General features: G+C 49.6%; 1 protein-coding gene across 1 annotated transcript; it reads left to right on the top strand.

The window, feature by feature from the left end:
* Positions 1-82,914: 82,914 nt before the first annotated feature.
* On the top strand, positions 82,915-140,257 carry LOC133354741 (noelin-like). Its single transcript, XM_061571809.1, has 4 exons — positions 82,915-84,057; positions 128,480-128,635; positions 132,094-132,249; positions 137,213-140,257. Exons 1-4 carry the CDS (start codon positions 83,989-83,991, stop codon positions 137,225-137,227), a joined length of 396 nt encoding a protein of 131 aa, XP_061427793.1. The 5' UTR covers positions 82,915-83,988; the 3' UTR covers positions 137,228-140,257.
* The last annotated feature ends 3,922 nt before the right edge of the window (positions 140,258-144,179 follow it).

Here is a 144,179-nt window from a genome sequence, read left to right as displayed (position 1 = left end):
TCTTTATCCAATGGAGACAATTGCCGACCCCACGTGGTCATGGAACCTTTGGCTTAAAAGAAGAAGAAAAGAGCCGAGACTGTCCGCTGCCACAGGAAGCCTGGCGACACGGGACCGCGTGGGTTCGATCCCGACCCTGACGATGCCTGCTGCTGCATGTTTAGAGTATTGCGGTGTTTCTATCTCTCTCTCTTCCCGTGGTCGCGTGATTTCTTTCTCTGGGTCCTCCAGGTTCTACCCACCTCTACATTTAGAATTGGCATGCGGTTTGGATTCTAGATTTGAAGCTTTCGTGACTGCAAGGATTCGTACTCTTAGTTTTTTCGGTAAAGTCACGTAGGTAAAAAATGAAATTAAAAATAATAATATTTTATTTGTATTAATTTTAATTTCATTTTTACCTACGTGACTTACCGAAAAAACTAAGAGTATGCGGTTTGGAGTATTTAGTAGCTATACATTTCCACGTGATAAGCCACTTCGTTGAGCTATTATTTGTGGCAGCCAGGTTGCTCCTGAATGAGAGCTCCACAGCTCATTGGGCCTTACCGGGTGAATAAGGAATGTCCACCACTGGCTCATAGTCGCCAAGATAAATGAGCTCCGTCCACGCCCATTCGAGCAGAGAGGCTCTCTGACTTTCACCTGATAGGGGGGCATCCTTCCTTCCTTCCTTCACCTCCCTCTCTGCTTCATCTCCCTGCCCCCCATCTCTCTCTCCCCGCTTTCCCTCTGAACCACTGCGGCGACGGACGCCGTGAATTTATGAAAGCCACGTCAGCGCCGCTAAAAAAGAAAATTATTATCCAGCAAGCCGAAAATGACGAATGTGTCGAGCTTGGAAATGAAATGCACTCCCTCCTTATCATCACCACCTCATTACGGGACGCCTTTTTCCGAAGCCCCGAGTCGCGGTGACTGCTCTTTGCTGCTGCTGCTGCAATCCGTGTGGGTGCTCCTCTGCGTGCGACACGCGACGCGTGACCTCTGACCCGCAGGGACCCGTTCCCGGCTCCCCTGTGTCCGTGTGTGCGTGTCATGTCTCAGCCTCTCCCGCGCACGCGATGATCTACAGAATGTGCCCTCCCACGCGCCTTCGCTCAGCGCACGCTGCTGTTGCGGTAGCGGTGGGGGGTGTAAACAGGGGGAGCGGTGGCGCAGTGGTTAGTGCACTGCGTTTGTTTGTGTTGCGTTTGTTGTCCTTCCCACCCCCCCGCACCTCCGACTAGCACGGTAGGCAGATTGGCTACGTACGGTGCGAAAGAAGTCCAACGTACACACATACCAACCTGGAGACGAGAGTTCGATTCCCGCTCATGGCCAACACCAGCGACGATTGTTTGAACCGCTCCTGGGCCTCCCCTGGGTTGACTCAGCCTCAAATGAGCACCTGGTGCGATGCGTAAACATCGCCCTTCCCGTGTGCCGTGCCGGCCTTCATAGCTGCTCGCTTATAGCACTTGCCCCCAAACATTATGTGAAGGCTATACGGGGGATCTTTGTCTTTGCGGTTCGCACGCCGGGCTCGCGGACACAGAGTGCCGACTGGTAGGATTCCATCTCCCGGCGTGGAGATTGAAAGTGCGACGGGGCACCGCCTCTGCCCACCACCACCGCAGTCTAAGTGGGGACACCGCAGTTAGTTAACTGGAATGTCGCGTGGTGGGGTAAGGTTTGGCTGCTCCCACCTCTTCAAATATATCTGGCTAGTGTGGAAGAGTAGGCCAAATACTCTCTAAAGGAGCGGTGTTGAGATCACTCGGGAACTGCCGAGAGCTCAGTCTTGAGCAGTGGTTCTCAACCGGCAATCTCCTCGGGGGTACGTGAGGTTATTTATAGATGTGTCAAATAATATGATACATGAGTCATTGGTTAATTATCACGTATGAATCTGCAAACATAAAATAACGATACAACTTGAGTCCATATCGTAACCTAGAAGGATATAAAAACGTATTAATCTTTTGATTTATAGCTTTCGTGACTGCAGGGATTCATATTATTGGGTTCTTTCGGTAAAGTCACGTAGAAGGGAGATAATAAAATAATATAAATATAAAACAATAAATTCTCACGACGTTTCGACTGCAACACAAGCAATCATCATCAGGTGTGAAATCCACAGCAAGAAAATGTGAGGCTATTCACATATACAAACACGGAGACAATTTCAACCGAGAAGATGGATTCTGGCTTAGCAATCATTGGAAGGATTTGATAAACCATTTCGGGTCTTAATTGATTGTGTTCACGCTTGCGGTGACTTTCAGACCGCATTCCATTTTCTGCTCCCCCCTCCTCTTTTCCGAACATAGATGGACTCGTCCATCTGGCCAACTTCCAAATCGCTGTCCGTGGTGCTGACGCCAGGACAAACCGCCACTTTTTTCAAATTTTCTTGCTGTGGATTTCACACCTGATGATGATTGCTTCTGTTGCAGTCGAAACGTCGTGATAATTTTTATTGTTTTATATTATTCTATTATCTCCCTTCTACGTGACTTTACCGAAAGAACCAAGAATATGAACGTATTAGTCGTAAACAATGTGGTGCGCAAGGGTAACCAGCGATCAAGAACAAATTGCGTAACTGGTGCAGAACGTCCGCTGATGTTTGTTTGTATTCGTTTGCAGTTACCAGCAGCAAGTTAGGGTACCTCACAACATTGACAAATGGTTAACATATTGATGTTCATTATTCAGACTTTAATTTCTCAGAAGCGTGTTGGAATAGGCAAAGGGAGTTACTCGGCTGAAATTAAATTGAACGCGGGGTTAAGACAGTAGCCAAAACGAGATCCACTCGTCTCCTGAATGTTCTTCTGCCAGCGGTGCTGTGAGTGAGAAATTGCAGGACGGCGCCTCTTCCCACGCTGGGCAGGGCTTTAGCAGTGCCGTCAAAAGATCGTGGAGAGATCATTTGTGTGCTGGGTCATAAGGCAGCCAGTGCACGGCAGTAGAGCAAGTAGGTTGTCATCCCATTTGTGTTTTTATTACGTAACCTGATCTCCCCTCGAATGCACGTATTTGATCTGGTTTCCACCCACACAGAAAATATATTCAGTCAAGCGATGGTAACAAAAATAATCCTAATTCTGAAAAGGATTGCATAACCCCCAGCAGGGCATTCCTATATAAATGCCGGTTATGAATACCACAAATACATATTGATTTTTTTTTAATTCCAGTTTTCATGATTTCCCTGCTCGCCTTGGCACAAATCAAACCCTTGCAACCCTCTTGCACAATCCCCGAGTCACTCTCCTCATGGGGGGGGGGGGGGGGGGGGAGTAATCCAGAATGACATTACAAGGGATTATCTCTCACACCACCTGATGTCCGAATGAGCGTTGAGGCGATGCTCATCTCCCGTTCACAGTCCTGAGCCAGCAGTGGCCATTCCACATTCCTATGGCGGGGGGGGGGGTGGTCTAGTCGATCCATCGAAAAACCACCGGTTGACGTCTCCACGAAGCTGATACTCATTTACCAACTCCCGGAGAGATGATGATGGGCTGAGCTAAACCACTAAGAGGCGCCCGCTTGACTGCTGAGCCACCTACGATGCATGTCGGAGATTGGCACACACAGAGAGCATGGAGGAGCGCCCTCCAGAGTTGGCTAAAAGAGAGCCCGATTGAAGCGACAAAGAAGTATGATAATTGGTTTGTTACCCTTTTATTTTGCAACAAAACTGAGACCTTTTTAACGAGGAGTCATGTTTGCATAGACCACAATACCTGCAGTCATAATGCAAACAAAAAAGACAACTCTGATAATTTATGCACTGTCCTTGAAGTTGATTGGTCCACACCCGAGACAGCTTTCCTTAGAGCCTAGTCTCACATGGTGTTGGACCAGATGACGCCAAAAGGCGCACAACTAAAAGACAATGCACCATCAGAGTATGAGAGCTCGGGGTAAGCATTTACACCATTGGTACCTCATTTGCCAGTAAAAATATGATAATTGATACGTTTTGTTGCCAGATAAAAGGGTAACAAACGTAGTTCTGTGGCATCGTCTTCCGGGGGGCCGTATACAGGGTAGGTGGTGGTGGTGGTGGTAGTGGCGGAGGCTGAGAGGCGACGGATAACGAGGAAGGGCGGACGATGCTGCCAGCGACGTGAGCGTGAGGTTGAGGAGACGCGAATCAGACAGCGGTGTTCATAATAAAGTGACGGCGTTTTTGCGAAACGACTATTTACATTTTTTTATTTTACCAGGTAAGGCCCCACTGAGCTACACAGCTCATTTTCAGAAGCACCTCGGCCACAAATGACAGCTCAACGAAGTCGACTATCACGTGGACATCGAGAGCAGCCAAATAGAGGAAAAAACCGGAGGACCCGGATAAAAATCCACGCGACCACGGGGAGAGAGAGATGTAAACTAAAAATAAACAGGCATCGTCAGGGTTGGGATCGAACCCGCGACCTCCTGCATAGCAGGCGAGGTAGTTAACATCTTACCGCCTCGATGTACACTCAGGCTGCACGCTTCTAGCCTCGGCACAATCGCCCCGGTGCTCTTGACTTTCAAGTTCAGTTTTTCCAAAAAGCTCTCCAAGCGTGGCGAGTTTTGCTAAACGCATGCGACGCAGACGGCAAACGCATCAGAGCAGGTACATCGAGGAGCGCTGGTAATAAATATGTATTGGGAGATCAAAGGCAAATTTATTGCAGTGGAAATACAAAATGCACACATCCCTTTGGCGAATTCATTTGCTCCGAAAGCAATGCGCGTATTTGAAATAGGAAGAAAGTGTTTTCAACGTACAATTTTAAAGGGCGAGACAAAGATTCGTCCGAAAATACACACGCAGAAACTATGCATCCTGAAATGAATAACAATCTATCTTTAGGCACACACAAAAAACCTTTTTAAACCTGCCCAGTGACAAACGTGAAATCACACTCCATGACGTTCACGGCATGGGCACACGAGCCAGAGAGCTCCAGCCCGCCCACGGTGCAATCACTGCCATGCTACACAAAGACAAAGACCTTCCCACACCCGTGTAGCCTGTAACAAACTGTTGGGGCAAGTGCTGTTAGCAGCGAGTAGCAGCCGTGAAGGCCGCAGGCACGGCACACGAGGGGGTCGGTGTGGCCAGCAGAACCCCCGGCCGCCTTTGTCTCCCCAATGGCCGTGTTTACACACTGCACCAGGTACTCACTTGAGGCGGAGTCGACCTAGGGGAGGCCCATGATCATTTCAGATACTTGTCAGCGCTGTTGATTGCCGTGGGCGGGAATCGAACTCGGGTTGCCGGGTTCGTGGCGCTAACCTCCCCCCCCCCCCCCCACAATAAACCGCAGAACAACACAAAGATCTCCCACACAGCCTGCAACAGACTGTTGGGGCAACTACAACACAACAACAAGAATACAACAACAACCGCCATTCGCCACTAAGTGGCGGTGACGTCACCACGACGCTTGTGCCAGGCTATGTGCACCTGGAGGCCACGTGAAGTGTCGAACGCCCGCTGGCAGGAGGTCACGGGGCAGACCCAGGTGCCACGGGTCGACTGACTGAGATGACTAGCTGATGCACCACCTGTGCCCGCTACTGTGACAACTTGCTGTGCTTTAGCCACCCGGCGCTCCGCTCGTTGTTGTGAGCGTCGCTCCTCCGCCCTTCGTTGTTGGAGGGCGACTGCCTTTAACTGCCCAGTAGCGTCCTTCACGAGCCTCCTCCACTGAGGCCGATCTTGACACCGCTGGTACCAGTCATCGGCAAGTCCACTCAGCTCCACGTCCTCCTGTACCACATCACTCCATCTCTTCTCTAGCCCGTGCCACGCCCGTTTAGCCCGCTTGATCCGGCCGAACAAAAGCTGTTTACGCATGCGGTGACTTGGCATGCGGGCTACATGGCCCAACCAACGCACTACCACGCCCACACTGCAACACACACACTGCAACACAATCACTACCACGCACACACTGCAACACACACACTGCAATACCATGGCCACTGCAGTGCTGTACGACGCAGTGCCACAGGCCACGTGGTTCTGCGGTCGAACCGAGTGGCTCGCGATCGGAATTGTGGCCAAGTTCAAGTCCTGGTTGGGGGCTGACTTCTCGACCGATCATCGTCTCTGCAGGGTCGGTAAAAAATGGGTACTACTTTGTGGGGAAGTTAACACTGCTTGTCCTATGGTTAGACTTGCGCCCCCCCTCCCCACCAGAAGAATGTGGAATTTCCGCCACTGGCTCTCACAGCTGTAAACTGGAGATGAGCACCAATCACGTCAATGGTTGTGAGAGCCGCAGGAAGTCGCTTGGACTCGAGTATCCGACACACAACGCGGCACGACTGTACACGCGGCGAGGCCTTGGGGGCCGCCCATAAATGACGTCACGCGATTTTGGACGATTTTTGACCCCCCCCCCCTCCTCGTCACACGGCGTCACAAAAAGTCAGACCCCCCCTCAAATATGACGTCACAAAGCTCTGCCCCCCCCCCCTCGCCCAAAACCATTTTTCCATTTTGAAAAAACATGCTTCAAATCACTTTAAACTATTGTCATTGTAGTGCGTATTTTATGTGGCGCTGCACTCTGATGTTGTAGGAGAAAACATTTACTTTATTAAAAAGTCAATTTAATTAAGTATAACGTGTTGTCTATATTTATTTAAAGTTGCGCATTTTGATGTGACGTCATATTTCTCAAACCTCCCCCCTCGTCACACATCGTCACAAATGTCTGCCCCCCTAGGTGCGTGACGTCATTTATGGACGGCCCCTAACGGTGCAAATGAAAGACAAGCTACCAGAGTAGCTATAGAGCCCTGAAGTAAACCACGAGAATCTGCACTCCTCCAACCGAAGAAGAAGAGCAGCAACAACGACACGAACTCTCTCTCTCTCTCTGCTGAAGCCCTCCCGTCGTCGCCAGCAGCACACCTCGGCATTGGCATCGAGCCGCCCTCCGCGCGCAGGGATAGAATCACCCAGGCGACACGCGGCACATGGCGCGGCAGTGTACCGCTGTACGCCGCCGCTGTGAAGACGACGTGTCGGTGGACCCCAATAGGTCGGAGAAAATTAAATACCGCTCGTGGAGAGCGGTAGTGTAGTGGTTAGCGCGCTGCGCTATGAACTCGGCGACCCTGAGTTCGATTCCCGCTCACGGCCAACACCAGTGACGATTATCTGAACCGGTCCCGGGCCTCCCCTAGGTCTACTCAGCCTCAAATGAATACCTGGTGCGGTGTGTAAACATTGCCACTAGGGAGACAAAGGCGGTCGGGCGTGGTGCTGGCCACCCACCCCCTCGTTCGTGTGCCGTTCCGGCCTTCATAGGTGCTCGCTAACAGCACTTGCCCCTACAGTCTGTTAAGGCTATATGGGAGATCTTTGTCTTTGTTTCCTTTCGGTGGCAAAATTATCCTTTTTAAAATGAATTTCCCACAACAACCCAATGTATGTTTGAATTGATAACTTTCTTGCACCCGACGTAACCGACCGTGCTAATCGGAGATGCGGGGGGAGGACAACAAACCCAACGCAAAGAAGCACTTAGAAAGAAATTAGTTTTCAATCGACATTATTTACAAGTGCTTAGCTCCAGTGGCCTCATAATATCGGAAGGGAAGAGCGTTCCAGACGGCCGCAGAAGCGCATCTGAAAGCGCCGTGGATGCGGTGACCGCCGCCTTTGTGTGATGGCAGCAGCCAAGAGCTGCCGCCGCCGCTGCCGCTCCTGCCGCCGCTGCCGCTCCTGCCGCCGCTGCTGCTGTGAGGATGACCACCGGAGGAGTTTGCGTGACGATGGTATATGCTGCTTGACGAGATCAGAGCGGTGTTTTGGTTCATATTCTTGGTTCCTTAAGTAAAGTGACGGTAAAGTCACGTAGATGTGTGCTGTACCGAAAGAACCAAGAATATGAATTCCTGCAGTCATGAAAGTTTTTTTAAGTCAAAATTTATTGTTGTTCATTTGTGGCGAGCACTTTGCGGGTAATGAGTGCATTCGTTCAGCAACCGGAATGATGAGTGAGCACGCACTGTTATTTATTTATTACCCTTCATCGAGGAAACTTTTATTTAACGGTTGCTGGCGAGATGAGACCCCACCCCCCTCCGTGCATCCGGTGCGGAACAAGTTCCACTTACGAACGTACAAGATGTCAAACCTTCCATATTCCATCGCCAATCTTCTGCCCACGTCTTGCTGGCACGGCCCCCTCTCTTCAAGCCTGGCTCTTTGTGACTCATAGCCGAGGGCTCTCAACTGTCTCCTAACAATCTCATCTCTCCTCTCTTGCCGCCACCACCCACACACACCACCACCCGCACCTCACCCAGCACAGCACCGCCCGGGGGCCCAGGTTGACAGCTCCGTGTCCCCAAAAGCGTTATTACTTCAGACAGACATGGAAGGGAAGGGAGTGGGCAGGGAGGGAGGGAAATCAACATAGAGCAGTGTATTAGCGGACAAAAAGTTGACACTTTCTAATGTGTTTAGACTGCAGTATTGAAAATGCCAGGGAGGTGAAGGCTTTCGTCTGAATGCACTCGGCGCAGGAGCATGGTATTTATAGCGCACAATTGATCGATATCCCGAGGAATTAAATTAGTGTTCAGAGTCGGGTGAATAATTTGTAAATCAAAGGCGAAGTCGGCCGCTGTCTCCGCTCTCTAACGAGCCTGCGGGCAGGAGCGGAACTCAACCTCCCAAGCCAGTGGTGGAAATTCCACGTTCCCATGGTGGGTGGGTGGGTGGGGTCCCAGTGTACCCACAGCACGACCATTGTCGACTTCCCACATGAATAGTGCCCGGACAGATACAATTGGAGCGAGTGTTGTTAGCCAAGTTCAAGTTAAAGTTCATTTATTAGGTATAGCCCTGTGAGCCATTCGGCTCTTGAATCGGGTGCAACCGCAACAAACAAAAAACTAAAACATGAACAAAAAAAATCTTAAAGTGAATATGTGAGTGAGTGCAAACAGAAAATCCAATTAAAGACGGCAAAATATTGCAGAAAAAACACCGTACACCGACGCTGTGTGCAAAAATCCCAGTGGGATGCAAGTCAGCACCTTTAAAGGAAAGCACAGCACACAGACACACACCACGTGGTGGTGGAGCACTGATGTCTGCACACCACAGAAGGTCACTCATTGAGGGCTCAGTTGACCTGGGCTAGGAGAGCGTGTGCAGTGTGCGTAGTTATCTGATCTGGGAATTGCTGCCCACCCTGAGAAGGAATTGGAGAATCTACCGCTCAACCAGGAGTGTGCAACTAAGAGATGGGGCATTGCCATCAGCTCCACAAAAGCAAAGCACCTGCCTGGGTATTTTACGTCATCGAATGCTGCCCTCGCTCCACTCCGCATTAGTGATGGGGCAATTGTGGACAGAGAAGTGTCCGTACGTGGGCACTGTGCTTATGACCAGTTCCTGCCCGGCAGCTGAGGTATTACCATCAGCTGCGTAACGCTGTGTGAAAGCTACCTGGTCTATCACCCCATGCGAAGCGCCGGATCTTCTCGGCCACAGTTATGCCCTCCCTTCTCTAAAGGAACATCTGCACCAGTTTGAAACATCCACGCTAGCCTGCCTACGATCTATCCTGGCGTTAACCAGACTGGATTGTGTGAGGAGCTCACAAATCCTTGAAAGATATGGACACAGTCCCATCAGCGAGCTCCTTCGGCAAGCGAGGCTGTGATTGCTCGGTCATGTAGCCCGCATGCCCAGCCACCGCATGACCAACCAGCTTCTGTTTGGTTGGATAGATGGGGCTAAAGGAGCGTGGTACGCGCTGCAGAAGAGATGGGTTGATGTGGTCCAAAAGAATGTGGAGCTGATTGGACTTGCCGATGGCTGCTTCCAGCGGTGTCCAGATCGGCCTCTGTAGACGCTCCTGGGGAGTTGGAGGCAGTCGCCCTACAGCAACAGGATTGGGCAGAGGAACGACGCTCACAATGATCAGAGCGCCGGGCGAATAAATCAGCAAATTTGCACAGTAGGGATCACAGCTGGTGCATCTGCCAGTCATCTCAGTCAGTCAATCCATGGCACCTGGGGCTGTCTCGTGACCTCCTGCCAGCTGCGAGCCTTCGACGCTTCACGCGGCCTCAGAGTGTACTTAGCCTGGCACAAGTGCCGTGGTGACATCACGGCCATTCAGTGGCAAAAGGCACGCTCGCACATAAGCGCGCACACACGCCTGCATAAGCGCAGTGCAATTAAAACGTTACCAGATCACAGCAGTACCTGGAGTTAGCGTAGCACCGACTTAGTCCAGCTTGGCTGAACCCACCAGAATGCACCGAGACACTTTAGTCTCCCCCCGGTGTGAATGCTCACGAAGCAAGCGGCCAACCCACACTGCGCACTGACATTCGGCTGAGTCGACTTAGCAGAAGCACGGCGTTTAAGACGATTGTGCAAATGTGGACGCGACAACTCTCACCGCCAGGGTCATGCGAGGTGAGCGAGGGTGATGCGTATTTGACAGCTGTGGCTATGAATTAATAGGAGAAATGATCAAAAAAATCTGGCCCCTGAGCTTCCCTTGAGATTCGAAATGACTCGCCCCTTTCACAAACGGCCTCGGGTCTATATTTAAATTGACAAGCATTGATTACGGAAAGGCAGGTCAATTATACTGATGCGGTGAGCCCACGGGCAAAACGTCTCTGCCAATTATAGATTATGGATCTCTGGTGCGAGAGGGTCCTGTCTTGAGCTCTGTTAGAGGGGAGTCTCTAAACGCATTAAACACGGACCCCCTCCACCCCGCCCTTCACCTCCCCCCCCCGAGGGGCGAGATTTACGAAGCTCACAGCCACTACACACACACGGTGCATGCTGCTCATTGACCGGTGCCATCGCTGTCGACGACAAAATCCCCAGGGGCCAGCGGTGTAAATTCCACGTTCCCGCGGTGGGTGAGGGCCCAGCTCACGCACAGGGCGGCGACCGTTGTAGACTCCCCACGAAATGAGTTGCCTGCATCGACCATCGGAGCGAGGGTTGGTAGCCAGCGTCAGTGAAGGACAGGAGAGCACACACGCAATGCGAGTGCTGGGCCTCTGTTTGTACGAGAGGCTCTAAACGCATTAGATACGACCCCCCCCCCCCCTCTCTGCACTCCACCCCCATGGGGCGATATTTACGATGCTCTTAGCACACACGCGGCTGATGCTGCCCAATGACCCCTGGCAACATTGCTGCCCATTGCCAGAGAGCCATCGCGGTCGACGACCACAGCCCCAGGTGGTTCCATGCTTCCATTGGAGCGTTCCGGCATTCGTGCTCATCTCCTGCTCTTCTTTGTCGTCTTCTTTTCCCCAGCCTTGAGCCAGGAGTGGAAATTCCACATTGCGATGGCAGGGTTGGTTTGTGTTGTTTGATTGTTTTACCATTGAACAAACGAATGTTGACTTTCTCCGCGAAGTGGTACTAATTTTATCGACCCTAGGTGGTGGGGGGGCGAGATGAAGTTGAGTCAACTCCCACATCCAGGATTTAAACTTGCAACCTTCAAATGTGCAAGCCGCATGGTCAACCGCTGAGCCACCTATCAATGACATCATCACTCTAATTCTAGATTTTAACCGTCTTGGTTCTTTCAGTAAAGTCACGTAGAAGGGAAATAATAAAATAATAAAAATAAAGCAATAAAATTAGAAAAAACCGCCACTTTTTTCAAATTTTCTTGATGTGGTTTTCACACCTAATAATGCTTGCTTGTGTTGCAATCGAAACGTCGTGAGAATTTTATTGCTTTATTTTTATTATTTTATTATTTCCCTTCTACGTGACTTTACCGAAAGAACCAAGAATAACCATGATTTGTTTGAGAATAGGTTTTTCCCTTTTATGTGGCAACAAAACAGGTGTTAAGTTGTTATAACACCAAACTGAAACCTTTTACAAGGAATCATGTCTGCATTAACCACAATGCTTGTGGTCAGAATACAAACAAAAAACATACTCTGATATATATGCATTGAAACTGATTGGTCCACACCAGAGACAGCTTTCTTTCGAGCCTAGTCTCAAACGGTGTTTAATATTTCTCAAGTGACACGGTTGTTTTTGCACCAATTTCCATTTGCTAAATTGCTGTAGATTTAACTTTTAAAATATTGCTTTTGTTAATTTTGTTGACTCGCATCACTCTTGCAAATGTAAACATGCAAACGTTGTCTCGACGCTGCGCCAACGCTGACTCAACATTCCGTTGACTGGGCTGGTCTCTTGTAGCTTTTACCTGGTTCTACAAAATGAACTTGAAACTTTCCTTTTACTTCGAGAATGCGTAACATAATGTGATGCATTGGATACACTTGGAAATTGGCTCTCGTTGAAATATAGTGGAAGATGGATGAGGTTGGCACGGTACCTGAATACATTGTGTGACTCAAACCCATGAGTTCAACCCCAGGAGCTACCCTCACAACATTCCCTCTCTGGCTTGGTTCTCCCAATTATTTTACAGTTGTGCTATTCCCCTCCTCCGGCCTCAATTTTTTCTTTATGAATAAATTAAACTAAAAACTACAGTGAGCAGTGCAATACTTTGTGCAAGAGAACAGCCAACAGCAGCTCGTGGCCACAGATTTCCTTCTTGTTCACACGAGGCATCTGGTTTAGTTCATCGCGTGGCCCGTTCGTGGAGGTTGTCCATCACGTGTAGTTTAAACCGCAGCTGTAATATACCAAACCGAGGTGACAATTCTATTTAGTATTAACAACAACAACAACGCGTTGCAGTCACGATGGAAGAAGCAGTGATAAAGCCCTCGAACATAATTAAAACAAATTAGAGTGACCAGACATGGTGTCGTTTACGTCAACAATCTCGGGGATGAGCTCCCAATTGATTTGAGCGACGGCGGTGGCCGACCGGCGTTTCCCGAGCCGCGTGCGGCGGCTCTTTAATCCTCCACACGCGGCCCTGTCGAAGGGGCGTCACGTAGAACGCGCCACTATTACAGGCGTAGCAAACAATAGCGAATGTCTTTCCGACAGACCTGTTCTTCACCTGAGGACGGCTGCTTGCGTTGTGGCCGAAACGTCGTGAGAATTGTATTTTATTATGTTTTATTTTTATTATTGTATTATTTCCCTTCTACGTGACTTTACCGAAAAAACCAAGAAGATGAATCCCTGCAGTCACGAAAGCTTTAAATCGAAATTTAATAGCGAATGTCTCCCGTGCTCTGCTAAAAACTGTCAACGCACACGTATATATACAGTTGGCTCTTTGCAGAACTCACGGCTACTTTTTGGCTCTTGACCTGTTGTTTCAGGTTGGCCCACCCCTGACATAAAATAATCTGAAAGGAAAAAAGCTAAAATGAGACCCAGGTATGACAACACTTGCGACGACCCGAAAACAAGAATTTGTTTCTGATCCGAAACTCCGGATGTGACGTCACGAACACGAGGTCACTTTGGCGATTGTCCCATCAGAAGTGGCGACGCGTGGCATATGGCGACGTCACGATCGTGAACACAGAGCACGTTTTACTTTCGTGAGAGAATAGAAATTACCCCAAAATCCCCCCCTACCCCCCCCCCCCCAAGGGATTCGAAATTATCTTTAACAATCCGAAAATATTTCATTCATCTCTGCGAGCAGAGGTTGCGTAAATTCACGCGAACAACAACTCATGCAGCGGTCACGAGCCCGTGTACAGAAAGTAAAGTCGTGAAGTCAACACGGATGACCGGTGAATGAAACGACAAGGCAGCGACGCTACATAACTACTTCTGAGTTGCTCCAATCGGCCTCTCTCACCCAACACGCGTTGGGATTCCAGTGCCGTGCGCGAGACCAAGCGGGGTGACTCACTCTCGACGAAGGGTGATTCATCACGTGTCAAGTCGTCTGAGATTTAAAACAAGTTTAGTCCTCACAGCAGCAGGAGGATGAATTAAGTGAACAAAGTAATGGAACGCCATCGTTTTTTGACGTGCATCAACGTTGGCCGGGCCGCGGCCATCAGCTCGCTGCACTTGAGAAGCCCTCTTCAATCATCGGCGGCCACCTGGAGCTGGCACTGTACTTATGGATTATTTCCTCTCCTTAATGACTCAGAGCCCCGTGGCTTGAAACCGCAGCCAAAAGTAGATTCGCCCTCCTCCACTCCCAGTCATCGCGCGTGCCTGAGCACGTGTGAGAATTACTCCTTGGCGTGTCTCTTTAATGAATTAATCACTGTACATGTACAGCCAGATAACCAGGATTTTAAAACGCTAAAAAAGCACACTGAGGTCACTGAGGTCACTGAACACTAAAAGGGTGATCGTTTCCATACATTGACGAAGCTCATGAAGAGTTATCTGTAGCCATGTACCAGGTGTAGCAGAGTTGGAAGCAGCAGCAACAATAGCATCAACAGCAGAATCATTATGATGATCATCATCATCATTAGCTGCGGTGACGAAAGGGCGCCGTGGTGGCGATATGTTAACGACCTCGCCTGATATATAGGAGGTCATGGGTTCGATCCCGACCCTGACGTCTTCTGTATATTTGGAGTTTGCATGTTCTCCCCGTGGTCACGTGGATTTTTCTCCGGGTCCTCGGGTTTTCGCCTCCACATTGAGTATCTGGCTGCGATAAATTTCCACGCGATAAGCCACTTCGTTGCGTGATCGATTGTGGCCAGGTCGCCTCTATAAAAGAGCCACATAGCTCAGTGGGCCTTACCTAATAACATAAAAAATAGCAAAAAAAACACAAAGCTGGACATGGTGGTACGCGCCAGTCGCGTCTCCGATTAACGCGGTTGGCTACATACGGTGCGAAAGAAGTTCAGCATACTTACCTTCAGTCTCTGACCAATCGTGCAAAGAGGCTGGTAGTAAATGGGTATCAACACGTGGCGGTCTATGGAGGTTCCACGTGAATGTTTTGAACCCTGCCTGATGGCTAATTGGGGAGGGATGGGGAGGGGTCTATGGACTTTGCAATGCATTCGAACCTCAGGCTTCAATGGCTGGTGAGCTCCTAGAATGGATACGTATGTGGCCAGTGTGACGTCGTGCCTTCCACCCAGCAGCATGTTGCGCTTTAAGGACGTGCTTCACTCTAACATTTGAGAAGATGTGGAATTCCTGTCGAGTCATGAGAAAGTCTCGCCAAAAACAGAGCGCAATGGCGCACGGCCTTGGCTGAAGCCACTCTCAGTTGCTTGAGAGACAGCGTCTTGAAGACATGGAGAAACAACAAGCCGGGAGACGCCGGTTAGCAGGAGTTACCCTCAGCCCAACTGTGGATGTGATCTATGCGGCAAGGAGTGTCGCTCAAATGAAGCACGACAACCATGTCATCTGACGACGGATTAATGACTTCCCCGATGTAAGAGAGAGGTCGAGGTCCTTGGGGACGGACTGCATCGTGATGTAATTGGGTAAGCCACGGTTAGTTGATCAGCAGGTCACGTCGTTCCAAGGCCTCTGACCAGCGTGGAAGAGTAGGCCAAATCACCCTCTCTGAGGCCCTTCCGTCAGCAGTGGCATGAGCTGCACCTTTACCTTTAATTAACGAGGTTGAGTTAAATTGCTTTGTTTCACTAATGAATGAGTGTTGAAAGATAATAGGGAATTATATTTACCACTTAATGTATTACCGCAAAGGCGGCTCTCTGTGTACATGTGTAATGGCAGGGTACCACCTGTCGGCCTGGAAGGGTAATCGCGGGACAAGGTTATGTAACAGCTAATCAGTCGGGGGGCGTATCTGGGTTAAAGATGGGGTTAGTCGGGAAGCTCCAGGAACCTGCTCGAAGGTTCTGGAAGAGGGCGTGGCCAGAGGCGAGACGTAAATGAGGGGGATGGAACAGCAGGTTCGGGGTTGTTGCAGGGTCCCGGGTCCTGGCTGCGTCGCTGCTCGCTGTCATCTCTTTCCGTCGTCTGGCCGCATAGAAGATCGTCTGCACGGCTGCCATCGCCCGTCACCGTCACACCAGTCAGTCAGCCGTGTGGTTGGATGTATATTCTTAGGTTTTTTCGGTAAAGTCACGTAGGTAAAAAATTACAATTATTTTACTTTTATTAATTAATTTGTTTTACTTACGTGATTTTACCGAAAAAAACCTAAGAATATGAATACTTGCAGTCACGAAAGCTTCAAATCTAGAATGGTTGGATGTAGGCGATGGGACTATGTAGAGAGGTCGGCTGTGCGTAGCTAAATTCGAGACGTATTATATATTAGCCAGTGCTGTGGCCAGTGAGAGGAGACGTGTATATAGATGTGTCGGCCTGTGTTGTGCCCAGTGTGAATATAAATAAATAAGAAGTCGCTCATTACACATGTGTGTGTGTGTGTTTGAGTCTCTCCCCCCACCAAAGTATTCTAGCTGTGCACTCAGTATCTTGTCAAAGTATTAAGAATCAATTCGGAATCTCGCAGAGCATAGCGCCCTGCGTCAGAGAGGAAAGTTCGAGGGAGATATCTTGTTTTCCCACAGGAATCCTCAACGATCCGTCAAAGTGGCCTTTCCCGTCTTCACACATTCGGGGTGCACTTTTCGTCACGTGCTCCGCTGCGACATCGATCGTCACCGTCACACGGTCAAAACCAATACTTCTATAATCCTCAGTGCTGGAATATTGTCAAATTAACTGCAAACCAAAATTTGACGTCGCCTTCTTCTTTTTGGTTGCCGCCTCAAGTCAACGCGCCGCTGGGCTGAAGCCTTCCGCTCGCGAGGCTCGGCGGAGGCGCGGTTTGATCCGACACCCTCGTGTCGTCTCTGTGCCGTGACCTCTAAGACACCCGGGCCACCTTGTCTCCCTTATTCTAAGTCAGAGCTTTGACATTTCTTATTCAATAATGACCCGCTTACCATTGCGACTGACTTCTCCACCCACCCACCCACCCATGGGACAGGATCTTTTTGTGCCGCTGTCATCCGAGCCGAAAACACGCTCCGACGTGCGGCTGGCACGAGGGAGGCGACGTGGTGTACGTCCGTGGAAGCGTCACGTGACTGTGCCCCCGGGGGGTAGGGAGGAGGGGGAGCTATTTGATTTAGGCGCAGCAAGGAATTGACTGTGGTTCATTTTTCTGCTGTGACAGCTCTCCCGATCTCAAGTCCTGTATCCCTAAGTAGCAAAACAGTTTTTTTTTTCTCTGCCTTGCTATTGATGGATTCGTACACCGAAAATCAACTATTCTTCAACTGTTCTGTTTTGGGCTGTTTTTTCTCTCTCTCTCTGTCCTCTACCAATTATATCGCAGGTGCGCTGCGGGAATTGTGTTGTCACAAAGGGAAGAGACATTTTCGTCGGGAACGCTCAATTCCCCTGGCCTCGTTTCGAGCCACGCTGAGAGGTGACGTCACAGCGCCCCCGCACCCCCCGAGTAGCCTCGCATGCCAAGCAGGCTGGTGCTCCTCTAGTCCACGGCCTGCACAGTGTGTTCATTCACGTGGCACTCAGAGCGATGTTTCATTGCCGACAGACGGATTTGCTCAATTATAAGCGACACACCAACATGATCGGTTCGTGACAGTCATCACCGGTGACCGGGCTGAGACCACCGCCTCACTCCGCCCGAGAATCCAGTTGAATCTACTGATCTACATTAGTCTTGTGCCCAGTGGCAGGTCCTTGGCTCAAGCTGCATCCATCCCATCCAATCGTGAGCTTTCTTCATATCACATGCCCCCTTGCTTTAAGACATTAAGCAGAAACGTCCTTTGATCTGCCTCTTGGCCTCTTTCCCAGCATCCATAGCAGCCCCTTCAAGCTTTGACCTCTGAGAATGAGCCACTTTAACGTGTGTTGCATTACAGCGGCATTCTTCATTGCAAGGCCTGTGGTCCACTGGCGGCCCCTGGTGGTCGTTAGTGCGGCCCCTGACGATACACAGCGAGTGAGAACACCACCCATCATCATCATCATCGTGCTGCTGTCAAACCCAACAATGGTTTCAAATGTGTGGCGGACCGCACACTGACGATGTCTTATCGGCGAAAGTGGCACCCCCTCTGAAAATTATTGAAGATCACTCCGCTACATGGATTGTTCGAATGCAGTGTGATCCGCCCCGACTGGACAGCTGTGAAAAAGAGCTTCATAGCTCATCAGATTTCTCCAGAGTGAAAAACGATTCTGACAAGTGCCTTCAAGCCCGGACTCGAACCGAGAATCTCAAAGATTCCGTTTCAATGCCCTGGGCTGTTATTTACTTTCATGAGCCCAGGTCAGATAAATCTCACTTTGCAAGGACAGATGTTGCCACTACTTGAGCATATTGGCACAGGACAGAGTAAAGTTGAAACAAATTACGGAATGTTCAGCGGACACCTACTTGGCTATCTTGCCCCATGATGTCGATGGTGATGTCGATGGTGAAAATTTTTGTTGTGTGTGTGGTCAATAAGAATGAGTTATGTAATAATCATTTTAAATGAGTGGCATTATCAAAGTAATTCACTTGTGAGCCACCGTTAATGCACCGCTACGAGTAAAGTTGAGCTACTTTAGTTGTATTCTTGGTTCTTTCGGTAAAGTAACGTAGAAGGGAAATAATAAAATAATGAAAATAAAACAATAAAATTCTCACGACGTTTCGATTCCCTTCTACGTGACTTTACCGAAAGAACCAATAATATGAATCCCTGCAGTCAGGAAATCTTTAAATCGAAATCTACTTTAGTTGGTAAAAATTTCTGCTCCGACCCGTGGACTAATTGGACCCAGACTCCCTTCGTAAAAGAAAACGCTCTGGACCCCCCCAACTGCCTTTTGCTCCTGCACTTCCTAAATACTCTACATGTTATCGTCAGTCTGGGTGGTACGACGGTCTGAGTGATTGACTCACAGTGGGGAAGGTCAAGGGTTAAACTCGTGGTGGAGGGGTCAACTCAACCCCTTCTTCATCAACAGCAGAATCATCGTCCTCTCTCCGGTCATAATCAAATGAGCACGAATTTCTTGAAAGTCAACGTCGGGCGTTCTACGCAAGAGCTGGCCCCCGTCATAGGAATGTGGAATTTCTGCCACTTGCTCCGGGCCGTCGATTCGAGATAAGCGCCGGCCCTCGCTCGTTTGGCATCTTGCCAAGATGCACTTCTCCCGGGGAAAACGTTGCATCGCTAAATCAACATTTAGAACGGACGTTATGCTTTTCAACATGTTCTGCAGCTTGGTTAAGATACCCAGTCGTTAAATGTCTATCGTAAAAAATATACGTTTAAGCCCTTTGTCAATCGACTGCTGGATGACATGAAATGTGCGATTTTAAATGCTGTATGTCGCCGTCGTAAGTTGAAAGTGATACATTTCTGTAAATCGAATGAAGCACATTCACATTATCTGTATGGATTGACGGGGCCAAGTGTTGTTAGCGAGCACCTGTTCAGGCAGGCATGGCTAAACGAGGATCGTTGGAGTTGCCAAAAGCACCCACGTTGCGCCACCTTTGTCTCCCCATCGCTGATGTTAATGTCCACTTCACCAAAGCACGGGGTGCACATTTGTCGACCGAGTTGACCTACGCATGGCCGAGGCCAAGTCTGTTGCTTTCACACTGGAATATGTTGGCCGCCAAAGAGAGACTAATGCATTGAATATGTTTACAAACGCCTCCTCCCCATGACGTCCAATATCTGCACGTCATGGCCGAGCCAAGAGTGGGGAAAGTTTCATTTTTTCTCGCAGAAAAAAAAATCAATATTTGGCTTTTTTGTGTGGCGTGTGAACATTCATTTCGTGTTGATTTAGAGCTTCGACTAGATGTATATTTTTTCACATTTTCAGAGTTTGCTCATATGCTGCTGGAGCAAAATTTCAACGAAAGTAATATTGGGAAAGGTCCCGAACACACACGCAATATTCTCCCGAATCGGAATGTCCATTCACTCGCGACATCTTTCACTATTAGTGTCGTAGCACCTGCTACAACAACTGCAGATATCGTTATAATGAATCACTCACGATGAAACAACAGAAATGGCCAAAATAATGGACATAATAGAGGTCACCTTTTGGCCATGTTGTCATACAACAACAACAAAAATTCGCATTCATCAATCACACTGTGGCCTTAAAAAAGAAAAATAACGTATATACTAAGCGACGTTTCAGGCAATGGCCCTTCTTGCGATGCCATCCCCCGCCTCACATTCGCAGGGTTTCGAATCGATACGGACTTTTAAAGAAAGAGATGGAGCCTAAACAAGAATGGATTGGAAAGGTGCAGAGATGAAGCCGGGAAGAGAGTGGGGCGTGGACCTCAACAGGAAGGGGATGGGGCTGATCAGGACGGGTGCGGTGATCTCAGGAATATTGGGACAAGTCATAAAACAGGAAAACTCCAGGGCTTAAAGAGGTTGAACTTCCCTGTTGATTCAAACGTGTGTCGCAGGAGAAGCAGTGCTTTGGTGTCACAGGTGCAGGCACAAGCCGATTAAGTTATCTTAAAACTAGCTTTGTCACTCAATTTTAGTTATTCCAACTGTGCTTGAGGATTACAGATTTCAGTGCCATTGCCATCGGGCAATGGCTGCAGGAAACATGTCAAAGGTTTTGCTATTGGGGATAATATACCAATAGGCGAGATTTTGGAAGTAGCTGTGTTGTCCTCATTGTTCATTCGTTGCCACTTCTAATATCTGTTTTAATATTTAAACATAAAAATACGGTAAAATTTGCACAAAAAAATCACTTTTCCATGCGGTGCCCTCAATCCATCAATCTGTATTGGATTCCTGCTCACGGCTAACATCAGTGGCAAGTAATATCTGTGTCAGGTACCACCCCTGCCCTCCACACACCACTCGCCACCTCCCCGTGCCACCAACCCACACTGTGACCAACATAGCGAGACTCTAAACAAAGTTTTTTATTTCACCAGGCAAGGCCCACTGAGCTATACAGCTCTTATTCAGAAGCGACGTGGCCACAACTGATAGCTAAACCAAGTGGCTTATCACATGGAAATGTATAGCCACGAAATACTCTAACTAAACCCATGTTGATTTTAAATGTGGAGGGAAGAACCGGAGGACCCGGAGAAAAATCCACGCGACCACGAGAAGAGAGACACGCAGACTCCACATATACAGCAGCAGGCGTCACGGTCGGGATCCAACCCACGACCTCCTGTATATCAGACGAGAGAGTTGACATTTCGCCACCGTGGCGCCCTAACACGGTGAAGTATGATCAAACAACCCCACATGACTGACACGGGCATGGGGAGGAGGACTTCCATCCATCCATTCAACAGTGGATTGACAAAGGGCCTTGAGAGAGAGAGAGAGAAAGAAGGGAAATATCACTTGCTTCCACCGAGTGCTAAGAACCGTGCCTTTGTACTTTAATTGACCTCCCCATCTGTCCTCGGTCTCAATCAGTGATATTGACCGAGGCTTCTCTCGCTTCGACAAACATTTAATGATGATGTTTCAGCAGCTTAAGGCCGCATTGTTGCGAAACAAAAGGGAAGGTGGCGGTGTTACACGAGGCAGCCCTGACATGCCCATCGCGCATGACAGCGCCGCAGTGTGAGCCACTGCGCGTGTCGCGCGTGTTTGTTTGCGTTGCTCGATGGGCCGTGTATAATGAACCTGATCTCGGTCAGCTGTAATTTGCTACCTATCAATTACCGTGGCCTTGTTTGCAGCAAACGACGACAAATGCCACGCACCTCGTCGGCAGCTCAGCCTCAAATCGCTCGAAGCAAAACATTTGCACCGCGCGTTTTGCATTGCGGTGAATTTCGTTCTTGGAAAGTAACGTGAACAAAAATATATGAATACACATCAGGGTAAATTTGTCACTAACACCGTGGGTGGTGTTGAAAGGGAAATATTGAATATGCGATTTAATATGGAGCTTCTTAAGAGCGCATACATAATTAGAGAGACCAGAGTCTACTACCAGCAGCAGACTGTAGGACTCACTCACTCACGAACGGTTCGTTACGTGTCGTCTAATCATAATATATAGATATATTATTTAGCATTGAGGCAATTGTCTGGCCCAGCCACCTTTACTGGGGAATTATAGTTCTTGCTCCACATCAACATCAGCCATACCAGTGTTGTGCAGTACAACCACGCGGAGACAAGGAATACTGCAAGGACTGTTGCAGTTTATTAAAACACTCTCTCACTCGGAATCCTACACTTACACCTGTCTAGGTGCACTCCGTCTCCGTCCTGCACACGGACACCGACTCACTAATTTGGACCCTACCCCGAATATCCCCTTGGCTCTCTCGCTCGTCTGCCCGGGGCGGGGGATCAGCCAACACCGCCCAGCGACGAGCAGAGAGACCCCACTCCTGCCGCTCCTTACCCTGGCACCCGACGACGACCATGCCCCCGTCACGGGGTCGCCCTTTAAGAACCTTTTGGGCGGCTCCTCCCCCCAGCTCGGCCCCGCCCACTTTCTCGAAGGTGCTTTCCGAAAGCCCCTTACGTGACACGTGACGTTACGTCATCCTTGGCCCACATAACTCTCACCCGGCTCGCACCTCCTTCCGCCCACCCCCTCATTGGTTACTCACAATACTCCTCCTCTACACAAGTAGTAGTAATAAGGTACACATTCACGTGTTATTCCTAATAAAGTTTGTTTGGGTTTGATCGCCTTATTATAAATGTGTTGCAACCCTCCACCACCCGACACGGCCAATCAGTAAAAAATGTGTCATGTTAACAAAACACTCCCCTTCCTAGATAATTTGCTTGGTAAAATAACGACAGCGTCTACCGAAAGAGAACGCACACTAATGCCTATCTGAATGCAGATTCGCATCATCACCCAGCACAGAAATTTTCTCTTATTAAGATGCTCACACATCGGGCAAAAACAATTTCAGATGGTGAAAGTCTAAGGAGAGAAATTAAACTTGTTAAAGAAGCACTACGACTGAATGGCTACAACAATGCTCAAATTAACAGAGCATTGAATGCCAAACCAAGACCGAACAACAATACTGCTGAAAGTGATAATATTATCAAAACAATTAAAATACCATACATCTCAGGAGTAACTGACAAATTAGCCCGTGTTTTGCAAAAGCAAAACATAAACGTAATATTTGGTACGGTACATAAAATTAAAAAACTAGTGTCTTCTATTAAAGATTAATTACCGATGTTATCAACAGAAGGTGTATATCAGATAAATTGCTTATGCGGTAAGTATTATATTGGACAGACGGGACGTCACATCAGCGTAAGACTTAAAGAACACCAAAGGAACATTAACTTATCTCAAACACAGCTGTCAGCAGTGGCAGAACATGCTTACCAACAAGGACACTCAATTTATTTTGATAACGTTGAAGTGTTATGCAAAACTAATTATGACTGGCCAAGACTAATTAGAGAATGCATCACAATTGAGAAAAATACTAATTATTTTAACCGCTCTGATTGCTCCAGATTTAGCGCAGCCTGGAAGCGTATTATTAAGTAATACACAATGCATATTACAATTCCTTATAGAGGAATTCCTTATAGAGGAATTGTAATGAACTGATTACTAACTGATTACTAATCTATTATATAATTTCAATACCCGCCACACCTCCGCCCCTGATCTCGAAACCTGATGGGGTTCAACAATGATGACGTCATCCTGCACTATTTAAGACCGGAAGCAGGTGGATGACGTCACTATTCTGGCAAATCACCCGAAGATGCTGGATGTAATTACTAGCGAAACGTCCGACTCGGATTCTAAATGTTGTGGACTCACTGACAATCACGTGTGTCGATCGGCAACATGTCTGGCCACCATGGAAGAGTAGGCCAAACACATCCTCTATACTCGAGATGGGGGCTCTCCAAAGCTGCTGTTTCCCAAACCCATCAACATGGGCTCACTCTAGAAGCCGCACCACCGATAAAGCACGGTTGGCTGTGTACGGTGCGAAAGAAGTTCAACATCAATACATCATACAAAAGAGACAAAGAACCTCCGTGTAGCCTTAACAGACTGTTAGGGCAAGTGCTGTTAGCGAGCACCTATGAAGGCCGGCACGGCACGCGAGGGGGAGGGTGGCTAACACAACGCCTGGCCGCCTTTGTCTCCCCAGTGGCGATGTTTACACATTGCACCAGGTATTTATTTGAGGCTGAGTCGACCTAGGGGAGGCCCAGGACCGGTTCAAATAATCGTCACCACTGATGTTGGCCGTGTACGGAAATTGAACCCGGATCGCCAGGTTCGTAGCGCAGTGTAACGCTAACCACTACATAGCCGCTCCCCACACATACAACACATACAGACATACAACCCCCTAAAGTGGAGGCCCTTTCCACTAGCAGTGGAGTGAGCGAGTAATTGCAGGGCTGAACTTCTACCTTCACCTTCTAACCTTTGTAACATGGTCGGCTTGATTTTCCATTTGATAGTGAGAAATGTAATGTTGTTATTGTTGTGCTGTTGTTGGTGGCCGCGCTAAGACCATGATCCACTCCTCGCCCCACTTGAGAACCCAGCCTCAACGTGGGTGGCTGAAATCTGAATTTAATGCCACAATCCCAGCGGTGTCAGCTCAGTTTTCTTTGACATGTTCATTTTAAACCTCCCTCAGCCACCCGTTATTATGCTTGCACCGTCTTGTTGAGAGCACGGAATTGCATATTCTAGCCTGGGCTTCACGGGACCTACGGTTTGATTATAATCTCAAGTGCGGTGAGTTGACGGTGTTAGTCCGAGGTCACCGATGACTGCACGTACAAAGAGACGTAGCAGCATTGTCATGTTGGGCCTACATCTGTGGAGCGCAGCTCTGAGCGATTACTCGGCCGATAGACTGAGAGTGAATCTCGCAAACACGGCTCAACAGATCCGGCCTCGAGAGATGATCCGATAAGCAAACCTGCAGGGATATTCGGCAAAGGTTAGCGATGGAAGTTCCGAGATTGTTGTCTTGTTGCGAGCGGCGGTCGTGTCTGTACTGAAGGGGCTATGTGACTGTTCACCGACGCCACCCCCTTCCCTCTCTATTGAATTGTCACCAGTGGCGTCACGGGGGTGGGTGTCACCCAGTGCGGTCAATCGTGGTGTCACCCCTCGTGGACCTTCGCCCTTACTAGACCGTACAGAATCTTTAGTAATGGGTTGTGTACTAATGTTACTCGTAAATCCTAATTCCCGTATATCACTGAATGTAATGGCAATAGTAGTGATGTAAACAACAAGCAAAATTAAAATTACATCTTTAAATTGCGATATTTCCTTTAATTATGACTTAATTCTCAAAAAGTTATTGATATAGTGCACAAATACCAATTACCACAATATTGTAGCTAAAACACCAGAAATTTTGATAAAATCAGTGGAAGGAAAAATCGAAGGGAAAAAACGACTAGGACGGCCAAAAACGACATGGCTCAGTAGCATCAAAACATGGCTACAATTAAGAACAGCACAAACTCTACACGCCGTGCCAGACCGGGACCAATATCATCGTGAAGTCGCACACGCCGTTAGGCAGCACTAAAGAAAGAAAGATAAAAACACGAGCAGCAACGAAAACAGCAGCGCGTGCTTGTAGCGCGTGCAGACGAAACCACGTGACTCGAAGCGTCGCTGTAGTTAGGTATCAATGACAGCTCTGACCGGAGCGCATTGGAAGGTTCAAAAAGTCAATTAGCAACGAGTTTTAGCCTTGTAGGTGAAGTACCGGTGAAGACGCTTGACACCGAGGTTGAGGCACACGTATATTTATTCCACAATAGGGGTCATATAACACTCGAGGGGGTATCGGCCCCCTCACCCGTATAACTCGGGATACACCCCTAGCTAACTCTGTCCTAGCCCCGAGTCCTCCACTAATGGGCTAGGGGAGGCTATCTGGCCCGACACTGGTAAGTCGGGCCCGGTACCCGGAGTCCCAGACCAGCTCTTACAAGAGCACCGGCTCTGGCTTTCGGGACCACGCCACTGGCTCAGTCCTGTCCGGCCCTGATAAGGACATCGAACTAGGGGAGTCCAGGGCTCTATCTAAGACGTCTTCAGTCTTTTTCGTTTAGCTTAAAACATAACTCCCGAGCCCTTTGATACATCCCCTTTTATACCCAACCCCTCCCTGAGGGGTGGGGCCCCGGGGGATCATAACGTTCGAACCAGCCCCCCCCAGGGTGTCTGGCTCGGACGTCGTAGAGGGCACCTCCCCGTGCATTCACGCAGCCCCGCCCACTGTGTTTGTTTTCCATAGGCTGCCATGCATAACGGGCCCTCTCTTTAACACCCCTACATCACCCCCCCCCGCATAGCTTGCAGCCGTCCCGGCTGCCAACATACAAAAAAAAATGACAATAAAAGTGCATTTACCCCCTGACCGCGCGTGTGCCTAACTATTTTTCAACAATAACAAGAACAGCAACAAGAACACAACAAAATGCAACAACAAGAAGAGAAACCAACCCGACGCACCCCCCCTTGAATAAATACGAATTCCGTAAAAAAACAGCCTATATACAATTTGCAGGGAACCCACCATACACACAACACCAGGTGAACCCAACGTATGTACATTTCAATGGGCAGGGAACGCACCACCCACACAACACCTGGCGAACCCAACGTATGTACATTCGATGGGCAGGGAACACACCACCCACACAACACACAATGAACACAACCCATGTACACATCTTCCGGCTTCACAACAGTCTGCGCATTTTTGCGCGCGTCCTTGCAGCGGGCCCCTCACACGGGGTAACCCCGGGTGGCGGACCGTCAGGTGGCAATTGTCCGTCCCGGAGTGAGTCCTCATCCGATGCCGCGCGACCGTCGGTATCCCCAGGAGGGGTGGTCGGGCGTGAGCCCGTCAGTCCTGATGCACCTGGAGGTGGCACGGCCGGCAATGCATTAGGTGAGGACGACGGAGACGGACCCAGTGAGTCGGTCGACCCCCCACATGTCTGGCCACGCATATGTGAAGTGGGTTTGTGTACCGCAACGAAGGGTTTTAATCTAGAGGGGTGCACGAACCACCGCCGCTTCCCCCATTTTATGCGCACGCACTGTGGTCGCAAAACTTCGACCACCTCCACAGGGCCCCGCCACGACCGCACCTGCTTAGAGGAGGTTGCCAGTGGCACTTGGGGACAGTGCAGCCATGCCTTGTCCCCCGGCTTCCACTGTATCATGTGTGCCCGACCCAGCCTGAGGCGCTCATTCGCCTTTTGACGGAGGTCCGAGTTTAGCATTGCAGCATCCCGCGCCTCTGTTAATTTGGCCAGATTAAATTTGACGTGGTCAGCCAATTTAGTTTTTCCTTGCAGCTCGGGGATCTGCAGCTGGGCGCGAACAGGCGGGTCGGGTTCGCGACCGTACATGAGGTAAAAGGGGGAAAATCCCGTAGCTGCATGGGGTGCCATCCGGTATGCCGCCAAGACCCCTTGAATATGCAGGTCCCAATCGGTCTGTGAGTCCGAGACCTGCTGTGACAACATTGACGTGATGGTGCGATACAGGCGCTCGACCATCCCGTCAGTTTGCGGGTGATACGGGGAGGTACGAATTTTCTTCGTGCCTAGGAGCTCACAGACCTGTTTGAGTAGTTTACCGGAAAAATTTCTGCCCTGGTCGGTTAGCAGCCGTTCCGGAGCACCTTTGTCCTGGACGTATCCCTGAACAAAGGCCTCCACGATGGCTGCTGCCGACTGGTTGGCAAGGGGCCAGGCCATAGGCCAGCGTGTAAAATACTCCACACCAGTCAACAAATATCTATTGCCCCTGGGGGTGGCAGGAAATGGGCCCAAAATGTCCAGCGCGACAAGCTCATTTATTCTGGACACTTTGATCGATTGCAAGGGTGGGTTAGACTCCCGTGCCGGCGGTTTCCGTTGCGCACACCGAGGGCATGATCCCAATAAATCCCCAACATCCCTCGTCATGCCAGGCCAAAAAAAATCCAGTTGTAGCAAGGCGAGAGTCTTTTGGGTCCCCAGGTGTAATAGGCGCTCATGCGCGGCCCACACCACCTTGCCTCGCAACCCAGAAGGGACCACGAGCCGATGTCGCTGGGATTTCCCGTCCCAATGCATCAGCAGACCTTGCACCATTTCCCATGCATCAGAATCACCCTTCACCCGTCCAGCGCCCCCGACGCGATGACGCCACCCGAGGAGGGAGGTATCCTCCATCTGGAGGCGCCCCCATTCAGTGACGGGCAACCCCAACAGGGAATCTCTTCCCTGTTGTTCGATCGAATTAGTAATTAATGTTTCGTCGTCGTCGGTGGCTGCCAAGACCGGAACCGATACGTCTCCTGAAGGCCTGCAACGTCCCGACCCCAGGAGGCATGCACATTTGGAGGTGGTTGGTATGCGCGACAGAGCGTCCGCATTTGTGTGGCGAACGCCCTTACGGTAAGTGGTTTCAAAATCAAAGTCCTGGAGAATCTCCAACCATCGAGACAACTGTCCCGATGGTTGTTGAACTCGCAGGGCATACTGTAGTGCCGCATGATCTGTGCAGACGGTGAAATGCCGACCGTACAGATATGGGCGATACTGTTGGATGAAATAGACAATTGCCAACAGTTCCCGACGGGTGACACAATATCTTTGCTCCGCAGGAGACAACACCCGACTACCGTACGCGACTACCCGTTCCACGCCGTCAACCACCTGCGAAAGCACGCCCCCAATACCCGTGTTGCTCGCATCGGTGTCGAGCAAAAAGGGCTTTGAAAAATCGGGGTAAACCAAGGGAGGAGCTTTTACCAGGGCGTCCCGAAGGGAGCAGAAAGCAGCCTCCTCCTCTTGACCCCAGTGGAACCGAACCCCTTTAGATGTTAAAGCGTGCAGGGGTTTGGCAATTGTCGCAAAATCAGCGACGAACCGTCGGTAATACGACGCGAAACCAATGAAACTCCTGACCTCTCCCACCGAGGTGGGAGTCGGCCAGGAGCTGACACTGCGTTTTGGCGGGATCGGTAGCAATACCTGAGCGTCCCACGATGTGCCCCAAATAACGCACCGAATCGCGTAACAAATGGCATTTTTGGGGCTTGAATTTCAAATTAGCAGCCCGCATCTTTAGGAAAACCGCCCGCAACCTCTGGAGATGTTCGTCAAAAGTTTTGCTAAAGACGATAACGTCATCCAAATAAATGAGGCACGACTCCCATTGCAATCCAGCCAAAACCAATTCCATCAAACGCTGGAAGGTTGCCGGCGCTGAGTGTAAGCCCATCGGCAACCGGTTGAATTGGAACAGGCCGTGCGGTGTACGGAAAGCGGTTTTAGGCTTTGAATCATCGTCCAGAGGAAGCTGCCAGAATCCCGAAAGTAAATCCAGTGTGGAAAAGAATCGCGCTCCCGCCAAGGCGTCCAGCGATTCATCCATCCGAGGGAGCGGGTATGCGTCGGCAACCGAAATTTTGTTAAGGCGCCGGAAATCAACGCAAAACCGCAACGAACCATCCTGCTTTTTAACCAGGACGATCGGCGCTCCCCAAGGGCTGGTGGAAGGAGAAATGATGTCGGCGGCCAACATGTCATCAACAGCCGATTTGACATGGTCCTTTTCGGCGGGACTCAACCGAAACGGATTTTGGCGAATTGGTGCGCTGTCACACGTGTCAATATGGTGACGCAGCAGGTGAGTACAACCCAAATCGTATTTATTCCGACTAAAAACGTCAGAAAATTCCCGCAGTAGTGTTTTAAGTTGTTGACGCTCTGAATCTGACAGGTCCGTCGATCCCGCACAAAGCGCCTCGAGCCACCCTTCATCGCTGTCCGAATGCGGTCGCGGCGCAGGGACAACGCTGACGTGATTTGCGACGGGTTCCTCACATGGCACCGGCGTTGCGTGAGCAAGCACGGTCCCCTGTGGGACCACCACCGTCTGCGAGCCCACATTGAGGACCGCGATGAAGGGTTCACCGTCCCCTCTTACTATGGTCTGGGCCGGAAGTAAATAAGGTCCACTAACCCCGGCCCTAGACGGCCCCAGCAGAACCCCTTGGGCCCCAATACCCTTAACGAAGGGCCGCCGAAGTTTCAAAGGAATCAACATTTGTGCCCCCGGAGGGACGCGCACCGTTCTCTCTACGAATGCCGGCACCGTCGCGAACGCCGTCCGAGTCGTAACTGGCGATGGCAGAAACGCCATGCGTCTGCCCGACGGGAGCTCAATGCATCCCTGGTCGATTAATATCCTAATCGGCATTTTGGCCAGGAAGTCCGTCCCCAGCAGGCACGGAACCGCCAGCGAGGAGGAAACAAAAATCGGCCCAGACAATTTAATTTCCCCAATACAAATTTGGGCACGAATTTGTCCGATGATGCCAAGTGAGCCCCCGTTAGCTGCATAGAATGGTACGTTAACAGGCATCAAAGGACGGCTCTGGACAGGGAGAATATTGTAAATTAACTCCGAAATAATGGTCGCCGATGCTCCCGTATCGACCAGGATGCGCACCTCAACCCCGTCGATGTGCCCCACAACGGCCGACGACCCAGACGATGCGGCTACCACACGATCGGCCAGCACGGACCACTGGCCGGGTTCGATATGAGTACCCAGAGTGGTGCGTGATGGTGCGATGGTGCGCGATATCGGCCCCCCTCTCGTTGCGGTGTTTGAGTGCGTGACGGGCGTGTGCGTGGGCCAAACATGTGGGGTGCCGCGACTCGCCGGGTTATGATGGTGGAGCTTGTGATGAGGCCCGTCGTCCCGTTGAGGTGTCGTCCCGCGCTGACAAGGAGAGCGGCACCCTGAGGCGACGTGGCCCCGGACGCCGCAGTTGAAACACCGCGGGAGCGCCGTCGGAGGTGTCGGACGGTCGAAACGGCCCGACCCGTCCCGGCCCGACCGTGCTCCCGTCGCCTGTTGCCGTCGGTGGTCGACGGCGTAGAGCTCCTCCGTCGGAAGGGTGGCTGCAGCCACCGCACGCCCCGCCGATGCCCTGCTGGCTTTCCGCCGCAGAGACAGGAGGTTGGCGTGGAGGAGCCGCGCCGCCTGGAGCGATGTCATCTCCGCGTCCTCCTGTGCGACGACAGCGATGTCAAGGTCGTCTGCCAGGAGGAGGATTTTCTCCGTGACCATTGCGTCCACGCCGTCGTCGTCCATACGAGGGAAGGCCGACTTAGCCATCGCCAGGAGGCTCGTCCGGTATGCTAGGGGCGACTCCTTTTCACCCCGCTTGCGATCGTAAAATTGCTGTCGGCATTCAGCTGATGGTCCATAGACCCCGCCCAGCAGCTGTAGCGCCATCGGTAGCGTAGACCGCTTCTCCCTCGGCGCCGATGTGAGGGCGGCGAGCGCGTCGCCGTCGAGGAGCGCCGGCAGTGCGCAGAGAGCCTCCTCATCCGACCATTTTGCCATCTCCTGATGGGCGAGGAAGCGTCGCCGAAAGCCGGCCCAGTCTCCCTCCGCGCCGATGAACTCCTTCAGCGGGGGCAGTCTCTGATGTAGCGCAGCGGTTGTTGTAGAGCCCCGCAGGTTGTTGTCACCACAACTCGGCTGTGCATCGGTGCGATCGCCCGATGGGATCGCCTGTCGTGGTTGTGATGACGCACCCTCCGCCGGTGATGATGCTTCAGCTCCAGCGAGGCCGATGTCGGAGCGGATGTTCAGGCTGGCCACGCCCTGAACAGCTGTAGCGTGGATGGCGGGAAATTCAAACTCCGACCGTTCTGAAAGGGCGGGAAGGCGCCCTGGTCGCTGGCTCGCCTCGCCCCGTGGTGTATCACCGGCCCCCAGTCGCGTGATGGTCTCCAGCGTGGCGGCAGCGGCATACAGCAGCTCCGCCAGCCTTCCGTGAGCCAGTCGTAACGCGTCTGGCTGCGGCCCCTCTTCATTCTGATGCCCCGGTAAGAAGGCGTCAGGCCCCGGCTGCACCATGTCTTGTGGAGCCGTCTCGGGCTCGACGATCTCGGCAGTGTCTTCCTCCTGCGGTACTTTGGCCCGAGCTGTTTTTCGCGTTTCCATGTTCGTATTACTTCTGACTCCAGTTGAAGTACCGGTGAAGACGCTTGACACCGAGGTTGAGGCACACGTATATTTATTCCACAATAGGGGTCATATAACACTCGAGGGGGTATCGGCCCCCTCACCCGTATAACTCGGGATACACCCCTAGCTAACTCTGTCCTAGCCCCGAGTCCTCCACTAATGGGCTAGGGGAGGCTATCTGGCCCGACACTGGTAAGTCGGGCCCGGTACCCAGAGTCCCAGACCAGCTCTTACAAGAGCACCGGCTCTGGCTTTCGGGACCACGCCACTGGCTCAGTCCTGTCCGGCCCTGATAAGGACATCGAACTAGGGGAGTCCAGGGCTCTATCTAAGACGTCTTCAGTCTTCTTCGTTTAGCTTAAAACATAACTCCCGAGCCCTTTGATACATCCCCTTTTATACCCAACCCCTCCCTGAGGGGTGGGGCCCCGGGGGATCATAACGTTCGAACCAGCCCCCCCCAGGGTGTCTGGCTCGGACGTCGTAGAGGGCACCTCCCCGTGCACTCACGCAGCCCCGCCCACTGTGTTTGTTTTCCATAGGCTGCCATGCATAACGGGCCCTCTCTTTAACACCCCTACATAGGTATATTGCACATGTAAGCTGGGCTTACGAAAAAAAATGTTGTTGTTATGACAAACTACAGGGATATTTTTAAAAAATTATACATTTCTGCTGAAACACCGCACAAAAATGTTATAGACAGTAATTCAATTTTAAAGAGTTGCATTATATTATTTGGGTCTTTCGGTAAAGTCACGTAGATCGGTTCAAAGAAAATAACAAATAAAATAAAGTAAAACTACGACGTTTCGATCACAACACAAGCGATCATCATCAGAAGGAAAGCGGAGGAAAGCTGCTGATTGCAGACTGTTGTAGAGGGTGCAGTAGTCCTAGCGTCATAAACGAAGTGGGCGGGGCTAGTGATCTTCTTGGTTCTTTCGGTAAAGTCACGTAGAAGGGAAGTAATAAAATAATAAAAATAAAACATAATAAAATTATTCTCACGACGTTTCGGCCACAACGCAAGCAGCCGTCCTCAGGTGAAAACCAGGTCCGTCGAGGCGACAGAGTCTGAATGTTAGTGATGTTAATGTGATACATTAGCATGTTAATGTAAGATCGGAGAGCGGCGTTTGCGACGAGTTGTACGGCTGGCTATGTGAATGTGAGAGAATAGCATGTTAATGGGAGATCGCAGAGCAGCAACGTCGAGCTCGGCGATCGAGGTGGCTGTGTTAGTGTGGGAAATTTAACGTGTTAATGTAGAATCACAGAGCCGACAATAACAACTAACAACAGAAGGTGGGAGGATGGGAACATTAATACATTTTTACAATGATTGCTCAGTTTATACCCATCTTCTCGATTGAAATGGTGTCTGTGTCTGTATATGTATATGTGGATGGCTTCATGAACGAATCTTTCTTCTTGGTTCTTTCGGTAAAGTCACGTAGAAGGGAACGAATCTTTGTTGATAGCCAGTGGGTTTGCAAAGTGCCTTTGTCTTGGAGAAATCAATTTCTTGGCAGCCCACCACATGAAAACAATGATCAGCCACGGCTGAGGTATTGGTCCTACCGTGTTTTAGATCTGCCTTGTGTTCGCGAACACGATCCGAGACATGTCGCTTAGTTTCCCCAATGTAACTACTGCCGCAGACACAGCTTAGTTTGTAGACGCCGGGGTATTGCATGTCAGGGATCAAATGCTTCACAGATGGGATCAGATCATGAATGTTATGTTCTGTGTTAAATCTAACCTGGATCTTGTGTTTGCTCATGAAATTGGAGATCTTTTTGGTGACCCCTGCTATGTATGGCAAGGTGATGGTTTTGATTGGGTCCTCATATGTTTTTTTCCCAACGGTTGGTGTAATAGCTTTACGGATTGTGTAGTCTGAATATTCATTCATCTTGAGAGCTTGGTGTATGTGTTTCAGTTCACTGGCTAGGTGATGATGGTCGGAAATACATCGAGCTCGATGGTGTAGAGTTTTGATGAGGGAATTCTTCTGGGAAGGATGGTGGTGGGAGTCAGGTTTTAGATATGCATCCGAATGGATGGCTTTCCTGAATACAGTGTCCCATTGAGCCATCTGGTCTCCTTTCGATTAAAACATCCACGAATGGTAGCTTTCCATCCTTTTCCACCTCCATGGTGAATTTGATGGCTGGGTGTATGGATTTGATGTGGTTGAGGAATTGGTTTAGAGCCGGTCGGCCATGTGGCCAGATGATGAACGTGTCATCTACGTACCTCTTCCACAAGGACGGACGTAGAGTGAATGCCTGGATGGCATCTGTCTCAAATTTTCCATAAAAAACATTGGCTACAACTGGAGATAAGGGAGAACCCATTGGGGTACCTTCAACTTGTTTGTAGAAAGTTCCATTCCAGGGGAAGTAATTGTTGGCTAGGCAGTGTCTCACCAGGGCCAGTACATCAGCATTCAGTCCTAGTTGGACCAAGTCTTCAGTGATTGCAATGGTGTCAGGCACATGAATTTTGGTCAAAAAAAGAGGCTACATCGAAACTAACGAGCAAATCACCTGGAGAGAGTGAGATGTCCTTAATTAGCGATACCAAGTGAGCTGAGTTAAGTACAGCTGAGGTGGTCTTACCAGTGAATGGATGTCAGGTCTCAGACAGAAATCGGGCCAGTTTGTAGGTGGGTGAGTCAATGATGGAGACGATAGGACGAAGGGGTGTACCTTCTTTATGAATTTTTGGTAAGCCATACAATCTGGGTGGTCTAGCAGCAGAGGGTTTTAAGGAAAACCGCTTGGTTGGTTGGATTAAAATGTCGAATCGGTGATGATATTGTTGTTTTTCGTAACGAGGCTGTTGGTGGGATCTCTTTTTAAAAAATTTGTATAGCTACCATCATTATGTAGGTCCTGAATTTTGTTATTGGATGTGGTTGTGTCCATGATGGATGTGGCATTGCCCTTGTCGGCTGAGAGGATGACGATGTCATCTCTCTTTTTTAATTGGTAAAGCTCAAAGCGCTCATTCTTCCTGATGTTGCTAATAGGTGTCTTAGCGTTTTTGAGGATTGCAGCGATTTCCGATTTTGCCACGTCTGCAGTGATGTGTCCCAAACCCTTAAAGGCTACGTCACCTTTAATTTATTTGAACCTATCTACGTGACTTCACCGAAAGACCCAAAGAATATGAATTCCTGCAGTCACGAAAGCTTTCAGTCAAGATTTAGAGTTGCATTAGTTAATTTACGACGAACCCTGGCAGTTCCTGAAGAAAGGAGAACACGCAAACGGAAGGATGACACAGACCTGCCCAATGCACAGACAGAATGCAAAACGAGTCTCCATTGCAACCTTCTAGGCTATAGAAGCGCTGCTAGCGAGCACCTATTAATGCCAGCGCGGTGCACGCGGTTGCGGCGTATGTTCACCCACTGCACCGGGTGAACGTTTGAGGCCGAGTCAAACTCCGGGCAGCTGCCGAGCAGATTCCATTTTCCATTTCCCTACAAGCGATATATTCGTGGCCGGGAATCAAACCCGGGTGGCTGGGCTTGCAGGGCAGTATCAGGCCCATTGCGTCACTGTTCCTCGTGCAATGACAAAGATGCCCCGCGTAGCCTTTAACAGACGGATGGGACAAGAGCACCTATGAAAGCCAAAGTGACATACGAGGGAGTGGGTAGCCAGCAGCGCCATGCCCGGCCGCCTTTGTCTCCCCAAGTGGTAATGTTTGCACTTAGCACCAGGTACTCAGTTTTAACCCTGAGTTGACCTAGAGGAGGCCCAAGACCGGCTCTAATAATCGTCACCCATGTTGACTGTAGGCGGGGCCCGACCACACGTCGGTAATAATCTTTGCGTGACAGTGCGCTAACCGCTGCGCCACCGCTCATTGCACACCACACAAACGGCGCACACACGGAGACAGAAATTCACACGCACATCGAGAGAGAGCGAGAGAGAGAGAGACACTGAAACACAAGCAGAGAGAGAGCAGAGCAGAGAGGCAGGAGGATCTGGGTGATTGTTGCCAAGGCTATGATTGGAGCCATAAAACATTTGTTGTGTTCGGCAGAATCACGCGCGCGTCTTTCGCTTGCGATGGATTTCAAACGTCAGGGACGCGCGATCAGTCACCCTCAATTGATACGTGAAAGGAAAATCATTGGGGGGGCGGGGGGAGGGGCACCCGGGTGGGGGGGAGGGCTATGCATTTCTCCATACCGGTCACGTGTGCGTGTCGGCGAACATCAGTGGCGCTACATCTGAACCACGACTGGGCCCATCCCCTAGGTCGACTTGGCCTAAAAGGAGCTGATTGTGTGTACAATTCATGCACAAAGGCGGCCAGGCGTGGTGCTGGCACCCCCCCCCCCCCTCCTCTTCAAGGAGCTGAATGGAGTTCAGAAGAACTCAGCCCCAACAGCAGCTTGGTTGTGTAAGAGCCAACGCAGAAGGTCCCTGGGGGTTTGATCTTCCGCGAAGCTGCTCACTGTCACCCGCTGCACAGAGAGCGTGGCAGAAGCAGCAGACGCGGATACCTGATTGTGCACAAGTGGAAAATTAAAAACAAAACTCTCCAGTAGTAATTCTAGATTTGAAGCTTTCGTGACCGCAAGGATTCCTACTCTTAGTTCTTTCGGTAAAGTCACGTAGGTAAAAAATGAAATTAAAATTAATAAAAATAAATAAAAAAAATCACGACGTTTCGGAGACAACACAAGTGTCCGTCATCAGGTGGGACCGTCACAGCACGATTTGCTGCATCAAGTGAGACAGGGATTCAAGATGCAAGCTCTTAAATACAAGTTAAGGGGGAGGAGAGGGGAAGGGACTTATCAGAATATGCGCAAGTCAATGAGTGGACTTGCCGATGACTGGTACCAGCGGTGTCAAGATCGGCCTCAGTGGAGGAGGCTCGTGAAGGACGCTACTGGGCAGTTGGAGGCAGTCGCCCTCCAACAACAACGGAGGGCGGAGGAGCGACGCTCACAACAACGAGCGGAGCGCCGGGTGGCTAAAGCACAGCAAGTTGGCACAGTAGGGGGCACAGGTGGTGCATCAGCCAGTCATCTCGGTCATCTCAGTCAGTCGACCCGTGGCACCTGCTGGGTCTGCCCCGTGACCTCCTGCCAGCGGGCGTTCGACACTTCACGTGGCCTCGAAGTGCACTTGGCCTGGCACAAGCGTCGTGGTGACGTCACCGCCACTTAGTGGCGAACGGCGGTTGTTGTTGTTGTTGCACGTGATGACGTGTTGGAAGGGGACGTGGTAGCAGTGGTGTGGCGACTGCGGTCATCCCGAACAGACCGTCCGCCACGTGATCACGACGAAATGCCCCGGTCGCATCGACACCGCACCGCTGCCTCCTGACGCGGTTATTGGGGCTTGACCACCTGACCGTGACATTGTAGTCGTTTCTCTGCATCTACAGCAGCAGCTAGCAGCATCCGTGCGACAGAATGAGAAAATTCGCCTTCGTAGGGACAGACTTCCTAGATACTCACGAACAGCGCCTGCCACGACAAGATGTTGAAGGCGATATGCGGGGGAATCGCCATCCCTGTCTTCGGCAGATGTGTGCACTTGTGCGTGTGAGATTGTGTGTACGTGTGTGTGAGATTGTGTGTACGTGTGTGTGAGATTGTGTGTATGTGTGTGTGAGATTGTTTGTATGTGTGTGTGTGAGATTGTGTGTATGTGTGTGACATTGTGTGTATGTGTGTGTGTATGTGTGTGTGGACATTGGGAGCGGTAGTGTAGCGGTTAGCGCGCTGCGCTATGAACCTGGCGACCCGGGTTCGATGCCCGCTCACGGCCAACACCAGTGACGATTATCTGAACCGGTCCTGGGCCTCCCCTAGGTCGACTCAGCCTTAAATGAGTACCTGGTGCGGTGTGTAAACATCGCCACTGGGGAGACAAAGGCGGTCGGGCGTGGTGCTGGCCACCCACCCCCTCGTGTACCGTTCCGGCCTTCATAGGTGCTCGCTAACAGCACTTGCCCCTACAGTCTGTTCAGGCTATACGGGGGATCTTTGTCTTTGTGACATTGTGTGTATGTGTGTGTGTGACATTGTGTGTATGTGTGTGTGTGACATTGTGTGTATGTGTGTGTGACATTGTGTGTATGTGACATTGTGTGTGTGTGTATGTGACATTGTGTGTATGTGCATGTGACATTGTGTGTGTGCGTGTGAGATTGTGTGTATGTGTGTGTGACATTGCGTGTATGTGTGTGAGATTGTGTGTATGTGTGTGTGACATTGTGTGTATGTGTGTGTGAGATTGTGTGTATGTGCGTGTGACATTGTGTGTATGTGCGTGTGACATTGTGTGTATGTGTGTGTGTGAGATTGTGTGTGTGTATGTGACAGTGTTTGTATGTGCGTGTGACATTGTGTGTATGTGCGTGTGACATTGTGTGTGTGTGCGCGTGTGACATTGTGTGTATGTGCGTGTGACATTGTGTGTATGTGTGTGTGTGAGATTGTGTGTGTGTATGTGACAGTGTTTGTATGTGCGTGTGACATTGTGTGTATGTGCATGTGACATTGTGTGTGTGCGTGTGAGATTGTGTGTATGTGTGTGTGACATTGCGTGTATGTGTGTGAGATTGTGTGTATGTGTGTGTGACATTGTGTGTATGTGTGTGTGTGAGATTGTGTGTATGTGCGTGTGACATTGTGTGTATGTGCGTGTGACATTGTGTGTATGTGTGTGTGTGAGATTGTGTGTGTGTATGTGACAGTGTTTGTATGTGCGTGTGACATTGTGTGTATGTGCGTGTGACATTGTGTGTGTGTGTGAGATTGTGTGTATGTGTGTGTGTGACATTGTGTGTATGTGCGTGTGACATTGTGTATGTGTGTGTGTGACATTGTGTGTATGTGCGTGTGACATTGTGTATGTGTGCGTGTGACATTGTGTGTATGTGCATGTGACATTGTGTGTATGTGCGTGTGACATTGTGTGTATGTGTGTGTGACATTGTGTATGTGTGTGTGAGATTGTGTGTATGTGTGTGTGTGACATTGTGTGTATGTGCGTGTGACATTGTGTGTGTGTGCGTGTGACATTGTGTGTATGTGTGTGTGTGACATTGTGTGTATGTGCGTGTGACATTGTGTATGTGTGTGTGAGATTGTGTGTATGTGCGTGTAACATTGTGTGTATGTGCATGTGACATTGTGTGTATGTGCATGTGACATTGTGTGTGTGTGTGTGTGACATTGTGTGTGTGCGTGTGACATTGTGTGTATGTGCGTGTGACATTGTGTGTATGTGCGTGCCTTTATGTTTGTTGGGACACCGACTTTAAATTGCAATTTTTATCTTGAACATTGTTTATGCTCCTTTGTCTTTCAGCTGACGTCTATAATCACGTTTAAAATCTACTCGGGGTTTCATAAATGAGCTAACATCTCCTTACAAGCAAAACAACACCATCAGGAAAATTCTTCATGGATGCATTATTCAGCTCCGCATAAATTACCCTCCCCAGATGAAACGGGCAACTTATCATATTTCCTGCCAACTGCGTATGTTCACGCAAATTTGCAATCAAATTGAAAAAAACGAATGTTCTGTAACGACGTTAATATGGGTTAAGGCTGTCGGTATGAACGCGGCTCAGATTCTGTGCGAAAGAAGTTTGACGTACGTACCGTGCGAGCACGCACAAAAGATAAAGATCCCCCGTATAGCCTTACCAGACTGTAGGGGCAAGTGCTGTTAGCGAGCACCTGTGAAGGCCGCAACGGTACAAGCCTTTGTCTCCCCAGTGGCGATGTTTACACACCGCACCAGGTACTCATTTAAGGCTGAGTCGACCTAGAGGAAGCCCAGGACCGGTTTCAGATAATCGTCACTGGTGTTGGCCGTGAGCGGGAATCGAACCCGGTTCGCCAGGTTCATAGCGCAGCGCGCTAACCGCTACACTACCGCTCCGCACGCACATGCACGCACATGCACGCACATGCACGCACATGCACGCACATGCACACACATGCACACACATGCACACACATGCACGCACATGCACGCACATGCACGCACATGCACGCACATGCACACACATGCACGCACATGCACACACATGCACACACATGCACACACATGCACACACATGCACACACATGCACGCACATGCACACACATGCACACACATGCACACACATGCACACACATGCACGCACATGCACGCACATGCACGCACATGCACGCACATGCACACACATGCACGCACATGCACACACATGCACACACATGCACACACATGCACACACATGCACACACATGCACACACATGCACACACATGCACGCACATGCACGCACATGCACACACATGCACACACATGCACACACATGCACGCACATGCACACACATGCACACACATGCACGCACATGCACACACATGCACACACATGCACACACATGCACACACATGCACGCACATGCACGCACATGCACACACATGCACACACATGCACACACATGCACGCACATGCACGCACATGCACGCACATGCACACACATGCACACACATGCACACACATGCACACACATGCACACACATGCACGCACATGCACACACATGCACGCACATGCACACACATGCACACACATGCACACACATGCACACACATGCACACACATGCACACACATGCACACACATGCACGCAAATGCACACACATGCACACACATGCACGCACATGCACACACATGCACACACATGCACGCACATGCACGCACATGCACACACATGCACGCACATGCACGCACATGCACACACATGCACACACATGCACACACATGCACGCACATGCACACACATGCACGCACATGCACACACATGCACACACATGCACGCACATGCACGCACATGCACACACATGCACACACATGCACGCACATGCACACACATGCACACACATGCACACACATGCACACACATGCACACAACATGCACACACATGCACACACATGCACACAACATGCACACACATGCACGCACATGCACACACATGCACACACATGCACACACCATGCACACACATGCACACACATGCACACACATGCACACACATGCACACACATGCACACACATGCACACACATGCACACACATGCACACACATGAACGCACATGCACACACATGCACACACATGCACACACATGCACACACATGCACACACACGTGCGTTCAGTTCCCACTGGCTGGGGCGTTCCGCCAGGAGACGGTGAGCGACACGGGAGGGGTTCTGCGGACAGAAAGCCGCGTCCACGTGGCCTGCCGCGGCTCGCTGGCAGGGCGAGCAGCTTCTCAGGCGGAAAGGTCGTGGGGTCAAATCGTGGTTGGAGGTCGACCGAGTCCACGCATCCCTCCGGGGGTCAATCAAATGAGCGTCACTTTGTGGGGAGGTTTATGTCGTATATATTGTCTTGAAAAAGAATAATAAAAAATACATATATCAAAAAAACGTGTACATGTATGAATTTATGTTAATTTTTTTGTAATTATGGAAATATGTGTAGTTATGCTAATTAGCGTCGGCTTCGTTGCCTGGGGGTGTATTACCAAACGTGATAATACAATGAAAACTGTCATTTTGTGAAGTTATGTAATGTATGCGATTATGCTAATTACGCTCGGCTTTGTTGTCGACGGTTGTATTACCAATCGTGATAATACAATGATTCTCGCTTTAACTTTCACTAGTTATGTTTTAGTGTATTCATGTCAGGTCTCAAAATTCAGATCTCACCGCAGGATACAGTTATTTTAATTAAGATTATTATTATTATTGAACTTCGGAAGGAGCCACTCATACTCTTCTGTATTAAGCAACTTTAATATCTAAAAACACTCTATATGCCAACACTTATGCTCGGAATAGTCAACGCAGTACTCCTAGAGATGTCCTACTAATTAATCCGTACAATTAACCCTCAATGGTTACGTTTGTTAAAACTGAGCAATAGAACAATCGGCTAATTCCTTAGAGTAGCGCGACCTTGCACGGCGATAGGAAAAGTCCTTTAAAAAATAAATGAGAATATTAATACGAACAGTGACAAAGTTTCATGTGCCCAAGGCAAAAGTAGACATCAATGAATTAATTGGTAAGATTATGTAATTAAGAAATGTCCCGCAACAATAGTATATGTGCGAGTGTATGTTTAGCTAACAGATGCGTATCAATTGGCTAAGGGGGCATCAATGAATTCGCGGGCAAGATTCTGTGATCAAAATAAATATCTCAACACAATAGTGTTCCTGTGAATGTGTCGATTTGTAACGTAGATGCTTGTAAATGTTTAGTGTGTCATCAATGAATTAATTGGTAAGGTTATGCAATTAACGAAAACGAATGACTAAAATACTTCTAAACGACCGTATGCATGCAACTCAATGGACAGAACAATGCTTTTCACGATCAGCTAATAGTTAACGCACCACCTTGGGATGGCCACTCTTTTCGAAACGCAAAGGAAACTTTTGGAGCAATCTTATTAGTCCCGATATGCGCGTCATGTGTGTGTGGGTGCGTTGTCTTCTTGCCAACTCTTGAGTTAGTGGAATCCGAGGTGAGGTATTCCTTGTATCGAACATACCTCGGTTCCCTCAGCTGGGGCGATGCGCGTTGTGTGTGTCTGTGTGTGTGTCGAACACACACGCTTTCGTTGTGTGTGTGTGTATGTCGAAAACACATACTCTTGTTGTGTGTGTGTGTTTGTCGAACACACACAATCTCGTTGTGTGTGTGGGTATGTCGAACACACACTCTCTTGATGTGTGTGTGTCGAACACACACAATCTCGTTGTGTGTGTGTGTTTGTCGAACACACACAATCTCGTTGTGTGTGTGTGTGTTTGTCGAACACACACGCTCTCGTTATGTGTGTGTGTGTCGAACACACACAATCTCGTTGTGTGTGTGTGTGTGTCGAAGACACAATCTCGTTGTGTGTGTGTGTGTCGAAGACACACAATCTCGTTGTCTGTGTGTGTGTGTGTCGAAGACACACAATCTCGTTGTGTGTGTGTGTGTCGAACACACGCGCTCTCTCTTGGCTGCGCCAGGCTCTCTCCACTGCTGGCGTGCTTGTTGAGTCGGCACGATGCTTGTGTGCGATGATCCCGTCGTCGTCAGACACAGCGCTCGCAGCTCGTCCGCTGCGCTGCTGCGCGTTGTCCCCGTTGACACGAGGCACGGTTGATCCTTGCAGACTCCACCTTTGCTGCGGCTGGCCCTGTGAGTAGCAGCTGGCTTGCGACATGCTCGCTTGGTGGCCCACGCCCTTGCTCCAGGAGCGCTCCTGCTGTGAGCTGCGTGTCAGCTGACTGGCTCAATCCCAACACTCTCAGAACTGAGAGGTTGAAGATAGAGCTACTTCGAACTTTACTGTTGTATTTGACAACCCCAGCCAGTCCGCATTGACCAACCGCCCCTGGCTGCTTCTCGCCGTCCGGTGAGACCCGTGACCCCTGCTGTTTGCCCGGTGCTCGTGTTATTCTTTAATGCCATTTTCCTCCTGATGTCAGTTTTGGGATTTACCGCAAGAAAACTCGTTAGCCCCCACCCCCCGCCCTTGGCACTGGGTTTTTTGTTTATTATATTTATGACTTCCCCAGCTACGTTTTGTGTGGCGTGGCAGGAGGCCTGATTCAACTTGTTAAAAAAAATAGGCAGAATCATTCTTAATTAAAAAAAATTGGAAAAGGCATATTGACAAAAGTTTACAGTGATGGTTAAACTCACCTTTTCACCATGGAAGGCCCCACTGAGCTGATATTGCTCTTTTACAGAAGCGACCTGGCCACAAGTGATAGCCCAACGAAGTGGCTTATCGCGTGGGAATGTACAGCGGCCAAATGCTCTAACGCGTGATGCTGATTCTAAATGTGGAGAGAAAACACGGAGGACCCGGAGATAAATCCACGCGACCACGGGGAGAGAGACACGCAGACTCCACATATACAGCGTGGGGCCTGGGGGCCGTCCATAAATGACGTCACGCGATTTTGGACAATTTTTTACCCCCCCCACTCGTCACACCCCGTCACAAAAAGTCAGACCCCCCACCCCTCAAATATGACGTCACAAAGCTCTGCCCCCTCCCCCGAAAACCATATTTCCATTTTGAAAATAAAACATGCTTAAAATCGCTTTCAACTATTGTCATTGTAGTGCGTATTTAATGTCGCGCTGCACTCTGATGTTGTAGGAGTGTTGTTATACCAATTAGTGTTGTTATCACAATTCTATATTTATTTAAAGTTGCGCATTTGGATGTGACGTCACATTTCTCAAACACCCCCCCCCCCTTCGTGACACATCGTCACAAATGTCTGACCCACCCCCCCCCCCACTAGGTGCGTGACGCCATTTATGGACGGCCCCCTCGGTTGGGATCGAACCCACAACCTCATACCAGACGAGGTAGTTAACATCACGCCACCGTGGCGCCCCACTTATGGATATACTTGTCCCCGTCAAACGAATGTGGAATTCCCAACACTGGCTCAGGGCTGCGAACAGGAGCAGAGCACCAAGGCTTCAATGCTAATTTGAGCGGGAAATGACTTAAACTTTTTGGAATGTAAAATATTTATATTTTTTAAATGTTACGCGTGGAAACACCAACTCAATATTATCCTTTATTTTGCTATTCACAAAAGGGCGTTTAACCTTTTACAGGAAATATTTGATTAAATTCGCTGGATCGGCGACATTATCTTGAATATAAGAATTACCGTCAACCTTGTATGCTGCTAATATAAAGTAAAACTTAACATTTAATAATAAAACAATATCCCATGTTGTGTCCATGTTCAAATTTCTCACGCTCTTTTGCAACGTGTAATTACCATGGTAACAAAACTATCATGAACACTGGAATGTAGATGATTGATAGGAGAGAGAGAGAGAGAGTGGGCGAGCATTGGCGAGTGATTGATGTGCTGCGCTATGAACCCGGCCACCTGAGTTCGATCCCTAGCCACGGCTAACATCAGTGGAGAATGAAATTTGAACGGTTCGTGGATCTTGCCCCCTGGGTCGACTCAGCCTTAAACGAGTACCTGGTGTGGTGTGTGAATATCTTACCACAGCACCCCCTCGTGCGCCGTGCCGGCCTTCATAGGTGCTCGCTAACAGCACTTGCCTCAACATTCTGTTCAAGGCTATACGTTGGATCTTCATCTTTGTATTTGTATCTGACTCCGTGTTTGTGGGGAGCGGTAGTGTAGCAGGTAGCGTGCGGCGCTAAGAACCAGGCGACCTCGGTTCGATTCCCGCTCACGGCCCACACCAGTGACGATTATTTGAACTAGTCCTGAGCCTCTGCTAGGTCGACTCAGCCTCAAACGAGTACCTGGTGTGGAGTATGAACATCAGCACTTGGGAGACAAAGGCGGCCGAGCGTGGTTCTGACCACACCACCCCCTTGTGCGCCATGCCAGCCTTAATAGGTGCTCGCTAACAGCACTTGCCTGAACAGTCTGTTCAAGGCTATGCGGTTAATCGTTGTATTTGTGTGTGTATCTGCCTGTGTGTGTGTTTGTGTGCATATGTAAGTGTGTGCATGTTTGTGAAAATGTCTGTTTATCGGCGTTTGCTTGGATGCTTGCTGTGCCCACGCATAGGCACGCCGATTTGCAAATATGTGCGCGCACGCCGAGAATGCTCAACCCAGAAACATTCCCGGCGAATATTAAAGTGCTGCGACACTTCGTATGCACTGAATTAAGGGTGCAGACGAAAGGTCACTCGCAACAAAGAGCTCCCCCCCTCCCCCCCCCCAAACAAACAATGCCTTTGACTGCTTCACATATCCACTCACACACTCTGGCAGTACTCAGCCATCGGAATGATTGAACCGAGGTGTTTATTTATTTATTCTCTCACAAATAAATGGCAAACCTGTTAAGCCCAGCACCCATCACATCGGCTTGTTGCGGCGACAGGAGTTGTGGAGAGAGAGCGGGGTATGTGTGTTCGTGTGTGCTGTGTGTTGAACTTATTTTGCACCACCGTACGTAGTCGACCATGCCAAACGGAGGTTCGACGCAGGAGGAGGGGGGGAAGGACAACAAACGAAACACAGCGAAAGAAAAGTAGAAACGTAAACCCCGTGGAACTTCCTCCAGACAGCAGAAGTCTCTTGGCGACGTACGGTGCGAAGGAAGTTCAACATAACACGCACACAAAGACACAACTCGCATGAACACGCACACATATACACAACTCGCATGAGCACGCACACATAGACACAACTCGCATGAACACGCACACATAGACACAACTCGCATGAACACGCACACATACACACAACTCGCATGAACATGCACACATAGACACAACTCGCATGAACACGCACACATACACACAACTCGCATGAACACGCACACATAGACACAACTCGCATGAACACGCACACATAGACACAACTCGCATGAACACGCACACATACACACAACTCGCATGAACACGCACACATAGACACAACTCGCATGAACACGCACACATACACACAACTCGCATGAACACGCACACATAGACACAACTCGCATGAACACGCACACATAGACACAACTCGCATGAACACGCACACATAGACACAACTCGCATGAACACGCACACATAGACACAACTCGCATGAACACACACACATAGACACAACTCGCATGAACACGCACACATACACACAACTCGCATGAACACGCACACATAGACACAACTCGCATGAACACGCACACATACACACAACTCGCATGAACACGCACACATAGACACAACTCGCATGAACACGCACACATAGACACAACTCGCATGAACACGCACACATAGACACAACTCGCATGAACACGCACACATAGACACAACTCGCATGAACACGCACACATAGACACAACTCGCATGAACACGCACACATAGACACAACTCGCATGAACACGCACACATAGACACAACTCGCATGAACACGCACACATAGACACAACTCGCATGAACACGCACACATAGACACAACTCGCATGAACACGCACACATAGACACAACTCGCATGAACACGCACACATAGACACAACTCGCATGAACACGCACACATAGACACAACTCGCATGAACACGCACACATACACACAACTCGCATGAACACGCACACATACACACAACTCGCATGAACACGCACACATACACACAACTCGCATGAACACGCACACATACACACAACTCGCATGAACACGCACACATACACACAACTCGCATGAACACGCACACATACACACAACTCGCATGAACACGCACACATAGACACAACTCGCATGAACACGCACACATAGACAAAACTCGCATGAACACGCACACATAGACACAACTCGCATGAACACGCACACATACACACAACTCGCATGAACACGCACACATAGACACAACTCGCATGAACACGCACACATACACACAACTCGCATGAACACGCACACATAGACACAACTCGCATGAACACGCACACATAGACACAACTCGCATGAACACGCACACATAGACACAACTCGCATGAACACGCACACATAGACACAACTCGCATGAACACGCACACATAGACACAACTCGCATGAACACGCACACATAGACACAACTCGCATGAACACGCACACATAGACACAGCTCGCATGAACACGCACACATAGATACAACTCGCATGAACACGCACACATACACACAACTCGCATGAACACGCACACATACACACAACTCGCATGAACACGCACACATAGACACAACTCGCATGAACACGCACACATAGACACAACTCGCATGAACACGCACACATACACACAACTCGCATGAACACGCACACATACACACAACTCGCATGAACACGCACACATAGACACAACTCGCATGAACACGCACACATAGACACAACTCGCATGAACACGTACACATAGACACAACTCGCATGAACACGCACACATAGACACAACTCGCATGAACACGCACACATAGACACAACTCGCATGAACACGCACACATAGACACAACTCGCATGAACACGCACACATACACACAACTCGCATGAACACGCACACATACACACAACTCGCATGAACACGCACACATAGACACAACTCGCATGAACACGCACACATAGACACAACTCGCATGAACACGCACACATACACACAACTCGCATGAACACGCACACATACACACAACTCGCATGAACACACACACATACACACAACTCGCATGAACACGCACACATAGACACAACTCGCATGAACACGCACACATACACACAACTCGCATGAACACGCACACATACACACAACTCGCATGAACACGCACACATACACACAACTCGCACGAACACGCATACATACACACAACTCGCATGAACACGCACACATACACACAACTCGCATGAACACGCACACATAAACACAACTCGCATGAACACGCACACATAGACACAACTCGCATGAACACGCACACATACACACAACTCGCATGAACACGCACACATACACACAACTCGCATGAACACGCACACATAAACACAACTCGCATGAACACGCACACATAGACACAACTCGCATGAACACGCACACATACACACAACTCGCATGAACACGCACACATACACACAACTCGCATGAACACGCACACATAAACACAACTCGCATGAACACGCACACATAGACACAACTCGCATGAACACGCACACATAGACACAACTCGCATGAACACGCACACATACACACAACTCGCATGAACGGCCCAAGAGAAATGATTGACGATGATCGATTGACGGATGAAGGTGATGATGGTGGTGATGATGATGATGAGGGTGATGATAATGATAGTGATGATGGTGATGATAATCATGGTGATGATGATGGTGATGATGATGGTGATGATGATGGTGATGATGGTGATGATGATGATAAGGGTGATGATAATGATAGTGATGATGGCGATGATAATCATGGTGATGATGATGGTGGTGATTGATGATGATGATGATGATGGTGATTATGATGATGATGATGGTGATTGATGATGATGATGGTGGTGATGATGATGGTGATGATGATGGTGATGATGATGGTGATGATGATGATGGTGATGATGATGGTGAAGATGGTGATGGTGATGATGATCATGATGATGGTGATTGATGATGATGGTGATGATGATGATGGGCTGAGTCGACCCTTAACCAGGACTTTAACTGGGCGATCTCTGCTTGAGAGCCAAGTGATTGTTATCACCGCAGCGCCCCCGATCAGGATTATGTCCGTTCCCTCTGGGGCAAAACCTCCCAGGGTTGGTCAGGCGGCTTCCAATTTGCGTGCGTGATTTTGTTTGTAAGTTCAGTCCATTCCTCCCTGGACGCTGCCTGCGCTTCCCATCAGCGATCGATAACTAATTATTTGGCAGCATTGGCTCTCCCTGGGGCAGAGGTGTTACAAAGGCCTCCGAGTACGGGATAAGTGTGATGCAAACAACCCGAAGTGTGTGGGAGTTTTATCCCCCCGCCCCCCCCGCCATGCTTCCGCTGATGAATTAGTGTCCGAAACGCGTCAAAACGTAACCGGTTCGGTGGCTGTTGGAGATTTTCAGCGATTTAAACGAACACAGACAAGCTCGACAGATCCTTCAATAACACCGCGTGATGTGCGCGTGTGTGGCCCGCGACGTGAACAATAAATAACGGGCTGACGTTTTGGGTCATTGCCCTCCTGCATTGCCCATAAATCGAGAGGGCGGCAAAGACAGACATAGTGGATATAACACGAGTTGGAGACCGGCATATGAAGAATTCTAGATTTGAAGCTTTCGTGACTGACTACAAGGATTCATACTCTTAGGTTTTTTCGGTAAAGTCACGTAGGTAAGAAATTTAAATTAATTAAAGTAAAATAAAACAAATTTTAATTTGTTTTATTTTACTTTTATTATTTTACTTTTATTTATTAAAATTTCTTACCTACGTGACTTTACCGAAAAAACCTAAGGGCATATGAATAGTTGCCTCAACAGCAGCTATCGAGCAACAGACGCGCACTTGGACGACCAAGAAAGAACCACGGCTGAGTTTGACGCGCTGTGGGTATCCGCGGTCAATATTATTCACCGTGAAAGGTTTTTGTGGGGTCAGATCGCGCAAGCAGAGAGCGTGGCGGTGTGTGGTGCGTTCTCCACGTGGCGGGACAAACGCGTGGAAGACGAAGAAGACATCTTACAATGATATTCTTGGTTCTTTCGGTAAAGTCACGTAGAAGGGAAATAATAAAATAATATTTATATAATATAAAACATATATAATAATATAAATACAAAACATATTCTAAAGAACCAAGAATATGAATCCCTGCAGTCACGAAAGCTTTAAATCAAAAATCTTACAATTACTTATAGAGGCAACGCATTACTAATTAAATGATTACTAATCTATTATATAATTACAATACCCCCCCCTCCTCCCACTCCCCCGCTTCTGGTTTCTGCACCTGACGGGTTCAGCGATGACGCTGCTGCTGCTGTTCTATTGAAGATCGGAATCAGGTGGATCGCTCCACTATTCTGGCAAATCGCCCGATGATGCTGGTTGATGGCATTACCAGCGAAACGTCACTGTACTTAAGTCGTAAATGTTGTGGATTTACTCTCCAACGCTTTTATTAATTTTAATTTTTTTACCTACGTGACTTTACCGAAAAATACCTAAGAATAGAATCGGGATCTTTGTTTAGACTGCTGGAGTAGGAATCCGATGAGCTATGAATCTCTTTAGATGTATGGGCACGGGGTCCGCAAAGTTACAACAACATCATCAACAAACAATACAGCAAACGATAGTAGTGTCATAGAGATAAAACATGGTAATTAAGTCACTAAATATAGATAAACTATGCATACATTTATTACTAAAGTATGATTCATCAAGCTTGGACAAGGCAGCAAAAGCAACGATAGAACAGAGGCAGACCACAGCAAGATAACGCGCAGTAAGCAGCTGGCAGGATCATAGCGGAACGTGGCAAGAATGTATTTGTAGTTGTTGTTGTTGTTACTGTTACGACTACGCGCGTACTACCCAGAAGAGCCTCGCTGGGTCTCAAGACTCTTTGTCAGGAGGATGCCTGCGAAGGTTTTGCAGTCTGGGGGCGATGATGCTGCTGCTGCTGTGAAATTACAATTGAGTAACTTTCAGGTAATTTGTCAGCATTAGGAGGTTTCCCAATACCAGTTACGTTGTGTGGGTTGTTTTTTTTTTGCTTTGAAAGGAAACTTTGAGTTAACCCGGAGTTAACCCATGCAGAACGGGGAGGAGATCATACAAACTTTACGCAGGAAGGCGCCTGAATTAGCAACCGAACCACGGCCTTGTTGCTGTGAGATACAAGTCAAGAGTTAAACCACCGCTCTGACACCACCCTGCTCACCCAAGAAAACCCCATTGTACGTGTGACTCGGAGGAGGAGGTCGCGATTGGTGGGACGCGAGGTCAGGGTGGAGGAGGGCAGGTCACCGAGACAGCTATTGCAGTGGCACCCAGGCACGGACTGACCACCGGGCAGCAGTCTGTAGGGCAAATGCCCGGTGGGGTCGGTCCATTCTCAGGGCCGGTGGACCACTCTATGTGGGGAAATAGCAAATAAGATCGGAGTAATTGTTTTGGTTATTTAAATATTGTATTACTTCTAATTTGTACGCTTCATTGCTGAATTGCCATTAAGTCCCCATCATGCATTCGGCAGCGCCAAACATTCTTCCACACCGGCCACCCATTTTGTGTTGTTTGACCCAGCCAGCCACACCTCCAATGTGCCAAATGAGATCCGCACGGCAACTTGGGGCCCGGCGCGTTCACAAACGCCTGGGCCCACTTCTCGCCCAGTCCGTCACCGGCTGGCACCCAGCGGCGGGGTGACCACGTGGGAAACGTAAACCAGTTGGTGAGATCCCGTGAAGGACGCGAAAACTGTGCCGTAAGGAAAGACCTAAAGCCACACTGATTCTATCGATGGTTTTGTATGGTGTGGAGCAGCGCATATGTTTTTTTTATATGTGGAGGATTGGTGAACGAGCCACTACTGGACATCTGTGTAAATCGCTGGACATTTGTGAAAAAAATTGCCGTATAGATCATCGAATCCCTCCAGTGTGAATACAGAAGGCATCGGGAGTAGCCTCGTGGCGACGATCTGGAATGCTGCCGGCGAATTATCGCAGCGGAAAGTGGCGTCACTGTGTGACCCATGGTCTGCGATGTATATTCACGTGGAGGAGAGCGGGGACGCGTGGGAGAGAGAGAGAGGTGAGAGAGAGAGACCGAAATATCAGAGCGCGTCCCAGGGCCAACAAGACCAGGCCCAGGACTACAGAGAAACCAGGACTCACTCGATCATCGAGGCTCCAGGGAGAGCCCGGGCAGCCAGTGGCAGCGCCAATGAGTCCCAAGGGAAGCCTCAGGGGATCAGAGAGGAGGAGAGTCCACAATGGCAGCAGTGGAGAGCGCCACGCGCCAAGGGACAGCGGCGGAGGTCTCCACCAGAAAGTGGCGGTGGTTGAAATTGCGGAACAGTGAGGCAGCCGCGTGGGTCAGAGGTCAGAGCACTATGCCGGCACCGCTGCGATCATCCGATCGAATCCACCCCCTTGTCGGACTCAGTCTTTGAGCTGCGGTGAACCAGGGACGATGCCGATTAGATGCACGAATATCTGATATGGCCATTGTTCACAATGGCACCCAATACAATAATGAAGCCGCTGCCCGTGTTTGAAGCGGGTACCTCACAGTGAGGCGATGGTCTCAGCCCGGTCAACAATAACTGCACAACGACAAAAACATCGCGTAAATTTGCTGCTGTGATTTGGCGAAATTATAGCTCGGGAAATTAAACATATTGGTTTGACTGTCGTGCGATGACAATTACTCTCATGCAAGTGCAGCCCTCTCCCGTGCTCAGAACAGAGATCACTTGAAGATCTCTCAGAGAGGGGCTCTGTGATATCCGTGTGTGTGGGTCATTTTGCAATGCGTGACGCCGAAAGCGGAGTCGAGATAAAGATTAGAGGGAAATGACTGATACGCATTGCAAATGCGGCAACGTATCGTTATAAAAGAGCAAACACAGCCCACGCACTTACTGAGAAAAGCGTCAAATGACCGATTACTCGATTGTGACTTTGTCGGCCACATCACGCTGGCGCGCTCCGTCCAAGTCACGTCCCCCCGCGTTTTCATTGGGTCTATGGACAGAAGAAATGCCTGGCGTTGCACACACACACACACACACGCGTGCACACACACACGTGCACGCACACATGCGTGCACACACACACGCGTTGCACACACACACACGTGCACACACGCACGTACACACACGCGTGTACACACACGCGTGCACACACACGTGCACACGCACACGCGGGCACACACACACACACGCACGCGTGCACACACACACACACGCGGACACGCAGGCGCTCCGTCCGTTCAGCTGATTCCAACGGCGTGCCTTTTTGCGTGCTGTGCAGAAAGTCAAACTTGTTATGCGCAGTCCACTCGATTACGGCCAGCGTATAACAGAGCTGACCAGTAGACGGTTTGACATAAAAACAAAGTTTCGTCCTTTATTTCCCTCGTGGCGAGCTGAGACGGGAAAACGTGGCTTACGCTTGGTGAAAGGGCTTTAGCTGGTTTATAAAAGTTATTACACTCCCTATATTTGAAGAGTAAAATATATATTTTTTCTAAATTAGTCATGTCACACGGTTGGCACACATAAGGCATGATCCACCCCATGTACCCCGCCAGATAGGCTGGATACGTACAGCCCGTTTTTTGTCAATCCACTGCTGGATGAGGGCCTTCCCATGCCGTGAGGGATATTCGGACCGTACTTCACCGGCCTGTACCGATAGCCTGGCTCCCACCATGAGAATGTGGAATTGTCAGCAACACGATGGCTCAACCAGGGGTTGACAGCCATCGAAAGCAGTCGTGGAGATTCCCACGTTCCCACGGTGGGAGCCAGCCTCTCTGTACAACAGGCAATTCAATAGCAAACTCTTTGATTCTTTCGGTCAAGTCACGTAGGTATGAAACAAAATAAATCACGACGTTTCGGGCGTCCGTCATCAGGTGAGAAGCATCAATCTGCTGCTGAGGCAGACTGAGCAGATCACGCCTTCTCACCTGATGACGGACGCTTGTGTTGCACCGGAAACGTCGTGATTTATTTTATTTTATACCTACGTCACTTCACCGAAAGAGCCAAAGAGTATAGTGCTAATCTCCCATTAACACTGCTGTTGTGCACATATCCGGAGATGATACTCTTATGCGGCGACAGAAGCTCATTTCATGATAATCTCTCTCCCTAATCTCTCTCTCCCTAATCTCCCCCATTAACACAACTGATGTGCTTGTGTCCGGGCATGGAATTCCTTTCCAGCTCAGACCTCGCCTGCTTGCCCTTCGCCACATATATCACCTCTTGTTGTAACAGCTCTCTCGCTGGTTCAGCAGTTCCACTGCTGGATTAATTTTTCTGTAGTTACAAAAGCTTCAAATCAAAATGCAATGGCAGTTGGGGTGGAACGTTGCCAAAAGTATTCTCAGCTCAGTTCAATTCCCTGTCCGGGGGTGTCCACGTAGCCTACCGTCATTGCCGTCCGGCTGGGTTCAATAAAAAGAGTACCGCTTTGTGAGAAGTCAACTGCCTCTCGCCACAGTAATGTGGAGTTTGTGGGTGTCGGTGAAGGTCGGGAGGGAGGGCCAGAACATTGGATGTCAATGCACCGCCCTCTACTGCCCACAGTGCCTACTGCACTTGTTTTGTGGCATGGTGGTCACCCGCCCAGGAGTACACAGGCTTAAACCTCGGCTTTGCTTCTGAGCCCTAACGAGAATCGGGAGCAGTGCAGGTGATGTGGTCATTCGCCGCAACACGGTGGCTCAGATGAATGCCAGACATAAATAAATGAAAATTGCCGAGACACCTGCAGGTGTAGTCTCGTAACTTGCTCCTTGCTGATGAGGTCACTTGCTGAAGGTCACGTGATTTGTGGGATAATCCATTATCCTGCAGAGCAAGATCCATCTCAGCAAAAGGTCTGGCAGTGGATTTAGGCACCGTAGTAGATACACACACACACACACGCGTGTATGCTAATACATATACAGAGCGATCCATTTAGAGATACCCCAATCATTTCTAATCACCCATCCTCTGAAGGTATAAGCAGACAATACGCCGTCTTCACGGATCACTCTCTCCACACCGAGTGGACATTCTATCGGCCCCGCAGCCTTCTGAGAGTGCTTATATCAGCAGCATCGATTCAAGCATCAAGCAAACTCTGGGCGGGTTCCAACACCTCCGATTAGCACGGTGGGCTGCGTACAGTGCGAAAGAAGTTCAAGATATTTACACCATTGGTACCTCATTTGCCAGTAAAAAATATGCTAATTGGTTTTTTACCCTTTTATTTTAATTATTATCAGAGTTGTGTTTTTTGTTTGCATTATGACTGCAGGTATTGTGGTCTATGCAAACACAGCTCCTCGTAAAAAAGGTGTCAGTTTTGTTGCCAGATACAAGGGTAAAAAAACAATTATCAAGTTCAGGATACACACATACAGTGTTTCATCAGCAGAGTCAAGCTTTTCTTTCATCAATGCTGGTGAACGACGAGATATTTAATACTAATGTACATATTTATCCAGGAAAGCAGCACTGAGTTGTAAGACCCAGGAGGGTCCTGCGTTGACTGTTTCCTTCAGGAAGTGTGTCAGCCAATCGATGCTGAGTTTGTGTTTATTAAGCAAGTGGGGAGAAACCGGAGCACCCGGGCCAAAAGCAACACGCGCGCGAGGTGGAAACGCTCGATGCCCGTACAGATGGAAAGATATGGAGATGCGTCTATTCGCTGCACCGCCTTCTACCTGGAGAGCCAGGGCATAGCATACAACAGTAAAAAAGAATTCACAACAATGTTTAACAATTTTATTTACCAGCTAAGGCCCACTGAGCTATATAGTAGCTATTTTTCAGAAGCAACCTGGCTATCCCAAATGATAGTTCAACGAAGTGGGCTTATCACGTGGACATTTATAGTCGCCAAATACTCTAAACGCGTGAACGTTGATTCTAAATGTTTAGGGGGGAAATGCCGGAGGACCCGGAGAAAAATCCACGCGACCACGGGGTGAGAGAGAGAGACACACACAAACTCCGAATTTTTTGCAGTCGTCGGGATCTGGATAGAAACCCACGACCTCCTGCACACGAGGCGAGGCGTTCTTGGATGCACGGTTCTGTTCGGGGTGGTGATCACAGCCTCCGCGCGCCGTCCGGAGATGTTCACGTTGAATTTATTTATTTTCCATTCATGCATCTGCCACGACAGACTGCTTTAATGATGCATTGATTGATTTGAGTGAAATCGGTGGATTCATTCGGCACAGCCTGCTCATGCACGAGGCCCTCTGAGGATAGGATGACCCATTCATTCTCACGAATGACAGACGCTGCTGACAATGGCACAGCCTTTATAAATTGTTCATGCCCATGCCAGACCCGTCCAGGATCTGTTCGTCTATCTCTCTCTCTTTCTACCTTACTGCGTTCCGTCTGCGAGTCAAATCAAAGTCAGGTCATGGTGCCTGTGTGCTTGAAAGCGACCGCGGGGGCGGGAGGGAGTGACGCTTCAGTCACTGTTGACAGCCTCTGAAAGCAGTCGGTGGAAATTCCACGTTATCATGGCGGGAGCAAATATTTCAATGGCAGTTTTTTTTTCCTTCCGGTGGCACCTCTTGGCAGGGTTCTCAGCGCACGCCCGGAAGTTGGTTCAGAGTTCAAATCCCTGTGCAGGATTCCTCACCATCATCATGCATAATCATCCCACCGGGCACAATAAAATAGTGCGGCTTCGTGATAAGTCAACTCTGGACAGAACGTTCCTTGTCACAGTAATGTGGAGTTTTTTTTGCTGCCTCAGGTCCACCAATGAAGGTTTTAATCCGCGATACAAACCACTTTTTTAAATAATTCGTTGGCACCGTTGAAGTAAGGCATCGTGAGTAGCGCGTGTTTGTTCCAAATTATTTACTTTTACCAAGTTGCCTCAAAGAGGATAAGACAACAGCTGCCACGTCTGCCTTTTGCCGGAGACTTGGCGCACTGTGTTACAGAAGTTAACATTTTAATCCCACAATGTTGTTATTCCGCGTGGGTTACATTTACACGTAAGCCGTGATTACACTGCACACGGGCGTGCGGACCGACCCGACCACTTGGGTTCAGGACACTAATCCAGCCAGCGCCCTCCATCCACACACACTCACACACCTCCATCTACACACACACACCCACACACACCCACACACCTCCATCATCACACACACACTCATACACCTCCATCCACACACACACAGACACCTCCATCCACTCACACACCCACACACACTCACACACCTCCATCTACACACACACTCACACACCTCCATCCACACACACAGACACCTCCATCCACACACACACCCACACACCTCCATCTACAACAACAACAATCGCCATTCGCCACTAAGTGGCGGTGACGTCACCACGACGCTTGTGCCAGGCCATGTGCACCTTGACGCCACGTGAAGTGTCGAACGCCCGCTGGCAGGAGGTCACGGGGCAGACCCTGCAGGTGCCACGGGTCGACTGACTGAGATGACACACACACAAACACACACACACACAACCACAACAACAACCGCCATTCGCCACTAAGTGGCGGTGACGTCACCACGACGCTTGTGCCAGGCCATGTGCACCTTGAGGCCACGTGAAGTGTCGAACGCCCGCTGGCAGGAGGTCACGGGGCAGACCCTGCAAGTGCCACGGGTCGACTGACTGAGATGGCTGGCCGATGCACCACCTGTGCCCCCTACTGACACACAGACACACCTGGCTAGCACATACCTGGGTGGAAGCCCTCTCACCCAGCAGTGGATTGAACGATCGGGCTGCGCGTGAGGTGTGACTTCCTCCACGTGTGTAGAGTAGTTCCAACGGACGTACTCGTAGACGGAGGTAAGTTAAGGGCTTCCGCCAGGGTTTGTTAAAGCTTATCAATATTACACAGCAGGGTACACAACTCCCAGGGGCTAGGGGTCCTACTCTGAGTGCGGGTCCCTGCCGGCTGGCTCCGGTCTCTCTCTCTCTCGTGTCGGATCGTGGACTCTGCCGACTGCACCGAGCGGAGAGAGAAGCACCTCTACGGCTACCACCGGCTTCTCCCCAGACTCACCACTCGATCCCTCTCTCTACCCCTGGTTCCCTCTTCACCCTGCTTACTTTACCCGTTCCCACAGTGACCCCGCTTACGTCACGGGGCATCCCTTAAGTGCCCTAGGAGACGTGACGTCATCGCACTGAACGGCACACCTGACGTCACGTCCCCATTTTACTACTCTACACGTGTAACAATCGACGATGCCGTGCGTCCGTCCGTCCGTGCGTCGGTGCGCACTTACGAACGGGTTCGAGTGCGGTGCGGCTGTCGTGGGGACGTCGCTTCTCGTGAACGCATGCGCCGAAAGAGGAGAAGCAGCCTCCGATTGGCCACGGTTGACTATGTACGGTGCGAAAGAAGTTCAACATGCATACGTACGTACATGGACACATGCAAGCGAGCCAATTGCAGACGCGTGCCTGAGCTGTGCCCTGGGCTGTGTCTGAGCGTGCAGCGTCATTCGTGAGAGCACCAACAGCAGAAGCACGTGACGGTGGCGAGCAGGCGGCTCCACCACAGCATCATTTTCCGGGACGTCACTCCCGGGCCGCGCCTATCACCGCGACGCTCCTTCAGTTCAAGTTCATGTATTAGGTGTAGCCCTGTGAACAAAAAACATCTTAAAGTGAATATGTGACGAAGTGCAAACAGAAAATCCAAGAAAAGACAGCAAAATATTGCAGAAAAAAACACCGTACACCAACGCTGTGTGCAAAAATCCCAGTGGGATGCAAGTCAAACAACAACAACAACCATAAGACAACTTAGATTAAGGCCATCAGTCTAACTATGTACTACAACAAACAAACATGGCTAAACCAATACACTTTTCGAAATCACCAAAATAAAGCCATGAAAGCAATGATAAAGTAATCATAGGAACTGTGACGGAATTTTCACAATAAATGGCATAAACATGTACTACCAAAACCTTGCAGCCATAGCTGGCTGCATGAGCCACTCCACAACAGCAGGAGCATCAATAGGAGTATGATTGCGAGCGGTCGGGAGGATGGAGAGGGGGAGGGGGCAGGCACCACCCTGTAGGCAAGACAACAACAACATCAACAACAACATCAACAACATCAACAACATCAACGTAGAGCTTCTGCTGGCCTCTGATTGGTATCACAGAATCTTGGACCTGGTCAATAAAGCAGACGTGTAAATCTCTGATGGAATTTACACACACACACCACCACGACCACGACCACCACCCACCCAGCCTCCCCAACACCTCCACCTTAGCAGATAGATCAAGACGGGAAAATATACAATCAGTTGTAGAGGACCGCCCATATCGTGAACCCGCTATTGGAGCTGAGCCAGTTTGCGTGGCACGGCTGACAACAGCGATGTTGAATCATCTTTGCCAAAAGCTTTCTTGGCACACACACAGCCGCCAGAGACAAAGATCACCAGGATAGCCTTAACTAACTATTGGGGCAAGTGCTGTCAGTGAGCGCCTATGAGAGGCACACGTTGTGGTGGGTGGACAGTACCGCGCGCGCCCGCCTTTGTCTCCCCAGTGGCGTTGTACACACATTGCACGGGGTACTCATTTTAGGCTGAGTCGACCTAAGGTAGGGCCAGGAACGATTCAGATCATCGTCACCTGTGTTGGTCGTGAGGCCGGCACGGCCTTTGGGTTGTTTATGGTCACGTGTGTAGCTGTGACCAGGTGTCTATTGTGTGATCAGTGCGCCATAGAAATAGGCAATCATTACCCGGCGGGTTTTACCCGTGCCAAAAATAAATCAGTAAATAAACATCAGAGGGCGTTGATGGCGAACGCCACGCTCGACCGCCTTTGTCTCTGCGGAATTCATTTGAGGCTGAGTCGACCTAGGGGAGGCCCCGGTGCCAGTTCATATATTCGCAACTTCTATCCCGTGAGCGGGAATCGAACTCGGGTCACTGGGTTCGTAGCGCAATATCCTCATCTGAGACAATGATTTTAGTTGATTTTGTATTTATCTCGAATGTAGATGCCCGCGCGTTAGCTTCGCCGTGTAATCAAAGGCGTAATTGTGACACAATCATAACGAAAGGAGGGCTCGCTAATGAGCGACAGAGCCCACACGGGCGTGGGTTGGCAGAAAGGTCACGAGAGGTCACCTCTTGATGGGACAACTCTTTTTTCCCCGCGGAATCACGAACAACCCCACCCCACCCCAACGATGCCCGGGCGGCCTGCCTCGCCGCGACAGGGCCGTGTCTGAAGCCGTTTCGTCGCTCTCGACTGCGTGACATTTGCACGCGACAATTGGAGGCGCTCTGTCCTTCATTCAATGCGCGGCGAGAGAGAGAGAGGGGGGGGGAGCGCGCGTGCGTGTGGGCGAGCGGTGGATACGCTGCTGCGAACCCAGCGACCCGTGGTGCTATTCTCGTTCACAGCCAACAACAGTGGCGAATATTTAAACCGGTCCTAGGCCTCCCCCTACGTCGACTCAGACCTTCAACGAGTAACTGATATTGTGCGCAAATATCAGCACTTGGGGGGAGAGAAAGGTGGCTGGAGGGGGTGGTGCTGGCCACCCACCCTCTCGTGTGCCGTGCCGGCCTTCATAGGTGCTGCTACTCGCTAGCAGCACTTGCCCCAACAGTCTGTCACAGGCTACACGGGGGATATTTGTGTTTATGCTTTGGGGTGTTTTCTCACGAGCGCGTGCGGTGCAGGAGGAATCGTTTCTCGTGTGCGGGGGAGTTGGTGACTGATTGTCGGGTTCTGGGAAGACGCCGCACAAAGAAAATTATAAAACCCTGGGGGTGCTGCTTCAGGTGCCTCGCACCCACCCACACGGCCACTCCTGCAAGTGCAGAACCCAGTCGCAGCCTTGAGCACGACTTCAGATCAAATTTCACAATTATTTTATTTTAGTCTGGTGAACAATAACCATTTAAAAAAAAGCAACAGGAAAATAAAAGTATCCGTTGTAAGAGTGACACCCCCCCCCCTTATCACCAAAATGAAAAAAAAAGTCAAAAACAAATACAACGTAAATTATAACAATTAGGCAAAGAGAAATCTAATTTTAAAACAACGGTGTCACGTGACAGTTGGGTCACCACGTGAGCCCAATGGTCAGAGAAGTGGCACCCTTCTCCGAGCGCTGAGACACGTGGCCTCAGCAACGTTCTAGACATCCAAGTTGCTCGCCCCAATCCTGCTGTGCGTTTCCTATCATCCTCGAACAATCACTCGCATTCAAGGGCCAAGAGTTTATTTCGAAGTTTCTTTGGTAAACTCCGGCTCTGTGGCCCGTCGTGCATTGACACGCACATTACTCCCCTGTCTCAGACGGCGGCCTTCAGCGCTGACCCCATTGTACTGTGATATCTCTCCACTCTTCCTGGCGCCTTCAAAAAACACAACATCCGGGAAGGGAAGAAGGAAAAAAACACGACCCTGCAAGAAGAAAATAACGACTCGTTAAGTCTTTCCTCGGCCAATATAAAGTTATTATAAATTATGGATGTTGCAATGGGTTCAGAAGGGGTCCATTTGTTAGCACACTTTTGTTGTCATGCTGAGTTCGATTCCCGGCCAAGGCTAAAATCAGTGACGAGTGATTTCTAAACTATATCCTGGTTTCTCCTACTTTCACCCACCCTCACTGAGCAGTGTGATGAAGTATGGCCAATAAAACCTTCGCGGCCGACATGACGTGGGGACGCGTTCATCCAGCAGTGGATTAACAGGGAGGGGTGAGGAGGGAGGGTGGGGTTATTTATTTATGGAATGTAATAATACCACCATCGTGAAAGAATGCACAACTGCACTTCTCCCTTGCGAATGAGGCGATGAATCTCGGTCAGGTCTCTCCGTGCAAAACAAAGGACATCAATCAATCATGCGTATGACGTATAACCTATATGCATCCCCCCCCTACCGCCCAAGCGCCCGTGTATTAAAATCAATTCATTGCCTCTTCCCACCAAAGCCCACGTGCGATAATAAGAGCCATAAATCAGACAGATAGCAGCCCTGATTTCATCTGTTGTCGGAGCACGCGCGTGCAAAGAACAAAATATAAAATAAATGCAATTTTGTCATTTTGTTTCTGCCATTATTACCATTATCATCATACTAATACTGAGAACAATTTAGGGCCGTGTCAGATTTTTAGAGAACACGCTCGCTCGCTCTCTCTCTCTCCCACGTGGCGATGACTTCATGCCATCGAAGCGATCAAACGGGCGACTCCCTACGAGGAGCAGTCTCCATCGCCGACCCCAGCACAACGAACTTGGCACCGCGGCTAATGGACGGTGCGATAGCCAAAGCCTCTTAGGCGCCAATGCCTTCGTTACCGCTCGGGGAAACGAAGGCGCGGGAGGCTTTGACAGCGTGTCGGTGGAATCGCGCCGCCGAGATGTCACGGAGCCCCCCCCACCACCACTCCTCCTCCACCCACCCCCCCCTCTTTATCCGTGGGAGGCGCCCGGGGTCTGTGGTGTGCGAGAAATTTAAAATTCATGGCATGCCAAGCTCTCGTTGTTTTTTTACGCAGCCCTAAAGTCGAATTCGGCATCCGCATCAGCTGAAATTTTACAACAACAACAACAGCGGAAGAAAACATGTGTGTGCAGGTCAGAAGCGAAATATTAAATATTGCATGATCGGAGGGTGGTCGGGGTGGTTTCAACTTTTGAGGGCACTTAATGACCGTGTCAGTGGCGTTAAACTCACGCTGCTGTAAGATCTCCTGGGGGATGATCCGGCAAATCATCCGCCCGAGACTTCGATTAAACTTGCTTCACAAGCATGCCGAGTCGATGGTCGCAGTCACGGTTCACGAATGCATTTGTTCAGCCGAGCCCAGGACTGACCACTATAATTTATAAATGTGCGAGATCATTGACGCGCCATCAATGGATCTCGATGTCTGGAATTTGCTTTGTCGCTTAATTACACAACGTTGCCCATTTTGATTGATGCATTTAAATGTTGGGGTTTTGTATCCCCGCTGGCCAAATAATTCACGGCATGAAAACGTCGGCGTTATTCCGCTCCGAATGTTTGACCCGATCATACGAGAACATCTCTACCAACAAGTCAACAACAACGCTGGCCTTAAAAGCAAAAACAAATGAACCGGCAGCGTTTCGAACAAAGGCGATGACGAAGATCCATTGCCTAAAACTTTCCTGATTATATATTTATATTGAAGACAGCGTGAGCACACGTGTTGATTTGTTTGTGTTTTCCCTGCGCCTGTACCCCACTACCAACGCAGCAGCAGCAGCAACGCCTAATTATTATAATTAGCCTAATTGTACAAGAGTTGAAATATCTAAGTACATAGGATGATTGACGCGGGGAGAATCACACCTCGCAGGAGCGAGAAGGAGCGAACAACCTCTGGTGCTGGGTGACAGAGCACTCGAATTAAGTGACTCAAAAGTAGTTCTATGGCGTCATCGTCCGCGGACGTTTGCTGACGCGATCCGAGGCTCTGCTGACCGGAGGAAGCTCCACCGAGGGACGTTTCCTCGCCTGTTGAGACGACTCCAGGAGTGGCACCGGCTGCGGTACGATTGATGTCAAGTCAAAGGCCAAACCATCACCCCCCGATTTGTATGTATGTTGAACTTCTTTCGCACCGTACGTAGCCAACCGTGCTCATCGAAAGTGCAGTTTAAGAAACGTGGAGTGGTGCTCAAGTCGAACAGCACCATGCCGACACCAAAAGTGGCAATTCCACATTGCCAAAGCAGGATCCAATAAATATTAGTTTAGAACGACCGCTGTTGATTTTCCGCAAAGTGATGTTCTTTTTATCAACCCCCTTAGCAGATAATGGTAATGATTACCATTGGCAGAGTTGTCCAAAGACCGGGATTTAAACTCGCACTCTGACCAAGTGGCACTCAGCTAGCGGGAGGCAGTCAAGTAAACTACAAACTACAAATAAACTTTTGCCATATAGGGCCCACTGAGCTATACAGATATTATTCAGGAACGACCTGGCCACAAATGATAACTCAACGAAGTGGCTTATCACGTGCAAATTTACGTTGATTCTAAATGTGGACCAAAATACCGGAGGACCCGGAGAAAAATCGACGCGACCACTGGGAGAGAGACACGCAAACTCCAAATACACAGCAGGCGTCGTCAGGGTTAGGATCGAACCCACATTCTCCTGCACACCAGGACGAGGTAGTTACCATCTTGCCACTTGACCGTGGTAATACCCATTCATACTGCCGGGTGGGCTAGAGGGGAATTAGGGAGAGGTGCACTGTCGTTTCAACTGCCACTCCGGGAGATCGGGCGAATCGAACCTTCCGTCTGACACCGGCAAGTCCACTGTGACAGCAGCAGCGGCAGCGGCAGCAGAAGCGGCGGCGGCTGCATCCTGAAAAACCAAACACGTCCACCGATAATTGACGAACAAAGTGAAATAGATCGTTCGGTAACGAGCGAATTGAATTCTGTTGATTTCTCGGCCACGATAATTACAGGGCCCCGGTCATTTGGTGCAATTAAGTGGTGTGCGTTTGGCGCGTTGGGACTTCTGCGAGCAATTTTTGGACAAATTGTTGACGAGTGGCGGTGGTGATGACAACGGCTGCCGGTGAAGGGGAAACAAAATTGACGATGCTTTTGCTTTGTTTTGCCGCGTTGACATTTGTGGAACCTTTAGGAGTTATTATTGAGCACCGGCGAGAGGAAGATGGCGGGGAGGGATAGAGGGGAGGGATGGAGGGGAGGGAGATGGAGGGGAGGGTAGAGGGAGGAAGGTGGGGGGATGGAGGGGAGGGAAGGTGGGGGGATGGAGGGGAGGGAAGGTGGGGGGATGGAGGGGAGGATGGAGGGGAGGGTTGGAGGGGAGGGGTGGAGGGGAGGGGTGGAGGTCTCTCGCTCGTGGAAACGGGGGGGGGGGGTACTAGACCCCCATGGGCGACTGTAAATAACCAGACAGCCCCCGCGCCCGGCATTGCACCGCTAAATGAGAGTAAATAAAGTAAAGGCATTGACATTTATTTGTGCTTGCGCGCGTGTATCTGGGTGTGTGTGTGTTGGTCTTGCGTGTGGCTGTGTGTGTGTGTAATTGTGAGTGTGCGATTGTGGGTAGCGGTAGTGTAGCGGTTACCGCGCTGTGCTACGGACACGAATAACCGAGTTCGATTCCCGCTCACGGCGGCAAAAACCAGTGACGATTATCTGAACCGGTCCTGGGCCTCCCCTAGGTCGACTCAGCCTCAAATGAGTATCTGGTGCGGTGTGTAAACATCGCCACTGGGGAGACAAAGGCGGCCGGGCGTGGTGCTGACCACCCACCCTCCCGCGTGCCGTGCTGACCTTAATAGGTGCTACTCGCTAACAGCACTTGCCCCAAAACGTCTGTTGAGTTTATACGGGGCATCCTTGCCTTGCCTTGTCTTTATCGTGTGTGTCGGTGCTCCTGCATCTTGCGCTGTTCCATAGTGACGTCGACAAAATATCATCACTCCAACGAGCATGGGGTAACTCCCACTTTGCTGCAATGAAGCGATGGTGCAAATTCCACCTTCCTATGGCGGGGCCAGTACGTCCACAAAGCGGTACCTAACATTATTAACCTCGGATGGGCGATGAAGTGGGTGGGGGGTTGAGATTGTCCCTGCCCAAATATGAACTCGCGACCTTTCGATTGTCAGTCAAGTGCTCGGAACAGCACAAGCACCGCCCAAGATGGGCTCGACAAATATTGACAACTTCTAATTGATGTCAGAGGGTATTTAACACGCTTTGGTAATCCCCCCGAGAAATCCCGTAGCTCGCTGTAGCAGAACTTGGATGTATATAAATACATACGCTCAGGCACGCTTTAAATGATAACAGAAACGCGCACCAAGGGGTGAATTATCATCAAAAAGTGTGGGCATATTGTTCTCTTTGTCAAACGAAATCCCCATAGGTTTGAAACATTCCACCCGACTCGCAAAACGAAACATCTTTTAAAAGCCCCCGGATCTCTGTACGGATAGGGTCAGAGTGACTTGGCATGTACAACCAAAGTACACCCAGCATATCAGACGTTGCATGTTCTTGCGAGTAATTTAATATTACACGTATTTTCTTCTTTTTTTACTTTAAATAAAACATCGTGTCTGCACTCGCATTACGAGCCTCGCAGGAGGCTGTAAAGGTTATTGAAGTCTCGAAGGAAATTGAAGTCGAAGCGAGGAGCAAGGATAACAAAAAACAAAGAGAAAATATCGCCGCTACTGTTGTTGTCCGCAACATTCCTGGCGAGGCTTTGGAGTGTCCTGCCCGTGGCAGGGCCCGGGGGGTTCGTCCCCAGCCCCCCCCCCTCTCGGCGGTCGAGGTCGCGCCACGTGGCAGCCCCCCGCCAGGGCCTCGAGCGGCCACGCGGCACCGGACACTCAGTGTCGTCGGTGAGCGTCGCTTTTGTGTGTGTGTGTTGGTGTGTGTGGTTGTGTGTGTGTTGGTGTGTGTGGTTGTGTGTGTTGGTGTGTGTGGTTGTGTGTGTGTTGGTGTGTGTGGTTGTGTGTGTGTTGGTGTGTGTGGTTGTGTGTGTGGTTGTGTGCGTGTTGGTGTGTGTGGTTGTGTGTGTGTTGGTGTGTGTGGTTGTGTGTGTGTTGGTGTGTGTGGTTGTGTGTGTGTTGGTGTGTGTGGTTGTGTGTGTGGTTGTGTGCGTGTTTGTGTGTGTGTCATCTCAGTCAGTCGAGCCGTGGCACCTGCCGGGTCTGCCCCGTGACCTCCTGCCAGCGGGAGTTCGACACTTCACGTGGCCTCAACGTGCACCTAGCCTGGCACAAGCGTCGTGGTGACGTCACCGCCACTTAGTGGCGAATGGCGGTTGTTGTTGTATTTGTGTGTGTCATCTCAGTCAGTCGACCCGTGGCACCTGCCGGTTCTGCCCCGTGACCTGCCAGCGGGCGTTCGACACTTCACGTGGCCTCAACGTGCACATAGCCTGACACAAGCGTCGTGGTGACGTCACCGCTACTTATCGGCGGTTGTTGTTGTTGTGTTTTTCAAATGCAATCAGTCTCGAAGTGATTGCGTTTCGTCAAAATTAAAGATCTGCCCGGCTGACTCGACTCGTAGGACCTCGCGGCCGGTTTCACGATTCGTAATTAGTGGTTGTTGTTGTTGTTGGGTTAAGCCACGTTATGCTCTGACACAATGTGTGTCGTTCATGCCCTCCACTGGCTGACGCAGCCTAACAAGTTACATTGTCACGTGGTGTGCGTATGTATCTCGAACTTCTTTCGTCGTAGTTTTTTTTGTTATTTTCTTTGAACCCATCTACGTGACCTTACCGAAAGACCCAAAGAATATGAATTCCTGCAGTCACGAAAGCTTTAAGTCATGGCGTGTGGTGCTGGCCGCCTTGTGTGCCGTGCCGGCCTTCGTATGTGCTCGCTGACAAGACTTGCCCCAACAGACTGTTACAGGCTAGCCAGGGGCATCTTTGTGGTTTTAATGTTCTTGTGATTCATGAATACGTTACTTAAAGAGCCTGGAATTGTCTATAGTGGACTGACAGTTGTGGGGTGGTAGAGTTGTGTGGCTTATGCAGGCGTGGCTGTGATCACGAGTAGGGCATGTGCGAGTATAAAGAAGGGAAGACTAACGCATGTGCGAGTGTAAATCCATTGGAGGTCCATTGGGCGGGGAGGGGGGGGGTGTGCCAGAATTAATATTTAAACCTCTATAATTGGATACACGGGTTACTCTATTGACCCCGCCGTGAATTTCGCCGGCAATTCGGCGCAGTCCACAAAACAACCTCGCGACAGCGCCGTGGTCGATGTGCTGGGTGGGGATTGTGGTTGTGGCCGAGGTGGTCGGCGTTGGGGTGGTGGAGGGAGACTCGATTGGCCTTGGCTCTGCCTCGTCAATGTTTCCTCTCCCCACGTGGTCCCCACGCCCTCCGCTTGTACGACCTTCTCCCTGATATGTTCTGGCGATCCGAATTGGTTTTGGTATTTTCTGAATTGCGTTTGATGAGGCCTTTTTTGAAATGCCATGGCATTTTAAGTGATTTGTTTACCTTTCGTTCGTATTGTTTGTTGTGATAACTTTCTGACCCGCCCCTTACTGGACATCCGGAAGAAAGAGATTCATAGCTCGTCGGATTCCTCCTGCAGTGTTAATACAGATTCTGATTTAAGCGTCCAGTAAGTTAAAGTCGTTATCTCCGCACTTGGCCTTTGGTTTCCAGCAGAAGTTGTCTTCCAGCAGATGAATCCCAGCTCGGTTTTGACTTTCAGAGCCTCGTCAGCAGAGTGAGTTCTAACACGCAACGGGCTTTCACCACCAATATCCCACGTTTCAGGGTTGACATTTTGCAACAGATCGCGTGAGCGAAGGGTACGTCGTGCACTCTCCTCCCTCCACCGAGCAAGTGGCTGACGCTTTCTGGCTGTAACCAACAACGAAACGTCAGCGCCAGATTGTTCACGTGGGTGCGGATCGCTCGGCAGGGTCACACCGGCGCTGCCGCTGCTGAAGCAGGCGTAAGTCGGCGCGTCTGTTGACCACGTGGCAATGTTATTCTATTGCGTCTTGAAACTTCTTTCGCGCCGTACGTGGCCGACCGTGCTCATCGGGCGGAAAAGGATGTGACGACGCTCGCGAGATTTGTCGCGAAAGTGAATTAGGAATCAGAGGTGAGTTCTGTTTAAAACTAAATAAACATCTTCTTGGTTCTTTCGGTAAAGTCACGTAGAAGGGAAGTAATAAAATAATAAAAATAAAACATAATAAAATAATTCTCACGACGTTTCGGCTGCTTGCGTTGTGGCCGAAACATCGTGAGAATTATTTTATTATGTTTTATTTTTATTATTGTATTACTTCCCTTCTACGTGACTTTACCGAAAGAACCAAGAAGATGAATCCCTGCAGTCACGAAAGCTTTAAATCGAAATTTCAATAAAACATCTGCTGGGTTGCCTTGTGTTTCGGAACACAACCTATAACCATTCATTGCAAATATATGTTTTATTAATTCATTACGTGGCATTGCACATACCTCTCTACCCTTATCAGTGCCCTACCTTATTACAGATCAATTCAAACCGTATTGGTCACCCCGTGCGCTTATAAACCTCAACGTTCACTCTACAAAGTCCTATCACAAGGGAGAAACACAAGCAAGTAGACAACATTTATTTTGCCAATATTGAAACGGCTGCACGCCGCATTGATATGAAAACTCGATGTCCCTGTACAAGAATACGGGGTAACCCGTGTGGGTTGATAGCTATGCATCGCGGCGCATTGTGGATAACAAAAACAATAAGAAGAAATGCAAGAGTTTGTTTGGCCACGTCAAAATATTACAATGTCGGTGTCCATATGTTTACAAAACTATGTCAGCGGATGGGCCCTCTTGGGATCGAACCCACCAGACAAGCGAGATGACATCTTGCCACTATTGATGGCGGTGGTCAGGGACGTTACTGAGATCCTCCTGGTGGATGGGGGAAACGCCATGTATCCCACAATTCGTTTGTCCGATAAATTCCAGCTTTTATAATTCTTGTTCTAGGAGTTTGAGTTCCTGCGGCTGTCTGGAACACTCTTCCTTCCGAAATTAGGAAGCCACTCTGCACTCTTAGATTGATAATGCATTTCTATAGAACTCTAGTTTAGCGATTAGTTTGTTGTCCTTCCCCCGCACCTCCGATTATCGCGGTCGAATTCGTACAGTGCGAAATAAGTTCAAAATACACACAGTGCTCCTCTGTCAGCCACGCTTTCGGCAAAACGTCTTGAAATCCCAGGCTTTTTCGGTTCAAGGCCCTCGGATTTGGGTCGCTCTCTGCCTGAAGAACTGCCCCTGTCCGCTGAGATTGTCCTATTTAGAAGGAAACTAAAAACCTTACTTATTTCCTCGAATATGTTTGATAAACCAGATATGTTTTTCCTCTGTAAGGTACTCCTATGCCCTTTGTTGGGTCTGCTGCGGCATCGCAGCGAATATTATACAAAAGCATATTTCAACCAAATTGTCGTGAGCCATTGTCTACCCACTGCTGGATGAATGCCTCCCCACCCACCCTGTCCCCATTCTTTTCCAGTCCAGCGCTGGCACCGTCCATCGCACTCCTGCACGTGAGCTCACCTAAAACTTAAACTTGACCATAAATAATTTTTATTCTACCAGCTAAGGCCCACTGAGCTATGGTATACAGCTCTTTTTCAGAAGCGACCTGGCCACAAATGATAGCTCAACGAAATGGCTCATCACGTGGACATTTATAGGACCTCTACACACACGTTGATTCTGAATGTGGAGGGGGAAACCAGAGGACCCACACACACCGACCCAGCCGGTACACCTCCATCTACACACACACACACACACCTCCATCTACACACACACACACACCTCCATCTACACACACACACACACCTCCATCTACACACACACACACCTCCATCTACACACACACACACACCTCCATCTACACACACACCTCCATCTACACACACACACACACCTCCATGTACACACACACACCTCCATCTACACACACACACACACCTCCATCTACACACACACACCTCCATCTACACACACACACCTCCATCTACACACACACACACCTCCATCTACACACACACACCTCCATCTACACACACACACACCTCCATGTACACACACACACCTCCATCTACACACACACACACACCTCCATCTACACACACACACCTCCATCTACACACACACACACCTCCATCTACACACACACACCTCCATCTACACACACACACCTCCATCTACACACACACACACCTCCATCTACACACACACACCTCCATCTACACACACACACCTCCATCTACACACACACACACCTCCATCTACACACACACACCTCCATCTACACACACACACAGCTACCCAGCCAGCACACCTCCATCTACACACACACACACCTCCATCTACACACACACACCTCCATCTACACACACACACAGCTACCCAGCCAGAACACCTCCATCTACACACACACACACCTCCATCTACACACACACACCTCCATCTACACACACACACACACACCTCCATCTACACACACACACCTCCATCTACACACACACACCTCCATCTACACACACACACACCTCCATCTACACACACACACCTCCATCTACACACACACACCTCCATCTACACACACACACACCTCCATCTACACACACACACCTCCATCTACACACACACCCTCCATCTACACACACACCTCCATCTACACACACACACACCTCCATCTACACACACACACACCTCCATCTAACACACACACACACCTCCATCTACACACACACACCTCCATCTACACACACACACCTCCATCTACACACACACACCTCCATCTACACACACACACACCTCCATCCATATACACACACACACCTCCATCTACACACACACCTCCATCTACACACACACACCTCCATCTACACACACACACCTCCATCTACACACACACACACACACCTCCATCTACACACACACCTCCATCTACACACACACACCTCCATCTACACACACACACACCTCCATCTACACACACACACCTCCATCTACACCAACACACACACAGCTACCCAGCCAGCACACCTCCATCTACACACACACACCGACCCAGCCTCCATCTACACACACATCATGAAATAAAAACAATACTTTATTTTACCGGGTAAGGCCCACTGAGCTGTATAGCCCTTTTTCCGAAGCTACCTGGCTCCAAATGATAGCTCAACGAAGTGGCTCGTCATTTAGAAATGTATAGCAGCAGCCAATTACTCTACACGCGTGACGTTGATTCTAAATGTGGAGGGGAAAACCGGAGGACCCAGACGTGATTATATTACGAAAATGTTGGCGTATTTTACGGGATTCAAATCTTCCATAGTCTTTAATTAACCTTATTGAGTCATAGAACGAAGTGAACATCCGTGCGTTGGATGTGTGTAACGCTTGGGAAAACTGTATGGCCCACTTAACCAAGGCAATATGCTCCATGTTGATTCCGTGGGAGAGAATATTAATGAGTTCAATGTCAACTTTATGCACAATTATATTTTATGACAAGCTAATTGAAGCGTAATTTGATTTCCACGCTGACAAGTGGCATTCTGGGCCCTTTTCACTCATGTTACGTGGCATTAATTAAAACCTGACACGTGCAATAAGGGTGTGGAAATGTGTTTGTAATTCATTTAATAAAATAAAATAAAAACATGGAGCCGTCAGGAGTGAACCCACAGCGGTTTCTGGGGCTTTTGAGCTGTGTGTGGCTGGAGCTGTGTGTGACTGGTGCTGTGTGTGGCTGGTGCTGTGTGTGGCTGGTGCTGTGTGTGGCTGGAGCTGTGTATGGCTGGAGCTGTGTGTGGCTGGAGCTGTGTGTGGCTGGAGCTGTGTGTGGCTGGTGCTGTGTGTGGCTGGAGCTGTGTGTGGCTGGAGCTGTGTGTGGCTGGTGCTGTGTGTGGCTGGAGCTGTGTGTGGCTGGTGCTGTGTGTGGCTGGTGCTGTGTGTGGCTGGTGCTGTGTGTGGCTGGTGCTGTGTGTAGCTGGTGCTGTGTGTGGCTGGAGCTGTGTGTGGCTGGAGCTGTGTGTGGCTGGTGCTGATGTGTGGCTGGAGCTGTGTGTGGCTGGAGCTGTGTGTGGCTGGTGCTGTGTATGGCTGGTGCTGTGTGTGGCTGGTGCTGTGTGTGGCTGGAGCTGTGTGTGGCTGGTGCTGTGTGTGGCTGGTGCTGTGTGTGGCTGGAGCTGTGTGTGGCTGGAGCTGTGTGTGGCTGGTGCTGTGTGTGGCTGGTGCTGTGTGTGGCTGGAGCTGTGTGTGGCTGGTGCTGTGTGTGGCTGGAGCTGTGTGTGGCTGGAGCTGTGTGTGGCTGGAACTGTGTGTGGCTGGAGCTGTGTGTGGCTGGTGCTGTGTATGGCTGGTGCTGTGTGTGGCTGGAGTTGTGTGTGGCTGGAGCTGTGTGTGGCTGGTGCATTGCGTTGCTGGGAGCACAGTGGGGTTGTGACCAATCTTGAAGAAGGGCTAAGACGTATATTATTATACAAGGTGGAGAGATGTTAATGACCTCGCCTGGTATACAGGAGGTCGTGGGTTAGATCTCGACCTTGACGCCTGTATAGTGGAGTTTGCATGTTCCTCTCCCCGTGGTCGCGTGGATTTTTCTCCGGGTACTCTGGTTTTCCACCCTCCACATTGAGAGACGCGCGTTCGGAGTATTTGTCGGCTAGACATGTCCACGTGAAAAGCCGCTTCGTTGAGCTATCGTTTGTGGTCAGGTCACTTCTGAAAAAGAGCTGTATAGCTCAGTGGGCCTTACCTGGTATAAAAAAAACAAATCGGTTATATACTCTTTGTTTTTTTTGGTAAAGTCACGTAGGTAAAAGAATATAAAATAAATTAAAATGAAAACAAATCAAATTAAATTAAATCACGACGTTTCGGAAGCAATACAAGCAACCGTCATCAGGTGTTGACTGGAGCAGTCGTGATTTAATTTTATTTGTTTTCATTTTTATTTATTTTATATATTTTTTACCGACGTGACTTTACCGAAAAAAACATGGAGTATGGATCCTTGCAGTCACGAAACCTTCAAATCTAAAATCGGTTATAGTTTGGCATGTAACCACTCTTTAATTGGCTGATAACACCTTAACATGTAGAGGACAGCAGAGCCTGGGCAATTGTTGGCACCGGCTCATCGCGCCTTCCTCTCGCTACAGAATTGTTGTCTCTCCACAGGTTGGAATTGCTGTCATGACTACAATGAGGAGGCATCGATTAATGGATCACACTGTGTGGACGTTCCAGAATTAATGTTTAAACCGAGCTTTCTACATGGATTCACACGGTTGCCCCTGTTGAACCGCGCCACGAATTCAAACGTCGGTGCTGGAATGCAATGGAATATTCCCATTTGGGATAACATCCAGCATTGAGAAAGTTGTACTGTACTATTGTATAGGCAAAGGTGCAGCCCTGCAATTGCTTGGTCACGCCACCGTTGGTAGACGGGCCTCCACTTGAGCAAGGTCTCGGAGGGTATTTTTTAAAGAGGTGGGCGTACCCACACTTTGCCCCACCGACACGTGACCCGCCCATCGACGATACCCATTTACACCTCCGGACCTCCCGCGCGTTATATACCGCGGTGTCTAAACGTTTTTAATGCGGTGATTACGCGACCGTAGCCGCGAAATAATATTACTCGCGAAGTGTAAACTCAATTTTCAGTTATTAATTTGCTACGTTTTAAATTCGCGTAATGCAATTCGCACAACGCTGATATTTGCATGCATCCAATTCATCGCTGACCTTTAGAACGTGCCAACAAAACATTTGGACGCATTCTTAAACACAAAAGCGGCCTCCGTGCAAATGACTCTTCAAGGGTTCCCATCAAAGCGCACGTGGCGGACCGATGTGCCTCGCTTTGCAAGCGCGTTTCATCTCGAGCGATGTGTTTTATAATACGAGAATTAATTATCGAGGCGAATTCGAGCTGGCAGGAGCCCCCACCGCAAGTCGATTCAACCTGACCCTGCGTAGCAAGGCCCATGGCAAAATCAGGATCGGGATCTTCGTGGATCGTGGAGGAATCCCATTGAGCTGTGGAGATCTTCTTCACAGATGTCCGACGATCACGATTGGCGACGTACGGTGCGAAAGAAGTTCAGCATACACACGTGCATGTCCGGTTAGGGGGCAGGTCAGCAGAGCTACATCAACAACAACAAAAACGTAAGATAGAAGATACAAGAGTAAAACAGATAAAAGTTATGCAAAGTCACAAATAAATAAGTTAATAAATTAATATAAATAAAGCATGAAAGCACAACGTGCACTTGTAAGAAGAGTTAATACATTCCTGCAGATGTGTCACGATCGATTGCAAGCCTCGCATATCGTAAGCTAAGCCAGGGTTGAGCCTGGATAATGCCTGGATGGGTGACCGCCGTGCCCAGCACAAGGTGCTATAGGCTGTGGGGCTACGTGGCGGCCAGCAGAGGGCAGTACAGCAAAGTTAATTTGTTGTACTGAGCTTCTATGCTCCAACGCCTCGTGCCCCCTTCCTCCACCATCTCGCCATCTCGCTCGCACTGACCAGTGTGGTGAAGTATGGTCCAGTGGAAACGGAGAGAGGAACGAGTCGCCGTTGCTAACGTGGTGACCGCGCTCCGATTCAGATCATTGTACGGGTACCTGCGACCAGCAAGGCATGGGGAGCTCCTCATCCAGCAGTGGATTGAGAAAGCGCCCTACAAGTATATCCATACCGAGGTCAAGAGGTCATCACGATCTTTGCATTCCTTCCCCTTGGTCACCGACCTCTGGGTGTCAATTGAATGCCCGTCTGGGTGTCCTTCCCTCTTCCTGTATGCATGTACGGTACGTGGAACTTCTTACGCACGAAACCAACTGTGCTTATCGGAGGTGCGGGAGAAGAAAAACTAAACACAATAAAGCCGTTCGAAAGAAATTCGTTTTCAATCCAGACTTCAAAGTGCATTGCTCCAGTGGCTTGATAATGAGGTGGTAATGGTGATCATGATGAGGTGGTGACGGTGATGAGGTGGTGGTGGTGATGATAATGAGGTGGTCATAGTATTTATGTACGTTGAACTTCTTTCACACCGTACATAGCCAACCGTGCTAATTGTAGGAGCGGGAAAAGGACAACAAACTAAACGCAAAAAAGCAGTTCTAAAGAAATGAGTTGGCAATCTCGTTGATTAAAAAGTGCGTATAGCTCCAGTGGCTTCCTAATAACGGAACAGCGTTCCAGACGTTCTGCAGAAGCGCATCTGGGAGCGCGCGAGGGGGTGACCGTCTTTGTTCAATGGGGAGCTGTGCACGCGTCTCACCCATCGCAAGGAAGCAACCTCATCTTCCCAGAAACGTCCGCAATGATTTGTTGCCGCGTCCTGTTCTGAACATCCAAGCAGCTTACCCCAAGCGACGATGATACCTCGAAGCGTCTGCTGCACGTGGCCTGGACTGAACCGGGAACGCTTCACGAGTGCGGAGACGAAAGCATAGCCCGGTCAAACCTTTTCCATTGAGGGCTCTTCAAATGTAGATATCCACGCATCGAATGATTCCACGAAGCGAAATAGGCGACACGAAGAGATCCCCCCCCCCCCAAAAAAAAAATGTCATTCAGGCGACCCTTCAAGACACGGACTAATTGCCACGGTGCCGAATCGACACGATTTCCCTTGCGTTACATTGGCAACTCAAATTCACGTAGGCTTGTACTTATACAGATGCGAAGGGTAATTAATTATAGTTAATTATCTCTAATTACAATATGCGCATTCATTAACTTTTAATGGCTAAGTGTGAGCTGGCCTTATCGATGCGTTCGCCGGGAGTGATGTTTTCGGGCCGTGTATGTAATACGCGTGTTCTCTTTCTAGAGAGAGACAGAGAGCGAGCGCAGGGATTACAATCAAAAGGTCGAGAGTTCAAATCCTGGGTGTGGCGAGCTGATGGCCTCAGCCCAGCCGCCAATGACCGCACACAGACACGCGCAAAAAAACAAGTAACCACGTTCCATGTGGCTTTTGCAGTTCGTTCGGAGAAGAAGAAAAAAAATCCACCGCTGAGAATCAACGTGTCGGTGTTGGCTGTCGTGCGGCGAGCAATGATTCCTCACGCACGCAGAGCGAGCGAGCGAGCGTGAGAGTTGCTGCCCTTCACTCTGTGCGTGAGACCGATCGTCACTTGGCGCAGGAAGAGATCTCGGGGTAGCTCTGTCACATGCGGAGCCCGCTGAGCCATTCTGCGACGCGAAGAGTCGCCGCGCTTGGCGATAACTCTAAGGGATTCTTTCGTCCCTTGACGCTGCATATATAACAACCGCCATTCGCCACTAAGTGGCGGTGACGTCACCACGACACTTGTGCCAGGCCATGTGCACCTTGAGGCCACGTGAAGTGTCGAACGCCCGCTGGCAGGAGGTCATGGGGCAGACCCAGGTGCCACAGGTCGACTGACTGAGATGACTGAGACGACTGGCTGATGCATCACCTGTGCCCCCTACTGTGCCAACTTGCTGTGCTTTAGCCACCCGGCGCTCAGCTTGTTGTTGTGAGCGTCGTTCCTCCACCCTTTGTTGTTGTTGGAGGGCGACTGCCTCCAACTGCCCAGTAGCGTCCTTCACGAGCCTCCTCCACTGAGGCCGATCTTGACACCGCTGGTACCAGTCATCGGCAAGTCCAGTCAGCTCCACATCCTCCTGTACCACATCACTCCATCTCTGCTCTAGCCCGTGCCGCGCCCGTTTAGCCCCCTCTATCGGGCCGAACAAAAGCTGTTTAGGCATGCGGTGGCTGGGCATGCGGGCTACATGACCCAGCCATATATATACACATACACACACACACAAAACTAAAGCAAACATAAAGCCACCAGTTCAAATCCCAGTTCAGGGAACAACCCAGCCCATCATCATCAATCGTTATCATCATGTCTGTGGGGTTGTAAAATGAGTACCACTTTGTCGAGTCTTCACTTGCAATTGCGTTTGACTTGTACATTGATCTCTGTTTACGTTATCGTTCAATAGTGGCCTATATCTGATTAATATTTCTTGCAATTGTGCTACAATCAGTCTGAAAATAATCTTCCTGAGCTAACTTACGCTGCAGGGAATGTACAATGTAATGTTGATTTGTGTTTGTGCAATATTATCGAATTCTCACGTGACAGTTGTTTTTGCTCCGATTTCTCGTTCGCTTCATTGCAGTAGTTTGTTGACCCGGGTCTCTGTTGCAAATGAGACGCCTCTCCTGGTCACTCGAGATCTCACCTCGTGACGCGACATCAACTTGGGCAGTCGACGGGGATCGTCCCGTTGGCTCACTGGCTCTCATCTTTCTTCCGATATTAGGACGTCATTTGACCTACGCACTTTTTAAATTTCAATTTGACAACTCAACCGTTTGGAACTTATTTTGTGTTTAGTTCGTTGTCCTTCTCCCGCACCTCCGATTAGCGGGGTTGGATACATACGGTGCGAAAGAAGTTCAACATACACACGTCATGGGAATGTGGAATGCCCACCGTTGGTTCAGGACTACCAGTTGAGGTGGGCACCACCCCGTTGCTGTTCTACGGAGGGAGATACTCACACGATGTACTTATTCATTCATTAGGGAAAGCCTCGCCGAGTCTTGGGGCAGTACGGCAGGAGGGTCCTGCCTCGGAATGTTTGGCCGATCCCTTTTCACCGGGAGGGTTTCGCCTGTGGCACTAAAAAACTGGAACGGTCGGAGAGAAAGCGCCCAAGATGATAACACTCGGACAACTGCCACCAGCGTAAAGTCAGCAGCAACCCGCTTGCCGCACTGCCACGGCCCGACAAGCTGCTCGCAAGCCAGCAGGCTGGACATGCCACAGCACAATTATAACAACAGAAACAACACGAATTGAGTATGTTTCTATAGTCTTAGTTCGAGAAGTATGTTTCTATGCTCGACGGCGCAAGGCCATCCACACACAGGACGCTGTGTTACGCAGGACACGACTTGTCTCACAATCAGAATATTTATTTAGACTGGAGAAATCCGACGAGCTATAAAGCTCCGTAAAGTTGTGTTTCGCAGACGTCCAATGAAATGAAAACGTGATTATTTTACCAGCTAAAGCCCCACTCAGCTCGTCGCTTCTTTTTAAATCCTTTATATTAAGTTCACTTGCTTGTTTGCTTGCTTGCTTGCTTAGGACCGTGCAAATCTTTCGGTCGTTTTTAAACCCACTTCCCGTAATCCAATCGAGCTGACATTTTGCACACAGACTCGTTGTGCGTGACAGTTTATTTTCGTGAAAAATTTTTCCAAAATTTTCCACTTTTTAGGAAAAGAAAAATTTCATATTCAATTTAAAATACCAATGTGATAAAAATGAAACTCTTACTCAATAAAAACAGAAATGAATAATAAAATAAAACCGATGCCACGCATATAAAGGATTTATAGTGAAAAACTTTGTTTTTACGGGTTAATTTTTTCAGAAGCGATCTGGCTATCACCAATGATAGCTCAACGAAGTGGCTTATTACGTGGAAATTTATGGCAACCAATCTAAATTTTTCAAAAAAAATAGTCTGCACATGATCCACCACCACCACCCATGGCTCCCGATTCACAGCGCAGCTCTTGGCCGGTCCTTCTGTCAGTTACGCGTGCAATAATAAGATTATATTAATTGCTCTGGCCTGCATTTGACCCTGACGACAGAGGCTTTCCAATTGATCATTTCGGAAGCATCTTGACTCGTTAAACGATCAAAGTGAAAGTGTGTGCCGTGTTTTTTTTTTAGTATGACTCTTTAATTACAGGAGTTTAATTATAGGTTGCAGAAATGGTTAGACAAAATGTTACATTGTGCAGAATGTCCCGTGTGCAATTATGTGTGGTTAGCTGTAGCATCGTAAAGAGTGCGCTGTTCTGAACCCGGCGACCCGAGTTCGATTCCCGCTCACGGCCACCAACACCAGCGACGATTATCTGAACCGGTCCCGGGCCTCCCCTAGGTCGACTCAGCCTCAAACGAGTATCTGGTGCAGTCTGTAAGCATCGCCACTGGGGAGACAAAAGCGGTCGGGCGTGATGCTGGCCATCCACCCCCTCATGTATCGTGCCGGATTTCATACGCGCTAACATCACTTGCCCCACAAGCCTGTTAAGGCTACACGGGGGATCTTTGGCTTGTCTTTGCCGTGTATATATGTTTGTTGTGGAGAGCGGTAGTTTAGTGATTAGCGCACTGCACGATGAACCCGGTGACCCGAGTTCAATCCCCACTCACATTGGGGACGAATAATCTGAACTGATTCTGGGACCCCCCCCCCTAGGTTGACTCAGTCTTAAATGAGTACCTTGTTTAGATACGATTATATCTCAGCACTCGAGGGCAGATGGCCAGGCAAGGTAGTAGCAACAGCTCTCATCCGTGTGCTGTGGCAGCCATAATAGGCGCCGTCAAACAGCACATCTACCATGTAATCTATCATAATTGTATTTCTTTACCCGTGAAAGCCTCACTGAATTTGAAGACGCTTTTTTTTCAGCAGGGTACTACTGCTGCTGCGTGTACTCACAATTGAGTAGCGGACTGGTACAACTTTTTTGAACGTGGGGGTGGGGGGATTATTTGTCCAACACCAGTTACATCATCCTGTGGTTTCTTACTCGCCATGGGAGAAAACCCGTGCGGAACAGGCGAAGAACAAACTCCGCACGGAGAGGACGCCAGAGCGCGGAGTCGAACCCACGTGGTGCTTCTCTCCGAGGTGTCTCGCCGCTTTACTGCGACCCTGATATAAGAGTGTTCACAAGCCTCCCTGGTTCAGAAGCATGTCGTCTCAATTGATGTACTGATTTGTTGTTGTTGTTCCAAGTCTGCATTAACTAATTCTGGCATAAAATTCCCTTATAAACAGCACAATTCAAAGGATGTCTTTATTTCAAACAATGCAACCATTACAGTGCGTTCCCTAACCATCATTCCAGAAAGCCGATATCTCAATCCAGCAGGCGTTCCGCTCGTGTCATTATGCACCGCAGTGGTGTAATGCCATTTGCCAGGCCCAAGTTATTCCTGCGCCGTGGTCTCTGCGAGCGGGCTTACAATCTCATTAAAAGCTGGCCGCATTTCCAGGACGTTTTAATTTGTAAATGCATAAGGAGCAGGGAGCAGGGAGGAGAAGGGGGAGAAATTAACCGTGCGGTCAAGGGATTTTTCTACTCCAGCACGAATTGTCAGCTCGTTTCTCCAGCCCACGGAGGCTGCGAGCTTGTTTCGAATTAGTTTTTTTTTTCACATTTTATATTTGGACATTCTATTTCGGCACGCTATCCCCCCTGCGGTCGTGTGGGCTATTCGAGTCATGCCCAAGAGGCGATGAGACACCTGCTCCAAAACGAGCTCCTTCCAGGTGGCAGAGCTTCGCGTTAGTGTCAGGGAATGACTCCCCTCACCCCACAGAAGATGATACCCCAGAACCACTTCCGAGTCACTTCAGTTTCGGGCTCAGTCATCCAACGCTGGAGGGCGCTCCATCGCGCTGTGTAAGCTCTGGGTCACCGCGAGACCGTCGGCTGAGATCGTCGTGAAATATAGTCCTCGCCACTGGACAATGATGAATGAAATGCAATAATTTCGTTCGTGCAGTCGTTGTTGACTAGGCGGAGACCGTCAACGACGCTAAGGTGATGATCGTTATCCCTAACCTGGATTCAAACTCAGGGCATATATGCAATGTCATTTCAGTGGCTCAGTGTCTCCCCGGCCTAGGCATTTATGAGACACCGGGCTTGAACCGGGGTCTCGCAGCAGGAGGCCACTCTCACCCACAACAAGACGTCGTCTCTCACTTGTTATTACCAACCTTTTTTTTACCGAGGAAGGCCTCAGTGAGTCTCAATTGTATTTTCTCAGGAGTGTCCTGCCAAGTTTATGCAGGGGTGCTGATGGCCGTGTGTAATGCCAATTGAGTCATTTGTGGGACATTTTCCAGCATTCAGATGTTTGGTTAATTCCATTGTTTTTTTGTTGTAAGTTATGAGAGGAAAACGGCGAATGTAGAGGAAACCCAATGCTGAACAGGGAGAGGTCATACAAACTGCACGCAGAAAAGAGGCACCAAGTCAGGAATCGAACCCAGGCTCTTCTTGTTGAGGCACGAGTATTGTTACCCACTGCACCACGCGGCCACGCAATGAAATCAATGGTATGCCTTGTCAGTCAAACCAGTTGAGTTTAATGCTTACAGCTGGGCTTGACTGACGCAAGATTGACCACGTGTTTAATGCGAGATGCTTTCATCCTGCGGTCATTGATGACCCTGGCTGGGACAATTGCCCCCCTCTCTCTCTCTCTACACTAGGGAACCCGCCTTTCATTATGGGCGGCTGAGAATGCACACTCGAAAACCAGGACTCACTCCGATGTCTCCTGGAGGCCACGGTGAACTATTTGAAACAGAAACGCGTGAAGGCTCAGAGTTCGTAGTGGTGCCACCGGGGTCGATGCGATTCGTCCACGGTGAACTGATATATTCCCAATTCACCTTTGCTCAAAGTCAAAATCGCAGTGTCTTCCTCCCTGTGCGCATGAAAACAAATCATGGGAGTGGTTGCTCCTTTTTGTTGTCGATGTTCAGCCAGCCAGTGATGGAAATTCCACCTTTCCTACGCTGGGGACCAAGCCTGCCCTGACTTATTTATTTCTCCTGTCCCCCAAATAAAAGATGTTACGCGTTTCATAGTTCTGGAAAATATTTTAGTAAAATCACACTCAATTGAAATGTAAACGCTCGTCTTGCGTACGGCTAAAGGGGACCCGATTGAAACGTTGAACAGTTGACATTAAATTACTTTCGATGCGTCTTTTTTTAAATAACAACGAATAATCAATTTCAGATCTTTTATTTTTTATAATTGTTATTATATAACCAGGCGAGACCACGATTATAATCGTTGGGAGTTGACGCGTACGTACGGGTGGCACCGCAATCAAGAACGTCACGATTCCGGTGATAAGATAAAAGAGTTTTCACATCACAAGGCATGCACACAAATTGTGTGACTCGCTCTCCCACTCGCTCGCACTCGCTCCCTCCCTCCCCTCTCTCTCCCCCTCTCTCTCTCTCGCTTTCTCTCTCTCGCTGTGCCGCAAGCACTCGTATTAAGCCTCGGTGGAGACACCAAGCTTGCCTTCCACCACGGTGTGTCTGCGTGCAGCACCCAAGAAGCCAGCTCTGGGAACACGCTCGGCTTAGCCTCGCCTCTCACATTCATTCGAAGCATCATCCTACACCGCTTCTCTATTTCTCGCTCACACACACACATTATCGTCGCTTTCATCTATGCCACCGCCTGTGTGTCTATCACAATCTCTGCTTTGAGTCATCTGGTGCCGTGTATTTTATTGTGTCGTCGTTTACGCAGCGATATCTCCCACGTGTGATGTCTGTGATGCTCTCTCAGTGATTTTGTTGAAGGGAGAGAGAAAAAAAAACAATGCTCACAGTTCACATGGCATGTTTCTGTTACGATATATAATTAATTCGTAATCTTATGGTTTCCATCAGATTCTGTTCGTCTTTGAAAGGTTTTTTTTACATTTGCTTTTTGAGGTATAGGCTCACCTAGCCACATGTATGTGAGTTTTTGTTTCTGTATGTAAGTATTATTTTTGTATCCCAATATTGTATTTGTGTCCGATTACATTTCCAAAGCATGTAATGTCCATAACTCATCCACGCACACCACATCACACGGCTGTGGGAATTACCCAGGGTGATAAAAAAACATCACAATACAGCAACGTACACACACTCACTACACACACACTCACTCGTACACTCACCACCCACACTGATACTCACTACACACACTCACCACACACACTGATACACTCACTACACACACACACTCACTATACACACACTCACACTGATACACTCATTACACACACTCACCACACACACTCACAACACACACACTCACCACACACACACTCACCACACACCCTCACCACACACACTCACCACACACACACACGCGCACCATGCGAGTTAAATAGCAGCAGTCATCATCCAAGAACCTCTTCTTGAGCCGCATTCATTTCCCTCCTCTGCGGAGCGACTCGCATCCAAGTCGCACGCGACTTCAGCCAAGACCACAACACACACAGAGAGACTTCAGCCAAGACCACAACACACAGAGAGAGGCATGGACCCTCGGCTTGCCGCTCTCTTCCATGCTGTGCTGTGTCTGCTCCCTCCTCCCGGCTTCTCTCAGGTGAGTCTCTCTCTCTGTCTCTTTATCTATCTCTATGTGTGTCTCTCTGTGTGTGTCTCTCTCTATGTGTCTTTGTCTCTGTGTGTCTCTCTCTCTGTGTCTCTGTCTCTCTCTGTGTGTGTCTCTCTGTCTCTCTCTCTGTCTCTCTGCGTGTGTCTCTCTCTGTCTCTCTCTGTGTGTGTGTCTCTCTCTCTCTGTCTCTGTGTGTGTGTCTCTCTGTCTCTCTCTCTGTCTCTCTCTGTGTGTGTCTCTCTCTCTCTGTCGCTGTGTGTGTGTGTGTCTCTTTATCTCTGTGTGTGTGTGTGCGCGTAGTTGCTGCGCTGTGCGTGAACCCCGTTAGACGCGAACGTCCCGCACAGAGGGCGTCGATTGTAACGTGAGACGCGCACGTGGCGCATCGATGTTGGAAAGGGGTCTGTGTTGTGGTGTTGTTGTGTTGTTGTTATGTGTTGTTGTCGTGTGGTTGTGTTGTTGTTGTGTGTTGTTGTTGTCGTGTTGTGTGTTGTGTGTTGTTGTCGTGTTGTTGTGTTGTGGTGTGTTGTTGTTGTGTTGTGTCGTGTTGTGTGTTGTTGTTGTCGTGTTGTTGTGTGTTGTCGTGTTGTGTTGTTGTCGTGTTGTTGTGTTGTCGTGTTGTTGTTGTGTTGTTGTGTGTTGTCGTGTTGTTGTTGTTGTCGTGTTGTGTAGCCGGAGCGGTTCGCGCGCTGTTACCAATTTGTCGACCCGAGTTCGATTCCCGCTCGCTCACGACAGCTACGAGTGAGAATTTCTTAACCGGTCCTGGGCCTCCCCTAGGTCGACTCAGCCTCAAAATCAGTACCTGGTGCGGTGTGTAGTAGACATCGCCACTGGGGATACAAAGGCGGCCGCGCGTGGTGCTGGCCACCCACCCCCTCGTGTGCCGTGCCGGCTTTCATAGGTGCTGCTCGCTAACAGCACTTGCCCCAATAGTCTTTTAAGGCTATACGGGGGATCTTTGTGGACGTTTGCTGTGATAAGTGTAGATCCGTGAGGCGGTGGTTACGCCTCGGTAGCGAGATGTTGACTACCTCGCCTGTTCTACAGTAGGTCATAGGTTGGATCACGACCCTGACGCCTGCTGCTGCTGTATATTTTTGTTTGTGTGTCTCCTCTCTTCCCGTGGTCGCGTGGATTTTTCTCCTACGTATTAAACTATATGTGTGTGTCTGTATATGTGTTAGTGTGTGTGTCTGTGTGTGTGTCAGTGTGTGTGTCAGTGTGTGTGTGTGTGTCAGTGTGTGTGTGTCAGTGTGTGTGTGTCAGTGTGTATGTCTGTGTGTCTGTGCGTGTGTGTCAGTGTGTGTGTCAGTGTGTGTGTGTGTCTGTGTGTGTCAGTGTGTGTGCCTGTGTGTCTGTGTGTGTGTCTGTGTGTGTCAATGTTATGGGTGTGGGGGAGCGGTAGAGTAGTGGTTAGCGCTACGCTACGAGCCTGGCGACCCGGGTTCCATTCCCGCTCACGGCCAACACCACCAGTGACGATTATCTGAACCGGTCCTGGGCCTCCCCTAGGTCGACTCAGACCCGAATGAGTGCCTGTTACGGTGTTTAAACATCGCCACTGGGGATACAAAGGCGGTCGGGCGTGGTGCTGTCCACACACGTGTACTGTCCCGACCTTGCTAGGTGCTCGCTGACTGCTCTTGCCCCCACAGTCTGTACAGGCTATACGGGGGATCTTTGTTGTGTGTATGTGGGGGGGCGGTAGTGTAGTGGTTATCGCACTGTGCTCACGATCAATAACTGGCGAATTAAACCACTTAAAAGCATCCCCTAGGTCGACTCCGTCTTAAATGGGCACCTGGTGCGTTGTGTAAACATCACTACTGGGAAGACAAAGGCGGCCGGGGGAGCCCTTCATTTGTGCCGTGCCGGCCTTCACAGCTGCTCCATAACAGCTCACAGCATTCTCTCTCCAACAGGCAGCGACGTATTTAGATCGAAAACTCATTCCTTTAGAACTGCGTTTTTGTGTTTCGGTTGTTGAATGTCCTTCGGGGTCCTCCGATTAGCGCGGTTGGCTACGTACGGTGCGAAAGAAGTTCAACAAACAGCTGTTCGCTCGCTCGCTCGCTTCTCAGTACGCTTTGTCCTGGTGAGGGTCGCGGCGGCAGATGTTGAGTCGTGGAGGTGCACACCTCCCTTTGCCTAGCTCCAGACTCGAGCTCTACACGACACTGATATATCTTATTGGTTCTTTCGGTAAAATCACGTAGAAGGAAAGTAATAAAATAATAAAAATACAACATAATTAAATAATTCTCACGACGTTTCGGCCACAACGCAAGCAACCGTCTTCAGGTGGAGAACAGGTCTGTCAAGTAGACAGAGTCTGAATGGCACGCCCCAGGCTTGGAGCGACTATTTATGCTTTGATGGAGGGGCGAAGAGCGTCTTGACAAAATAATTTGCATATTAAGAGGAATTTAGCATATTTATGGGAAATGCAGATGTGCGATTAGTACTACTTGTGAAATGCGTAGGAGGTTTGGCGAGGGGTTTAAAGTCATTATGCCCGTGCATTATGCAGGATTAGCAGCATCAAAGGGAGGGAGTAAGGGTAGAATTAATAAAGGGATGGAATGTTAATAATATGGCGCCGCCATATATATATACTACACTATACACTACTATACACTACACTACTATACACTACACTATACACTACACTATACACTACACTACTATACATTACACTACTATACACTACACTACTATACATTACACTACTATACACTACACTAATATATACACTACACTATACACTACTATACACTACACTATACACTACACTACTATACACTACACTATACACTACTATTATACACTACACTATACACTACTATACACTTACGATACACTACACTACTATACACTACACTATACACTACACTATACACTACACTAATTTTCTAATTCCATTTGTTTTTGAAGTCAGCTGGGCATTCCATTCACATGCCGGGTTACGACTCTATTCAGAATCAGAATCTTCATTTAGACTGCAGGAGATGGAGGAGGAATCCGATGAGCGATGAAGCTCTTGTTATCACAGATGTCCAGCACAAGAGGATCAGTAAAGATGCAACAAAAACAACAAAATAGAGAAAAGGGTAAAGAGAAATGCATTAATTATACGAGGGGCCGTCCATAAATGACGTCACGCACCTAGGGGAGGGGGGGGGTCAGACATTTGTGACGATGTGTGATGAGGGGGGGGGGGTTGAGAAATGTGACGTCACATCAAAATGCGAAACTTTAAATAAATATAGACAACACGTTCTACTTAATTAAATAGACTTTTTTTTAATGTTTTCTCCTACAGCATCACAATGACAATAGTTTAAAGCGATTTGAAGCATGTTTTTTTTTTTGGGGGGGGGGGGGCAGAGCTTTGTGACGTCATATTTGAGGGAGGGGGGGGTCCAAGAATAACAATTGGCGACTGCCCCACACAGCGATGTTAGTCTTGCAGTTATTACCTTACTGCGGGGAGCGGTGGCGCATTGATTAGCGTCAATGCCCCTACGAATCTGTCCGAGCGAGTTCGATTCCTTCCCGCTCACGGGCCAACATCTGCAACGAATTCCCGGACCGGCCATGGATGTCTCAAGCTGCCGTGAGCGCCTGATGCGATGTGTCGATGTCACCACGAGGGAGCATGATGGAGGCAAACGTGGCCGTGTGTGATGCTCGCTACCCACCCTCTCGCATGCCGTGCCGACCTTCAGAGGCTGTTGTACCAACAGTTTAAGGCTATACGGCGCATCTTTGTCATGGTATTGATCGTACGTTGTCCGGTATCTATATATAAAAACCCAAACACGTGCATCAATAAGTGTGGCCTTCAAAGGGAAATAACCGTAACGGGTGATGTTTCGGGCAATAACCCTTTTTCAAAGCACATTAGAGGATCGATTCCATATTGTTTTGATGATCGATTCAATCTTTTCAGTGTTGTTATTGAGGAATGTATTGTGGCTGTGTTACGTGCGCGTGCATTGTGAACCGCTGCCAATTCAGCAGCATCACTAAATCATTTGGGTTTAGGATGTGGGTGCAGTACAGTTCGAAAACGTGGCCTGCTGCTTAGAGGCGCACATGTTCGCGTGGGGAGCGGTGGGTCCAATGGTTAGCGCGCTGCAATCGAACCCGGGCCACCAGAGTTCGATTCTGGCACACGTCCAAACAGCCGTGACGAGAATTCTATCTGAGCCCGTGTGTGTGTGCGTGTTACTATACCTAACCCCAGGTCTGCTTAGCCTTAATTGAGTACGTGGTGCTGTGTGGCTGTACCCCCTGTGAAAATATTGGACATATCTTCTTGGTTCTTTCGGTAAAGTCACGTAGAAGGGAAATAATAAAATAATAAAAATAAAACATAATAAAATAATTCTCACGACGTTTCGGCCACAACGCAAGCAGCCGTCTTCAGGTGAAGAACAGGTCTATCAGACGCTGTCTTTCCGACAGACCTGTTCTTCACCTGAGGACGACTGCTTGCGTTGTGGCCGAAACGTCGTGAGAATGATTGCATTATGTTGTATTTGTATTATTTTATTATTTCCCTTCTACGTGACTTTACCGAAAGAACCAAGAAGATGAATCCCTGCAGTCACGAAAGCTTTAAATCGATATTGGACATCTATGAAAAATAGTTTTTTTAGCTCATCGGACTCCTCCAGTATGAATACATTCAGATGATGATCAGCAATGGGGAGACAAAGGCGGTCGGGCGTGGTGCCAGCCACCCACCCCCTCGTGTGCCGTGCCGGCCTTCATAGGTGCTCCCTAACAGCACTTGCCCCAACAGTCTGTTAAAGGCTATACGGGGGTCCATTGCCTTTGTGATTGACTAAAACCCGAGCTCAACGTCTCATTGGGCCCATGAACTTAATTACAGGTTCGTACAAAAATGTAATTCATCTTTAAATGTTCTCATTTTCTCAACAATGCAAGCACCACGTCGATATATCCCTGATCAACATATGGTAGTTCAGCATTGGTCCACGTAAAGCTTCACTGCTGATGAGACATTGTGTGTCGGAGCCGGTCTAGGGTTTGCTTTGCACGCAACGGGTGCCGCTGAAACGATACAGAAGACCGCGTGGCTGATGGAATGTGTAACAACAATAAATACGTGCGGTATGAAAGTTTCGTACGTGGGGGGACAGATATGTGAAGGAGGTTGCGATATTCTTGAGATCATCGTCGCTGATAATTGGTTATCATATTTTTTACTGGCAAATGAGGTACCAGTGGTATAATCGTCGCTGTTTGGTTCATCTGCGCCCACACAGCAGCAGATGGCGGCCCCTGATGGCCGGAATCGAACCTTGACTCATCTCCTCATGGCTCGGTGCTGACAGCTAATCACTGTGTGTAGGTCAATGACACATGGGGCTGGCGTCTGTATATACAGTACACACACGTGTTTATATAGTACACACACACGTTTATACAGTACACACGTGTGTATACAGTACACGCGCGTGTTTATACAGTACACACGTGTGTATACAGTACACACACGTGTTTATACATTACACACGTGTTTATACAGTATACACGTGTTTATACAGTATACACGTGTTTATACAGTACACACGTGTGTATACAGTACACGCGCGTGTTTGTACAGTACACACGTGTTTATACAGTATACACGTGTTTATACAGTACACACGTGTGTATACAGTACACACACGTGTTTAAACAGTACACACACATGTTTGTACCGTACGGGTGGAGGAGTACGACTCACGCGATCTGCCCCAAGCGAGAATGACCTGTGTGTGTGGCTCCAGCCCCAGTTGGAACTCACGTGTTAGATACCGGCCACCGATCGATACAACAACAGCCGCCATTCGCCACTAAGTAGCGGTGACGTCACCACGACGCTTGTGCCAGGCCATGTGCACCTTGAGGCCACGTGAAGTGTCGAACGCCCGCTGGCAAGAGGTGGTCACGGGGCAGACCCAGCAGGTGCCACGGGTCTACTGACTGAGATGACTGAGATGAGTGGCTGATGCACCACCTGTGCCCCCTACTGTGCCAACTTGCTGTGATTGTACTCTAAGGTTTTTCGGTAAAGTTACGTAGGTAAAAAATAAAAAAAAATAATCGAAATAAAATAATAAATCACTTGTGTTGCCTCCGAAACGTCGTGATTTATTATTTTATTTCTATTATTATTTCTATTTTTTTAACCCACGTGACTTTACCGAAAAACCTAAAGAGTATGAATCCTTGCAGTCACGAAAGCTTCAAATCTAGAATTGCCGTGATCGATTCAGCACGTACACACACACACGCAATGATGCATACACACATCCACACGTATTGATTCGCATTCTTGTACAAAGATCCCCCGTGTAGCCTGAACAGACTGTCGGGGCAAGTGCTGTTAGCGAGTAGCACCGATGAAGGCCGGCACGGCACAAGAGGGGTGGGTGGGCCAGCACCACGCCCGGCCGCCTTTATCTCCCCAGTGGCGATGTTTACACACCGCACCAGGTCCTCATTTCAGGCTAAGTCGAACTAGGGGAGGCCCATGACCGATTAAGATAACCGTTACCGGTGTTGGTGGCCGTGAGCGGGAATCGAACTCGGGTGGCCGGGGTTCGTAGTGTGCCCCCCCCCCCCTCTCGAAGGACATCATCATCGTGGTGCCGTAGCCACACGGAGCTCTACCACCACACGGACTTGCACAGCGCCGCAGCTGCACTCACGGCCGTGAGAGTCTGAAGGAAGAAGACGACGAGAGGACTTTGCGGGACGGGGGGAGGGTCTTGGCGGCCAAGATGTTGGTGGAGAGTCTCTTTTGGACGGCCTCAGGCTCCCCTTTTATGCCCCTCACTTCAAAAGCCCGGGGGGGGGGGGGGGGGGGGTCGCGTTGTACCGCGCGGCCAATCGTGCCCCGGACCTGTGATGACAGCCCGATGTCTCCCCCTGTTTGCCCTGACATGGAGCATCGCGGCTGGTGCTTCTGCGACCCATTGTGCGTCCCTTACTCATGAATTCATTACGAACCTTTGTACTGGTATGAACCTGCTGGTTACACCAGCCCACAGGGGATTATTGTGTCCGTCCGTCCGTTGTGCAGGGATGGGCTGGGTGGGGAGGGAGGGGCTGGGTGGGGAGGGAGGGGCTGGGTGGGGAGGGAGGGAGGGGCTGGGTGGGGAGGGAGGGGAGGGGCTGGTCACCCCGTGGTGCCCTTATAAAACTCAACGTTTAACCTACTCACGCCGGCTTGTGCCCGCCCTCACAGTCGGGCATATTTGCGGAATACACCACGCCGCCGTTGACCCTGGCCATTGACCGAGCAACCCAACGTTCCTACCAGCTCCCGCCGCAGGAATGTGTTAAATCCGGAATAACGCCCGACTGGCGAATGCGCACCCTGCGAGTATATTCGGTATGGGGGTCGGGGGAGGGGGGTGGGTCGTGGCGCTGCAATCCCCTGATCTCATGGTCTGCCCTTCTCGCTTATTCCACCCCAGCTTCTCCCGATGTCGTGAATGACTCATTGCGGCTGGCCCGGTGAACCTCTTTGCGCCCATACACCTAGAGGCCAGCTCAGGGGCACCGCAGTGTGACCTGCCCTGCGAGGGCCAGCCAATCCCCTGGCACCGGGAAACCGTGGGACTCTCCTCCTAGGGACCCTTCGGATTAAAACCCGTCGTGCCAGGCGATCCCCCGCCAGGGCCCTGCGTGTGTGCTCGGTGTGGGGGCCATGGGGGCAGTCGCGGCACCACAGTAGCCCAGCGCGCTAATCGCTACACCACCGCTCCTCCGCACTCACAATACAAAGATCCCCCGTATAGCTTTAACAGACTGTTGGGGCAAGTGCTGTTAGCGAGCACCTACACACACACGTGCCGACACACACGCACGCTGATGAATGGACACACTGATGCGAGGTGATGAGCGTTGCCAACTCTCCGGGAATTTGCATCGCAGTATGTTGGGATGGGTTCGGGCGAGAATTGATTTGTGCCGAGATGTGGTGCCGGTGTTGTGTTGAAATCTATTACAGTAGACTACAGTCTTGATGATGATCATAATAATAAGAAAATAACTCGTAGTATGACCCGGTTTGTCCATAGTGGTAAAAGGTGGCAACCCCATTGTGTACCGACACGCGTGTGCTAATTATCTTGGTGATGCAGCTGGGTGGTGCGTTGGCAGTGGTGCACAAAAACAATCAACAACAACAACACCGCAAGTTATTGACGCGAATGAATATTCTCTGCGTGCTCGTAAACAACAGCTGCCGTAGAAAATTCAAATCTGGCGGTGATACGTGAGTGCATTTTAGAAAGTAAAACCCATTTACCAACAGTGACGCAATGCGTGCACAAAACCCCTTTCTCAGCCTTGTTCAGACCACCACCTCAACAGAACTGAACGTGGCCATCCCCGTCTGAGCAGTGTTTGTCTCACGAGCTTCCTGTTGGGCTGGCCACGCACTCTCACGGTGACTCCGTGCAGTTCCTTTGAGCTGGTGGTCTGGATAAGGCTGCGGTGAGCTTTTCAAACACGCAACGAATGCAGGCTCTTCACCACCCTGCACTGCTCCACCGTCCGCGTGATGGGCATCGTGTAACGGGTTAAGAGTCATCTGCTGTGCCACTGCCCACGCCTCGTGAACTATGAGAGCACCAGGCTCTGAGCTCTGCGCTGTTAATTTACCACTATCCGTCTTGTGTTTGCTGTTCAGCGGAGCATTAGTATTCAGCCCGTACATTGACCATCAACTCACGTCTGCCTGTGTGTGTGTGTTTCCATGCGTGCGTGCGTGTGAATGGGGGGTGAGCAGTTGTGTAGGGGAGCGGTGGTGTAGCGGTTAGCGCTACGCTGCCCTACGAACCCGGCGACCCGAGTTCGATTCCCGCTCACGGCCACCAACATCAGTGACGATCATTTGAACCGGTCTCGGGCCTCCCCTAGGTCGACTCAGCCTCAAATGAGTACCTGGTGTGCTGTGTAAACATCGCAACTAGGAAGACAAAGGCGGCCGGGCGTGGTGCTGGCTACCCACCGCCTCGTGTGCCATGCCGGCCTTCATAGGTGCTCGCAAACAGCACTTGTCGCAATAGTCTGTTAAGGCTATACGGGGGTTCTTTGTCTCCGAGTGTGTGTTCATCGGTGTGTGTGGGTGAATCTAGGGAGTGGTGGGGCAGTGGTTAGCGCACAGCAACACGCATACGATGCCCGCACACGATGATCATCAGTCACGAATATCTAAACCGGTCCTGGGCCTCCTCTAGGTTGACTCAGTCGTAAATGAATACCTAATGTTGGGTATAAGCATCAACATTTGCACTTTACCTAACAGTCGTTTAAAGGCTATACGGGGGATCTTTGTCTATGTGCGTTCATTACTTTGTGTGTCTCTATTCGTTTGGTGTGTTTGGATTTATTGTGGGCGTTTGTGAATTAATGTGCGAATATTTTAGTGTGTGTGCGTTTCTCTTTATGTGCATGTGTATTCAACAGCATGTGTGTGTGCATATCATTTGGGAGACAAAGGCGGCCGGGCGTGGTGTTGTCCCAACCACCCCCTCGTGTGCCATGTTATTCGATGTTCTCAAACAGGACCTGCCCCAAAGCCTGGTTATGCTACAAGGGGGACCTTTGTCTTTTTTATGTGTGTGTGTGTGCATCAGTGCGTTTGTGACCGTGTGTGTATTTGGGGAGCGGTAGTGTAGCGGTGCGCTACGAACCCGAGTTCGATTGCCGCTCACGGCCAACACCGGTGACGATTATCTGAACCTGTCGGAGACCTTCCCTAGGTCGACTCAGCCTCGATTGAGTACCTGGTATGGTGTGTAAACATCGCCATTGGGGAGACAAATGCGGTCGGGCGTAGTGCTTGCCACCTCCCCTCTCGTGTGCCATGCCAGCCTTCATAGGTGCTACTTTCTAACAGCACTTACCCCTACAGCATGTCAAGGCTATAGGGGGATCTCTGTCTTGTCATCGCCTGCGTGTGTGTGCGTGTGTCGAGAACAACCTCATTGAGTCTCAAGACTCATTTTCATGCGGGTCATGCCAAGTTTTGGCAACAATGTGAAGGGAGTGGCGACATTACGCCAGTAATTACGTAATCCCAATTGATTAATGTGGAAGTAATTTTTCAGCATTGGGATGTTTTGGCCAGCACCAGTTACACTGTATGTGTTATCTTATCTATGGGACGATACTCGTGCAAAGCGTAGAGCTTTAACGTGCAAACTAAGATAAACTACAACTATTTTAATTTTACCAGGTAAGACCCACTGAGCCATGTAGCCCTCTTTCAGAAGCGACATGGCCACAACTGATAGACTCAACGAAAGCTCCAAATTAAGTTTCAACGAAGTGGCTTTATCATCGTGGACATTTCTAGCAGCCAAATCATCTAAATAATCTTAATGAGACAGGAGCTACGGGACGTGCGTTGTTGTTGTTGTTGTTGTTGCCTCTGGTCGCAACAATACATCTTCTCATCGGTGCAAGGATGCCGGCAAGGCTGATGGGCCAAACGCTTTCTATGACCCCAGGTGTTGGGTAAAGTGCATCCTGGGAATGCAGTCATCCTATTAGGTGACTTCTGTGCCCGAGTGGGTCGTGATGTTAACAATTAGGCTGCACTGATTGGAAGACATGGGCCAGATCCATTTGGACAATAATGGAAAGAGGCGGTTGGGTTCCTGTGCGGCTCACGGCTCAGTAATGGCCGACAACGACGTTCTATCAACGGTGCATCCACACAGCCGACGCATGGCCGCCTCCCACCGAACACGTGCCCCTAGACTGGGTAGCATCCAAGGTACGCAGTGGCGGCAGCGCGACACGGTGGCAACGCTTGTGCCTCACAGCGAGTAGCACACGGGTTTGATTCTCGAGCCGGGCTCATCTCTGTGCGAAGTGTTGCACCCTCTCCCCTGGGTTTGCAGAGTGCGAGAATGTGTGAGTGGAGTTTGTAATGTGCCCCTCCTGTTCCGCGTAGGTTTGCTCCAGGTTCTCTGGTGATGCTCCCATAGATTATCGAGTCAAACGTACAATGTACCTGGTATTGGCCAAACGCAAAACAAATTTACCTGAAAATTACTCAACTGCGATTGACATGCAAGATCGCCCGCTGTGAATACTTGGCAGGACCCTCCTTAAAAAGAGTCGTGGTACTCCGAGAGACTTTCCTGGATTAAAAAAATATATGAATCTGCAAATACAGGCCCATGGTCTTGACAACTTGACGTGCAGTCGAGCTCATCTCTCCAGCAACCATCGGCTTGTCATCTCTGATGTGTCTGCCGTGATTTTTCTGCGGTGGGAGGGGGGGTGTATCCACCTTAGGACCCCATTAAACACGGAAAAAGTGCTGCTGGCTCCTCGGCTCGCGCTCTGAAAGTTTTAAAGCCAGGATTTGATCATTTATCTTCAAGCTGGCGCGGAGATGAGTGGAAAACGTCTCCGGCTAATGTGAGAGCCGAGAGGGAGAGTAGTCAGGAGCACCGCCAACACCACCACCGCCAACACCACGCCTGAGAATCAGGAGGCTTAGGGGGAGAAGCCTTCTCACAGGGCCCAGAAAGCCGCCTGGCACGAGGCAAGGATATTTCAGACGTGGAAAGGGGCCTCATCTATAACCTACCATCACAGAACTTAAAATGAAACTATTAAATATTTTTCATAATCAACATTTTTGGGTTTAGATCGCGTTATTTATAAATGTGTCGTAACCCTCCACCACCCGACACGGCCAATCAGTAAAAAAGTGTCACGTTGACAAAAGACAAATAGCCCACCGGTGTGTTGAAGCGTGAAACCACAACATTTACAATTTGAGTACGACGTTTCGCTGGTAATTGCATCCAGCATCATCGGGCGATCTAAACCCAAAAATGTTGATTATGAATAATATTGGTCGCGAAAGCCTACGTGTTAAACTATTAAATATTTGTGTTACCAGGTGAGGCCGACTGAGCTGTATAGCTCTTTTTCAGAAGCGACCCGGTCATCGCAAATTATAGCTCAATGAAGTGGCTTATGAATGTTGAAATTTATAGCAGGAAAAAATCTATAAAACGCACGTTGATTCTAAATGTAGAGGGGAAAAACCGTAGGGTCCGGAAAAAATCCACGCGACCACGGGGAGAACATGCAAACTCCAAATATACAGCAGGCGTCAGGATCAGGATCAAACCCAGGGCCTCCTGTATACCAGGCGAGGGAGTTCACATCTCCTAGCCACCGCGGCGCCCCAGGCAAATAGGTGAAGGTGCAGCGCTGCGATTTGCTTGCTCATTTCACTTCTGGCAGAAGGGCCTCCACTAGACGGATTCTGGAGTGGCATTTAGTCGACTGTTCCACAATGATCAGACGTGTCGTATAAAGAGGAGGGAGAGTACCCACATTTCACTCCACAGCGTGCGGCCTGCCAATCGGCGGGCGTACACGTTCATTCTGCTGTTGGGTGGACAGGCTGTGGGATTTGAGAAGCTTGTATCGTTGTTTCAACTGTCACACCGAGAGATTTCTGACCTCTGAACCGTAAGTCCAGTGTGATGCTGACTCTACGGTAGCTGTCTGCAAATTCTTCTTGACACCGTCAACAAGATACCTACTGAGCATCCGCAATTGTTATCAACATAATTAGGGAAGACCGGTGATCCCATCAATGCCCCCCCCCCCCCCCAAATGGTTCGGTTGGCAGACACTCTGAGCATTTTTTTGGGTGACAGCATGGTGCAATGGTAACACTGCAAGAAGGATCTGGGTTCGATTCTATACACTGGTGGCTTTCTGCATGGAATTTATATGTGTTTTCCCCATGTTCTACAAAGTGTGTGTGTGTGAATGTGTGGGCGAGCGAGTGAGTGTTTTTGCATGCTTCATTGTCGTGTGTTCTCCTGTTGTTCTGCATCTGTTTCTTCTGGGTTCTGTGGTTTTCTCCCATAGATAGAAGGAAAAAAAACATACCCACGCATATACGTTCCATATGTTGAGAATGTACCCGCAATTACTCAATTGGGATAATGGAGCAACATTGCTCGCTACTGCAAACAAAATCTTGGCAGGCTCCTCTGCTGAACAAAAAACTGAAAGTCACGGTGGCTTTCGCAGGTAAATCTTCCAACCTTTGAGACTTTGAAACTCGAAACTCATTTTTATCCAGGATCTGATCCAAAACGTATTACTACTGTCCCGCTTGTTTACCCACGAAAGCCTCACTGATTCACTAGACATTTTGCAAGGAGGGTCTTGCCATGCTTTTGTTTTTGTGCAGCAGGGGCTGATGTAGCTGCTATGTAAAATCCCAATTGACTAATCTGAAGGTCAATTTTCAGCATTGGATGTTTGGCAAATACCAGAAGCGTTCTGTGGTGTGTTTTAGTTATGGAAGGGGTACCATGGTGACTAGGAGATGTTAACTACCTTGCCTGATATGCAGGAGGTTGCTGGTTTGATCCTGACCCTGACGCCTGCTGTATATTTGGAGTTTGCATGTCTTTCACTCTTCCCGTGGTTGCGTGGATTTTTTTTCTGGGTCCTCCGTTTTTCCCCTCCACATTTAGAAACATGCGTTTTGAATATTTCGCTGATAGGTAATTTCGTTGAGCTATCATTTGCGGCCAGGTCGCTTCTGAAAAAGAGCTATATAGCTGAGTGGGCCTCACCTAGTAAAATAAAAAGTAGTTTTTAAAATTAGCTTAAACCGCAGAACCTGGAGTTAGCCCACACAGAACAGAGGGATAACTAAGTTACGGAGAAAGGTGCCCCAGTTGCGAATCAAACCCAGGCAGTTGTGTCGATGGGCCTAAGTGTTACCACTGTGCCATACTGCCGTTTTACTATCAAGAGGCTATTCCACGCTTCCGGGCTCCCTGTCTCTCTGCTCACGATTATGAAACACTTTCATGTTAACGGGCAGGCCGAGGTAAAGCTGTGAGGTCATGAGCCAGAGGTATTCCCTGTTTACCTTGGGGTGCGACAGGGATGTCCTCTGGCTCTTGCGCTATTTCACAGCCATCTTTATTTTTTTGTAATTTAAATTCCGTCACAGTTCCTATGATCACTGTTTCATTGGTTTCATGGCTTTATTTTGGTGATTTCGAAAAGTGTATTGGTTTAGCCATGTTTGTTTGTAGTAGTACAGAGTTAGACTGATGGTCTTAATCTAAGTTGTCTTGTGGTTGTTGTTGGTTGTTTGACTTGCATCCCACTGGGATTTTTGCACACAGCGTTGGTATACGGTGTTTTTTTCTCCAATATTTTGCTGTCTTTTCTTGAATTTTTTGTTTGCACTCAGTCATATATTCACTTTAAGATGTTTTTTTGATCATGTTTTTGTTTGTTGCGGCTGCACCCGATTCAAGAGCCGAATGGCTCACAGGGCTATACCTAATAAATGAACTTGAACTTGAACTTATCCAGAGGTGATCGCGCCACTCGCTCGGGTGCCCAGGCGAGTTATCGCCCTAAAATTGGTGTGAACAACGATCGTTTACCTGCAGTGCATTGCAGACGACTGGCCAAGGTGTAACCTACACATGCAGGTTATCCTCAGCACGGGTGGAGCGCTCTGCAGCCAGCGTGATAATAGCGTGATGATAGCTTGACGGTAGCGTGACGATAATAGCGTGAAAGTTTGCCCCCCTCTTCGTCCTCAACATGAGCCGGAGCGAAAGTGAAACGCTTGGCCCTGGTGCCCTGTGCGTGCGTCACGTGATCACTCCGCCGGAGAGCGACGTCCTCTCTCCCGACACCGCAAGCGGAGGGCCGATTGCGGAGAGTGCGGGCGGGGCGGGGAACGGAGGTGCGGTGCCTGGGCCATGTGGCCAAGGCCAGCGCCGGCCTCGACGGCAGAAGCCCTCCCTTTTCCGCGGCGTTACCGCTCGCTGGCATGCCTGCGGTGATGCCCGACACCAGATTCACACCGGCGTGGCCCGAGCTGCCGCTCTGCGCGGGAATCTTCGATTTTCTATGGGAAGCGCAGAGATGTTTGGCCACGGGAACTGCATGCTGCAGCTTTATGGTTCCTGCCAGGTATGTACGTATGCCATTGGAACCTCATTTGCCAGTAAAAAAAAGGACGGTGCATATATCATCAGAGTTATGTTTTTTGTGTGCATTATGGCTGCAGGTATTGTGGTCTATGCAAACATGACTCCTTGTAAAAAAAGGTGTCAGTTTAGTTGCCAGATAGAAGGGTAAAAAAACAATTATCATATGTACGTATGTTGAACATCTTTCCCACCGTACGGAGGGAAACGTGGTTATCGTAGGTGCGGGGGAAGGACAACAAACTAAATACAAAAAGCAGTTTGAATGAAATGAGTTTGTCAATCGAGATGATTTAAAAGCGCACAGCTCCAGCAGCTTCCTAACATAAATTTCGATTTAAAGCTTTCGTGACTGCAGGGATTCATCTTCTTGGTTCTTTCGGTAAAGTCACGTAGAAGGGAAGTAATAAAATAATAAAAATAAAACATAACATAATAAAACAATTCTCACGACGTTTCGGCCACAACGCAAGCAGCCGTCCTCAGGTGAAAACCCTTCTACGTGACTTTACCGAAAGAACCAAGAAGAAGCTTCCTAACATCTTATGGAAGAGCGTTCCAGACGGCCGCAGAAGCGTATCTGAAAGCGCCACGCGATGCGGTGACCCTCTTTGTTTGATGGTTAGCCAAAAGCCGCAGCTGCGAGCATGACCACAGATCGTGTGATGCTTTACGCTCCGTGACGCGACCAGCGAAGTATTGTGGCTCATTTGTGGCAAACACTTTGCGTGTGATGAGTGCGATGCGATACGGATGCCACGATGCACATCGTCTGATACAAGATTCACGCATCCGTTTGGCAATATTTCACCACACCGTGCTTTTCACTGCTCGTTAAACGTTTCTTACGTGTTCAACAATTCACAAAATATGAAATGATCCAAAGTAAAGCTGGCAATGATAATTCCAGTGGCTTAAAAAAGCTGCTACCTATTAACACTTTGTACAAAAGTTTTTTTCCCGTGGTAGTTCGTGCCGCGGTGGTGTCACTCACACTCAAAGTTTGTAATTTTCAAGATCACACGTCCTGATTCAGTTGCGTCGCTGTTAAACTGAAACCACTGCGGCTCGACAAACGATCCCTCAATGTTTACTGGTTGCTCGACGGAGTTGAGCAGTGCATGAAGGTCGATGCACACAACAGAGTCGGAGTCCAGGCCAGGAGTAGTCACGACCCGCGCCTCCGTAGCGGCACCGCGGCTCTTGAAGGGACCGCTCCGTCACGTTTTATTATTTATTTATTTTATTAAGGGCTCACTATCATGGGCTTCACCCCACAATGCAAGGTGTGAGGAGCTCACAAATCCTTGAAACATCTGGTTAGCCGCAGATAGATTGGGTTGGTTAGCGCACTGCGCTGTGAGCTTGGCGACCCGAGTTAGAATCAACATAATTTAAACGCATGTTGACCCTAAATGTGATAGTTTATATTCTTGGTTTGTTCGGTAAAGTCACGTAAAAGGGAAATAATAAAATAATAAAAATGAAGGTCGATGCATTAATATAATAATAAAAATATAAAACAGTAAAATGAGAATTTGATTGTTTTATATTTTTATTATTTTATTATTTCCCTTCTACGTGACTTTACCGAAAGAATCAAGAATATGAATCCCTGCAGTCACGAAAGCTTTAAATCAAAATGTAATCGTTTATATTTAGAGACATTGCTGGTGAGCGGTCCTGGTCTTCTTCCCTTTCACCAACCCCCACTGACCATCGTGGTAAAGTATGACAAGACAAAAACCCCACGACTGAAATGGTATTGGGAGGCCCTCATCCACTGGTGGATCGAGAATGGCTGCATTTATTTCGCGTCACGTCCATGACAGTTGGCAAGCAGGCGGGTTAAATGAGCACAGCGTGGGAATGAGAAGAGGCGCGAGCTGATGTGGCACGGGACAGCTGAAAGGGACTCGCCCACGGCTGGTGCCAGCGTTAGCCAAGATCAGCATCTGTTGATGGAGCTTGTGACAAAAAAAAACCCCCGCTGCTGAGCAGTTGGCAGTCATTGCCCCTCCAGCAACGGAATGGGAGGCTGAAGCAGCGACGCTGACGTTGAGCAGAGGGTCGGGGTGGCTCAGAGAAACACGGCAAGCTGGCACAGTGGGGGACTGAAACGCGGTCTCTCCGCCAGCCATTCGAGTTTATTCAGTCGTAGCAGCCCGGTCTGTCGCAGAACTACCCACAGGAGTCTCCCTCTTCTTGTTCTTCCTCCTCCTCCTCCTTGTTTCTCCTCCGTCTTTGTTGCGGCTGGTGTTGGTGGGGGCAGCTGCTGTCATTTTACAATTGCGGTGGTGGTTTGAGCCAGGTGATCGCTGCATCGGGAGTGGCGCAGTGGTCCATCACGTATCCTTCGTGTTTGGTAATCGGTCAAGTTCAAGTTCATTTATTAGGTATAGCCCTGTGAGCCATTCGGCTCTTGAATCGGGTGCAACCGCAACAAACAAAAAACAAAAACATGAACAAAAAAACATCTTAAAGTGAATATGTGACTAAGTGCAAACAGAAAATCCAAGAAAAGACAGCAAAATATTGCAGAAAAACCACCGTACACCAACGCTGTGTGCAAAAATCCCAGTGGGATGCAAGTCAAACAACAACAACAACAACCACAAGACAACTTAGATTAAGGCCATCAGTCTAACTCTGTACTACAACAAAGAAACATGGCTAAACCAATACACTTTTCGAAATCACCAAAATAAAGCCATGAAACCAATGAAACAGTGATCATAGGAACTGTGATGGAATTTTCACAATAAATGACATAAACAACATGTACCACCAACACCCTGCAGCCACTGGGTCGTTCGGTGTTGTAGGGTTTTCCGTTCTGCATCATCATCATCATCGAGTATAACCGCATCTGCTGCTGCCGTTGCCGCTGCTGCCGCGGTTTGTGTGGTGAATGCAGTCGAGGGCTTGAGGCCCCCATGAGCTTCCAGGGATCTTCTGCGTCGGACCTTTCTATGACTGAACTATTCTCTTTATTTTACCAGGCTAAGGCCCACTGAGCTATGCAGCAATTTTTTCAGAAGCGACCTGGTCACAAATGACAGCTCAACGAAGTGACTTATCACGTGGTAATTTATTGCAGACAAATACTCTGAACGCGTGATGTTGATTCATAATGTGGAGGGGAAAACCGGAGGACTCAAAGCAAAATCCACACGACCACAGGGAGAGAGACACGCAAACTCGACATGTACAGGCGTCAGGGTCGGGATCAAACCCACGACCTCCTGTATACCAGGCGAGGTAGTTAACATCTCCAAGCCACCGTGATGATGAAGATGATGAGAGAAAGAGACACGCAAACTCGACATATACAGCAGCAGGCGTCAGGGTCGGGATCAAACCCACGACCTCCTGTATACCAGGCGAGGTAGTTAACATCTCCTAGCCACCGTGGCGCCTTACAGATCCTCGGTGTTTCCATTGCTGATGTTTACCCATCTCACCAGGTAGTGATGCAATGCTAAGTTGATTTCCGGAAGAGGCCCAGGACTGCTTCGGATATGACTGCCGTTGCTGTGCGTACGTATCTTGAACTTCTTTCACACCGTACGTAGCCAGCTGTGCTAATCGAAGGTGCCGGAGAAGGGCAACAGACTAAACACAAAAAGCAGTTCTCAAGAAATGAGTTGTCAATTAAGAAAACTTGTTTCAGTCAGGGATAGAATCAAACCCGGGTTGTTGGGTTTGTAGCGTAGAGTGCTATCCACCATGTCACCACTCAACTTCCTGCAAAGACAAAGATCCCCCGCGTAGCCATTAACAGACTTTTGTGGCAAGTGCTGTTAGCGAGCACCTGTCAAGGACGATAGGGCACACGAGGGGGTGGGTGTGGCCAGTACCTCTCTCGGCCGCCTTTGTCTCTCCGATGTTGATGCTCCCACACCTTACCAGGTACTCATTTCAGGCCGAGTCTACCTAGGCGAGGCGCAGGAGCAGTTCAGACATTCGTCATTGATGTTGGCCTTGAGCGGTAATCGAACTTGGGTTGTCAGGTTCTTAGCGCGCAGTGCGCTAACTGCTGCGCAACCCCATGTCACCACATTGAAAAAAAAAACAGATACGTGTACATGGCATATGATATCGCACATAACCCAGAATTAGTCACTTATAGCAATTAAGGGCATGTACTGTGAGTAATATCTTCACGCAGTGGAATCAAATCACATTACGGTCTTTCATGCTTATGTGTCCCTGTTTCAAAAAAAGATGCACGTGTAATGTTTGGGCCATTATAAAGCGTGCAATTGAAACAAATACAAAGAGGGTTAAATGGTTTTTTCTGAAAAAATACGAATATTGCATCCAGAGACAGCAACGCATTACAGCAGCCACGTGTCAAACCACTGCTGGATGATGAAACCAGGTTCTTAGTATGTAATTAGAATCACGATTTACTCGCTACAGTGACCAAACTGGATGGTTGTGCAAGAGTTATCAAGCGTTCCCTGTGGTGCTACACCAGGCAGCGGAGCCTTGCGTCATGAAAATAACTCAATGGAACTACTTCTGAGTCACTTTTAATCTCTCCGTGGCCTTTCCCCACCTCATCTTGCCTCTCTCACCTCCTTCCACGTCCCCTCCTCTGGTCCTCTTCGTTCCCAACCTCTCTCTCTCTCTGTCCCTCCTTCTCCCTGTGGTGCCCAATCCCCTTTCTTGTCCTTCTCACTCCTTGCACTCCTCCACTGGAATCAACTTCCCCTCTACATTGATCAGCAACACCGATAGACTCAACACTCCCATAGACTCAACACTGCCCATAGACTCAACACTGCCCATAGACTCAACACTGCCCATAGACCCATCACTCCCATAGACTCAACACTCTCATAGACTCAACACTCCCATAGACTCAACACTGCCCATAGATTCATCACTCCCATAGACTCAAGACTGCCCATAGACTCAACACTGCCCATAAACTCAACACTGCCATAGACTCAACACTGCCCATAGACTCAACACTCCCATAGACTCAACACTCCCATAGACTCAACACTCCCATAGACTCAAGACTGCCCATAAACTCAACACTGCCCATAAACTCAACACTGCCCATAAACTCAACACTGCCCATAGACTCAACACTGCCCATAGACTCAACACTGCCCATAACTCAACACTGCCCATACTCCCATAGACTCAACACTGCCCATAGACTCAACACTGCCCATAGACTCACACTGCCCATAGACTCAACACTGCCCATAGACTCACACTGCCCATAGACTCAACACTGCCCATAGACTCAACACTGCCCATAGACTCAACACTGCCCATAACTCAACACTGCCCATAACTCAACACTGCCCATAGACTCAACACTGCCCATAGACTCAACACTGCCCATAGACTCAAACTGCCCATAGACTCAACACTGCCCATAACTCAACACTGCCCATAGACTCAACACTGCCCATAACTCAACACTGCCCATAGACTCAACACTGCCCATAGACTCAACACTGCCCATAGACTCAACACTGCCCATAGACTCAACACTGCCCATAGACTCAACACTGCCCATAGACTCAACACTGCCCATAGACTCAACACTGCCCATAGACTCAACACTGCCCATAGACTCAACACTGCCATAACTCAACACTGCCCATAGACTCCACTGCCCAGACACTCAACACTGCCCATAGACTCAACACTGCCCATATACTCAACACTGCCCATAGACTCAACACTGCCCATAGACTCAACACTGCACATAGACTAAACTGCCCATAGACTCAACACTGCCCATAGACTCAACACTGCCCATAGACTCAACACTGCCCATAGACTCACACTGCCCATAACTCAACACTGCCCATAGACTCAACACTGACAGACTCAACACTGCCCATAGACTCAACACTGCCCATAGACTCAACACTGCCCATAGACTCAACACTGCCCATAGACTCAACACTGCCCATAGACTCAACACTGCCCATAGACTCACACTGCCCATAGACTCAACACAGCCCATAGACTCAACACTGCCCATAGACTCAACACTGCCCATAGACTCAACACTGCATAGACTCAACACTGCCCATAGACTCAACACTGCCCATAGACTCAACACTGCCCATAGACTCAACACTGCCCATAGACTCAACACTGCCCATAGACTCAACACTGCCATAGACTCAAGACTGCCCATAGACTCAACACTGCCCATAACTCAACACTGCCCATAGACTCAACACTGCCCATAGACTCAACACTACCCATAACTCAACACTGCCCATAGACTCAAACTGCCCATAGACTCAACACTGCCCATAGACTCAACATGCCCATAGACTCAACACTGCCCATAGACTCAACACTGCATAGACTCAACACTGCCCATAGACTCAACACTACCCATAGACTCAACACTACCCATAGACTCAACACTACCATAGACTCAACACTGCCCATAGACTCAACACTGCCCATAGACTCAACACTGCCCATAGACTCAACACTGCCCATAGACTCAACACTACCCATAGACTCAACACTGCCCATAGACTCAACACTACCCATAGACTCAACACTACCCATAGACTCAACACACCCATAGACTCAACACTGCCCATAACTCAACACTGCCCATAGACTCAACACTGCCCATAAACTCAACACTGCCCATAGACTCAACACTGCCCATAACTCAACACTGCCCATAGACTCAACACTGCCATAGACTCAACACTGCCCATAACTCAACACTGACTCACACTGCCCATAGACTCAACACTGCCCATAGACTCAACACTGCCCATAGACTCAACACTGCCCATAGACTCAACACTACCCATAGACTCAACACTGCCCATAGACTCAACACTACCCATAGACTCAACACTGCCCATAGACTCAACACTACCCATAGACTCAACACTACCCATAGACTCAACACTGCCCATAGACTCAACACTACCCATAGACTCAACACTGCCATAGACTCAACACTGCCCATAGACTCACACACCCATAGACTCAACACTACCCATAGACTCAACACTGCCCATAGACTCAACACTGCCCATAGACTCAACACTGCCCATAGACTCAACACTACCATAGACTCAACACTGCCATAGACTCAACACTGCCCATAGACTCAACACTGCCCATAGACTCAACACTGCCCATAGACTCAACACTGCCATAGACTCAACACTGCCCATAGACTCAACACTACCCATAACTCAACACTGCCCATAGACTCAACACTGCCCATAGACTCAACACTGCCCTAGACTCAACACTGCCCATAGACTCAACACTGCCCATAGACCAACACTGCCCATAGACTCAACACTCCATAGACTCAACACTGCCCATAGACTCAACACTGCCCATAGATCATCACTGCCCATAGACTCAAACTGCCCATAGACTCAACACTGCCCATAGACTCAACACTGCCCATAGACTCAACACTGCCCATAGACTCAACACTGCCCATAGACTCAACACTGCCCATAGACTCAACACTGCCCATAGACTCAACTGCCCATAGACTCAACACTGCCCATAGACTCAACACTGCCCATAGACTCAAACTGCCCATAGACTCAACACTGCCCATAGACTCAACACTGCCCATAGACTCAACACTGCCCATAGACTCAACACTGCCCATAGACTCAACACTGCCCATAGACTCAACACTGCCCATAGACTCAACACTGCCCATAGACTCAACACTGCCCATAGACTCAACACTGCCCATAGACTCAACACTGCCCATAGACTCAACACTGCCCATAGACTCAACACTGCCCATAGACTCAACACTGCCCATAACTCAACACTGCCCATAACTCAACACTGCCCATAGACTCAACACTGCCATAGACTCAACACTGCCCATAGACTCAAAACTGCCCATAGACTCAACACTGCCCATAAACTCAACACTGCCCAAAGACTCAACACTGCCCATAAACTCAACACTGCCCATAGACTCAACACTGCCCATAGACTCAACACTGCCCATAGACTCAACACTGCCCATAGACTCAACACTTCACATAGACTAAACACTGCCCATAGACTCAACACTGCCCATAGACTCAACACAGCCCATAGACTCAACACTGCCCATAGACTATGGGGACCTCATTTGCCAGTAAAAATATGATAATTGGTTCTTTACCCTTCTATCTGGCAACAAAACTGACACCTTTTTGCAAGGAGTCATGTTTGCATAGACCGCAATACCTGCAGTCATAAATACAAACAAAAGACATAACTCTGATAATGTGCACTGTCCTTGAAGTTGATTGGTCCACACCCGAGACAGCTTTCCTTCGAGCCTAGTCTCATATGGGTTGGACCAGATGAGACTAGGCTCGAAGGAAAGCTGTCTCGGGTGTGGACCAATCAACTTCAAGGACAGTGCACATTATCAGAGTTATGTCTTTTGTTTGTATTTATGACTGCAGGTATTGCGGTCTATGCAAACATGACTCCTTGCAAAAAGGTGTCAGTTTTGTTGCCAGATAGAAGGGTAAAGAACCAATTATCATATTTTTACTGGCAAATGAGGTCCCCATAGTGTAGATGCTTGCCCCGAGCTCTCATACTCTGTGGTGCATTGTCCTTGAGTTGTGCGCCTTTTGGCGTCATCTGGTCCAACCCATATGAGACTAGGCTCGAAGGAAAGCTGTCTCGGGTGTGGACCAATCAACTTCAAGGACAGTGCACATTATCAGAGTTATGTCTTTTGTTTGTATTTATGACTGCAGGTATTGCGGTCTATGCAAACATGACTCCTTGCAAAAAGGTGTCAGTTTTGTTGCCAGATAGAAGGGTAAAGAACCAATTATCATATTTTTACTGGCAAATGAGGTCCCCATAGTGTAGATGCTTGCCCCGAGCTCTCATACTCTGATGGTGCATTGTCCTTGAGTTGTGTGCCTTTTGGCGTCATCTGGTCCAACCCATATGAGACTAGGCTCGAAGGAAAGCTGTCTCGGGTGTGGACCAATCAACTTCAGGGACAGTGCACATTATCAGAGTTATGTCTTTTGTTTGTATTTATGACTGCAGGTATTGCGGTCTATGCAAACATGACTCCTTGCAAAAAGGTGTCAGTTTTGTTGCCAGATAGAAGGGTAAAGAACCAACTGCCCATAGACTCAACACTGTCCATAAACTCAACACTGCCCATAGACTCAACACTGCCCAGACACTCAACACTGCCCATAGACTAAACACTGCCCATATACTCAACACTGCCCATAGACTCAACACTGCCCATAGACTCAACACTTCACATAGACTAAACACTGCCCATAGACTCAACACTGCCCATAGACTCAACACAGCCCATAGACTCAACACTGCCCATAGACTCAACACTGCTCATAAACTCAACACTGCCCATAGACTCAACACTGAACAGACACTCAACACTGCCCATAGACTCAACACTGCCCATAGACTCAACACTGCCCATAGACTCAACACTGCCGATAGACTCAACACTGCCCATAGACTAAACACTGCCCATAGACGCAACACTGCCCATAGACTCAACACAGCCCATAGACTCAACACAGCCCATAGACTCAACACTGCCCATAGACTCAACACTGTTCATAGACTCAACACTGCCCATAGACTCAACACTGCCCATAGACTCAACACTGCCCATAGACTCAACACTGCCCATAGACTCAACACTGCTCATAGACTCAAGACTGCCCATAGACTCAACACTGCCCATAAACTCAACACTAGCCATAGACTCAACACTTCCCATAGACTAAACACTACCCATAAACTCAACACTGCCCATAGACTAAACACTGCCCATAGACGCAACACTGCCCATAGACTCAACACAGCCCATAGACTCAACACTGCCCATAGACTCAACACTGTTCATAGACTCAACACTGCCCATAGACTCAACACTACCCATAGACTCAACACTACCCATAGACTCAACACTGCCCATAGACTCAACACTGCCCATAGACTCAACACTGCCCATAGACTCAACACTGCCCATAGACTCAACACTGCCCATAAACTCAACACTACCCATAGACTCAACACTGCCCATAAACTCAACACTACCCATAGACTCAACACTGCCCATAGACTCAACACTGCCCATAGACTCAACACTGCCCATAGACTCAACACTGCCCATAGACTCAACACTGCCCATAAACTCAACACTACCCATAGACTCAACACTGCCCATAAACTCAACACTACCCATAGACTCAACACTACCCATAGACTCAACACAACCCATAGACTCAACACTGCCCATAAACTCAACACTGCCCATAGACTCAACACTGCCCATAAACTCAACACTGCCCATAGACTCAACACTGCCCATAAACTCAACACTGCCCATAGACTCAACACTGCCCATAGACTCAACACTGCCCATAAACTCAACACTGCCCATAGACTCAACACTGCCCATAAACTCAACACTGCCCATAGACTCAACACTGCCCATAAACTCAACACTACCCATAGACTCAACACTGCCCATAAACTCAACACTACCCATAGACTCAACACTGCCCATACACTCAACACTACCCATAAACTCAACACTACCCATAGACCCAACACTGCCCATAGACTCAACACTACCCATAGACTCAACACTGCTCATAAACTCAACACTGCCCATAGACTCAACACTACCCATAGACTCAACACTACCCATAGACTCAACACTGCCCATAGACTCAACACTGCCCATAGACTCAACACTGCCCATAGACTCAACACTACCCATAGACTCAACACTGCTCATAGACTCAACACTGCCCATAGACTCAACACTGCCCATAGACTCAACACTGCCCATAGACTCAACACTAGCCATAGACTCAACACTTCCCATAGACTAAACACTACCCATAAACTCAACACTGCCCATAGACTAAACACTGCCCATACACTCAACACTACCCATAAACTCAACACTACCCATAGACCCAACACTGCCCATAGACTCAACACTACCCATAGACTCAACACTGCTCATAAACTCAACACTGCCCATAGACTCAACACTACCCATAGACTCAACACTACCCATAGACTCAACACTGCCCATAGACTCAACACAGCCCATAGACTCAACACTGCCCATAGACTCAACACTACCCATAGACTCAACACTGCTCATAGACTCAACACTGCCCATAGACTCAACATTGCCCATAGACTCAACACTGCCCATAAACTCAACACTGCTCATAGACTGCCTCTGCACATTGAGCAGTCCCCTTCCTCAATCTCATTACGTTCCTCTCTCAAAGCCTCGCCTCTTCTCCATCGCCCACTCCCCCCTCGCCCCTCCACCTCTTCCCACCCCTCCCTACCATGCCGTGATCCCTAAGTGCTATCGTGGCTACTCATTCCTCAATCCCTGCACTCCCCCGCCATCGAAATCATTATATTCTGTCACCGGTTTATTTTTTCATGACGTCAAGCGCCTCGAGTGAAGGCGCCCTATTAAATATGAAACGAGATAAGCCTCTCTCACTCAACACGGGAGGGCAGCTCCTTCTTGCTGTGTGCCTACGAGTTCACCAACCGTCAGCGAACCAGCGCGTTTATACTTGGAGATTCTGTTTGGCCAGTTGGAGGGGCTAAACGGGTGTGGCGTGGACGAGAGCAGAGATGTGCTGATTTGGAGCTGAGTGGACTTGCCGATGACCGGTACCAGCGGTGTCAGGATCGGCCTCTGTGGAGGAGCCTTCGTGAAGGACGCCGCTGGGCAGTTGGAGGCAGTAGCCCTCGAACAACAGCGGATGAGCGACGCTCACAACAACGAGGACGGCTGCTTGCGTTATGGCCGAAACGTCGTGAGAATTATTTTATTATGTTTTATTTGTATTAGTTATTATTTCCATTCTACGTGACTTTACCGAAAGAACACATTGGCACGTTTTGTTTACGTGACGAACCTTACTGACTGGCTGTGTCAGGTGGGGGCGGGTTGAACGACACATCTATATTCACGTGATATAACCCAAAATAAAAAATAAACCTCATGACTTTTTTTAGCGCTTTTTTATTTAATATATTCCAGTAGTGTTATAATTATCATCACCACGTCACGGAGACAAAGACATTCCTGTTGAGAATTCTCAGCCGCTGGCTCGCTGCGAGCCTGATAGCTGGCCCTGGAAAGATTCTGACAGGGAACCCCGTGCCAGGCCCCTTGCTTAGCCTCTTATTAGGCCTCTTATTCGGCCCCTTCGTTAGGCCTCGTATCTACAACAAAGTGGCACAACCCTTTGACGTGCCCTACACAAAGGGGGTGTTCCCTTGCAATTCAACATTACCCCAAATCAGGATCACGAGAGCTGGAATCGTCACGATTTAGCTGGAAGACCCCAAATACCGTGCATAGGGGTCATTCGGTGTTTCTGTTCGCTTTTGTTGGTGCTTAGCAGGCTGAGATCATCTAGCTAAGAACCCGGTTTCTTCCTAAAATAAATGTTTAGATATTCATTCGCTCATATATATTCTTTAAGGTATCATCATTGACGAATGAGTTGGGTTTCTAGGCTTAATCGTGGGTTATTTGTTCTAACTTAAAACATAAACCCAGGGATATCAGCGCTGCTGTCTCTTTTTTCTCAAAATAATCATTGTGGTCATTATCAGCCCGCTACTGAAAACCCTGGATTAGCACACTCAAAATGCTGACCTCAATTAAACACGATGTAACTGACCTCAATTAAACACGGTGCAACTGACCTAAATTAAACACGATGCAACTGACATTGGCCAAACATCCCCAACGGTGAACAAATTTTTACCTGCAAACTTTCTCGATTAGGATTTGAATGCAACAACTTCGCCACCCGACTCTGGGCGGGGTGGGGGGGACCAACTTGGCAGGAATCTCCCAAAAATAAAAGTCTTAAAATTCGGCGAGGCTTTCCTGGGAATTACAACAACAACAGCAAACTCACCAGTGGAACCCATGCACATTCAAATCAGGGTCTCGTGTGTGTCCACTCATCGGCGTCTCGGACACGGCCATTATGAACTTCTGGAACGGTCCAGCCTCCGCGGGTCAATGAATTTTTTTTTTAAGGAGGAGGATTGTGGGTAGCAGAGAGGGGGCCCGTCGTGACCCAGCTTTAAGCCAGACCCCTTCACTTCACCGGTTGTTCGTAGTACATACGCAATGTCGAACTTACTTCGCACAGCACGGAGCCAACCAACCGTGCTAATCGACGGTGGGGGAGTGATCGTGGCGGAAGCCTCGGGAAACGAATCATTACTCATTAATCCCAACGGTATAATGAAATGTGCTCGAAAAGCTAAGGGATGACATGTCGATGTGAAATGCAGGCCGTTTGTTTTGTGTATTCAGGTCAGCGCGCGCGTGTGCGCGCGTGCGCGGGGGGGAGCGGTGGTGTAGCGGTTAGCGTGCTGTGCTACAAACCTGGCGACCCGAGTTCGATTCCCGCACATGGCCAACATCGGTGACTAATATCTGCACCGGTCCTAGGCCTTTCCTAGGTCGACTCAGCCGCAATCGAGTAACCGGTTGTGATGTGTAAACAGCGCCACTCGGGGACAATTGCGGCCGGGCGTGGTGCTGGCCACCCCCCCCCCTCCCCTCCTTTGTGTTCTGTATTGGCCTTCGGAGGTGCTCGCTAACAGCACTTGCCCCAAAATTATGTTGTGGCTATATGGGGGATATTTATCTGTGTGAATGAATTAATGTGTTGGTATGGGGAGCGGTAGTGTAGCGGTTCGCGTGCCGCTCTGCGAACCTGAGATAATTTCCCAGGGAAAGTCTGACATCGCTGGTGAGCGACATCTGATTCGGTCCTGAGCCTCCATGGGTTGATTCAGCCTTAAATGAGTACCTGACAGGGTTTGTAAACATTACAACTGGGAAGTCAAAGACGACCGGGCGTGGTGCTGGCCACCCACCCCCTCGTGTGCTGTGCCGGCCTTCATAGGTGGCTACTCGCTAACGGCACTTGCGCCAACAAGTTGTTGAAGGCTATACGGGGGATTTTTTTCTTTGTTTTGTGTCTATATGTGTGTTTATAGTATGTGTATTTAGAGTTATGCAATATACACTTACATATCGGAGGAGCAGTGGCACAGTGCACAGCACAAACAAATCCGGTGACCTGAGTTCAATTCCCAGCCACAGCTAACATCAGTCGCAAGGTGATATTTGAATTGGTGCTGACCCTCCTCTAGGTTCACTCTGCCTTAAAAATGAGTACCTGGTTTATTGTGCAAACATCAGCACCCGTGGCAGCCCTAATAGGTGCTCGCTAACACTGAGGGCTTTTGTTTCAAAAAGCCAACAACTCTTTCGTGGAATCTTGACTTAAAGCTTTCGTGACTGCAGGAATTCATATTCCTGGGTCTTTCGGTAAAGTCACGTAGATAGGTTCAAAGAAAATAACCAAAAAAAACTACGACGTTCAGATCGCAACACAAGCGGTAGTCTTCAGGAAAAGGGGTAGTTTTTTTATTATTTTCTTATTATTTTCTTTGAACCTATCTACGTGACGTTACCTAAAGACCCAATAATATAACTATTTCGTGATCTGTCATTCTGCCAAACAAATTATTTGATTATGTAAATTATGTCAACATTTTAGAAATGTAATTGTCATCAAGTGCAATCTCCAACTCTCACTAACTTTATCTATCTGGCCTCTCTGTTCACTAAAGAAGGGCATTTGCCTGAAACGTTTACGATTATGTATATATATTTTGATTTAAAGCTTTCGTGACTCCAGGGATTCATATTCTTGGTTCTTTCGGTAAAGCCACGTGGAAGGGAAACAATAAAATACTTTTTTTTTATTCTTGGTGTGGTTTTCACACCTGATGATGATTACTTTTGTTGCAATAGAACGTCTTGAGAATTGTTATTGTTTAATATTTTTATATTTGTTTTAATTGTTTCCCATCTACGTGACTTTACCGAAAGAACCAAGAATATATATATATATGTTTATTCTTTTAAGGCCACAACGTTATTGACGAAGATTTGGAGATTTTTTTGTTGTACTTTTTATTAAGCCTGCCCGATTCTGATGAGTGCCCTCATTACATAACAGTAAAATCTGACGAACAGGCTCACACTTTGAATCAGCTTCATCCGCTTGATTCGGAGTTTTTCCAATTTTCTGGTGTGAAGAAAAGTATCCTCCCCATCATCAGTGTCACACGCAGTAGGCTTTCGCGACCAATATTATCTATAATAGAGGTTTTTTGGGTGAGATCGCGTAACCCCAAAAAAACCTCTTGGTTGCAAAAGCCTCTGTGTTAAACAGGCCTACACTGCGCGCGGCCATCATTATAGAATCAAAGTCTCGGGTCATCTATTCACGACCCCCGAGCGAACGGTGATGTCGCAGCCTCAAGAGCAGCCTACAAAAGGATGATTTTTAACCGCTGGCTTTATAACAAAACTTAAAAAATAACCCCTCGACAGAATCGTCAATTATCAGGCGACCCGCACGAGCCTCGCTCAGAGGTGACACGCCGAGATGCGCGCGCGTGATTAGACGCTTCGCAGGGGACAACACCGCCACCACAGCAGAGGTCATGTGATCAGCTTCGTCCGGAGATATTCATGAGAGGATTTGAGGTTTTACGGCGCTCGCGAGAGAGGCGATCGCCACCGCCGCAGTTGTTATCGGCGTGAGAATGATTTATTTTCACTTTTTTTTTCTTTTTGCTTTAGCAGGTAAGGCCCGACTAAGCTATGTAGCTCTTTTTCAGAAGCGGCCTGGAAACAAATTATAGCTCAATGAAGTGGCTTATCGCGTGGAAATGTACAACAGCCAAATACTCTGAACGCGTGATGTTGCTTAAAAATGTGGAGGGGAAAACCGGAGGAACCGGAGAAAAATCCACGAAACCACGGAGAGAACATGAAAACTCCAAATATACAGGCATTGTCAGGGTCGGGATCGAACCCATGACCTCCTATATACCAGGCGAGGTAGTTAACATCTTGCCATCAGAAGGAAGAGCGTTCCAGATGGCCGCAGAAGCACATCTGAAAGTGCGCGATGTGGGGACCGTCTTTGTTCGATGGTTAGCCAAAATCCACTCATCTGAGTGCTCGCATGGCCTTGTCATGATGGGTCAATGATGCCCACATAGTTCTCTCACTTAGCTTCCCCTGCGAGAGCTCCCGTTCCACGCAAAGCGTATGGGTTGGATTACCCAGTTACCAAGTGCAATAATCTCGTGCTCCAAACCGTCACGCAGCGTTGTGACCTTTGTAGCATCGCACGTGGTTCCGTAACTCGATAGAAATAAGTTCTCCGATTGAACAAGGACGTCTGACAATCACACTAAAATGACTTTATTTTCTAATGGACAACCCGCTCACGTGCACAACCGCGTTAGCTGCACGTCGCTTTGCAATGCGCGTGGAAACGGATACACTGCCTCGTTCGTTGAGAACGCGTAAGCTGCCGTGTCAATGTTTGGCTGCCACTCAACATTCAGGTTTGGTATTTTCAAGGTCACGCCTCGTGGTTTTATTCGTCTGCCATTAAGTTGAAGCCACTGCCAGTTTGGAGACAACCCCTCAATGTTTACCGGTTGAACAGAGTGCATTGTGGTCGATACAAAACGGAGTCACGGTCTAGGGGCCATAGACGCAGTGAAATCAGAATCGGAATGTTTATTTATCCTGGAGGAATCTGATGAGCCATGAAGCTCTTTTTCACAGATGTCCAGTTCGGAGCCGGATCGGCGAGTTGCATAAACAATGAATAAAGGATGCAAGAGTAAGATATAGACAAGTTAAGCAAGTTACTAACAATTAAAAGTAAAGAGTGAAATGTGTGTTGAACTCCCTTAGCGCCGTACGTAGCCAACCGCGCTAAAGCAGTGGTAAAGAAATCCGTTTTCAATCTAGATGATGAGTTAAAAGTGCATAGCTCCGGTGGCTTCCTAATATCGGAAGGGAAGAGCGTTCCAGACGGCCGCAGAAGTACATCTGAAAGCGCCGTGCGATGCGGTGACCACCGCCTTTGTTCAATGGCCAGTCAGAAGCCGCTGCTGCTGCTGCTTAGAGGATGACCACCGAAGTTCGCGTGATGATGCTTTGTGCTCCTTGTCGAGATCAGCGAGGTATCGTGACTCATCTGTGGCAAGCACTTTGTGTGTGCAGTGAGTCGTTCGGCAACCGGACGCCACTGGACGGACTCGGTGTCGGCCCTCGCAGTAAAATACCGCGACCTGCCACGCTCACGGCGGCAGCCTCAGCAGCAATCGAGCCCAACGCTGACACGGCGTGACCCGCATCTCCCCACCCCGTCACTCCCCTCCCTTTCCCTGCCCCCGGCGTGCAGAGAGCTAAGCCCTGTTCCCACGAGGGCCAGCGACTTAGGACGAATCTGAGATGAGAGTCCGGGATTTGAACCCAGGAGCTCCGCCGTGCTCGCTCAGTGCGCCTCCGACAAGGCCATTATGTGCTCCCATATGCCTCGGTGGAGAATTAATTTGGCAACTGCCTGGGCGGATTACTGTCCATTTAAACAAGGGGTGTGCGTGTTATGCACTTCATTACTTATTTACATTTGGCACCGCTATTATTATTATTCATCATCCGCAGCAGCAGTGCTTTCATTATTAGCAAGGGATTCTGCATCATCATCATTATTATCAACATCATTATTGGCTGAAAACAGCAGAAACACCACAATCATTAATTATCACCATCAGCAGTAAATACGATGACAATTATCGCCATCAACAGCAGCGGCAGCAAGAGAATATCACCGGGCAATATCATCATCGGCAGCAGCAGCATCAGCAGCAATATTTGTAGCGTGACACTGTTATCCTGTTAGTCCTCTACAAAGATAATCAGCACAATCAGCAGCAGTAGCAGCACTCAGAAAGAAAAACAACTTTCACGATCAGCAAGCAGCAGAGCAATAGCAACAGCCACTGTTGCCTAATACTCATTGATCATCATCAGCAAGACAACATATATCACGGAGTCTCAGTGCGTGTCCGCCAGAGCATGTTTGCGGATGCGCCTGTGAGTGAGGGCTTTTAACCAGACGCGATTTAAAAAAAATATTTTAAAATACTTTTTTTTTAAACACGCTTTAATGAAATGTACTGTCCGAGCTGCCCCTCCCCCTGGCCCCTTCCCCCATCGCCCCTCTCCTCCTTCCACATCCCCCAGCCAACGTGAGTTGAGCGTGGACAATTGGAGCCGTAAAAAAGATTGTTTAAAAAGATATATTTTAAATTTCCAATGATAGAATATAGTATTGTCATCAGTATGACATACCTATACCAAGTTTGCAGTCGATACGACGTTGGGAAGACGGTTGAAATTGAGTTACAAGATTTTAGGATACGACAACAGACAGAGTGAGTTAAATAATAAGCGTGTACAATTTTAAATATATATATTTTTAAAAATTGATAGAATATCATCTTGTCATCAGTATGACCTAAGTATACCAAGTTTGCAGTCGATAGCACATTGGGAAGTGGGTATAAATAGAGTTCTAATATTTTTCGAGGATACGAAAACAGACGGAGTGAGTTCAATAAAAGCGTGTAAGAAGACACACACAAACCCCCCATATAACTGCGAGTAATTAAAACAAAACAATTATGAAAACAAATTACCGAGAGTAACAATGAAACACACACGTTGATATAAATCCCCAGTGATGGCAACCCGTTAGGATCTCGTAAACGAGCTATCTTCCCCATTCAAGCAGTCGAGCACTCACACGGCGGTGGTGTTATTGTTGTTGTTGTGATTATTATTATTAAACGCCGCTTTTGCCAAGCACCTGCCTCTCACAGTTGAATCCCTGGAGACCAATTATGGATCTGCATTGTGACGGTAGTCAAAGCCGTCGGAATGAGAATATATTTATTTGCACTGGAGGAATCCGATGAGCTGTAAAGCACTTTTTGCACAGACGTCCAGCATTCCAATGGCCACCGTCTTGCTTCACCGACCCGCAATGCCGGCAGTGGATTGACAAAACAGCTGCGATTGATTGATGAATTAATATGTGGCTGTGTGTGTGGGGAGCGGTGGTGTAGTGGTTAGCGCTACGCTGCGCTACGAACCCGGCGGCCCGGGTTCGATTCCCGCTCACGGCCACCACTGGTGACGATTATTTTAATCCGGTCCCGGAACTCCCCTAGGTCGACTCAGCCTCAAATGAGTACCTGATGCGATGTGTAAACATCGTCACTGGGGAGACAAAGGCGGCCGGGCGTAGTGCTGGACACTCACCCTCTCGTGTGCCGTGCCGGCTTTCAAGTTCAAGTTCATTTATTAGGTACAGCCCTGTGAGCCATTCGGCTCTTGTGATCGGGGGCAACCGCAACAAACAAAAAACAAAAACATGAACAAGAAAACATCTTAAAGTGACTATATGCAAACAGAAAATCCAAGAAAAGACAACAGGTGCTCGCGAACAGCACTTGCCCCGACAGTCTGTTAAGGCTATACGGGGCATCTTTGTCTTTGTTACGAATAATAATCATCACAAACCCACTGCTCATGGATGAATGAATCCTCCTATACCGTGTCACTCTTAGGGGGTGTTTGACCATACTTCACCACGCCTTGAGCAATGCCCGCTGGATAAAAAGCGAGGCCCACGGCTGGTGCAAATGTTCGCCTCGATGAGGGATCCAGCCCAGGTTGTCGACTTCATGGCAGAGTGCACGAACCTCTGTGCCAGTACCATCAGCAGGCAGTGTAAGTGTGTGTGTGCAGTTTTATATTCATTGCCAGGGTGGCCGCCTTTTCCACTATACACCAACCCTGAGCACATTTCTCACTCATCCGAGGCCAAGCTATGTTCGTATTTCTATTTCCTTCGTTGCTGTACTTTATAGATTTTTTTCTTATTTAGCTTTTTTTTGCAAATGGGGGAGCGGTGGTGGAGCGGTGAGCACTACGCTGCGCTACGAACCCGGCGACCCGAGTTCGATTCCCGCTAACGGCCAACACCGGTGACGATTATCTGATACCGGTTCTGGGCATCCGCTGGTTTGACTCGGCCTCAAATGAGTACCTGGTGCGGTGTGTAAACATCGTCAGACAAAGGCAGCCGGGCGTGGTGCTGGCCACCCACCCCCTCGTGTGCCGTGCCGGCCTTCATAGGTGCTACTCGCTAACAGCACTTGCCCCATCAATCTGTTAAGGCTACACGGGGGAGCTTCGTCCAACAAATGAGACTCATACTTGTCTCCTGAGTCCACAGCTGGTTAAACAGAATAATATTGAATCTATCAAAATTCCGCAGTTGAAGTGGATGAAAGCTCAGCACGATATCGGTAAGAGATCTCGGTACAAATACAATCCTGCCACCCAACGCAAAGGTGCCAATTCCGGGACTCTATCGGGTCAAACTCCGACAGGTGGCAAACCCTATTCATGGCATCCGAAGGGCCATTACCCGAAACGTCTCCTATGATATTTATATGTTTCATTTGAAGTCCACGGTGTTATTGACGAAGGTGTTTGTTTATGTTGTGAGTGTAACATGTTGTGGCCTTCTAGACGCGACCGGGGGGAGGGGGGGGGGGGAAGGACAACAAACTAAATACAAAAAGCAGTTCTAAACAATCTTAATTTTGGAGCTTTCGTGACTGCAGGAATTATTCTTTGGTTTTTTAGGTAAAGTCACGTATAAAGATAAAATAATAAATTAAATAATAGCATACGACGTTTCGATTGCAACACAAGCAATCATCATCAAGTATAGTGAAATAGCGACATAAAATCTAACCAGAAAACTATAGACAGACATATAAGCAGACAGATATCACCAAGATACATAGATCGAGCAACACTCTGCTGTACCTGTGTTGCTCGATCTATGTATCTTGGTGATATCTGTCTGCTTATATGTCTGTCTATAGTTTTCTGGTTAGATTTTATGTCGCTATTTCACTATACCTGATGATGATTGCTTGTGTTGCAATCGAAACGTCGTATGCTACTATTTAATTTATTATTTTATCTTTATACGTGACTTTACCGAAAAAACCAAAGAATAGTTCTAAACAAAATAAGTTTTTACTCTAGATTTAAAAATGCATCAGCTCCAGTGGCTTCCTAATATCGGAAGAGCGTTCCAGACGGCCGCAGAAGCGCATCTGAAAGCACAGGAAGCAGCGGACTGTCCCTGTTCGATGGCCAGCCAAAAGTGTCTGCTACTGCTGCGAGGATGACCACCGGAGGAGTTTGCGTGATGCTGCTTTATGCCCCTTGACGAGATCTGCGACGTATCGTGGTCCATCTGCGGCACGCGCTCTGTGTGTGTGTGTATAACGAGCACGACTTTATCACAATGTATTCGTTCGGCAACCCGAAGCCAACGCAGCAGTGCCCCGTCACGACTCGTGCCTTAGGAATCGTGTGCACGCAGCAGCTCGGCAATAGATGGGGGGGGGGCACGTGTGCAGGGCGGAGGAGGGAGAGGTTACCGAGGAGAGCATCCCAGTGGCACCCAGAGATGGGCGGCCAAGAGGACGAGGCCTGCAGGTGGCGGTCGCAGTGCGGCCCCAATGGGCGCCAGACGGTGGCCTGGCGGCAACGTCGATCAACTCTGGGGTGCAGCGATCGCTCAGATGGGGAGGGGGGCAATATTGGATTTGTCTCTTTGCACGGTCGCACCTCGGAGGCTTATCTATCGATCTGTCGTGGCTCCTCTTGGAACGTAAATGAAAGCATTTTTGTAAAAATGTATTTAGACCGCGTTTTAAGCAAGTTGTTGTTTATTGTTCTTTTACGCCGTTGTTGAAACAACATTTCTCAGGGTGGTTGTGGAGGAGAGACCTCCACTCGTAGCTTTGGGGGGGGGGCAAGGCACCTCCCTGCCCCCCGCGCTCGTCACGCTTCTGCTGAGCGTGAGACGAGAGGGGGTCATTTGCCGCGGGGCTCACGCACACAACGAAAGAGGACCCCCCCTCCCCCGCAGTGGGACTAGTTTCATCCGTCGCAAACCAGAATCGGAACCTTCATACGTCCTGGAGGAATCCGACGAGCGTGTGGAGCTCTTCTTCACAGATGTCTCCACTATTTCTCGTTTCGCGGAGATGCCCGGGAATGAATTTAGGGGGGGACGCGCGGATGGGCGAGGTTCGGGCAAGTCGCCGCATTGACCAACGGTGAAGAGCAAGCGTGGTCGGGATAGAACTCGTCACTAGAGGACTCGGAATAGACCCCGTCGCTAGCGTGGTCGGGATAGAACTCGTCACTAGAGGACTCGGAATAGACCCCGTCGCTAGCGTGGTCAGGATAGAACTCGTCACTAGAGGACTCGGGATAGAACCCGTCGCGAGCGTGGTCAGGATAGAACTCGTCACTAGAGGACTCGGGATAGAACCCGTCGCGAGCGTGGTCGGGATAGAACTCGTCACTAGAGGACTCGGGATAGACCCCGTCGCTCGCGTGGTCGGGATAGAACTCGTCACTAGAGGACTCGGGATAGAACCCGTCGCGAGCGTGGTCGGGATAGAACTCGTCACTAGAGGACTCGGGATAGAACCCGTCGCGAGCGTGGTCGGGATAGAACTCGTCACTAGAGGACTCGGAATAGAACCCATCGCTGGCGTGGTCGGGATAGGCCAGCAGTAGATATACCGTGACCCGCGCGTGCTCCAGTGCACCTCGCCGATTTATATTCTATCCCGTAACTCGTGAGGCCTGAAAACAGCCGACACGATATATTCCCATCTTCTCTTTTGGATGCCAAAATGGTAATTACGTTAAAATGGTATCGAGGCTTCAGTGCAAAATAGCATTGATTGAACTTTAATTCAATTTCCTTCATTTAATTTGCCGAGAGCCTACCACCCTTTCTGAAAGGGTCCCTTTTTACGAGATATGAATTGCACGTGTGCTGAAATTGCTTCACCGTCTGCGCCACAGCAGCAGCAGCAGCATCAGCAGAAACGACATAATAATCATCATCAGCAGCAGCGGTAGCATCATCAGCCACAGTAGCATCATCATCCGCTAAAACAGCAGCATCAGCACCAACATTATAATCATCATCATGAGCAGCGGTAGCATTATAAGCAGCAGTTGCATCATCGTCAGAAAAGACAGCAGGATCAGCAACAACATTACGATCATCATCATCAGCAGCAGTAGTAGTATCAGCAAAAACAGCAGCATCAGCAATAACATAATCATCAGCAGCAGTAACATCATCAGCTGCAGTAGCATTATCAGCAACAGCAGTAATAGCAACAACATTATTATTATTATAAATCATGATTATCAGCAGCAGCATCAGCTGCAGTAGCATCATCAGCTGCATTAGCATCATCAGCAGCAGTAACATCATCAGCAGAAACAGCAGCATCAGCTGCAACATTATAATCATCAGCAGCAGTAGTGGTAACAACAGCTTTAGCAAAATATTATTATCCATCAGCGGTAGCACTGACAGCTGCAGCACCATCAGCAGAGCAGCATGAGCAGCACCAACAATATCATCAGCAGCAACATTACGTATATTCATCATCATCATCAGCAGCAGCATAATCAGCTGCAGTACCATCATCATCAGCAACATGATCATCATCGTCAGCAGTAGCATCATCAGCAGCTGCAGAACTATCAGCAGCAACAAAGCTACCATCATAATATTCATCAGCAGCAGCGTCATCAGCATGCAACAGCATCATCAGCGGCAGCATTGCTATAGTATCATGAGCAGCAACAATAGCAGCAGCAGCAGTAGCACGATGATCTTGTTCAGCACCACCACCACCACCATCATCATGAAGGAGCTACCGTGGCGCAGTGGTCAGTGTGAGCGGCGTAGGGTATCAATGATGAACAAAAACTAAACAAATTTTTATTTGTATTTTACCAGGTCAGGCCCACTGAGCTATGCGGTTCTGTTTCAGAAGCAACCTGGCCACAAATGATCGCTCAGCGAATCGGGCTCATCACGTGGAAATGCAGCGTTGCCAAATGCTCTAAATGCACGTTGATTCTAAATGTTTAGGGATGCACAGAACATGCACGCGACCACGGAGAGAGTCGTGGCAACTCCAAATATGAAGTCGTCAGGGTGGGGATAAACCCCACGACCTCCTACATACCAGGCGAGAGAGGTAACATATCACCACCGCATCACCCCAATGATCAACTGAGACCTCACGATGACATTGATGGTGACTGGACGTGTACTCCACCGCTCTGACCACAGACCCACCCTACCGGATCTGTCTCCTGTACGCAGACGCGTGCTCTACGCGTGTTTCTGTCTGCGTGGTGAGTGGTGGCGCAGCGGTTAGCACACTGCACTTTGCACTCGGCAACCTGGGTTGGATTCCCGCTCGCGGCCAACAGTGACGAACGTCCGAAGCGATGCTGGGCCTCCCCTAGGTCGACGCAGCCCCAAATGAGTGTGCAGACATCAGAATTGGGGAATCAAATGTTGGCCCGGGCGTGGTGCTGGCCACACCACCCCCTCGCTCACAGCACCAGCCCCAGCAGCCTGTGTAGGCTACACGGGGGACCTTTGTCTTTGTGTGTTTATAGGTGCTGCTACTCGCTCACAGCACTTGCCCCAGCAGTCTGTGTAGGCTACACGGGGGACCTTTGCCTTTGTGCGCGCGCGTGTAAAGACGTTGAGCACGCCTCCGCGTGCCCGGTTAGCGAGCATGGCAGGCCGTGGCGCGGTGATGGACAGGGTGCCGGACACGGTTAACTTCACGCTGCGCGACAGCTCCAGGAGTTAAGCAGATTGGGGTGACCATCTGCTCCACTCACAATGGGGGGGTTAAACAGCAGTGACCAGATCTGGCAGATTCATCCATCTCGGTGAGAGCGTGCTCGGAGCATAATCATCGTCTCATACACTGCCCGCCCTCAGCGGCAGCGTGAGCGGCACGCGATCGCGAGGTTGTGAGGTCAAGTCCTCGCTTTGAGGTTGACTGGGCCCATCATCCCTCCGGGGGTTGATAAAATGACTACCGCATCCCGGGGGAGTTTACCGAAGGTCGTCTTATGAATACGCTATATATTTTGTACGATGTTTCTTTTATGTTATGCAGGTAAGGCCACCTGAGCAATGTGGCTCTTTTTCAGAAGTGACCTGGCCACAAATGATAGCTCAACGAAGTGACTCATCGCGTGGAAATGTACAGCAGCCACATACTCTTAAACGCGTGATGTTGATTCTAAATGTGGAGGGGAAAACCAGAGGACCCGTAGAAAAATCCACGTGATGACGGGAACAGAGACACGCAAACTCCAAATATATAGCAGGCGTCAGGGTAGGGATCGAACTCATGACCTGTAACCACTGCGCCACCACTCACGACGCAGACAACGCACGTGTCTGTGTCGGGACTTTGTTGTTTGTTTGGAGTTGCCATATCTCTCTCTCTCTCCCCGTGGTCGCGTGGATGTTTCTCCGGGTCCTCTGTTTTTTTTGCTGCACAGTTTAGAAACACCACGCGTTTAGAATATTTGGCTGATATAAATGTCCACGTGATAAGCCACTTCGTTGACCAATCATTTGTGGCCAGGTCGCTTCTGAAAACGAACCACGTAGCTCAGTGGGGCCTTACCTGGTGAAATATAAAAGAGTAGCAAAGAGAGTAAAAGTAGGAAATCTAGCAATACTCCCGGCTCGGTTAGAGGCCGAGGAATGTGAGCTGATGCGCGGGCCGGGAGAGGTGCCTCTGCCACCCACGGTGAGATGCGAGATGAGCCGTGGACGAACGTTTATCTCTCCTCTATCTCTCTCTCTCGGCAAAGCGTGTCCACAGTGTGCCCCACGATCAATGTTTACTGCGATCACGGAGGACGGCGCGTTCGCGTAACGGCCGCTTCATCTTCGTCCGCCGGTCCTCCTCGCACCGATCGATGCCCCCTCGTCCGTGCCACCGTTCGCTTGCCCCCAGAGCACGGACGGCTCACGATGGGAGGCGTCATGGCGCCAGCGGTGAGCGCATTGCGCCGAGAAAGCCCGTAGCCCAGGTCCGAGTCAACAACAAGTCAAAGCGCTTCGCCTGCTCTGATCGTCGTCTCCCGTTTACAGCCGCTGAGCGAGTGGTGGAAATTCTGCATTCCTCTGGCAGGGGCCAGTCTACTCACAGGACAAATGATCTTGACTTTCCCACAAAGTGGTAGCTATGTTATCGACCCCCGGGAGAGATGATGAGCCGAGTCAACCCCGCAACCAGGAATGTGAATTCGCAACTTTCCGCGCGCGAGCCGCTCGCCCTGCCGCTCAAAAGCCTGCCGGCCGGGCACAGCGGCGGTGAGCGATATCTGAACCCTGTTCACCGATGCGGACTGACCAGCGTGGTGAAGTATGGTGAAGCAACCCCCGGCAAATCAACACGGCGGAGCGGAGCCTTCAACCGGCAGCGGATCGACTCGGGGTTCTGAGTTATTATCAGAGTTGTGAATTATTATGATCGCGTCCTTTATTCGGAGCGGGCGGTCGGTGTCTTTGAGGGGTCGAAGGAGAAGGACACGGCAAACGAGAGCCAAATCCAAGGTCAAATCGCTGTGACCCCGCGACCCTTGAACTCGTCGGTGGAAGGCCGCACAGAGAGGTGGAATACGCGAATCATGTGCGTCCTGTGAGATCTGAGCATGGGCTACGTTTTGATCAGTGATTTACATGAAAAGGCTGTAATCATTCAAATAGAAAATTATTATCGAGTCTGTATTTGCAGAGCCCTTTGATTGTTGCTAACACTCCGTGTGTGTGCGTGCGAGTATATATTTGAGGAAGCGGTAGTGTAGCGGTTAGCGCCTTGTGCTGCGAAAGCGGCGACCCGAGTTCGATTCCCACTCACAGTCAACACCAGAGACGTTCATCTAAACCGGTCCTGGGCCTCCCCTAGGTCTACTCAACCTCGGATGAGTCTTTGGTGCGGTGTGTAAACATCACAACTAGGGAGACAAAGGTGACCGTGCGTGGTGCTTGCCACCCACTTCCTCGTGTGCCGTGTCGGCCTTCATAGGTGCTGCTCGCTAACAGCACTTGCCCCAACAGTCTGTCAAGGCTACACGGGGGATCTTTGTAATTTGACCCTGGTTGTGACCCTGGTTAGCATCGTTACCTTGCAGCGGACCTGTCCCAGCCGCGTAAGAGAGGTGATGATTCACTGGCCCAAGTTTTGAGTCGGTGTCTATCCATGACGGGTGACACCGAGCTAAGCTCCTCTCCCCCCTCTTCAGATCTAGTGGCGTGGGAGGGGGGAGGGTCAAGTATGAGTGGCCCCAGTCAATGCGTCCCGTCACCAGCCCTGTGCACGCTGCTGCATTCTACAACGCGGCGGTGGTCACGTGGCGTGCGGACGATGTGGACGGGAGTCGCCGTCCCCGCTGTGGCTGAGCGGCGCTCCGACCTCGTGACGTCGCCACGTGACTTTGAGACGTGACTTTGTGACGTCACGTGGAGACGTCATGTCGTGACGTCACGTGGAGCCGTTACGTCGTGACGTCACGAGGGTCTTAGTTGTTCAGCCTGCAGCGTTCTCCTGCCGAGATGGCGTGTCTCGATATTTACACAAACGCATTGCATTTGAGAATAGTCACAACAGCAGATGGCTTGGTGATGGAGCTGCTGTTGCTGCTGTGGCTGCTGCTGCATTGGCAGCGGTGCATCGAGCATAGATAGCAAAACAAAACTCTACATTTTCGTCAATAACACCGCGTGTATGTGTGTGTGTACATGTGTTAAACTTCTTTCGCACCGTACATAGCCAACCACTCTAGCAGTTAAAAAAATATAGTTTACAATATCAATTTAAAAGTGCATGTGGCCTTAAAAGAAAACAATATACAGGGTGCTTCAAATAAATGTTAACACTTCCACCAGCCCACAGGGGATTATTGTGTCCGTCTGTCCGTCGTACAGGGAGGGGCTGGGTAGGGAGGGGCTGGGTGGGGAGGGTGGGGCTGGGTGGGGAGGGGAGGGTGGGGAGGGTGGGGAGGGGTGGGGGGTGGGAGGGGTGGGGCTGGGTGGGGAGGGGCTGGTCACCCCGTGGTGCCCTTATAGAACTCAACGTTTAACCTACTCACGCCGGCTTGTGCCCGCCCTCACAGTCGGGCATATTTGCGGAATACACCACGCCGCCGTTGACCCTGGCCATTGACCGAGAAACCCAACGTTCCTACCAGCTCCCTCCGCAGGAATGTGTTTAATGGGAAAACAACGGAAAATGCACTGTAACATTAATAACAAATTAATGTTAATAGCTTTAAAAAGTCAAAGGGTCTCCACTTGTTCGCCATCGTTGTCAACGCGTGCCTGGAATCTTCTCAAGGTGGTCTCCAGAGCCCGGAGGCACATTTCTAGTGGTGTTGTTGTAAATTCTCAGAATTGTTCAAACATTCTTGAAGCACCCTGTATAATAAGCAACATTTTGGACAATGGCTATTCTTCATAGCACGTATATGTGGCGATTATATATTGCGTATTTTCTATTTAAGGGCAGTGTTATTGACGATTGCATTGAGAGGTGAGCGAGTAACGTGATGAATTTGTTTGTGCCAAGGAATTGTGTCTACGTAGCAGCTGACTGCTGGTGAGAAGGGGAACACCTTGTGTGTGTGTGTCTCTGTGTGTGTGTCTGTGTGTGTGTCTCTGTATGTGTGTGTGTGTGTCTGTGTCTGTGTGTGTGTCTCTGTGTGTGTGTGTGTCTCTGTGTGTGTGTCTGTGTGTGTGTGTCTCTGTGTGTGTGTGTGTCTGTGTGTCTGTGCGCGCGTGTGGTGAGCGGTGGTTAGCGCACTGCGCTACAAACCCAGCGAGACCAAGTTAGATTCTCATTCACAGCCAACATCGGTGACGAATATCTGAACCGGTTCTGGGCCTCACTTGTGTCGACTCAGAGGCGCCGCGGTGGCTAGGAGATGTTAACTTCCTCGCTTGGTCTACAGGGGGTCGTGGGTTCGATCCCGACCCTGACGTCTGCTGCTGTATATTTGGAGTTTTGCATGTCTCTCTCTCTCTCTCCCCGTGGCTGTGTGGATTTTTCTCCGGGTCCTCCGGTGTTTCCACATTTATAAACACGCGTTTCGACTATTTGCCTGATATAAGTGTCCACGTGACAAGCCACTTCGTCCGGGCTATCATTTGTGGCCAGGTGGCTTCTGAATAAGAGCCGCATGGCTCAGTGGGCCTTACCTGGCCGTTGGTTCTCGTTAAGTTTTGAAATGAGTGCCAGATGCAGGTGGAGTAAACATCGCCACTGGCGAGACAAAGGCGGCGCGCTGCGGCTCCTAGCTTTGGCACTCGCCCCAACAGTCTGTTAAGGCTACGTCTTGTTAAGGCTTTGTCTTCGTGGTGCAGGTGCCGGCAGTGGCCGCGGGGCCTGACGAGGGCTGGCAGGTCTACAGCTCGGCCCAGGACGCCGAGGGCCGCTGCATCTGCACCGTGGTGGCGCCGCAGCTGCGGATGTGCTCGCGGGACGCGCGCATGCGGCAGCTGAGACAGCTCCTCGACAAGGTGAAGCGGCAGCGGCGGCATGAGCTGCAGCAGCAGCTGCAGTAGCAGCAGCTGCAGAAACAGTTACAGCAGCAGTTGCAGAAGCAGCAGCTGCATCAGCATCATTGACAGCATGCGCAGCAGTAGTAGCAGCTACAGCAACATCATTGGCTGCAACTACAGCAGCAGCTACATCAGCATCATTGTCAGCATGAGCAGCAGCAGTAGCAGCTACAGCAACATCATTGGCAGCAACTACAGCATCAGCTGCATTAGCATCATTGGCAACATGCGTAGCAGCAGTAGCAGCTACAGCAACATCATTGGCTGCAACTACAGCAGCAGCTGCATCAGCATCATTGACAGCATGCGTAGCAGCAGTAGCAGCTACAGCAACATCATTGTCTGCAATTACAGCAGCAGCTGCATCAGCATCATGAGCAGCAGCAGTAGCAGCTACAGCAACATCATTGGCTGCAACTACAGCAGCAGCTGCATCAGCATCATGAGCCGCAGCAGTAGCAGCTACAGCAACATCATTGTCAGCATGAGCAGCAGCTACATCAGCATCTGCAGCAGCATTAGCCAACATCATTACCATCCGCCGTAGCAGCAGCAGCAGCGGTATCAGCAGCCGTCGAAGCAGCAAATTATCATTGGATTAAAAGTTATCACAGCAGCAGCAGAAGGAAGAATTGGGGGCAGCAACGCTTCTCCTTAGCCCCAGCAGGAGCGACAGCTTGGACGGCTGTAGTGGCACGAGCAGGCAGCTCACCTCTGTAATGGAGGTGAATGAGTTAATACATCGCGGGGTATTTCCAGTGACCTGGCCAGCTCGTTACGCGGCTCTGAATCCCCTTGCACTGCTCCGGGCTTGGCAGATCCTCCACACGCTGCACGGATCCCCATTTTATGGATGGATGTTGGTGTTCATCGGAGAGCAATGAAACGCAGACGCATCTTCATGAACCGAATCAGAAGAGGCTTGCTTTAAAACCATTATGTGCGCGTGTCCTCCCACCCTCAACTCACATTCACACTCTCTCCTCTGTGTGTGACCTCTCACTGGGGAGCGGTGGTGTAGTGGTTAGCGCTACGCCGCGCTACGAACCCGGCTACCCGAGTTCGATTCCCGCTCACAGCCAACACCAGTGACGATTATTTGAAGCGGTTCTGGGCCTCCCCTAGGTCGACTCAGCCTCAAATGAGTACCTGGTGCGGTGTGTAAACATCGCTGCTGGGGAGACAAAGGCGGTCGGGCGTGATAGTGACCACCCACCCCCTCATGTACCGTCGCAGCCCTTCATAGGTGCCGCTCGCTAACAGCACTTGCCCCAACAGTCTGTTAAGGCTACATTTCTTCTCTCACCTTCAACTCACATTTGCACTCTCGCCTGTTTAAATTAAATATTTTTCTACATTTGATGAATTCTGACCCAGGATTAATCATAATAATAGCAACCGCGGTAGTCATTTCAGGCCGATTACGCCACACAGCCGCTCACTCCCGACGGAGAGCGAGCTCAGAGGCACGAGGGGAACCCACAGGGCAATCCGACAAGGCAGCCCAGGAGGCGAGGAGCCGGCGCCAACAAATTGCCCGAAGCTCTGCGGTCCTCTATATATTAAGGTGGTATTGGCCAATGAATGAATGAGTCAGAATCAGTGATATTTATCAATACTGGAGGAGTCCGATGAGCTATGATATCCAGTAGGGGCGAGTTAGAACGTTACAACAACAACCGATACGCAAACACGACAGTGGTGCAAAGAATTGGAAAGGTAATCAAATCGCGTAATAATATACACAAATATAACTAAACCATTTGTTTTTATATTACCAGGCAATGCCCACTCAGATATTAGCTTATTTTTTAGAAGCGACCTGGCCACAAATGTTAGCTGTTCATACAAGTGGCAAGAAAACGGAGCACCCGGAGAAACCCCCTGGCGTGCACGGGGGAAACACTCTATTTCAAACAGACGGACCAGATGGGAGTCCACGTGTTTGCTCTACCGCCTTCCGTGGCGACGCAGGCTACGGGCTCCTTGCTCGGCGCCCACGGGAAGGCAGTTCTGGAACATCTCTGTGTGATCCACCAATCCTCGCCGCTGCCTCCACGCTGCTGGGTTCCAGGCGGCCCCACGTGTGCTTGTCTAAGCGCCCGTCCATCACGTGCCATCGCAACCATTCCAATGCTCTCCTGGAATCTAACAATTCAAGAGGAACCCCCCCCCCCCCACTCAAGTGGAACCTGTCCCTGTGTGGCACGGGGTCCACACGGCTCCAGGCTGATCGTGGTCATTCGCCTGCCACTTGGGGGTCGATGTTGGTTTGTGGGGTTTTGTGTCTTTCCCAGTGAAGTAATTTGTGAGTATTTTAGCACAAGTGTGCACCATGAAGCCAGGCGTGTACACAGGTTACTGAACATATATCCGTGTGCGTCCGTCCAGGTTGTTATCACGAACACTACAAAGCTTTTTTTAACACGTAGGATTTCACGACCAATATTATTCATAATGAATGTTCTTTTAGCTTCGATCGCGTAAATATGAATGTGGCGTTAACCCGTCACCGCCCGACTCAGCCAATTAGGAAAGGTTTGTCACGTAAACAAAAATGTGCCAATTAGTTACTAGTTCAGCACACACCGGTCGTGTGTTGGAGAGTAAAACCACAACAACATTTTCAAGTCTTCCAAAATGACAACTGTGACTGTTCGCCTGATGGTGCTGGTTGTTGTTGTAATTACTGGCGAGACGTCACGCTACTGGAATGGTAAATGTTGTTGTGGGTTTACTCTCCAACACACAACCGGTGTGCTGCTGTACTAGTAACTAATTAGCACGTTCTGTTTACGTGACAAACTTTACTAATTGGCCGTGTCGGGTGGTGGCGGGTTTAACGACACATTTACATTTCGATTTGAAGCTTTCGTGACTGCAGGGATTCATCTTCTTGGTTATTTCGGTAAAGTCACGTAGAATGGAAATAATAAAATAATAAAAATAAAACATAATAAAATAATTCTCACGACGTTTCGGCCACAACGCAAGCAGCCGTCCTCAGGTGAAGAACAGGTCTGTCGAGACGACAGAGTCTGACTCTGTCGTCTCGACAGACCTGTTCTTATTTAATTATGACCTGAGAATTATTTTATTATGTTTTATTTTATTATTTTATTATTTCCATTATACGTGACTTTACCGAAAGAACCAAGAAGACACATTTACATTTACGCGATCTAACCCAACAAAACACCTCTATTATGGATGGCCTGATGAAGGTGGTGGTAATTACCTGCGAAACGTCGTTCTGAAATTGTAAATGTCGTGAGTTTAATAGTTTAGGTGGTTTTAGTTTAGTCTCCTTCGCCAAAGACGGAAGTCCCTCCCCCCCCCCCCCCCCCCCGAGGCCCCCCCAGGGCACCGCCGTCAACGACCCCCCCCCCCCCGGTTACCTACTCCTGGGCGTGCAGGTCCACAACATGTCGCAGACGCTGGAGGCGTTGAGCGAGAAGGCGCAGAGCGGCCTGGTGTACGTGCGCCGCGTGGAGACGAAGATGAAGGGCCTCGAGAGCAGCTTCCGTCAGGTGGAGCAGAGCAGGAAAGCGGTGCTGACCGGCAAGCCGCAGGTCAGAGCCCGCCGCCGCGTTTCTCGTCGCGATCGTCGGCGGCGTAGTCGTTTTTATTGTTGCGAAGCGCCCATCGCGTGGGAATGTCTCCAGGCGGACGTGCGCAACGCGAACGGTCGCGAGTGCACAGATGACACGCGGTCGGAGTTCGGTAAAAGCGGAGGACGGCGTTGACGGCGACGCGAGAAGGAAGAATGAAAGTGCGAGGGGGCTTTGTCGAAGCTGCAGTCCCCACGGCCCATCCACCACCACGACCACCACGACCACTACCACCACCGAGACCACGACCAACATCACGACCACCACCACTTCCACCAAGACTACTACCACCACCACTACCACTACCTCCATCACGACCACCACCACCACTTCCACCAAGACGACTACCACCTCCATGACGACCACTACCACCACCACGACCACCACCACCACTTCCACCAAGATTACCACCACCATGACCACTACCACCACCACTACCACCACCACGACTCTGCGTCTCTCAGTTTTTCAAATTTACTTCCACCCCATTCCGGTTTTTCCCTCCACGTTTAGAATCAACATCACGCGTTTAGAGTAATTGGCCGCTGTCAATTTCCACACGATGATAAGCCACCTAGTTGAGCTATCGTCCGTGATAGCCTCTATGAAAGAGCTACATTGCTTAGTGGGTCTTACCTGCACTATGGGAACCTCATTTGCCAGTAAAAATATGATAATTGATTTTTTACCCTTCTATCTGGCAACAAAACTGACACCTTTTTACAAGGAGTCATGTTTGTATAGGCCGCAATACCTGCAGGTATGCAGGTCTGTACAAACATGACTCCAAATGAGGTTCCCATAATGTAGATGCTTGCCCCGAGCTCTCATACTCTGATGGTGCATTGTCCTTGAGTTGTGCGCCTTTTGGCGTCATCTGGTCCAACCCATGTGAGACTAGGCTCTAAGGAAAGCTGTCTCGGGTGTGGACCAATCAACTTCAAGGACAGTGCATACATGATCAGAGTTGTGTCTTTTGTTTGTATTATGGCTGCAGGTATTGCGGTCTATGCAAACATGACTCCTTGTAAAAAGGTGTCAGTTTTGTTGCCAGATAGAAGGGTAAAAAAACTATTATCGGGTCTTACCTGGTCAACATACAAGAATTAAATAAGAGGAGTTTCGTTAATCTTGGCGAACTGGACGTCGTGAACAGAACCGATGGCAAATGATTAATCAGCACGACTGATGTGCTGATTTTGTGAACCGAAAAAAAGGTGAAATCATCAAATGTCAGTTTCGTCGCAAAACATCACAACAACGCCTGTGAAATGATTTTCATGAAAAGGTCGTCGCATTAATTTTAAAACTTGGTACTGAATTATTATTATCATTGCAGCCGCAGCTGACTTATTCTTACAAGCGAGACAAAAATAGCATATTGCGTGAGGAAAAGTGTATTAATTTTGTGTTCTTTGGGTCTTTCGGTAAAGCCACGAAAGCTTTAAGTCAAGATTACATGTTCTGTTGCAGAACTTGCGTTTGAAACGTTGAAGGCCCGACAACGTTGGCTTCGCTTCCTGGCAAGGCGTTGCACTGCTATGGCAGTAACGAGCTTGTGCCTGCGACAGGAGCTGAATACATTAACAAAGAAGTGAAAGCCTTCGCCACGACTTGGCAACGAAACGAGACCGGAGTTCGCAATTTGTTAGAAAGTTGTCGGGCTCTGTGATGGGCCTCCGAAGAAAACAAATAAGACGCCGCTCATTGGGGCATACTCCGCATTGCTATCCAATTCGCAGAGATTTAAATGAAACGCACAGAAAATCTTGGCATGATTTTCAACAACACACCTGCCGTACGTTTTTTTTCAGCAATAATTAATATTTTTGCATTTAATTTCCACGTTCATGTAACGTTTCACTAAGGAATTGCCAACAGCATAACTACTCTAATCCATTTAAGCCGAACAGATGTAGCCATGACACAAACAATAACCACAGCTGCTAGTTACACACGAAGTGGCAATTCCACATGTGTGTGATGGCTTCCCTCCTGCCTTAAACAAAACGGCAAAAATAACTTCTCTCTCCTCTGCCCTGAGTGTTGTGGCATCAATAACACAACGTGAGGAGCTGGGATCTGGTGCTAGGGGGGAGCTGGGATCTGGTGCTGGGGGGGAGCTGGGATCTGGTGCTAGAGGGGAGCTGGGTTCTGGTGCTGGGGGGGAGCTGGGATCTGGTGCTGGGGGGGAGCTGGGCTCTGGTGCTGGGGGGGAGCTGGGATCTGGTGCTAGAGGGGAGCTGGGTTCTGGTGCTGGGGGGGAGCTGGGATCTGGTGCTGGGGGGGAGCTGGGATCTGGTGCTAGGGGGGAGCTGGGTTCTGGTGCTGGGGGGGAGCTGGGATCTGGTGCTAGGGGGAGCTGGGTTCTGGTGCTGGGGGGGAGCTGGGTTCCGGTGCTGGGGGGGAGCTGGGTTCTGGTGCTGGGGGGAGCCTGGATCTGGTGCTGGGGGGGAGCTGGGCTCTGGTGCTGGGGGGGAGCTGGGCTCTGGTGCTAGGGGGAGCTGGGCTCTGGTACTAGGGGGGAGCTGGGCTCTGGTGCTAGGGGGGAGCTGGGATCTGGTGCTGGGGGGGAGCTGGGATCTGGTGCTAGGGGGGAGCTGGGTTCTGGTGCTGGGGGGGAGCTGGGTTCTGGTGCTGGGGGGAGCCTGGATCTGGTGCTGGGGGGGAGCTGGGATCTGGTGCTGGGGGGGAGCTGGGCTCTGGTGCTAGGGGGAGCTGGGCTCTGGTACTAGGGGGGAGCTGGGCTCTGGTGCTGGGGGGAGCTGGGCTCTGGTGCTGGGGGGGAGCTGGGCTCTGGTGCTGGGGGGGAGCTGGGCTCTGGTGCTAGGGGGGAGCTGGGCTCTGATGCTGGGGGGAGCTGGGCTCTGGTGCTGGGGGGGAGCTGGGCTCTGGTACTAGGGGGGAGCTGGGCTCTGGTGCTGGGGGGAGCTGGGCTCTGGTGCTGGGGGGGAGCTAGGCTCTGGTGCTGGGGGGGAGCTGGGCTCTGGTGCTAGGGGGGAGCTGGGCTCTGGTGCTGGGGGGAGCTGGGCTCTGGTGCTGGGGGGGAGCTGGGCTCTGGTGCTGGGGGGGAGCTGGGCTCTGGTGCTAGGGGGGAGCTGGACTCTGGTGCTAGGGGGGAGCTGGGCTCTGGTGCTAGGGGGGAGCTGGGCTCTGGTGCTGGGGGGGAGCTGGACTCTGGTACTAGGGGGGAGCTGGGCTCTGGTGCTAGGGAGGAGCTGGACTCTGGTGCTAGGGGGAGCTGGGCTCTGGTACTAGGGGGGAGCTGGGCTCTGGTGCTGGGGGGAGCTGGGCTCTGGTGCTGGGGGGGAGCTGGACTCTGGTGCTAGGGGGGAGCTGGGCTCTGGTGCTGGGGGGGAGCTGGGCTCTGGTGCTGGGGGGGAGCTGGGCTCTGGTGCTGGGGGGGAGCTGGGCTCTCGTGCTAGGGGGGAGCTGGGATCTGGTGCTGGGGGGGAGCTGGGCTCTGGTGCTGGGGGGGAGCTGGACTCTGGTGCTGGGGGGGAGCTGGGATCTGGTGCTGGGGGGGAGCTGGGCTCTGGTGCTGGGGGGGAGCTGGGATCTGGTGCTGGGGGGGAGCTGGGCTCTGGTGCTAGTGGGGAGCTGGGCTCTGGTGCTAGTGGGGAGCTGGGCTCTGGTGCTAGGGGGGAGCTGGGCTCTGGGGCTAGGGGGGAGCTGGGTTCTGGTGCTAGGGGGGAGCTGGGCTCTGGTGCTGGGGGGAGCTGGGATTTGGTGCTGGGGGGAGCTGGGATCTGGTGCTGGGGGGGAGCTGGGATCTGGTGCTGGGGGGGAGCTGGGTTCTGGTGCTAGGGGGGAGCTGGGCTCTGGGGCTAGGGGGGAGCTGGGTTCTGGTGCTAGGGGGGAGCTGGGCTCTGGTGCTGGGGGGGAGCTGGGATCTGGTGCTGGGGGGGAGCTGGGCTCTGGTGCTGGGGGGGAGCTGGGCTCTGGTGCTGGGGGGGAGCTGGGCTCTGGTGCTAGTGGGGAGCTGGGCTCTGGTGCTAGTGGGGAGCTGGGCTCTGGTGCTAGGGGGGAGCTGGGCTCTGGGGCTAGGGGGGAGCTGGGTTCTGGTGCTAGGGGGGAGCTGGGCTCTGGTGCTGGGGGGAGCTGGGATCTGGTGCTGGGGGGAGCTGGGATCTGGGGCTAGGGGGGAGCTGGGATCTGGTGCTGGGGGGGAGCTGGGCTCTGGTGCTAGGGGGAGCTGGGCTCTGGCCTTGCGCCCAAGTCCACTCTCCGCCTTCGTGGTGAGCCACTGCTGTGGTGGCCCCTCACACGACAGCTTCACTGCCCCCTGACTGAGAGGAGCCAGAGCTGGGCCAGATCAGTCAGATGCCATTCGTCTACCGCAGAGTCACAGTGATGATCATTCACTACGTAACACAATTTTGGTTCCCAGGTAGTAAGTGTTATTTTATAATGGCTTGTGCTTCAAAAGTACATAAATAGCTATTATTCCCCACAAACTTTGCTTTTGTGACCAGGACTTTTCGTGAAGGAATGACACAAATGCACACCACGTTTTATCATTGAAAATAAGTACATTTCAAAATGTCACTGTCCTGGTAACAAAATCAAAGTTTGTAAGGAATAATAGCTATTTATGTACTTTTGAGGCATAAGAAATTAGAAAATAAGACTTAATACCCAGGACAGTGTGATATAATGATTAAATTTTGATATTTCGGTCACGTAAAAAAATTGCTCATAGATGCCTTCGTGTTCAATGTGATGAGGATGATGATGATGATGATTATGATCACGTTGACGTTGACAGAGATTTGTAACCGTCACCTCAAAAACTGTGGAAATCGTAGCAGCGCATCACCTTTCAAATATCGCCAAATGCATGCGGAGATCACGTACACAAAACATGTCGTGTTTTTTTTTATTTTTGGTGTGCATTGCTTGTATTTGTTTGCTTGTGATGCAGGACAAGAAAGGCTGATTCACGTGCCGGTGAGCGGAAAGGAAGCCCCACGAGAGAAGAATTCTACGACCTTCAGAGGAGACACTTTTTCGAGACACCGCAATGAAAACCGCCACCAGGGTCTTGTAAATACTTTGACAAACAAAACAAGCAACTTTCCCCTCTCAACGAGACACAATTTTACCGCTCGCCAGGTGTGCGTTTTTTGGCAAAGCGTCAAGCTGGACGAGTCGAGCGGTCGTTCGTCCGTCTGAAGTTCTTTTGATTTTCGGATGTGCCAACTCGTAAGAGACGCCTCAACAACAACAACAAAAGCGACCTGGGACAATTTTCCGCGAGTCTCGAATGATCAAAACAAACACGTAAGTTTGTCCGTGTCAAACCTCAACTTTTGTTTTTCTCCAACGGTCATCTGCTTATTATTTTAGATGCCGCATCGAACTTCGGATACATCCGTCCGCCACGCGGCGGAGGAAATCAACCGGCCGTGGAAGCGTGCGCGGCGCATCGGAGGTCACGTTTTTACCGAGTGAAGAATTGAAGAACGTTGGGAGTTTCACGCGAAGAACATCCGGACCGAACGTTCAGAACATGTCGCTCGAGTTTCAGTATCGTTTGTTAACGCTGCTTCAGAAATGATTTTGCCGTACCCCCCATCGTTCCTATGTTGGGGTCCTCAGCCGGTAAAGCGCGAAAGAAGGAAATTAACGTCAATATTTTGACAAAGTTTGAAATGAACTCGTGTGAACGGTAATCAACGCACAATCTGTCGTTTTCTAAGCTTTAATTTCACATCCTGCAGTTTGCAGTAGAATATCCTGATTGCGTTTGATATCTGTACAGTTCATTAAAATGCTTTGAGTGTTTATATTCATTGACACAGTTGTACTGGTCGCACTGTTCAAGGTGATCTGTGTTTACATCATGGATCAGTGTTGTTGGGAGGGCGACATTCACAAACTAGTAATCACATCTGATTACTTGAGGTTTCACAGGTAATATGTAATCCCCATGTGGTGGTGGGGTGACGTGCAGATGTTCGCGGTTTGAATCCATCGGACCGCCCTGGTTAATACTGCGGTGCATCTTAACCGTTCCCCATTCCGAGACGTCTGTAAATTGCAGGGAGGGTGTCCCATTCACCACTGAATCTCGGAACAGGCAGACGGCTCAGCGTTCATTTTATTCAGAGGCATAGTAGCACCGCTGTTGATTAAAGACGTTGTACTCACCGCACAGGACTGTAGCGACAAGACCGCCCTGTATGATAGCTGGCGCCAAGCTGTGCCACACGCCCTCCCGCGTGGCCTTGTGGGAGCCTCGGTACCGATAAAGTATTTTTTTCCGGTTCCGTTTCGATTCGGGACGGGATCAGAAGAAAATGCGATGCCGTACGTGTACATACGTGTACGTCATCGGAACAGGAAAGGGTTACCCGGTGGACGTTAAAGATTCCGTGACGTCACTTGACAAGAGGAGTTGCTAATTGTGTGTTTGCGTCGCGGTCCAAATTTGAAACTTGTTACCCGGAACCTACTCGATTGGGGTTACACATTGCAACACCGCCCCCGTGCCGTGATACTACCGCAGGCCGTGCCCGTCTGTGAAACGTGGCGCCGTTCTTCATGGTAGCCTTGCGTCATCAGAATGGTGCGAATACCACGTTTAGTAATAACGATCTGATTACTGACTCCATGATTCATTCACATACCATATTGTTACACGATGAATTGCAGCCTTCTTTAAATCCACTGCTGGATGAAGGTCTTACCATTTCGTAAGTCGGGGATGTTTTTTATTTATTTTACCATCCTTCACCGCGCTGTCAGCACTTGTTGGTGAAGATGGTCCCAGGATGGGTTTGAACATCGCTCACCGCTCATGAGAACCGTGGCCAGGAATTGAACTCAGGTGACCGCGTTTATAGTGCAGTGTGAGAGCCACTGCTCCACGACTCCACCGCACGGGCAGATTGATGGTTGGCCACTGCTGCTGTCTTCACGTAATCGCAAAGATTTGTTTTGATCGTTGACATGTACGTCGCTTTACGCTTGAGTCACGCAATTACTCAGATCGGGATCACACACAGCCATCATCGCTCCCCTGCTGGCAGACTGATGCCCGCTCGCAGGCCGGGTAATGAGTCCCCCTCGTGCCGCCCAGGGACAGCTGCCACTGGGGGTGCCCTCCGTGAGATGCAAGTTGCCTGTCGCTTACGTAAGCGCCCTGACATGCCCCGGCATAGCGAGTACTGTATATCAAACATAAATCGTGACTTATCATCATCACGCGGATTCCTCCGGCCGTCATCCTCGCAGCAGCAGCAGCAGCAGCAGCTGCTGCTCTTGGCTGCTGCCATCGGGCCGCCCTGGTTAATACTGCGATGCAGCTCTTGTCTGCTGCCATCGGGCCGCCCTGGTTAATACTGCGATGCAGTTCTTGGCTGCTGCCATCGAACAAAGGCGGTGGTCGCCGCATCGCGCGGCACTTTCAGGTGCGCTTCTGGCGGCCGTCTGGAACGCTCTTCCCTTCCGATGTTATGAAGCCACTGGAGTTATGCACTTTCAATTATCATCTAGATTGAAAACTCATTTTTTTTCTGTACAGCTGCTTTTTGTGTTTCGTTTGTTGTCCTTCCCCACGCGTACCTCCACCTAGCACGGCAGGCTACGTACGACGGTGCTTAAATACGTTCAACACACATACAACATCAACATCATGAATGGTTTGGAATTAAACAATTTTGATTAATCACTCGAGTAAACAACCCAATTGGAAGATGCTGAGTTGTGTCATATGATTACCAACTAAACCTGGAATTATTTAGAAAGGCACTAAATTGAGCTTCAGTAATCTGATTAAAGTAACTCCCTTAACACAGGTTATGGGGTCACGGTTATGAACAATTATAAATGGTATTGACGATGTTAATTTAATAATAAAAGATTACAATGATTCAAGCATTTCTGTACAATCATTACCGTACAATGTTTTACCGAAGTCGTTACTTACATTTATTTCCTACAATAAAAGCTTAAGTAACACAAACATCCTCGTGTCAATGGCAGGAATGTGTCTTGACTGGACACGCAGTCCCTGGGTGCTTGGTGAGGTTATTTTGATGAAGGGGGCTGATGGCACGTGCTCTCTCTGTGCCACGAAGAAGGGTCGTTAGCCGAAACGTCGCCTATTGTATACTCTTGAAAGCCACATGGTGTTATCGACGCGGATTGTGTCGAGTTGTTTTCTTTGCCTCGATCAGTGCACAGATGCCCAGTAACCAAATGCACACAATGAGAAATTCAATTGAATTCAGAGGAAGCATCATCACCATCATCGTCGCCGTCATCATGGACTGCTATGTTCAATCCACTGCTGGATGAATGGCCCTCCCCCAGCCACCGCCGTACCCCTCGCCAGGCTGCTGTGGATCACCGATCTGCCCTCTTCGAGTTCAGGGCGAAGAAGCGCTGCGTGAAGAAATGTGCGAACGAATCACCCCACCGAGCGAACGAGGAGGGAATGCGTTGCAAAGTGACAATGGCACACAACGCTGCGACACGCGACGTGGTTTTATTCTTCTTTTTCGAGTCCTCGGCAGGATAATGATTCCCACAGATTGCCATAATTTCCATCACTGATACCGACTGTGAGTTGGTATCGGTGTTGCACGCAGGCTTTCAAGGCCGATATCGTGATCGATCATTATTTTATTGAGCATTTGGTCGTGGAGGTATAATGCCAATACTGTTTTGTTTAGCTATAACCCTTGCTAAAAAAACAAATCAATTTGCACATTTGCCCATCTCGTGGTGACAACCGTATTCTATTGGCTCTGTGGGGTGGTGGTGGGAGATAGATTGCACACACACACACATATCATCGTTACCACCACGACGAACAAACCCAAAATAAATCAATTACACGAATGAACGTACCGGCACGTTTGCTGTTGTTGTTGTTTAAACCCAAATCAATTAAATTGAATTACGTCAACAAAAACAGAAGAACAAGAGTCGTCGAGACTCGGCGAGGGAGGTTTCCGCGTAAAAGGAAAGAGCTCAGCCACGTGGCACCGATGGACGCCGCCCCCCCCCCCCTCGCCGCCGCGTGAAGTTTCCAAACCCAGGTTCGATGTCTTCCGCGGGCAGCGATTTGACCCTCAGGTCACCCTCTCGAGGGAGGCCTCGAGTCGGGCTTAAATCTGACAATTAATTGCATTGGGGGGTGAGGGGTGGGAGTGGGGGGCTCGTCTTTGTTGAGAAACGTAATTAACACGAGCAGAGATTCATTAATCCCAGCCAGCCTTGGTCTCTTCCCCATCCCCAGCCCCTCCCCCCAACTCCCCCATTCGCGAGAATATCAATTACAGGGACGCCTCTACTTACGAACGCATCGACTTACGAACAGACCCCCCCCGTTCGTAAGTCGAGGAGTACGCGGCACAACGCAGACGAGACGCCAGGCTGGCGGGGCAAGGCGCGGGGATTTTAGCAGCCAGAGTCGCTCAGCCGGCGAGGATGATGACGTGAGAAGGGCAAACCCGCCACGATTCACGGACATCTCGTTCATGCCGCTGTGGTGCACACACCCAGTCCCGATCGCGCGCAGGTTTTGCTACGTACGGTGCGAAAGAGGTGCGGCGTGGGTGCCTACGTACGCACGCACTGCGTTTGACAGAATGAAAGGTGGAGCGGTCAGGTCGGTGGTGAGCTCCACACCCACTGGTTGCCGCCACTCACTCACTCGCTCACCGGCAGTCAGTCGCCTCCTCGTCTCTCTCCCATCGCTACGACCGTGGTGACTCTTTCCCGTGAACTTCACTCGTTCATTCCACTGCCCGTTTGATAGCAGACACTGGCTGTGTCGTCTCATCCATCACACTGCACGTCACAACAACACACTCACCCACTCACCACACGGTGACTCACCCACTGAATCATTACTCACACACTCACCACACTGCAGGTCACAACAACACACTCGCCCACTCACTCCCACTCACGCACACAGTCACTCGCTGACCCACTCAATCATTATTCACCAACTCACACACCAACTCACACACTCACTCAATCACCCACTCACTCACCATACTGCAGGTCACAACAACACACTCACCCACTCACTCCCACTCGCGCACACAGTCACTCACTCACTCACCCACTCAATCATTATTCACCAACTCACACACTCACTCACCACACTGCAGGTCACAACAACACACTCACCCATTCACTCCCACTCACGCACAGTCACTCACTCACCCACTCAATCATCATTAACCAACTCACACACTCACTCACTCACCACACTGCAGGTCACAACAACACACTCACTCACTCCCACACACGCACACAGTCACTCACTCACCCACTCAATCATTATTCACCAACTCACTCACTCACCACACTGCAGGTCACACCACCTCTCTGTCTGCTTCTTCCCTCGCACTGCTCCTCTTTGGAATCCCATTCTCCCATCGTCATCGTCTCTTAATTTCTTAAAACTTTGCTCAATATAAAAAATCACATGTTCACTCTCACCTCTTACAATGTTGATAGTGCTAACTTAACACACAGGTTTTCGTAGACAATAGCATGATACATGATTGATGTTTGGGTTAGAGCACATTCATGAGCGAACACAAACATCCCACTACGTAGGGTGTTGGGGCAAGTGCTGCACCTATGCAGAGCTGGCACTTGCACACAGGTGGGTGACGTGTTCCGCATCGCGTCTGGCCGCCTTGTCTCCCCAGTGCTGCTGTTTTCACAAACCGCAGCAGTGACTCGTTTAGGGCCGAGTCAACCTCACAGTGACAGCCTTTTGTCAAAGCAATACCGTATGAAGCCCTCCCCATGTCTCTCAGTCATAGGAGAAGTTTGCTTGACCACACAGGTGGGAGCAGAAGGATGACCACGTGGTCCATTTAAACTTGCTCGAACTTTTCAAACGGCGCTCATCTTTACGTAATTCTTTTTGACATAAAACTTCTTTAAATCCTAGGCAATGTTTTTTTTCAAACCTTCACAATACACATTATCTTGCCATTTCTATTACGTAAAAAGCCGATTACTTTTAGTGCTCCGGGTCCAGGAGCATTGTGAACAAAGCGTGGAATTGACGGCTGTCTACGATTTTCTTCTAACAGCGCAAAGCGATCTTGCGACAGAAAATATTTTTTTTAAGTCAATATATTTTCTCTGGTAAATACCAATGAATTACTATCTTCTGGGTCTCAATTTGTGGGGTGGGGGGGGGGTGGTGGACGAGTGGTGGACCCAGCACCGGACCAAGGGACCAGGTTATTTCCACTGTCGTTAGTCGTTCAATGGAGAATCGAATTAAGGTGGCGGGGGCGTTCACGATCGCGGCGCCGATGACCGATGAGGCGTCACCGCTCCACCCGCACGGAAGACGGCCCCGCCGTGCAGCCTTGACAGCCTGCCTGGGGCAAGTGCTGGGGCTGTGTGGAACAGCAACCACGCACGACCGCTTTTGTCTTCCCGGTAGCGATGTTTACACATCGCACGACGTTGAGGCTGAGTCGACCTAGGGGAGGTCCAGAACCGGTTCAAATAATCGCTACGTAGGCGTTGGCCGTGAGCGGGAATCGAACTCTGGTCGCCGGGTTTGTAGCGCAGCCAGTGGAGCTGTGCACTTCTCAATCATCTAGATTGAAAACGAACTTCTTTCGAACTGATTTTTTTTCTGCTCAGTTTCTTGTCCTTCTCCCGCACCTTCCCATTAGCGCGGTTGGCTACGTACGGTGCGAAAGAAGTTCGACACGTATACATAACACTGCCGCTCTCCACATATTGGCGCACGCGTGCTCGCGATGCGATCACGTGGTGTCGGCAGAGTGTGTTGGCGTTCATGGTGCAATTGACGTTGCCGTGCGGGGCCTGACACCGTTAATCTGGCAGGGACATCTCCGCGGCCCCCACTCTGCCTCCCCCCCCCCACG

This window comes from Lethenteron reissneri, chromosome 48, assembly GCF_015708825.2.
Source record: "Lethenteron reissneri isolate LAM-NWPU_2019-01 chromosome 48, ASM1570882v1, whole genome shotgun sequence".
NCBI classification, from domain to species: domain Eukaryota; kingdom Metazoa; phylum Chordata; class Hyperoartia; order Petromyzontiformes; family Petromyzontidae; genus Lethenteron; species Lethenteron reissneri.
This window is presented reverse-complemented; position numbering and strand designations above follow the sequence as displayed.

Coding starts and splice junctions, on each gene's coding strand:
- LOC133354741 (XM_061571809.1), top strand. CDS start 83,989: ATGGACCCTCGGCTTGCCGCTCTCTTCCATGCTGTGCTGTGTCTGCTC. Junction 84,058..128,479: donor CTCCTCCCGGCTTCTCTCAG/GTGAGTCTCTCT, acceptor TTCGTGGTGCAG/GTGCCGGCAGTGGCCGCGGG. Junction 128,636..132,093: donor TGAGACAGCTCCTCGACAAG/GTGAAGCGGCAG, acceptor CTGGGCGTGCAG/GTCCACAACATGTCGCAGAC.